The 140,016-nt window shown below is 49.1% G+C and overlaps 7 protein-coding genes across 8 annotated transcripts; all 7 read left to right on the top strand.

Annotated features, from left to right (window-relative positions):
• The first annotated feature begins 1,345 nt into the window (after window positions 1-1,345).
• On the top strand, window positions 1,346-4,292 carry LOC147090554 (zona pellucida sperm-binding protein 3-like). The gene is made up of 8 exons (XM_085977299.1): window positions 1,346-1,796; window positions 2,360-2,475; window positions 2,563-2,666; window positions 2,757-2,934; window positions 3,027-3,153; window positions 3,564-3,858; window positions 3,930-4,064; window positions 4,143-4,292. The coding sequence occupies exons 1-6, from the start codon at window positions 1,362-1,364 to the stop codon at window positions 3,654-3,656; spliced, it is 1,053 nt and encodes a 350-aa protein (XP_085833425.1). The 5' UTR covers window positions 1,346-1,361; the 3' UTR covers window positions 3,657-3,858; window positions 3,930-4,064; window positions 4,143-4,292.
• Window positions 4,293-32,376: 28,084 nt separating this feature from the next.
• Window positions 32,377-35,290, top strand: LOC147090553 (zona pellucida sperm-binding protein 3-like). The gene is made up of 9 exons (XM_085977295.1): window positions 32,377-32,831; window positions 33,364-33,479; window positions 33,567-33,670; window positions 33,761-33,938; window positions 34,029-34,155; window positions 34,572-34,660; window positions 34,743-34,864; window positions 34,936-35,070; window positions 35,150-35,290. The coding sequence occupies exons 1-9, from the start codon at window positions 32,430-32,432 to the stop codon at window positions 35,272-35,274; spliced, it is 1,398 nt and encodes a 465-aa protein (XP_085833421.1). The 5' UTR covers window positions 32,377-32,429; the 3' UTR covers window positions 35,275-35,290.
• An 11,957-nt stretch (window positions 35,291-47,247) lies between these two features.
• Window positions 47,248-93,810, top strand: LOC147090550 (zona pellucida sperm-binding protein 3-like). Of its 2 annotated transcripts, none has more exons than XM_085977301.1 (8): window positions 47,248-47,671; window positions 91,874-91,989; window positions 92,077-92,180; window positions 92,271-92,448; window positions 92,539-92,665; window positions 93,082-93,376; window positions 93,448-93,582; window positions 93,661-93,810. In XM_085977301.1, exons 1-6 carry the CDS (start codon window positions 47,270-47,272, stop codon window positions 93,172-93,174), a joined length of 1,020 nt encoding a protein of 339 aa, XP_085833427.1. In that variant the 5' UTR covers window positions 47,248-47,269; the 3' UTR covers window positions 93,175-93,376; window positions 93,448-93,582; window positions 93,661-93,810. The 2 variants fall into 2 exon arrangements, with proteins under 2 accessions (XP_085833427.1, XP_085833426.1); XM_085977300.1 differs by lacking the exon at window positions 47,248-47,671 and adding an exon at window positions 90,895-91,340.
• On the top strand, window positions 48,171-50,197 carry LOC147090552 (zona pellucida sperm-binding protein 3-like). Its single transcript, XM_085977303.1, has 7 exons — window positions 48,171-48,352; window positions 48,440-48,543; window positions 48,634-48,811; window positions 48,922-49,048; window positions 49,463-49,757; window positions 49,833-49,967; window positions 50,046-50,197. Exons 1-5 carry the CDS (start codon window positions 48,204-48,206, stop codon window positions 49,553-49,555), a joined length of 651 nt encoding a protein of 216 aa, XP_085833429.1. The 5' UTR covers window positions 48,171-48,203; the 3' UTR covers window positions 49,556-49,757; window positions 49,833-49,967; window positions 50,046-50,197.
• On the top strand, window positions 53,248-86,126 carry LOC147090551 (zona pellucida sperm-binding protein 3-like). Its single transcript, XM_085977005.1, has 16 exons — window positions 53,248-53,287; window positions 60,157-60,221; window positions 60,298-60,389; window positions 60,476-60,527; window positions 77,479-77,655; window positions 78,188-78,303; window positions 78,391-78,494; window positions 78,585-78,762; window positions 78,856-78,982; window positions 79,398-79,486; window positions 79,571-79,692; window positions 79,764-79,898; window positions 85,305-85,369; window positions 85,446-85,537; window positions 85,624-85,697; window positions 86,020-86,126. The coding sequence occupies exons 1-16, from the start codon at window positions 53,248-53,250 to the stop codon at window positions 86,124-86,126; spliced, it is 1,635 nt and encodes a 544-aa protein (XP_085833131.1).
• Window positions 93,811-118,439: 24,629 nt separating the features above from the next.
• On the top strand, window positions 118,440-121,323 carry LOC147090549 (zona pellucida sperm-binding protein 3-like). The gene is made up of 9 exons (XM_085977064.1): window positions 118,440-118,878; window positions 119,409-119,524; window positions 119,612-119,715; window positions 119,806-119,983; window positions 120,072-120,198; window positions 120,617-120,705; window positions 120,790-120,911; window positions 120,983-121,117; window positions 121,196-121,323. Exons 1-9 carry the CDS (start codon window positions 118,495-118,497, stop codon window positions 121,321-121,323), a joined length of 1,383 nt encoding a protein of 460 aa, XP_085833190.1. The 5' UTR covers window positions 118,440-118,494.
• Window positions 121,324-131,918: 10,595 nt separating this feature from the next.
• Window positions 131,919-134,840, top strand: LOC147090548 (zona pellucida sperm-binding protein 3-like). Its single transcript, XM_085977297.1, has 9 exons — window positions 131,919-132,368; window positions 132,898-133,013; window positions 133,101-133,204; window positions 133,295-133,472; window positions 133,566-133,692; window positions 134,111-134,199; window positions 134,284-134,405; window positions 134,477-134,611; window positions 134,691-134,840. Exons 1-9 carry the CDS (start codon window positions 131,967-131,969, stop codon window positions 134,813-134,815), a joined length of 1,398 nt encoding a protein of 465 aa, XP_085833423.1. The 5' UTR covers window positions 131,919-131,966; the 3' UTR covers window positions 134,816-134,840.
• The last annotated feature ends 5,176 nt before the right edge of the window (window positions 134,841-140,016 follow it).

Below are 140,016 nucleotides of genomic sequence, written 5' to 3'. Positions count from 1 at the left end.
CTGTATTAATGGTGCCCATCAAAATGTGCCCTTGTGTGACTCTTTCAGGTGGGGGTGATTGACCAAATTGTAATAGGCCCTCCTGGCAATAAATCCATCAGTTCTGTCTTTTTTTTCCTTTTTTTATTATTCTTTCTTTTCTTTTTTTTTCAAGTTGTATTTAAAGTTTTATTACTTTACAGTTGATTAGTTTAATCAAAAGAGGACCCCTATTGGTCGAATGTTTTCTTAAGTTACAGTCAATTGCTTTAATCAAAAAGAGCAACCAAATTTTAAATTAATTTGTTCCTCTTTTGGTAGCACCAATCAAAAAAATAAACAAATAAGCTGTACCTAATAGAACTTTAAATAAATGTTAACAAATCAAATCAGAATTTGGTTACAGTTGATTTGTTCCTCTTTTGAAAGAACCAAATAATTTTGACAAATAAATCTGTAAATAAACCGTTAAAACTTCAACCGAACCCTAAGAAATCAAATTAAAATTTGGTTTTCCAGCCCAATTACGCACTCCAGTCCCCGCGGCGCCCACCGGTCACGGAAGTGATCGAGCGCACCGGCGGACACCGCGTGCTCCATCTCCAGGGCCACCCGGGCGCGAACATAGCCGCGGGAGAGAGGGAGGCAATCCGGCCGGACGACCCCTCTCTTTTCCATTGGACCCAAAAAAGAAACAATTTCACAAATAAGGTGAAAACAACCCAATTACCCTTTTAAATAACCCTCCACCAATCAAATTAAAATTTGGTTGTCCCGATTAACAATGCACTCCAGTCCCCGCGGCGCCCACCGGTCACGAAAGAGCTCGAGCGTGCCGGCGGACACCGCGTGCTCCATCTCCAGGGCCACCCGGGCGCGAACATAGCCGCGGGAGAGAGGGAGGCAATCCGGCCGGACGACCCCCTAGCTCTTTGTTTAATTGTTTCCTTGCTTCCTTCTTGTGTTAAACCAAAAATACATTAAAGAAATAAACTGTAACTAAAAATCTAATAAACGTTTAAATAAAACTTAACAAATTAAATTAAAATTTGGTCATTTAAACCGATTATGCACTTCAGTCCCCGCGGCGCCCACCGGTCACGGAAGTGATCGAGCGCACCGGCGGACACCGCGTGCTCCATCTCCAGGGCCACCCGGGCGCGAACATAGCCGCGGAAGAGAGGGAGGCAATCCGGCCGGACGACCCCCTACAGTTGATTTGTTTAACCACCCAATCAAAAAAGAGTCACTCCGATTGGTCGAATTAAAATAGGCCCTCCTGGCAATAACTACATGAGTTCTGTGATTGGGTAGAAATTGTGGAGCTTGGGGTTAATTGGCTCAATGTGACTGCAGGTTGTGTGTATAAAAGGTGCTTGTTGATGGGTGCAGGGATAGTTGAGTTGTTTAGTATCATGGGGGATTTTGTAGTGAGGGGTTTGCTCCCAGTGCTGGTGTTAGTTGGAGCTGTTTGTTCCTCTGATATTTGGCAACAGTTTGGGGGCCAGAGGTTTCCATGGAGAAGAGTAAAAGCCACCCCTGGGCCTCAGAGAGTCCCTTCTCCTGGGTCTCCCTTTGGCTCCGGTTTCAGTGTGTCTGAGGGGCGCAGTGTGTCTCCACTGCAGACTGTGAGGGTGCAGTGTGGAGAGCACAACCTGCTGGTCAGGGTACAGATGGATTTATTTGGAAGCAGGCACCTGATTAAAGCTGCTGACCTGACCCTGGGGATGGCAGGTTGTCGGCCAACTGGGATCTACTCTCAGAACCACACCGTCCTCTTTGACTATGGGCTCCATGAGTGTGGCAGCAGAGTGAAGGTAATGTGATTCCTCAACTCTTGCTCTAAGCTTGGAGTATGGATTAGACCCAATTCTTCATTCCTACTCTTGGTGAAATGTCATTGATGTTGAGATTCCTGTCTCTTGCTTTTAAATCCTCAGACTTGTGTTGAATTATGCATTGTCCTTTGCTTTAACTTGTCTTCCTTAGTCTCCAACCTTGTGATCTCAGCCCTATTGGCCTTGAGCCTTCACTTAGTTCTTCAAACTTTTCCTTCCTTACATCCTGTCTTGTGGATTTTCTGGTCACTGGGAATTCAGTTTAATGGTTCAGTTATCTACAATATTCAGCTTTTTTTCTCCCACTGTGTAGAATACAGGGGAGCCTCGATTAAATGAGTCTTTAATCTTGTTCTTTTCATTGCTCCAAATTATCAACCTGTGGCTCCTTTTATTGAAGTGAAGCTGTCCTTTCATTGAGTCTTTATTCTGTTTAATTGTCTTGTGCTTGCAATCCCCCTCCTTGCATTAGCTACTGAGGCTGCACAACTTCCAACCACCTGAGTAGAATGTTGTCCATTTCTGAACCTGATGTCTTTCAGATGTCTGGAGATTTCCTGGTCTACGCCACCCACCTGAACCACACCCCCAAGGCCCATGGATCTGTCATTGTGAGAACTAATGGAGCTGTCGTTCCCATTGAGTGCCACTATTTTAGGTAAGATTCTTTACACTGTCGCGAATAACGTCTACAGCTGGTGTAGTTCTCTGACCTTGTCCTAAAATGGCTTCATTGTCTTTCCAGGAAGGGCAATGTGAGCAGTAACCCGATCAAGCCCACCTGGATCCCGTTCAGTTCCACCAAGTCTGGAGAGGGGCTTCTGTCATTCTCTCTGCGCCTAATGAATGGTATGTGATGGGTGGATGGGGAATGACTTCCTGTAGTCACCCACTGGCAGTTGTACCCAGTCTCCAACCCTTGTCCCTCTTGTACTTCAGATGACTGGCTCACAGAGCGCACCTCGACTGTCTACTACCTGGGTGACCTCATTCACATTGAGGCCTCTGTTTCAATGACCAACCACATGCCCCTGAAGCTCTACATTGATCGCTGTGTCGCTACGTTGAGCCCAGACACGGACTCCACCCCGAGATACAGCATCATTGACTACAATGGGTAAGGAGCGCTCTGCTTTCTCCAGCTAGTCCTGTCTCAATGGCTTCTCTTGATTCACTCAATGTCCCTTTTTTAAAAAATTATTTCTTCAGTTGCCTCCTGGACAGCAAAGCTGAGGACTCCTTCTCAACCTTCGTGTTGCCAAGAGACGAGCGTGAGCTGGACAAGCTCCACTTTGACCTGGATGCGTTCCGCTTCTTTGGAGATGACCGTTCCTTGGTAAGAGGAAGCCGACCATTGCAAAGTATTTACAGCCGTTCTGCATAACTGGGTTGTGCTCCACACGAGTGTCCTCCCACCCCTCTTCATCTAACTCCAACATATCCTTCTATTCCTTTCTCCCTCATGTATTTATCTAGCTTCCCCTTAAATGAATCTACACTATTTGCCTCACACTCCCTGTGGTAGCGAGTTCCAGATTCTCACCACTCTGGGTAAAGAAGTTTCCCCTGAAATCCCTCTGCTGTATATCCTGTGATCCTATGAATCACTAACATTAACCACTTTTCTCTGTTTCTAGCCAGCTTGCTATCCATTCTGCTACTTGTCCCCTGAATCCACCTGTTCATTGAGTTCCCAAGTTGGGAGGGAGTCACTATATAATGACTTGTGTTGAATGTGTCCCTCAGATTTTCATCTCCTGTCACCTGAAGGTTGCTGCAGTGGATCGGAGAGATTCCATGAGCAAAGCTTGTACTTTCCAGAAGATGCAGAATGTGTAAGTGCCCCCTCTCTCCCTCAGGGATGTGTTGTGTGGGGAAGTGATGCCCAACCTGATTGTGAAACTGATTCTCTTGTTTAGCTGGGCTCCATTGGAAGTATCCAACAATGACGTTTGTGCCTGTTGTCACTTGGGCAACTGCAGTGCCACAAGGGAGTTTGGATTTGATTCCAGAGGAAGGAGGGATCTTGTACCTGAAGATGGTAGGACATTGATCCTCTAGATGTTGGAGGTTGCCCTTTACCCTCTCTAACTGGAATGTTTGATATTGCAGGGAGTGATGCTGAATTGAAGTGGGAGGGTGAGGCCTCCCTTGGACCCCTGGTCATTCTGGACACTGATGTGACAGACCTGGCAACCGAGTCCCTTAATGAGGTTGAGCAACGGATGGCGGAGAGGTCTCCAGGTGGTGAGTTGGCCGACTGCTAGTTTCCATTTCCCCCTCAGTATTTCCTTCACTCACTGTTGGTTTCTCATTGCTGTTTAGGTGCGGAGTCTGAGGTGGTCCTGATGGTGGCCCTGACTGTGACTGCTGTGTCTCTGATCTCTGCTTCTTTGATCGCCTTGTTCCTGTACAGGAAACACAAGCAAACCCTGCGCAACAACTTGTGATTAATAAAGTGGTGAAATTAGCAAATCTGTAATGGTTATTGCTTGCATTTGGTCATTAATCACGGCTGGGGATTTGCATTCTGAATATGGGAAGTTTTCCATATTTATTTACTTCCATTAATGATTCTTGACCCAGTGGCATGCCTGCTGAGTATTTAAGCTTTTCACCAGATATCAGGCTACTGGGGTATCTGCCCCATTTCACTAGTTTATTAACAGCAACTTGGAAGTGTTTGCCTGGAGCTAGTTATCTTGGCCTGCTGTTTGTCCCTTGTTAAGGAGCTTTGTGGGGCTCTTGTGGAGTGAGGTTAGTGGGACTGATTATTGAGCCCCATGAAATTGCAATGTTCCTGGAAATTTTAATGCTGGGATTAGTTTATTACTAGAAGTGGAGGTTGTTTAGTCCTCTATAACTGACTGGGATAATGAGTCTAAATGGGGTAGATGTCCATATTCTAAAAATGATAGCCGCACTAGTGAGGGTGCAAAACATTTATTAGGCTGATGCCAGAACCTAGATTCGACTTATTAGGAAAGATTGACCTGTTCGGGTTGCCTTCTCTAGGAAAGAGAAGGCTGAGGGTGTTTAAAATTATGACTGGGTTTGATAGGTTAGATATCGAGATGTTTCCACTTGGGGGCAAGACCAGGACTAGGGGCCTGTAACTACAAGGTAGTAACTAACTAATGACTCCAATGGTAAATTCAGGAGAAACTACTTTGCCCAGAGAGTGGTGAGAATGTGGATCTCGCTATCACGGAGTGGTTGAGGCGAATGGTGTAGCTGCATTTAAGGGGGAGCTCTAAGCATGAGGGAGGAAGGATATGCTGTTTGGGTGAGATGAAGGGTGGGAGGAGGCTCGTGTGGAGCATGGACTAGTTGGACTGAATAGCCTGTTTCTGTGTTGTCGATGGCTTGTTAACCTGCAGGATTAGTCACCTGAGGAATTGCATCTCTGAAGGCCCCTTAAATGGCTTTCAGTCTTGGCCGTGGCTCAGTGGACAGCGCTCTAGCCTGAGTCGGAAGGTCGTAGGTTCAAATCCCACTATAGAAAGCTTGAGTACAAAAGCCAGGCTGACACACCCAGTGCTGCACTGTCGGAGGTGCCATCTTTCGGATGAGAAGTTAAACCGAGGCCACTTCTGGCCCCTCGGGTGGATGTAAAAGATCCTGTGGCACTTTTTGGAAGAAGAGCAGGGGAGTTCTTCCCTCTGACCAATTGTTATCCATCAGCCAACATCATAAGATGATCTGGCCATTATCACATTGCTGTTTGTAGGCTCTTGATGGGCTGCCATGTTTCTGACAATAGGGACTTCATTTCAAAAGTAATTCATTGGTTATGAAATGCATTTTTTAATTTGTTCATGGGATGTGGGTGTCACTGGCAAGGTCTGCATTTATTGCCCATCCCTAGTTAGCCTTGAGAATGGTGGTGAGCTGCCTTCTAGTCCAGTTGGTCAGTGTGCTGTTGGGGAGTTCCAGGACTTTGACCCAGTGACGATGAAGGATCGACGATATACTTGCAAGTCGGGATGGTGTGTGATTTGGAGGGGAACTTGGAGGTGGTGGTGTTCCCATATGCCTGCTGCCCTTGTCCTTCTAGGTGGTAGAGGTCGCGGGTTTGGGAGGTGCTGCCGAAGAAGCCTTGGCGAGATGCTGCAGTGCGCCAGTGCTGGAGGGAGTGAATGTTTAAGGTGTTGGTGTGACATCCTGAATCTGGGTATGGTGCTGTAAAAATAAGATTGTTCTTTCTAAACATCTGACGTGAGTTTGGGACCTACAATAAAATATAATTATCCCTAACCAACATACTAGGTCCCCAATTGGGATTCAGTTGCCGTACTGGATCTCCAACAGCAGGTGGGGATAGAATCCATACCAACTTAACGAGCACAGTTTTGTATCTCTTGTGGCTGACCCTGGTCAGTGAATGCTGGCTGAAATCTGCAGTAGAACTGTTGTCAATACTTACCCACTTACATTTATGTAGCCCCTTCAATGCACTGAAATGTCCCAAGGTGCTTCACAGAAGCCCTATTGAATAAAATTTGACACCAAGCCACATAAGGAGATATTAGGGCAGATGAGCAAAAGCTTGTTCAAGAGGTAGATTTTAAGGAGGAGGGAGTGCCAGAGTTTGGGGCCCAGGCAGCTGAAGGCAAGGTTGCCAATGGTGGAGCGATTACATAGAAAGATAGGAGTAGGCCGCTTGCGCCTGCTCTGCCATTCAATGCAATCATCCAAATTTAGTACCCGATCCTTGCTATCTCCCCATAACCCCTTGATCCCTTTAGCCTTAAGAAATGTATCCAACTCCTTCTTGAATATATCTAATGAATTGGCTTCTGGTGGTAGAGAATTCCACAGGTTCACCACGCTGTGGGTGAAGAAATTCCTCCCTCAGCGACTGGTGCACAAGGTCACCCAGGTCTCGTTGGCAATAGATTGGGAGAAGGGGAAATGCATTCAGATAATCTGCCTTCCTGGTTTTGCCACCAAGTGGATAACCTCACATTTATCCACGTTATATTTCTTCTGCCCAATCACCCAACCTGTAAAACGTCCTGTAGTTTCTCGGCATCCTCCTCACAGCACACACGCCCGCCCAGCTTTGTGTCGTCTGCAAATTTAGAGATATTGCATCTAGTTCCCTTGTCTAGATCATTAATATATATTGTGACTAGCTGGGGTCCAAGGACCGATCCCTGCGCTACCCCACTAGTCACTGCCTTCCACTCAGAAAAAGACCTGTTTATTCCAACTCTTTGCTTTCTATCTGCCAACCAGTTCTCTATCCAAGTCAGTACCTTGCCCCCAATCCCATCTGCCTTAACTTTACATACAAATCTCTTATGTGGGACCTTATCGAAAGCCTTCTGAAAGTCCAAATACACCACATCCACTGGTTCTCCCTTATCTATTTTACTAGTGACATCCTCAAAAAATTCCAGTAGATTAGTCAAGCACGATTTACCTTTTGTAAATCCGTGTTGACTTTGTCCGATCCTGTCTCTGTTTTCCAAGTGCTCTGCTATTACATCTTTTATAATGGACTGTAGCACTTTCCCCACTACCGATGTCAGGCTTACCGAGATCTGTAATTCCCCGTTTTCTCTCTACCACCTTTTTGGAATAGTGGGGTAACATTAGCTACCCTTCAATCCATGGGTACTGTTCCAGAGTCTATCGAATGTTGGCAGATGATCAGCAATGCATCTACTATTTCTAGGGCCACTTCCTTAATTACGTTAGGATGTAGATTATCAGGCCCTGGGGATTTATCGGCCTTCAATCCCATCAATTTCCCTAACACCATTTCCCTACAAATACTGATTTCTTTCAGTTCCTCCCTTTCGTCGGATCCCTATGTTCCCCGACATTTTTGGGAGGTTATTTGTGTCCCCCTTTGTGAAGACAGAACCAAAATATGTATTTAATTGGTCTGCTATTTCTTTGTTCCCCATTATAAATTCCCCAGTTGGGGATGCTCAAGAGGCCAAAATTGAAGGAGCGCAGAGCTTGCGGAAGGTTGTGGGGCTGGAGGAGGTTGGAGGGATTTCAAAACAAGGATGAGAATTTTTAAAATCAAGGCGTTGCTTAACCGGGAATCAATGTAGGTCAGCGACGGGTGAATGGGACTTGGTGCGAGTTAGGATACGGGCAGCTGAGTTTTGGACGGCCTCAAGTAAATGGCGGGTAGTGCGTGGAAGGTCAGCATTGGAATAGTCGAGACTACAGGCGAATAGAGATGTGGCAGTCAGTCTCACCTGGGTTTAGTGAGTGTCTACACAAAGCCTCAAACACAACATACAAAAAGTTGATGTGCATTCACACTGAAGTCTTCCAATAAATATGTATAATCACAGAAGTGCTTGTTTGAGTAAACCAGTTAACATTTTATACACAGCCAGCACACCCCGCCTCACCCCGTAAACAGCTGCCATCAAAGCCCAGTTGCTGTATTATTTTGTGGGTCTGTGCTCGGGTTAGCAGCCCTCCAGGATTGTCCCAGAGTCTCCAGGAATTAAAAGATTCATCTCTGGGATCCTGGCACGTCCTGAGTTCATGATAGGTGCGGTATTCCCAGAAGGTTGTGGGTTCGAGTCCCACTCCAGTGACAAGAGCGCATTAATGCAGGCTGACACTCTAGTGCCACTGCTGAGGGAGCGCCGCACTGTCGGAGGTGTCATCTTTCGGATGAGACGTTAAACCGAGGGCCCGTCTGCCCTCTCGGGTGGATGTAAAAGATCCCATGGCCACTATTTCGTAGAAGAACAGGGAGTTATCCCCTGGTGTCCTAGCAAATATTTATCCCTCAATCAACATCACTAAAAACAGATTATCTGGTCATTATCACATTGCTGTTTGTGGGAGCAGGCTGTGTGCAAATTGGCTGCCGCGTTTCCTACATTACAACAGTGACTGTGCTCCAAAAAGTTCCTCATTGGCTGTAAAGCGTTTGGGATGTCCTGAGGCTGTGAAAGGCGCTATATAAATGCAAGTCTTTCTTTCTTTTACAGGCGACTTTGGGCCGCTGGTTCCCAAAGCTCTCCACCCAATGGGGGCACTTTGGTTTGGTTTTTGGTTGATGACATCACCCAGTGTCTCCCTATTGATGGTTTTGGAGAAGGTCAACCCAATCTCTGCCTCTTTCTTTATCATAGGCAACGGCCTATTAAAAGTCAAGCATGTGCTCCCTTTTTAAAGGGTCGCAAACGATAAGGTCTGTAAATTAACATAAATTTGAAAGGAACCTGAACAAATCAAATTAAAATTTGGTTGCCGGGGGTGATGATGCACTCCATTCTCCGCGGCGCCCACCGGTCGCGGAAGGGCTCAAGCGTGCCAGTGGATTCCGCGTACTCCATGTGCAGGGCCACCCGGGCGCGAACGTGGCCGCGGAAGAGAGGCAGGCAATCGGGCAGCTCTTTCCCACCCTCTTTCCAGTTGCCTGTTGACACAGCCGAGGCGAAAACTCCCTTTCGTCTTTTGTGTCGCTGCGAGATCACCGGGACAAGCTCTGGTTCAACTTGGATGCGTTCCGCTTCTTTGAGGATGCCAGGGACCTGGTAAGAGTTGGCCAGATGTTGGAAGGTAAGACGGTGAGCGTTGACGCTGAGTAACTCCTGGGTGTGTCTCCTGCAGATCTTCATCAGTTGCCACCTGAGAGTAGCTGCAGCAGATCAAAGGCCGGATTCGGTCAACAAAGCCTGTTCCTTCCAGAAGCCAGCCAACCGGTGAGGTAATCTACCCCCGAATGGTGGACCTCTTTCTTTTTGGCGCATGAATGCGTTCTGACCGATGGCTTGCTTCCTTGTTTAGATGGTCCCCGGTGAACGAGTTGGACCTGTCCCTGCTGGAAGGATCCAATGAGGTTTGTGCCTTTTGTGATGGGAGAAACTGCAGGGTCCAGAGATTGCGATCTGGAGGAAGACCACACTCCAGGTGCAGGAGGGAGGTCCCATCTGAGCTTGGAATGTTGTGGTGGTGTTGAGGGTGATAATGGATGTTTTGTAACTGGATGGAACTAATTGTTGCAGAGTCTGAGCCTGTGTGGGAGAGTGAGGCCTCCCTTGGACCTCTGATCGTTCTGGATGTAGATCTGGACCTAGTTCATTCGGTGGAAGGTGAAGCTGTTGGGACTCGTGAGGAGGTTCCGAGTTCTTATCGAGGTGAGTGTTGATTGTATGGAAACCCAATTCCAGTCCTGTGACTCCTAACTCCATATTGGCTTCTCGTTCTCGGCAGGTGATGTGGGTTCTGAGCTGCTTCTGGTCGTGGCTGTGACGTTGGCAGCTGGGGTCCTGATCTCAGCCTCTCTGGTGGCCTTCCTACTGTCCAGGAAACACAACTGAATCCTCTCCCTCAATTGAGCTGCTTTATTTGTCAAATGGTTCAATAAAATTGAAATGTGACTTGGTTGAGTTATAGTCTTTGATGTTGAACTGGATTTTAAATACACTGTCATGGTGGTTTGAACTAAGTTGTCTAAATGACACTAGACCAGTTTTGGAGGCCTATATTTAACTGACAATTTCACCACACACTGCTGCGTTTTGGGTAGTTGAAATTAGGCATTTGCACCTGGAATAAGATTGTGACATTAATAGGATGGCAACTAGAATCATACAGCACAGAAAGAGGCCATTCGGCCCATCATACCTGTGCTGGCTCTTTGAAAGAGCTCTCCACATTTAACATCCCTTAAAGGTTAGTTACAATTGCCTTTTTGAATAGAGTGATGTCACCTACCACCCACCATCACACATGGGTGGGTAGTGGAGTCAAACAGTGCAGAGGGGATTGGTAAAGGATCAATGATCTTTTTCATTGCACTCTGCCCTCTGGTGCATTTCCCCCACCCGCCCAAAATCCTTCGCCCACCCCACCTCCCATCACCCCCTGTTGGTGGCCGTGCCTTCAGACATCTGGCACCTCAGCTCAGACATTCTCTCCCTAAAATCCTCAACCTCTCCTCCTAAGACATTGCTTAAAACCTACATCAGTGTCCAGGCATTTACCTGTCCTAATGTCTCCTCCTTTGACTCTGTCAGGTTTTTGTCTGATTTACGTGAGTTGAAAGCTTTCCTTAGTTGAACATTGGGCGGTGTAACAAGGCACCACCGCAACAAGATGGTGAGGATAAAGGGGCAGGAATATAAGATGGCCATTAACAGATCAAATTAAGAATTTAGGAGAACATTCTTTACACAGAATGTGGAACAGGGAGTGGTTGAAGCAGATATATTTGGAGTTGAGATACAGATCGACCATGATCGAATTGAATGGCAGAACAGGCTCGAGGGCCTGAATGGATTCCTCCTGCTCCTATGTAAGGGAGGCTGGTAGCATAGATAAGGGAGAATGAAATAAAGGGCTCTGTGGAGGCAGGGGGTTAGATACAAGGTAAAGCACGCTCTACACTGTCCCATCAAATACTCCCAGGGCAGGTACAGCACAGGTTAGATACAGAGTAAAGCTCCCTCTACACTGTCCCATCAAACACTCCCAGGGCAGGTACAGCATGGGTTAGATACAGAGTAAAGCTCCCTCTACACTGTCCCATCAAATACTCCCAGGGCAGGAACAGCACGCGTTAGATACAGAGTAAAGCTCCCTCTAAACTGTCCACATCAAACACTCCCAGGGCAGGTACAGCACAGGTTAGGTACAGAGTAAAGCTCTCTTTACAATGTCTCATCCAACACTCCCAGGGCAGGTGGAGCACGGGTCAGATGCAGAGTAAAGCTCCCTCTACACGGTCCCATCAAACACTCCCAGGGCATGTAGAGCACGGGTCAGATACAGAGTAAAGCTCCCTGTGCTCTGCGCAAAAAAGTTATCAAAACCCAACCTCAGAGGATCACACCCTATTAACCACCTCCCTCAGAATTCATGTTCCCACAGCTCTGGCCATTTGTGGATCCTCCCCTTCCTTCACTCCACCATTGGCACCTTGGGATGTTTTTCTGCATTAAAGGTGCGATATGATGTAAGATTTGAAATTTTCAGCAATAATCACGCAAGAAAACAGGATAAAATAAGACAGTTTATTGACCAAAGTAAGCTTGCACAGAAAAACCTTTGATAAAAGGGCATACAAAATGGCCGCCGGGCCTCGTGATCAGTTTCTGGACCATTTGATTTCTGTTACTGCAAGCCAGACAGGCTTGTGGATTGAAGACAGTAAGCCCGCGAAAGCCAGTATCGGGAAACCGAAACTCAGGGAAACAGCATACATATTCAATAGATTCTAAGCACAAGACAGTTTCAGGCAAACAGGATGGGGCCCATCAAGATATGGGCGGACAATGAATGAACACTTAAACCCATTTAATGTACAAAGGAGAAACCGTTTAACAGCCATCAAGGGAAATCTCCAGACTGATCAATATGCGAACCGAGTTACGGCAACAAAGTAAAAGACATTAAAAGACATTATCGGCCAGGAAGGCCAGTGAAGTTATCACCGGCTCCCTTTACAAGACAAAGCGCCCCTGCAGAGATTTCTGCCCGCCAAAATATTACAAAGACTGGACTATGATCTGGCGGGAGATAAGGCTGGCCCAAAAAGGGTATAAATATGGATTTTGAAAAGTCCATCAGCGCCTCTTCTACCTCGATAGCTTCGGCATTCGATCAGGAAGTTTCGGACGGACATTTCGGAAAGGACAACGTGGTCGGTGTTCAGCCAGACAAGGCTCGGCCACGACGAGGGTGGCCCGGGTACCGTTGTCGGGAGATCATCGACGACCCAGGCCGAAGAGAAGACACCCTCAGGAAAACCGACGATCCAGGCCGGAGAGAAAGGACATTCCGGGCCTAGCACTTCCGTGCCTCAACATCCCATCGAGGTGTTGTTCTGTTCCATGAACCCAAATCCACAACAGACTTGGTGGATTTCAGCCATGACGAGCGCTCACCGAGGCTGTGTCCACTGCCTCATCGGCTGAGAGAGAGAGAGAAAAACAAGCTGCGCCAGAAGTTTTCAAATCCACGTGACGACGGAAAGCTGTGCCAGAAAGGCTGCAAACCCCTCCTTTTTGCGATTCTGATAGTGGTGAGCATGATCCCGAGTTCCTCAAGTCGAAACTTAGTTTAGGTATTAGGGGAGGGAGTAAGGTTAAATCGTAATGTGTTTCCCCTTTTACGACGTGCCGTGTGTTCCCCATTTCCATAGAGTCAAGTTCATAAATTTGTGCACGATTGTAGTTACTTTAATCTGTGCCTATGACATGTATTTTGTAATGCTTCAAACTGTTTAAAAATAAAAGCATCCATTTCGTGCTATTCAACCTGGTCTATTGAGTCCTTTCTCTGCACTACAGTTCTCTGCATCTAAGTCCAAGGTCTAGAACCATAGGGGAGAGTGGGTCGAACTACTCAAGGGTAATTATTGCACAAAGCCTGGCAGGAAACCAGAACGAGCAAGAGAAACCCCCTACAGAAATGGCGACCGCGGCAGGACCTTGGCAGCAGGAAAGTAGTGTGTTAGATCAAGGTCTGAATAAACGAAATGTGATGGATGAAAGAATAGCGGATTATGTTTTTGGAAAGGTAAACCTCACAAAACAATGGATATCTGACCTATTAAGGGATAGGCGCCCGCTAGACGCAGCCATCAAGTGGACAGAAAGCAAAGAGCACAAAAGATCTGTAGAAAAGGCGGTCTGGCTGATGTGCTACAAGAAGCAAGTCCAGCTTTTGGACCAAGTCGTTGTAGCACAGACGGCCCAGATCAAAGGGTTATTAGCAGAAGTAGAGGAAAAGGTTGCGGGAGGTCAAAAACTGATTGAATCGCTTAACGCGCTGAATCAGGAACGCCAATCCACAACTCACCACCACGAAACCCGGGTAGAGTATTTAAAATGTCAGGTCATTGAAGCCAAGGCCTGTGAAGGTAGAATGAGAGAAAGGTGTTTCCGTCTAGCTAAGCAAATAGAGACCCAAGAGGAAAAACTTCTGGGAGCCAGGGCAGCATATAAGATGGCCACGGAGGATAGATCTGAGAGCACTGACCACAGCGCTTGCCGCCGGGAGCAAGAGGACCTGAGAACGGCCCTAGCCAAGGCAAACGGGTTGGTGTGTCTCATAAACCCACCAGCGAGTCAGCTAATGCTAGCCAAGGAATCCAAAAGACCGATTCCACAAGAGATAGTTCAGGAACCAACCCCCGAACCCTCTGCGCCTCCTGCTTATGATGAGTCTTGGACTCCGGGAAAGGAAACGGAGACGGTAGATGAAGAGATTCTTGAGGAAGAGCCACCCCAGGTAGCAGAGTCAGGACCGGCACCGATGTGTCCCACGCGACACCGGAGGCTCGGTCCAGGCGCCAATGATGGCGAGGACGGACCCCTTGTGAACCAGATCATAATGCCCCACAGCGCACAACAGCTGAGGGCAATGATAAGTCACATCCCAAAACTCACCGAGTCAGGAGATCCCTCCGTCCATTTTAGGGACGTGGAGCAGACCGCAGCAGTTAATGACTGCGACGGGGTTGAACAGTCTAAGATGCTGCTGTTCTCCCTGGACAGCTCGCTCCTCCAGTGCCTCCCTGACGAGAGCAAGAGAGGGCACAGGGAATATGGGTTGTTACGGGACGAGATCCTGGAGATTATAGGAGAGGGTGACGGAACTCCGTTCCTCCGTTTAGAAAAGACAGTGCAGCTAGAAGGAGAACCCCCACGGGTTTTCGCCGGAAGGTTGTGGCCCGTGTATCGGCGCAGCTGCCCGGGAGGACCGGACCGGAACGCGCTAAATGATGAACAAAGGGCTCATTGGCTCCGGTGCCTGGTAGCAGGTTGCTTGCCAATAGTGAGGGAGCAGGCCAAAGCATGGTTTGACCCCACTAACGCCCGCTCCACGGAAGACGTAGTGCTCGATCAGCTCACGATCAGTTACAGGAACAACAACGCCTGTTTTAAAAGGAAAGGTGCATGAGGTGAGGCCTGCAGCTTCTGCTAAAAAGGAATGGCATCAGGAGGGGAATCGCCCTCCCCAAGCCAAAAGCAGTTGTTACGGGTGTGGGAAGGAGGGTCATTGGCGCAAGGACTGTAGAAATCCATGGAAGGATAATAGGGGGAGATTCCCCGCAGCCCAAGCCCAAGCCCAAGCCCAGACCGTTGCCCCAGCACCAGCCCAAAACCCAACCGTAGCCCCTGCCCCAGCAACAGGAGGTGGTGCGGTTGTGGATCCCGCTACGATTGAGTCAATTTTAGAGACTATGCGGTCTCTGATGACCTCGCAGGGGAAGGTAGCAGCCGCCAACAGCCCTATCGCTCCCGAGACCCCAACCGAAGCACCTAAATGACTGACGCCTGCGCAGCCCGTCTACTTGTGTCCGCTCCACTATGACGCCTGGAGAAGACCTGTGGTGGAAATGGAGGTGGAAAGGGAAAAGGGTAGTTACCTGTTGGATACGGGAGCTTCGTGCACCGTGATCCACACAGCTAGACCTTTTGCCTCACCTCTGTCCACCCAGGCTCCATTCTCAGTAGCGGGTTTCACAGGCAGAGAACAGGCTGGCGCGTACTCCATCCCGCTCTCCATTCATTTGGGAGCACTCCACACCACATGGACGTGTATCCTATTGAAGTGGAGTGAGGGGGGTGGAAAAGGCATCCTCGGGGCTGATTTCTTGGTGGAACACGGGATCCTCGTGGACCTGAGAAATCACTGTCTCTGGGGAGCCGAGAGCGGTTTAGGTAAGGTAGTTGTAATCCCAGGGAGGGAAGAAAAGGGGGCCCTGTGCACCATGAAGCCGTCAGGAGGTTACGATCTCGAGCTCATGGTAGCGAACGTCCCAACGGACTTGCAGGCGTGTGTGTCGGAAAATCTGACCACGTTTGCCACCCACAAGCACGACTGTGGGAGAGTCACTGGGTTTGAAGTCAGCGTAGACGGGGACCCCATGATCCGACCCCAAAAACAGTATAACTTCCCCAAGGAGGCAGAACCCGACATGGAGACCGCAATATCTTCATTGGTGCAGCAGGGCGTATTGAGACCAATAGCCACTCACGTGAACTCCCCCTTATGGCCGGTAAAGAAGCCGGACAATTCGTGGAGAGCCACGGTGGACTACAGAGTCCTCAATAGTAACATCCCAGCCTGCGCGCCCACGGTAGCAGCAGTTGCAGACCTAATAGGGAGTATTCCAGCATCGGCGACCACGTTCACGGTGCTGGATATCTCGAACGGTTTTTGGTCCATTCCGCTGCGGCGGGAGGATCAGTACAAGTTTGCCTTTACTTTCAAAGGGCAACAGTACACTTGGAACTGCTTGCCACAGGGTTTTCACAACAGCCCCAGCATTTTCCATCAATGCATGGCGGGGAGTTTAAAAGAATTTAGCCAGCCCAACCAGATAGTACAGTATGTGGACGACTTACTCCTGTTCACGGACACAAGGGAGGAGCACGGCCCACTATCAGCCGAATTATTGGAGCTGCTAGAAAGGAAGGGTTTCAAAGTAAACCCAAAGAAAGCAGATCGGCCAGCAGGAAGTCAAATTCCTGGGTCTGGCCATCCGCGCTGGAGAAAGAGCCATAGATAAGGCCAGAAGGGAATCAGTACAAGATCTGCCGATCCCCAACACAGTAACGGGTGTAAGGTCCTTTTTGGGATTGACCGGGTACTGCAGAGATTTCATCGAGGACTATGCTGCCACAGCAGCCCCGCTACTCCGACTCTTACACAAGGGAATCGAGTGGTCTTGGGAGAAGGGGTGCCAGGCAGCATTTGAGAAGTTGAAAAGAGATCTGCAGACCGCGTCAGCCCTAGGGGCCATAGATGGGGGAGAGGAGTTTTTCCTGGAGGTAGCCGCTAGTGGGGACAGCCTGAGCGCCGTGCTGCTCCAGGAGCGGCACGGCAAGCTGAGACCGGTAGTTTATTCCTCCAGGGTGCTCACGGATGTAGAGAGGAGTTTCTCCAATTGCGAACGGCATCTCCTGGCCACGCATTGGGCTGTGAACAGATCAGTGATCTTCACAGGAACCTCTCCCATCACGCTCCTCACCCATCACACCCCCACAAAAATGCTTCTGGATGGAAGGATTAAGGATGGGACCGTAAGCAGCGCTCGGATTGCGCGCTGGACCCTCCTCCTTTCCCAGATGGATCTCAAAGTTAAAGGCCTGTGCGAGCCAAAGCTCGCAGCCAACATGGTATATCCCGGAACAGCCCATCGGTGTTCCGTAGAAGGGGTATGGGAGGTCAACATAGGTTTACGGGCCGGGATACACCCCACAGGCCGCGAAATCTACGTAGACGGTTCCAGCACTGTATCTGCTGGCGAACGACTCACAGGGTGTGGAGCTTATGACTCTGCGGCAAACATTGCCCTGGCAATTAAGCTCCCCAGCACTATGAGCGCACAGCAGGCTGAACTGTCCGCGGTGGCGTACGTGGTTACCCACCCCGAGATTTTCCCAACCCCATACACGATTTGCTCAGACAGCATGTTCACATGCAATTCGTGTACGGAGTACCTCGCCATCTGGTCCCGCCGCGGATATACCTCTGCGGACGGGCGGCCTTTAACAGTTAAGCCCTTGCTGGAAAAGATCCTGGCAGCTGCGGGGGAGGAAGGGAAAGTGTTCATCCATAAGGTGAAGGCTCATTCCACCACAGAACCCCGCAGTCAGGGCAACCAGCAGGCGGATGCGCTAGCCAGGGAGGGTGCCCGCAACGGCATTCTCTGGGACCCCTATGGACCCGGATCCGTGGCGGCGATCCAAGGCAGGGAGGGAATTCCAGGGAACACAGGGGTGACACCGCCCCAGACCTAAAGACCGTCCAAACCCTGGATCCCGCCCTAAAAACAGTCCTAAAAGCCATCACAGGAGGCAAGCAGGTAGAGGGTCCGTACAGTACGGCAGCCCTCTCAGTCAAAGAAGGCATGCTGTTCCGAGAGGAGCAGTGGGTTGTGCCGCAGCAGCACCGGAGGGAATTCCTGCAACTGGCCCACGAGGGTCCAGGGGCGGGTCACCCCGGGCCTGAGGTTACCTGGCAACGGGTAGAGCAGGCGGGACGGTGGCCGGGACTTCGGGACGATGTCCGCGAGTTCTGCACAAGCTGTCTTGTGTGCGCTGCAAACAACCCAGACCCCCACAAAAGGAAGGTGCCCATGGGGCACATCAGGAGGGTAGAGGGACCATGGCAGTCGATTCAGGTCGACTACATAGGGCCCCTTGTCCTGGTAGATGTGTTCACCAAATGGGTAGAAGCTTTCCCGTGCAGAACAGCTACGGCACTGGGCAATGCTAAGATCTTGATTCGGGAAGTGTTCTCACGGTGGGGACTCCCCCGTTGTGTAGAGTCCAACCAAGGGAGTCAGTTCACCGGTCAAGTAATGCAGAACGCCCTCATGCTCTTGGGCATTGAGGGGAAGTGGCACGTAGCATACAATCCCCAGTCATCCGGGATTGTTGAACGCATGAATCGGACCCTCACGGAAAAGCTGAGGAAAGAGACAATGGGCTCGCCCCAGAAATGGGCGGAGGTCCTGCCTTTAGACCTCATGGGGATCCGGGCCAGCCAGTCCAAAAGTACGGGGTATTCCCCGCACGAATTAATGACTGGAAGGATCATGCGAACACCCACCCATGTACTAGCCCCGGTGCTCACTGAGGGCCAGCTCCGAGAGGTGAAGCGAGACAAATTCGTCCAAACCCTTTTGGAGCGCCTGAAACAGATTTATGGGCAGGCGGCTGGGAACATGGGAAGACAGCATCGGGGAAACCGACTGTTACTGGAACCTCGTAAGCAACAAGAGTGGGTAGTCGGAGACCAGGTCATGGTCCGAAACTATGCCAGGGTAGGGAGTTTTGAACCATTGTACATGGGGCCTTACAGCATTGTAGACAAGGCCAGCCCCATGGTTTATGCAGTGAAGGTGCCCCGACGTACCAAATGGTTTCACATTAACCAGTGTAAACTGTTTAAATCGGGTGCACAAGGGCCAACAACAGGGACCAGGTCTGAGAACAAAAATCCTCAGCCTGTAACAGAGTCACAGACCACACAGGCTGGAACAGTAGCCTGCGTGAAGGGAGGGGCCACCCCATCGGAGTGGGAGGTCTCCCCTCTAATTTGGGATTCGGACGAGGAAGAGCCCGAACAGCTCGACCTCGCCTTAGACCCGATCACGGAGGAGGAAGAGTCAGAGGACGACGATCCCGCCCTCGACTCATGCTTGGGGGAGGTGGGGAATGGGGGCGGAGACTCACTACCTGTAGGGACAGGTGAGGTGGAGTCGGAAGCCACAAATCCCGGCCCCGGGGGGGCGGAGCCTGAGGGAGGGGAGCTGGAGCCAGCAGCTGTGGTGGAACCACAGGCTGTGACGGTGACAGTCCCAACCCCTGGTCCATCAGCCCCGGGAGCCTCACCCAAAGCAGCCCCTCGTAGGTCGACTCGAGCGCCCCAGCCCAGAAAGTTTTGGTCAGATTCTCTCCATCCTTCCCAACCTCGGTCTAGAGCAGCCCCAGAAAGGCATGGTTCCCGTTCAACAGCGACAGGCTGCGGGGGATCAAAGCCGAAGGTCAGTGCAGCCCCACCACAGGGTGCAGCACGCTGCAGCCCTCACAGGAATTCAGTAGGCCGCCCGGCGGAGGGCGGTGCTGTACATAAGTTAAGTTAGGTAATTATGATGATAGTTTAAGGAATATAAAGTTTACGGTGTTAAGAAATGTTAAGAGTACGATTTTGAAGTCTGCCCGGTATGTGTGCTTGTTTGGAAGCGGGGTCTAGGAACCCGCGCGTCCATTTAATTAGGCCAGCACCTATTGGGAGCCTGGCTACATCATTTTATTGGTTACAGAAACCTGGGATATGATGAAAAAGATTCTCATCGTGTTCGTAGCGATCGGGTGCGGGTGGGCCTACCGGGGCCGCACCAAGGACGTCATCATCTTCGGGTGTTCCGGGGACACGGCCCCCATCGCGACGGATGGGACAGGGGAGCGAGAGGTTGAGGAAACCGCCACCTACTTCCACCAGGGGAGATGGCCAGGTTGGCTGGGGACGAATTCTACGGAATACTCCAGCAGTTTCGGTTTTGCCTACCAAGAGACTTCGTTAACGTGCCCTCGGGTGAGGATCCTTGCACCCAGAGTCAGCGTTACCGTGGGAAAGAGGATCTGTCTGGTGTGTAATGGGAACGTACCACTAAGGCGATGGTGGTGGCTGCGAAAGCTGGGAAAGGACATGAAGAACTCTACGGTCGAGTGGGAGCGACTGGGTAATAATACCCATCGGACTATTACGGGGACTCACGGACAATTACGTGTGTGTTGGGACAAATGGTGGGAACCAGATGAAGGAATATATGTCTGTATGTGGGGTTCAAAACGCGTTTGCCCCAAGGGCGTATCCATCTTCTTCCAGAGGCAGTGGCAGGATGAAGGAAAGGGGATGAGATGGGATGTCAGCACTCGGGCGTGCGGAGCCCCATACTCCCCTATTCCGGTAAACGCCACTGAACTCATCACCCGCCCACACAAGCCCCTGCCCACGCTTCCGGCGGCACTAGCCCAGAAAGAAGGGTGCCCCACCACCACCAAGGGACCCGGGAACGGTTTAGTATTGGTAGCCACCGGTCAGGTGCTGTACCAAGGGGCACACTACGCGGTAGCCTCAGTGATTTTAAACCTCACTGAGGTACGATTGCCGGAGTGGTGTCCCAAAGAAACGGAACAATTATACCAGGTCCTGTTAACCCGAATGTTTAGACAGTTTTACGAGTTTGACTTTGCCGACATCGACAAAGACAAATTATACACCACACCACCGGAAGTTTTGGATCGAGTCGGGAGGCAAAGAAGGGGTACAGTAAATGACATATTCACTGCTTTTAATACCGGGACATCTGTCGTCAACGCTCTAGATAACGTGGAGCTGCAGACACAGATCAACGGTTTAAAAGCCCAGTTAAGGAACATACTAACAGACGAAAATAAGGTAGTGGGTTCTGAGTTACATGAAGACCAGGCCATGACACTACACTTTAAGGAAATAATAGCTGAGCTGGAGAAACACGCGAGAACGGTAAATGCGCTCATTAAGGAGGATCGGAATGCGTCCGATCAAGCTGCGCAAAACGAGGCCTGTGTGCTATACGGGGCGTGGTTACTGGGCGAGGGCCGCAGTAATCTTGAGGATTTAAAACAGGGTTTGGTCCCGTCCTGGATCAGCAACAAGCACTTGCAAGCGCTCCACCCTTTTGAGAATGCATTAAGCCCGTGCCAGCTCAGGCTAGCTGCAGAAGCGTACCCAGTCCCAGTGGACTGCGGACGTTCGAATCATACTATCATGGGAATAGTGGTAAGAATGCCGGTGTTGGGTCCCGCAGCAAAGCCCGCCCCGGTATACAGGGTGGAGAACATTGGAGTCATTCAGGGGGGCGCGCACATTCGTTACGCAGTGGTCCCGCCTTACGTCATCAGATGGGAGCGTACGATGACAGGCACCGACCTCTCGGGGTGTCGGAGCCGGGGAGCACACATCATCCTGTGTCCCCAGCACTTGAATGCCTTTTTGAAACCACAGTGCGGGTTCTGAACCGCTAGCGCGAAGCCGATAAATTGCACCATGGAGGCAATGGCAGAGGACCATGTGCCCCCGCAGGTAGCATATATCGGGGGTGGGACATACTGCGTCACCATTGCAGCGCCTCACTACCGCTACGGACAGCACGAGTGGTGTTCGATCAGTGATAGCAGTTTCTGTTTCAAACCCAGGGCCGAGGTTCAAGTGGCACAACAACGAATTGTCCCCATTCCTGCACCCTCCACCATTCACCTCACTGTAAAAGAGAATTTCACAGACTTACAACGATTCGTCGCGCATTTTGGTTATGTAATTCCCCCTCTTCCCGAACACCTCACCAAGATTTTAAAAGCCGTTATAGTTTCACAGAAACATTTTTACACACTGGAGCAGAAGACCTTAGAGATAGGAAAAGACATATTGGACATAGTCATCCCACCATGGTGGGACTTGTTCACTAACATAGAGATCCCGGCCTGGATTAGAATAGCATCCCACATCCTAGTAGTGTCAGGTTTTAATTGTGATATTTTTGCTGTTCGTGCATTGCAAGAGAGGCAAACGCCTCCAGAGGCACGAGAACACAGGAGAATGGAGAGAACGCTATGTGCGAATGGGGGAAGAAGACACCCCACTTTAAGCTGCTAGTATTGAAAGTTAGGCGTCCCTCCATTTTTAGATTTTGGCCATTTGCGCGTTTTCTTTTAAGTGTATGAATATTGTTATGTTATTAGTCGTTGTTAAGTTTTTGGATTAATAAAAGGTGTATGCAGGTGGTGCAAGAGGGTATCAACCCCTGCACATCTGACAGATGAATGTGTTATAGTTTAAGAAGTACTGCCTATGATTGTCCAAATGTGCACAAGGTCATTGTCGTTTTTTTCGGAAATGGGAACTGCATGTGTCGTGAGGGTCATAGATAGTTAAGTGCCAGGAATGTTTGGATGTGGGGAATCAGGGAAAATTTGCTCACCAAGGATCATTGATACCTCTAGCAAGCTATCAGTATCACAGGGGGGCCTGTAAGATTTGAAATTTTCAGCAATAATCACGCAAGAAAACAGGATAAAATAAGACAGTTTATTGACCAAAGTAAGCTTGCACAGAAAAACCTTTGATAAAAGGGCATACAAAATGGCCGCCGGGCCTCGTGATCAGTTTTCTGGACCATTTGATTTCTGTTACTGCAAGCCAGACAGGCTTGTGGATTGAAGACAGTAAGCCCGCGAAAGCCAGTATCGGGAAACCGAAACTCAGGGAAACAGCATACATATTCAATGGATTCTAAGTACAAGACAGTTTCAGGCAAACAGGATGGGGCCCATCAAGATATGGGCGGACAATGAATGAACACTTAAACCCATTTAATGTACAAAGGAGAAACCGTTTAACAGCCATCAAGGGAAATCTCCAGACCGATCAATATGCGAACCGAGTTACGGTGACAAAGTAAAAGACATTAAAAGACATTATCGGCCAGGAAGGCCAGTTAAGTTATCACCGGCTCCCGTTACAAGACAAAGCGCCCCTGCAGAGATTTCTGCCCGCCAAAATATTACAAAGACTGGACTATGATCTGGCGGGAGATAAGGCTGGCCCAAAAAGGGTATAAATATGGATTTTGAAAAGTCCATCAGCGCCTCTTCTACCTCGGTAGCTTCGGAATTCGATCAGGAAGTTTCGGACGGACATTTCAGAAAGGACAACGCGGTCGGTGTTCAGCCAGACAAGGCTCGGCCGCGACGAGAAGACGATGAGGGTGGCCCGGGTACCGTTGTCGGGAGATCATCGACGACCCAGGCCGAAGAAGAAGACACCCTCAGGAAAACCGACGATCCAGGCCGGAGAGAAAGGACATTCCGGGCCTAGCACTTCCGTGCCTCAACATCCCATCGAGGTGTTGTTCTGTTCCATGAACCCAAATCCACAACAGACTTGGTGGATTTCAGCCATGACGAGCGCTCACCGAGGCTGTGTCCACTGCCTCATCGCCTGAGAGAGAGAGAGAGAAAAACAAGCTGCGCCAGAAGTTTCCAAATCCACGTGACGACGGAAAGCTGTGCCAGAAAGGCTGCGAACCCCTCCTTTTTGCGATTCTGATAGCGGTGAGCATGATCCCGAGTTCCTCAAGTCGAAACTTAGTTTAGGTATTAGGGGAGGGAGTAAGGTTAAATCGTAATGTGTTTCCCCTTTTACGACGTGCCGTGTGTTCCCCATTTCCATAGAGTCAAGTTCATAAATTTGTGCATGATTGTAGTTACTTTAATCTGTGCCTATGACATGTATTTTGTAATGCTTCAAACTTTTTAAAAATAAAAGCATCCATTTCATGCTATTCAACCTGGTCTATTGAGTCCTTTCTCTGCACTACAGTTCTCTGCATCTAAGTCCAAGGTCTAGAACCGTAGGGGAGAGTGGGTCGAACCACTCAAGGGTAATTATTGCAGAAAGCCTGGCAGGAGACCAGAACGAGCAAGAGAAACCCCCTACAATGATGACAAGTTGGTGTTGTTGTTCCAGTGTGACAGTCTCCATTTCCCATCACAACCTTTATCAGTCTGTATGAAACAGGACAATTGTAATTAGAGTGACTTTGCCTCTATTTTAGAGTTTTAGTTTGGATAGACTGTTTCCCCCTGATGATGTCCTTTTACTTATCAGCAAGGACGGGGGAGCTTGTCCTGTTTTGCAGACTACGAGTTAGGGGCAGTGGGTGAAGCTCAGGCCCATACCGATCATCTATAAGAGGTCCTCCCCACAAGGGACAGGACACCACTAACAAGAACAAAGAGTCTGTCCGAACTAATGTCCCACAGTACATATCAACTGATTAAGGTCCAACTTTCCGATCCGGTAAAATGAAGCAATGATCCCGTCCGCATCCAGCCATTTGTAGAAGCTTCTGGAAAACCCATTGGACGCCGAGTGTTTGCGTGCCAGGCTCCCTGGAGAGGGAGCGGGCAACGCCCACCGGTACACTCAAGGCCTCCCGCAACCGGTGGGCACCGCAGGGAATGGAGAGTCTTATCGGCACGAGTAATAATATTATGATTTACTTTTATGAGTTTCCTGTTGTTTTGTCGAAAGAACATTCTGCGTTTGAGTTCCTTTGTTAATTGTGCCACCTTAAAGAGGGAGGCCAGGTGTAAATTCGTTCCTCTGTTGATGACACCGGGACAACCCATGTCATTTTATGGCTCAATTTTTCAAAATCCACATTAGACATAGGAACATCGGAACAGGAGGAGGCCATTCAGCCCCTCGAGCCTGTCGCTCCATTCAATGAGATCGTGGCTGATCTGGGACCTAACCCCATATACCCGTCTTTGGCCCATATCCCTTAATACCTTTGGTTATCAAAAATCTATCAATCTCAGATCTAAAATTAACAATTGACCCAGCAACAACTGCCGTTAGCGGAAGAGAGTTCCAAACCTCTCCCACCCTTTGTGTGTAGAAATGTTTCCTAACTTCACTTCTGAAAGATCTGGCTGTAATTTTTAGGCCATGTCCCCTTGTCCTGAACTCCCAACCAGCGGAAATAGTTTGTCTCTGTGTACCCTATCGGTTCCCCTTAATATCTTGAAAACGTCAATCAAATCCCCCCTTAACATTGTAAATTCCGAGCTTTCCACCATTGGGAAAGTACGCTGATCTATCCTTTTTAGATCCAAAGTGGATGACTACTGTATTAATGGTGCCCATCAAAATGTGCCCTTGTGTGACTCTTTCAGGTGGGGGTGATTGACCAAATTGTAATAGGCCCTCGTGGCAATAAATCTGTGAGTTCTGTCTTTTTTTTCCTTTTTTTATTATTATTTTTTTTTCTTCTTTTGTCAAGTTTTATTTAAAGTTTTATTAATTTACAGTTGATTAGTTTAATCAAAAGAGCACCCCTAATTGGTCGAATGTTTTCTTAAGTTACAGTCAATTGCTTTAATCAAAAAGAGCAGCCAAATTTTAAATTAATTTGTTAAGGTTCCTTTAAAGTTTTATTTATAAACTAATTGGTTAATCACCCACACAAAAAAGATTACTGTAGATTTGCTTAACCACCCAATCAAAAGGGTCACTCCAATTGGTTGAATTAAAATAGGCCCTCCTGGCAATAAATCCATGAGTTCTGTGATCCTCTTTTGGTAAAACCATAAATTTAGACAGATAAAAAACTGTAAATAAACCATTAAAACTGTAAATAAACCAATAAAACTGTAATAAACCAATAAAACTTCAAATAAACCTTAATAATCAAATTAAAATTTGGTTCTCCAGCCCAATTAAGCACTCCAGTCCCCGCGGCGCCCACCGGTCACGAAAGTGATCTAGCGCGCCGGCGGACACCGCGTGCTCCAGCTCTAGGGCCACCCGGGCGCGAACATGGCCACGGAAGAGAGGGAGGCAATCCGGCCGGACGACCCCCTCGACCGCCCGCTGCCTGGACCAATTAATGACCTTCTTCGCCAGGCCCAGGAGCAGACCCACGAGGAGGTCCTCCGACCTGCCCGCTCCCCTCTGCACCGGGTGACCGTAGATCAAGAGCGTGGGACTGAAGTGCAACCAAAACTTGAGGAGCAGCCCCTTCAAATAATGAAAGAGGGGCTGCAACCTCTCACACTCGATATAAATATGAAACACGGACTCCTCCAGACCGCAGAACAAACATGCGGTCTGGGAGTCCGTGAACCTACTTAAATACCTATTGCACGGGACTGCCCTGTGCAACACCCTCCAGGCCAAGTCCCCAATAGAACAAGGGAGGACTCCCGCATAGAGAGCCCCCCATTGGGGACCTCCGCCTCCGTCGGAAGGTAAAACGGCACGCCACGGCGTGTCCGGACGGCAGGCGAAGATGGCAAAGTGGAAGGTGTGCAGGAGCAGCCCGTACAGGAAACCCCTCCGTGCGGAATGAAAAGGCACGGAGGGTATTTCCTCGAGACGGCTCAAGTTATGAGGCGCCGGCTCCCGAGGGGGGGGTCGGGGCTGGGCGCCGACAAGGAATTCCGTCCGAACGGGGGAAAGCTCAGACGGGATCGCCCCACACGCCTGAGCCGCCTCGATACACCTAGTGGTGCCGGGGCGCACTTTCGCCTTTATCGACTCGATGGCATCGGCCGCGAGCCGGACGTTTACCCAAGACATGCGCCTCGCCAACTCCTCCGGCGCCATCCAGCCCACTCCTCCGCCATCGAGCAGGTCCCCGACTCGAGTCACCTTGCCAGCCACAGCTCTGTGCTCCGCCAGCCACCCGAACCTGCGGACGTGGAGGTGCGGATTCCTGAACAGTGGCTCCCGAAGGACAGCCACCATTCCTGTCGGGGGAGAGCTGCGCCTGGAAGCGACCCGGTTCCAAACCCATAGCAGTTCCTGGTAGAAGACAGGCAGCCCCCGCAGGCTGGCACGCGTGCCACCCACTTCCACAAACAGGAGCTGCGTGTCATAATTGAGGCCACGCAGCTGGCGGAAAAAATACGTCGCCAGCGCGCACCATCTTGGAGGAATCTCAACGTACAGGTATCTCTGCAGCGTCTGAAGACGGAAAGTCGCAGCCTGGGTGCGAAGGCACACCAGCGCCTGACCGCCCTCCCTAAGCGGGAGACTCAGAACCGCGGCAGAGACCCAGTGCATCCTGTTGTTCCAGAAGAAGTCGACGAGCTTCTTCTGTATCTTGGCGACAAACGCAGGGGGAGGGATCAGAGTAACCAACCGGTACCACAACATGGCGGCCAGCAGTTGGTTTATGACCAACGCCCGACCCCTGTAGGACAACACTCGGAGCAATCCCGTCCAGCGACCTAAGCGAGTGGCGACTTTGGCCTCCAACTCGTGCCAGTTCGCCGGCCAGGCGTCCTCGGCCGGGCTGAGGTAGACTCCCAAGTAGAGGAGGTGCGTAGTGCTCCAGGCGAAGGGCCTGAACTCCTCCGGCAGGGAGTCCACCCGCCACTGACCCACCAGGAGTCCAGAACATTTCCCCCAGTTGATCCTGGCGGAGGATGCGTCCGAGTAAATCTGCTGGCATTCCCGCATCCTCCGCAAGTCAACGGGATCCGTGACCATGAGGAGCATGTCATCGGCGTAAGCCGAGAGGACCACCTCCACGCCCGGCCCTTGCAGAGCCAGTCCCGTCAACCTCTTCCGCAAGAGGCGCAGGAAAGGCTCCACGCAAATGGCATATAACTGGCCGGACATGGGGCATCCCTGACGCACCCCCCTCCCGAAGCGAAGGGGCGCCGTCAAGGACCCGTTAACTTTAATCAGACACTCCGCGGCAGCGTACAGAAGTCGGATCCGGGCGACAAAATGCGTCCCGAACCCGAATGCGCGCAGAGTCCCGAAAAGATACTCGTGATCCACCCTGTCGAACGCCTTCTCCTGATCTAGGGAAAGGAAGGCGACCGACAGACCAGCCCTCTGGGAATGGTGGAGCAGGTCCCGGACCAGATGGATGTTATCATGAATAGACCGGCCCGGGACCGTGTAGGACTGGTCGGGGTGGATCATGTGGGCCAGCACGGCGCCAAGGCGAGCAGACATGGCCCTGGCAAAAATTTTATAATCCGTGCTGAGGAGGGAGACCGGGCGCCAGTTCTTAAGAAGGCGGAGATCGCCCTTCTTAGGCAGCAGGACAATCACTGCCCTGCGCCACGAGAGGGGCATCTCCCCGGTCGCCAAACTTTCCCCCAGGACCCGCGCGTAGTCGCCCCCCAGGACGTCCCAGAACGCCCTGTGGAACTCCACGGTCAGCCCGTCCAGCCCCGGGGACTTCCCCCTAGAGAGCTGGCGGAGGGCGCCGGTCAGCTCCTCCAGACACAGAGGAGCATCCAATTTTTCGGCGCCCTCCAGGCCGACCTTCGGCAGGTCCGCCCACAAAACTCTGCGCGCGTCCTCGCTGGACGGATCTGGAGAGAACAGAGCCCCGTAATAGGCGCGGGTCTCCGCGCGGATTCCCTCCGGATCCGAGACCGGAGATCCGTCGTCGGCCAGCAGCTCCAGGAGCTGCTTACGGACCCCCCGTCTTTTTTCCAGCGAGTAGAAGAAGGGGGAGCCGCGGTCCAGGTCCCGCAGGAACTGAATCCGCGACCTCACGAACGCGCCTCGGGACCCGACGAGCTGCAGCTCCTTCAGCGCGCCCTTCTTCTCTTCGTACACCAACCGCAGGGCCGGGTCCTCGACGACTTGACCGAGACGGGACTCCAGGTCGAGCACCTCCTTCTCCAACCGCCCGACCCTGGCTTCCCGCCTCTTGGTCGACCCCCTCGCATACTCCTGACAGAAGAGACGGACGTGAGCCTTGCCCACGTCCCACCATAGCCTCAAGGAGGGGAAGCCCCCCTGCTTCCTTCTCCAGCCGGCCCAGAACCGACGAAACGAATCCTGGAACCGCGCGTCCTCCAGCAGCAGGTTGTTAAAATGCCAGTACGCGGACCCCCCCCCCGCGCGCAGCGGAACGAGCTCCGCCCACACCAGGTGGTGGTCCTCGAGGGTGCAATTAAAATCCCCCCCGAGGACGACGCACTCGCCCGCGTCGATGGAGCCCAGAAGAGTGGACACTTCTTCAAAGAAGCGCGCTTGCTGCGCACCGGCCCCAGGGGCGTACACGTTCACTAAATGGAGCGGCACGCCCCCCAGGCGAACAGTGACCTGGAGCAAGCGGCCCGGCACGAGCTCCTTGACCCCCAAGATCTCCGGCTGAAAATGCGGGGCCAGCAAAATAGCCACCCCACTGGAAACATTGGAGAGGTGACTCATGCTGACCCCTCCTTGCCACTCCAGGAGCCACGTGGCCTCGTCTCCCGGAACGGTGTGGGTTTCTTGCAGGAAGCACACCGCATACTTCCCGTCCCGAAGGACCGAAAAGTTATTAAATCTGCGGCTAGCTTCCCTGCTGCCGTTGATGTTGAGGCTGGCTATGGCTATCTTCATTTCAGAAGCATAATCCAACCCCTGCTTAACACTAACCGGGGAAGGGAGGGCGGCCGCTAGTCGACCGCCACTCCCTTTGCAGCCCAGTGAGGAAGGACCGGAACTGACGCAGCTCGAGCGGGTCCACGCCCGCGTCCGCGACCATGGTCTTGAAGGCGACGCGGGCCGACCCGACGAGCAGCGCCAGCCCCGACCATCTATCGAGGGCCAGCCGGGTCCTTTGACGACCCTGGCACGTGGCCACAAAGTCCCGGAGATCCTCAATGGGAATGAGGGGGGTCCCGGCGAGGGGCGCGAGGTCCTCCATCTCCTCATCAGCGATGGAGTCGCATTCCTCCTCCGCCCCCACCACCGAGTCCCCCTCCTCCTCCGGGGGGTCGCCACCGGCGGCCGACCCGTCCGCCACGCGGAGCGCAGCGAGCGGCTCGGCCGCGACGGCCGGCCCCGCCTCCGCCCGGATCCCACCCCCAGGATCGGTAGCGGAGGATTCCTCCCTGGGCTCCTCCAGGGGTGCCGGGCCAGAAGACGGTGGCGGTTCAGAGCCCCCCTCCGCCCCAGGCGCCAGAACGACCGGAGAGATCGGAGAGTACGTAAAAACGAACTCCTCCATGTCGCCCGGCGCCGGAGACAGAGACAGAGACAGAGGGCCCCCCTCTTCCGCGCCACCGGCCTCCGACCCAGCGGATGGGGTAATTCCAGTCAACCCCTGGACGAGGTCGAGCAGCACCTGGGAGACGACCGGGTCACTTTGGGCGAGCTCATTATCCGAGGACTCACCCGACCCGGACCCCAGGCCGCCCGACCCGTCGAGGGGCAGCGGTACCGATAAGGGGTCTACTTCTGCCGCGGGTTGCTCCGCGACCCCCCCCACGGGCAGGGTCTCGTCCCCATCCCCGGGAGGCACGAGCTGGGCAGACACCTCTGCCTCAGCCCCCCTAGGGACAGTCGACCCCTGCCGTTCGCCCGTGATGGTATTAGCGGTGGGGTGGGGCGCAGTACCCGCGGCGGGCGACGACTCCCCCTGACCGGAGGGACCTTCCTCCCCCTGGTCCTCCTCCTCATCCAGGGGGTCGCGCCTTCTTTTAAGGGCTGAGGGGCAGAGGGAGACCTCCATTTCCGCAGAGGCCACCCCTGCTCCCTCCGGTGGAGCGAGTTCTTCGGGTCCCCCGGGCCCGAGCCCGGCCGCAGATTCTGGTGCTACTGCCTCGGCGGTCGCGGCCACAGGCTCGGACACAAGGGCCCCCCTCCCCCCGCACTCCGCGATTAGCGCGGCGACGCTCTCTGGCGTCAGGGGCTCAATATTGTGGGGCACGCCCTCCTCGGGGGGACCCGCCCTCCGGTATTTACTTTTCCCCCGCGCCTTCTTCCCGACCGGACAACCCTCCTCCCCCCCGCTGGAGGCCAGGATGGCATCGACCTCCGACGACGACCGCACCCCGGTATTATTTGTTTGAGGGGGGGCACGGCTAGACCCGGGGGGAGGAGCGGCGGCGGCGCCAGCTACAGCCACGCCAGACGATCTGGCGGCCTTGGAGGCGGGGCAGTTCTTACGGATATGCCCCACCTCCCTGCAGGCGTGGCACCGCACGCCGTCCGTCGTGTAGAAGACGCGGTACGGGGTCCCCTCATGGAGGACTGTAAAGGCCCCGTCCGTCTCCCCCTCCCGCGCCAGCTGGATAAAGGCCTGGCGCCGGAAGGAGAAGACATGGCGAAGGCTGGGTTCCCGGAATCCGAGCGGGATCGGCGTAATCCCCGACCTCACCTCCCCAAGTTGGTGCAAGTGGGGGAGGAGGAGCTCACCGGAGATGAAGGGCGGGATGTTAGACAACACGACCCTCTGCGCGGTGGCCTCAAGAGGGTCCACCGGCAGGAAGGTCCCGCCCACGGTGAGCCCCTGGGCGATGGCCAGGGCCACCGCCCGCTCGGACTCCAGGAAGAACACAGCCTTCCCATACATCCTCGAGGCGGCGAGGATGGCTGAAGGGCCGACAACCCCAGCCATCGCCTTCACACAATCCTCGATAGTCATGTTGGGGTGAGTGTAGCTCTTCACCCCGAGCTTCTTCGTAACAAGTCGGAACGGCGACAGGGCAGCGGAAGGAGCGGGAGCAGCCGCGGCTTTGGCCGCCACCGCCGCATACGTTCTCGCTGGCCCTGTCACCGCCGAAGACGTCGAAGCCATACTGGGGTGGTTTGTTTTTTGGGAGCTACACACACCCCAAGTCACAGGCCCTGTGGTATTCGTGGCCTCGGGAGTAAATTAAATGTCTGCCACCGAGCAGAGGGAGTTTAAAGCCAATGGCCCGCCTCTCCCCTTGATGGAATGATTGGGAGAGGGGCCTCCTCCTCTCTGCTCAAAGTGGCTATTTGTGATTTTAATGGAGGTGCCCTCTGAGAGAGACAAAGGAGAGGGATAAAGAGAGAGAGAGAGAGGTGATGGGTGGGAAGGAGGGGGGTGGCCGCAAAGGCAGTGTCCGCACTCTAGGTGGTTGTTGGTGGGTGGGTGTCAGCAGGGGTGCACTCCCCGATGGTAACAAAGTCTATGAAGATGGTCTTCGGGCAGGGGGAGAAGATGTCTTCGCCTGGGTAAGCTGGAAGAAGCCCAGGCTCAGCCCCACACCAGGTCTTCTTGATGTAGGTAAGCGAGTAAGAGGCTTCACCTGGGCAGCTCCAGCCAACCCAGGCCAGGCTTCCCGGCCCGTCTTCTTTCCTCCCCCCGCCTAGAATACACAGTCTCTTGGGGAATGCACAAAAAGACACCCACCTGCAGATGTTTGATGAAATGAAGCAGCTCCTCCCCTCCTTCCAAGTAGAAGTTGGCTGGTGTTCCTCTCCCCTCTCTCCTCTCCTGAGATGGAGGCCTCTCCTCTCCTCCTCTCCCTCCAGGCACCTCAGTTGTAGATGGTCTGGTGGACTGGTGCCTCTCCTTCTTGCCTGTTCAGGAGGCCACCACGCTCTTCTTTCCTCCTGCAGCTCAGGGCAAGCCAGAGACAACCTGCAGCTCAGAGCAAGCCAGAGACAACCTGCAGCACTCAGAGCAAGCCAGAGAATGAGGCAACGAGTGCTCCAACAGTTCTGTGATTGGTAGAAATTGTGGAGATTGGGGTTAATCGGCTCAATGTGACTGCAGGTTGTGTGTATAAAAGGTGCTTGTTGGTGGGTGCAGGGATAGTTGAGTTGTTTAGTATCATGGGGGATTTTGTAGTGAGGGGTTTGCTCCCAGTGCTGGTGTTAGTTGGAGCTGTTTGTTCCTCTGATATTTGGCAACAGTTTGGGGGCCAGAGGTTTCCATGGAGAAGAGTAAAAGCCACCCCTGGGCCTCAGAGAGTCCCTTCTCCTGGGTCTCCCTTTGGCTCCGGTTTCAGTGTGTCTGCGGGGCGCAGTGTGTCTCCACTGCAGACTGTGAGGGTGCAGTGTGGAGAGCACAACCTGCTGGTCAGGGTACAGATGGATTTATTTGGAACCAGGCACCTGATTAAAGCTGCTGACCTGACCCTGGGGATGGCAGGTTGTCCGTCAACCGGGATCTACTCTCAGAACCACACTGTCCTCTTTGACTATGGGCTGCATGAGTGTGGCAGCAGAGTGAAGGTAATGTGATTCCTCAACTCTTGCTCTAAGCTTGGTGTCTGGAATAGACCCAACTTGTTTTTCCTACCCTGATTCCTGTCTCCTGCTTTTAAAACCTCCAGACTTGTGTTGAATTATGTATTGTCCTTTGCTTTAACTGGTTTTCCTGAGTGTCTCCAACTTTGATCTCGGCCTTATTGGCCTTGATCCTTCACTTAGTTCTTAACTTTTCCTTCCTTACATCCTGTCTTGTGGATTTTCAGGTCACTGGGGGTTTAGTTATCTACAATATTGAGTTTTTTTTCTTCCACTCCTTTGTATCAGAATACAGGGGAGTCTGGCTTAAATGAGGCTTTAATCTTGTTCTATTCATTGCTCTAAATTATCAACCTGTGGCTCCTTTTATTGAAGTGAAGCTGTCCTTTCATTGAATCTTTATTCTGTTTAATTGTCTTGTGCTTGCAATCCCCCTCCTTGCTTTAGCTGCTGAGGCTGCACAACTTCCAACCACCTGAGTAGAATGTTGTCCATTTCTGAACCTGATGTCTTTCAGATGTCTGGAGATTTCCTGGTCTATGCCACCCACCTGAACCACACCCCCAAGGCCCATGGATCTGTCATTGTGAGAACTAATGGAGCTGTCGTTCCCATTGAGTGCCACTATTTTAGGTAAGATTCTTTACACTGTCGCAAATAACGTCTACAGCTGGTGTAGTTCTCTGACCTTGTCCTAAAATGGCTCCGTTGTCTTTCCAGGAAGGGCAATGTGAGCAGTAACCCGATCAAGCCCACCTGGATCCCGTTCAGCTCCACCAAGTCTGGAGAGGGGCTTCTGTCATTCTCTCTGCGCCTAATGAATGGTATGTGATGGGTGGATGGGGAATGACTTCCTGTAGTCACCCACTGGCAGTTGTACCCAGTCTCCAACCCTTGTCCCTCTTGTTATTCAGATGGCTGGCTCACAGAGCGCACCTCGACTGTCTACTACCTGGGTGACCTCATTCACATTGAGGCCTCTGTTTCAATGACCAACCACATGCCCCTGAAGCTCTACATTGATCGCTGTGTCGCTACGTTGAGCCCAGACGAGGACTCCGCCCCGAGATACAGCATCATTGACTACAATGGGTAAGGAGCACTCTGCTTTCTCCAGCTGATCCTGTCTCAATGGCTTCTCTTGATTCACTCCATGTCCCTTTCTTAAAATTATTTCTTCAGTTGCCTCCTGGACAGCAAAGCTGAGGACTCCTTCTCAACCTTCGTGTTGCCAAGAGACGAGCGTGAGCTGGACAAGCTCCACTTTGACTTGGATGCCTTCCGCTTCTTTGGCGATGATCGTTCCTTGGTAAGAGGAAGCCGACCACTGCAAAGTATTTACAGCCATTCTGCATAACTGGGTTGTGCTCCACATGAGTGTCCTCCCACTCCTCTTCATCTAACTCTCCAACATATCCTTCTATTCCTTTCTCCCACCTGTGTTTATCTAGCTTCCCCTAAAATGAATCTACACTATTCGCCTCAACCACTCCCTGTGGTAGCGAGTTCCACATTCTCACCACTCTCTGGGTAAAGAAGTTTCCCCTGAAATCCCTCTGCTGTATATCCTGTGATCCTATGAATCACTAACATTAACCACTTTTCTCTGTTTCTAGCCAGCTTGCTATCCATTCTGCTACTTGTCCCCTGAATCCACCTGTTCATTGAGTTCCCAAGTTGGGAGGGAGTCACTATATAATGACTTGTGTTGACTGTGTCCCTCAGATTTTCATCTCCTGTCACCTGAAGGTTGCTGCAGTGGATCGGAGAGATTCCATGAGCAAAGCTTGTACTTTCCAGAAGATGCAGAATGTGTAAGTGCCCCCTCTCCCTCAGGGATGTGTTGTGTGGGGAAGTGATGCCCAACCTGATTGTGAAACTGATTCTCTTGTTTAGCTGGACCCCATTGGAAGTATCCAACAATGACGTTTGTGCCTGTTGTCACTTGGGCAACTGCAGTGCCACAAGGGAGTTTGGATTTGATTCCAGAGCAAGGAGGGATCTTGTACCTGACGCTGGTAGGACATTGATTCTCTAGATGTTGGAGGTTGCCCTTTACCCTCTCTAACTGGAATGTTTGATATTGCAGGGAGTGATGCTGAATTGAAGTGGGAGGGTGAGGCCTCCCTTGGACCCCTGGTCATTCTGGACACTGATGTGACAGACCTGGCAACCGAGTCCCTTAATGAGGTTGAGCAACGGATGGCGGAGAGGTCTCCAGGTGGTGAGTTGGCCGACTGCTAGTTTCCATTTTCCCCCTCAGTATTTCTTTCACTCACTGTTGGTTTCTCATTGCTGTTTAGGTGCTGAGTCTGAGGTGGTCCTGATGGTGGCCCTGACTGTGACTGCTGTGTCTCTGATCTCTGCTTCTTTGATCGCCTTGTTCCTGTACAGGAAACGCAAGCAAACCCTGCGCAACAACTTGTGATTAATAAAGTGGTGAAATTAGCAAATCTGTAATGGTTATTGCTTGCATTTGGTCATTGATCACGGCTGGGGATTTGCATTCTGAATATGGGAAGTTTTCCATATTTATTTACTTTCATTAATGATTCTTGACCCAGTGGCATGCCTGCTGAGTGTATTTAAGCTTTTCACCAGATATCAGGCTACTGGGGTATCTGCCCCATTTCACTAGTTTATTAACAGCAACTTGGAAGTGTTTGCCTGGAGCTAGTTATCTTGGCCTGCTGTTTGTCCCTTGTTAAGGAGCTTTGTGGGGCTCTTGTGGAGTGAGGTTAGTGGGACTGATTATTGAGCCCCATGAAATTGCAACGTTCCTGGAAATTTTAATACTGGGATTAGTTTATTACTAGAAGTGGAGGTTGTTTAGTCCTCTATAACTGACTGGGATAATGAGTCTAAATGGGGTAGATGTCCATATTATAAAAATGATAGCGGCACTAGAGAGGGTGCAAAACATTTATTAGGCTGATGCCAGAACTGAGATTCGACTTATTAGGAAAGATTGACCTGTTTGGGTTGCCTTCTCTAGGCAAGAGAAGGCTGAGGGTGTTTAAAATTATGACTGGGTGCGATGGGTTAGATATCGATGTTTCCACTTGGGGGCAAGACCAGAACTTGGGGCCTGTAACTACAAGGTAGTAACTAACTAATGACTCCAATGGTGAATTCAGGAGAAACTTCTTTACCCAGAGAGTGGTGAGAATGTGGATCTCGCTATCACGGAGTGGTTGAGGCGAATGGTGTAGCTGCATTTAAGGGGGAGCTCTAAGCATGAGGGAGGAAGGATATGCTGTTTGGGTGAGATGAAGGGTGGGAGGAGGCTCGTGTGGAGCATGGACTAGTTGGACTGAATAGCCTGTTTCTGTGTTGTCGATGGCTTGTTAACCTGCAGGATTAGTGACCTGAGGAATTGCATCTCTGAAGGCCCTTTAAATGGCTTTCAGTCTTGGCCGTGGCTCAGTGGACAGCGCTCTAGCCTGAGTCGGAAGGTCGTAGGTTCAAATCCCACTATAGAAAGCTTGAGTACAAAAGCCAGGCTGACACTCTCAGTGCTGCACTGTCGGAGGTGCCATCTTTCGGATGAGAAGTTAAACCGAGGCCACTTCTGGCCCCTCGGGTGGATGTAAAAGATCCTATGGCACTTTTGGAAGAAGAGCAGGGGAGTTCTTCCCTCTGACCAATTGTTATCCACCAGCCAACATCATAAGATGATCTGGCCATTATCACATTGCTGTTTGTAGGCTCTTGATGGGTTGCCATGTTTCTGACAACAGTGACTACATTTCAGAAGTAATTCATTGGTTATGAAGTGCATTTTTTAATTTGTTCATGGGATGTGGGTGTCACTGCCAAGACCTGCATTTATCGCCCATGCCTAGTTAGGCTTGAAGGTGGTGGTGGTGGTGGTGAGCTGCTTTCTAGTCCAGCTGCAGTTGGGCAGGGAGTTGTAGGATTTTGACCCAGCGACTATATGAAGGGACGGCGATATATTTCCAAGTCAGGATGGTGTGTGTGACTTGGAGGGGAACTTGGAGGTGCTGGTGTTCCCATGCGCCTGCTGCCCTTGTCCTTCTAGCTGGTAGAGGTCATGGATTTGGGAGATGCTGCCGAAGAAGCCTTGGTGAGTTGCTGCAGTGCATCTTGTAGATGGTACACACTGCAGCCACAGTGTGCCGGTGGTGGGGGGAATGAATGTTTAAGGTGTTGGTGGGACATCCTGAACATGGTATGGTGCTGTATAAATAAAAGATTGTTCTTTCTAAACATCTCTGACGTGAGTGTGGGACCTACAATAAAAAATAATTATGTCTAACCAACATACTAGGTCCCCAAGTGGGACTGAGTTGCCGTACTGGATCTCCAACATCAGGTGGGGCTAGAATCCACGCAAACTTAACGAGCACTCTTTTGTATCTCTCGTGGCCGACCCTGGTCAGTGAATGCTGGCTGAAATCTGCAGTAGGACTGTTGTCAATACTTAACCACTTACATTTATGTCGCCCCTTCAACGTACTGAAATGTCCCAGAAGCGCTTTCAATTAAAATTTGACACCAAGCCACATAAGGAGATATTAGGGCAGCTAACCGAAAGCTTGGTCAAAGAGGGAGGTATTAAGGAGCATGGAGCGCTGGAGAGGTTTAGGGAGGGAATTCCAGAGCTTGGGGCCCAGGCAGCTGAAGACCAGGCCGCCAACGGTGGAGCGATTGAAATCTGGGATCCTCCAGAGGGCAGAATTGGAGAAGTGCAGATATCTCGGAGACGGGGGTGTTGTAGGGCTGGAGGCCTCAGGATGTCCCAAAGCGCTTTACAGCCAATGAAGTACTTTTGAAATGGAGTCACTGTCGTAATGTGGGAAACGCAGCAGCCAATTTGCAAGCTTCCAAAAACAGCAATGTGAAAATGACCAGATAATCTGTATTTAGTGATGTTGATTGAGGGATAAATATTGTCCCCAGGACACTGGGGAGAACTCCTCCTGCTCTTCTTCCAATAGCAGCCGTAGGATCTTTTACATTCACCTAAGAGGGCAGATGGGACCTCGGTTTAACGTTTCACCCAAAAGATGGCACCTCTGACAGTGCAGCAGTCCCTCAGCATTGCACTGGGAGTGTCAGCCTGGATTATGGGCTCAAGTCTCTGGAGTGGGACTTGAACCCTCGACCTTCTGACTCCGAGGCAAGTGTGCTACTAGCTGACACCTTTACGATGATCTACTGTTGGGGCAGGTTTCCGGTTTATTGATAACATCTGCAATTATATGGTTCCTTACCACGTTAAAATGCCTCAACACTTCAGGCAGTGAATTACATTTGAAGATCAGAGACTCTTCTGCCTGCGATGGGGGTAGAAACTTTTGAGCACGTGCGGTGGGAGCGGTTTTCTGTCGGACCGCCAATCAGATGAGTTTGTTGGCTCAGGTGTCTCTGAACCCCCGAGGTTCGCAGCGCAGCGGGAGGCCGTTCAGCCCATCAAATCAGTGCCAGCTCTCTCTCTCCGATGCAGCAATCCAAACCTGCCTCTCCGAGACTTCCAGTGCAGGGGTCGTAGTCATGTCCTCGACTCAGCGGCTGAGCGTTCCGGCTCACGATGGTCAGGCAGTTCCCACTTCAGCCCTGTCTTTTTTGTTGGCATTTCATCACAAAGACTACGCAAAAAGTGTCAGGCAGATTGCTGGGAGGACTGTGCCAAGGCCCCATTGCCATGGGAACAAGCTGGCTTGGTTAGGCAGTGTAGGCCACACCTGTCCAAAATGGTAAATCAGCCGTCACTGTCCAAAACTAATCCCACTGATCTACTCTCTTCCCATAGCCCTGTATAAATGCCAAACTAACCCCACTGCCCCGCTCTCTCTCCATAGCCCTGTATCAATCCCAAACTAATCCCACTGCCCCGCTCTCTCCCCATAGCCCTGTATCAATCCCAAACTAACCTGACTGCCCCACATGGTCCCCATAGCCCTGTATCAATCCCAAACTAATCCCACTGCCCCGCTCTCTCTCCACAGACCTGTATCAATCCCAAACTAATTCCACTGCCCCGCTCTCTCTCCACAGCCCTGTATCAATCCCAAACTAATTCCACTGCCCCACTCTCTCCCCATAGCCCTGTATCAATCCCAAACTAATCCCACTGCCCCGCTCTCTCTCCACAGCCCTGTATCAATCCCAAACTAATCCCACTGCCCTGCTCTCTCCCCATAGTTTTGTATCAATCCCAAACTAATCCCACTGCCCCACTCTCTCCCCAAAGCCCTGGATCAATCCTAAACTAATCCCACTGCCCCGCTCTCTCCCCATAGCCCTGTATCAATCCCAAACTAATCCCACTGCCCCGCTCTCTCCCCATAGCCCTGTATCAATCCCAAACTAATCCCACTGCCCCGCTCTCTCCCCATAGCCCTGTATAAATCCCAAACTAATCCCACTGCCCCGCTCTCTCCCCATAGCCCTGTATCAATCCCAAACTAATCCCACTGCCCCGCTCTCTCCCCATAGCCCTGTATCAATCCTAAACTAATCCCACTGCCCTGCTCTCTCCATAACCCTGTATCGATCCCAAACTCACCCTTGCCTCTGACTCAGACGGTTGTGGATTTAAGTCCCACTCCAGAGACTCGAGCATAATAATCTAGGCTGACACCCCAGGGCAGGACTGAGGGAGTGCTGCACTGTCGGAGGTGCCGTCTTTCGGCCGCAATGCTAAAGTGAGGCCCCGTCTTCCCTCTCAGACGGGCGTAAAAGATCCCATGGCCACTATTTCGTAGAAGAGCAGGGGAGTTATCCCCAGGTGTCCTGGCAAATATTTATCCCTCAATCAACATCACTAAAAACAGATGATCTGGTCATTATCCCGTTGCTGTTTGTGGGAGCTTGCTGTGCGCAAATTGCTGCTTTCTTTCCGACATTACAATAGTGACTGCGCTCCAAAAAGTACCTCATTGGCTGTAAAGTGCTTTGGGATGTCCTGAGGTTGTGAAAGGCACGATATAAATACAAGTCTTTATTTCTTTCTTTTACAGGCGACTTTGGGCCGATGGTTCCCAAAACTCTCCAACCAATGGGGGCACTTTGGTTTGGTTTTTGGTTGATGACATCGCCCAATGTCTTTCTATTGATGGTTTTGGAGAAGGTCAACCCAATCTCTGCCTCTTTCTTTATCATAGGCAACGGCCTATTAAAAGTCAACCACGTGCTCCCTTTTTAAAGGGTCGCAAACGATAAGGTCTGTAAATTAACATAAATTTGAAAGGAACCTTAACAAATCAAATTAAAATTTGGTTGCCAGGGGTGATGATGCACTCCATTATCCGCGGCGTCCACCGGTCGCGGAAGGCCTCAAGCGTGCCAGTGGATACCGCGTACTCCATATCCAGGGCCACCCGGGCGCGAACGTGGCCGCGGAAGAGAGGCAGGCAATCGGGCAGCTCTTTCCCACCCTCTTTCCAGTTGCCTGTTGACACAGCCGAGGCGAAAACTCCCTTTCGTCTTTTGTGTCGCTGCGAGATCACCGGGACAAGCTCCGGTTCAACTTGGATGCGTTCCGCTTCTTTGAGGATGCCAGGGACCTGGTAAGAGTTGGCCAGGTGTTGGAAGGTAAGACGGTGAGCGTTGACGCTGAGTATCTCCTGGATGTGTCTCCTGCAGATCTTCATCAGTTGCCACCTGAGAGTCGCTGCAGCAGATCAAAGGCCGGATTCGGTCAACAAAGCCTGTTCCTTCCAGAAGCCAGCCAACCGGTGAGAGGAATCTACCCCCGAATGGTGGACCTCTTTTTGGCGTATGGATGCATTCTGACCGATGGCTTGCTTCCTTGTTTAGATGGTCCCTGGTGAACGAGTTGGGCCTGTCCCTGCTGGAAGGATCCAATGAGGTTTGTGCCTGTTGTGATGGGGGCAACTGCAGGGGCGAGAGATTGCGATCTGGAAGAAGACCACACTCCAGGCGCAGGAGGGAGGTCCCATCTGAGCTTGGTATGTTGTGGTGGTGTTGAGGGTGAAGAAGGATGTTTTGTAACTGGATGGAACTAATTGTTGCAGAGTCTGAGCCTGTGTGGGAGAGTGAGGCCTCACTTGGACCTCTGATTGTTCTGGATGTAGATCTGGACCTAGTTCATTCGGTGGATAGTGAAGCTGTTGGGACTCGTGAGGATGTTTCGAGTTCTTATCGTGGTGAGTTTTGATTGCATGAAAACCCAATTCCAGTCCTGTGACTCCTGACTCCATATTGGCTTCTCGTTCTCGGCAGGTGATGTGTGTTCTGAGCTGCTTCTGGTCGTGGCTGTGACGTTGGCAGCTGGGGTCCTGATCTCCGCCTCTCTGGTGGCCTTCCTACTGTCCAGGAAACACAACTGAATCCTCTCCCTCAATTGAGCTGCTTTATTTGTCAAAAAATGCTTCAATAAAATTGAAATGTGACTTGGTTGAATTACAGTCTTTGGTGTTGAACTGGATTTTAAATACACTGTCATGGTGGTTTGAACTAAGTTGTCTAAATGACACTAGACCAGTTTTGGAGGCCTATATTTGACTGACAATTTCACCACACACTGAGTTTTCGGTAGTTGAAAGTAGGCATTTGCACCTGGAATAAGATTGTGGCCTTAATAGGATGGCAACTGGAATCATACAGCACAGAAAGAGGCCATTCGGCCCATCATGCCTGTGCTAGCTCTTTGAAAGAGCTCTCCAATTAGTCCCACTCCCCCCGGCTCTTCCCCATATCCCTGCCATTTTCACCTCTTTGTATTTATCCAATTCCCATTTTTGAAAGACACTATTGAATCTGCTTCCTCCGCCCTTTCAGGGAGCGTGTTCCAGATCACAACTTCTTCTTTATATTAGAAGTCTCCTCACCTCTGGCTCTCTTGTCAATGACGTTATTTACTAACCCTTCTGTCAGTGGAAACCGTTTCTCCTTATTTACTTTAATCAAAACCCTTACCATTTTGAACCCCTCCCTTGACCTTCTCTGCTCTAAGGAGAACAATCCCAGCTTCTCTGCAGTAATATTGTGACCTTTGTAAAGGGATGAAAGCGATGGGGAGCTTCTACCATCTTTCTAGAGCGAGTAGATGGGGTTACAGACACCCAGCTAGGAGTCCGCTGTGAGAAGGTTCTAGTCCCACATCGGGGTCAAGAGACTAGACCAAAGCAGCATCTCCTTAATTGGCCATCTTGCTCCTTGTCCACTGGCGGTAGGTGTGTCTTGGCCTGGTACTGTCACTCTGCTGGCTCTGTTCCACATTTAACATCCCTTAAAGGTTAGTTACAATTGCCTTTTTGAATATAGTGATGTAACCTACCACCCACCATCACACATGGGTGGGTAGTGGAATCAAACAGTGCTGAGGGGATTGGTAAAGGATCAATTATCTTTTCATTGCACTCTGGCCTCTGGTGCATTTCCCCCACCCGCCCAAAATCCTTCGCCCACCCCACCTCCCATCACCCCCTGTTGGTGGCCGTGCCTTCAGACATCTGGCACCTCAGCTCAGACATTCTCTCCCTAAACCCCTCAACCTCTCCTCCTAATACATTGCTTCAAACCTACATCAGTGTCCAGGCATTTACCTGTCCTAATGTCTCCTCCTTTGACTCTGTCAGGTTTTTGTCTGATTTACGTGAGTTGAATGCTTTGCTTAGTTGAACATTGGGCGGTGTAACAAGGCACCACTGCAACCAGATGGTGAGGATAAAGGGGTAGGAATATAAGATGGCCATTAACAGATCAAATTAAGAATTTAGGAGGACATTCTTTACACAGTATGTGGAAATGGAGTGGTTGAAGTAGATACATTTGGAGTTGAGATACAGATCGACCATGATCGAATTGAATGGCGGAACAGGCTCATGGGCCTGCATGGACTCCTCCTGTTCATTTGTAAGGGAGGCTGGTAGCATAGATGAGGGAGAATGAAATAGAGGGCTCAGTGGGGTCGGGGTTTAGATACAAAGTAAAGCACCCTCTACACTGTCCCATCAAACACTCCCAGTGCAGGATACAGCATGAGTTGGATACAGGTTGCAGCACGAGTTAGATACAGGTTACAGCACGAGTTAGATGCAGAGTAAAGCTCCCTCGACACTGTCCCATCAAACACTCCCAGGGCAGCTACAGCACGGGTCAGATACAGAGTAAAGCTCCCTCTACACTGTCCCATCAAACACTCCCAGGGCAGCTACAGCACAGGTTAGATACAGAGTGTAAGATTCGCAAAACTTCCACATTTCCCCAAGATTATTATTAATAAAAGGGACCCTGCGTGGACATTTTAAAAAGCGTACCCAAAGATGGTGTCCGCACCTCGTGGCCAAAAGCCTGCAAGATTTAAAAAGCTTGGACTCTGTGGCACAAGCAGCTTTTGGGAAATCGAAACCAAAGCTGCAGTTTCTGTGAAGAGAGACTTTTGTATTTTAAAAAGCAGACAGGACTTTGAATTATGCTTTAAGCCAAATCGCAGGCAGACCAAAACCAGTTAGGCCTATACTTAAGGCCATCAAGTTGTTTGCATAAATAATCGGAAACAGCTTAGGGAAGCCATCGAGGCTGGTCAGGCCAATTAAGATGTATTAATAACAAAACAACTCAGAAATCGGGCCAGTAGGTGCGATTACCGGCCATCTAAAAACAGTTTGTTTAGATTGCTACAATTATTTAAACTAGCCCGCCAAGATTGGGACAAAGAACTAACCTGATTTGGCGCGCAGATAAGGGTTATCGTGAGGAGTATAACTGAAGGCCCCGGGTAGCAATCTCTCTCTTGCTCTCTTGCTCTTGCCCTTGACTCTGCTCTCGTGGCTCCGGCCTCTTGGGCTGCCACTTGTACTCGTGCCCTGGCCTCATGGCGGGTTCTCTCCCCGGAGCAGATTTTCAGTAGCCAGTAACACCATACCAACTGTTAGGAAGGGGAGCGAGGCCCAAGTCCACAGCCATCCAGGACGCCCAGGCCGCAGAAAGGGGCGAGACGAAGTTGAGCAGGTAGCCCAGGACTCGTATAGTAGTCCGACGAGACGAGACGATTGGAGACGAAGAAGATGATGATAACTCGATAAGGGCAGAGCAGGGCAGCGAAAAACATAGCGATAAGTAAACCAAGCGCCTAGTTATAAGCTGACGCTTGGGGAAGAAAGTCCTTGAGGACGGTGAAGACAAACATCTTGTTGAACAATGCGATAACGCAGGTGTCTACGCCACAACGAATATACAGGCGTTGGTGCATGGCTAGTAAAATCTAAACGGTAACGACTGGTGACTGTCCGGTAAATATAACGTTACCGTCGACGACCGCCCGAGGGAGAAGAAGAGGACAACCCATCGAGACGAGACGACGACGGTCGTGGAGGGGAGAAGGTGTGTCGCAGTAGCTGACCCAGCACCGCACCCCTGAAGACCACGTGGCGACGGGGTACCTAGAAGGACCAGAAACCAGACTTCAAAATTCACACTCGTCAACAGTTGGCTTTTATCTTTGGATTGGTGAGCATGAATTCTGGCCCCTCATAGCTTAATCTAGTTAGGTATAAGGGGTGGGATAAGGATAAGGGGATTGTTAAGATAGCTGTTTTCCCTCGATGTGCCATGTGTTCCCCATTCCCTGTATAAGTATAGTTATTTCGTATTTGCCTGTAATTTTATACTAGTAACTTCTCATAAGATTGTGTTAATTTCTGTTTCAATAAAAATCTTGGTTTTCTCACATCCAAACCACCTGTGTACTCGAGTCTTTTCTGTATCGCCGCCTGTACCTAAGTCCGGTGTCTAGAACCCAGGGGCGTGGGAGCGATTCAAACCGCTCACAAACAGTCAGAGGCATAACTGACTGGGCGTACGCGCCACCCCACACCACCACCCCCTACAAGAGTAAAGCTCCCTCTACACAGTCCCATCAAACACTCCCAGGGCAGGTACAGCATAGGTTAGATACAGAGTAGAGCTCCCTTTACAATGTCCCATCAAACACTCCCAGGGCAGGTACAGCATGGGTTAGATACAGAGTAGAGCTCCCTTTAAACTGTCGCATCAAACACTTCCTTGGCAGGTACAGCACGGGTTAGAAAAAGATTAAAGCTCCCTCTACACTGTCTTATCCAACACTCCCAGGGCAGATACAGCATAAGTTAGATACAGGTTACAGCCGGGTTAGATACAGAGTAAAGCTCCCTCTACACTGTCCCATCAAACACTCCCAGGGCAGGTACAGCACGGGGTTAGATACAGAGTAAAGCTCCCTCTACACTGTCCCATCAAACACTCACAGGGCAGGTACAGCACGGGTTAGATACAGAGTAAAGCTCCCTCTTCACTGTCCCATCAAACACTCACAGGGCAGGTACAGCGCGTGTTAGATACAGAGTAAAGCTCCCTCTGCTCTGCGCAAACAAGGTCCCAAATCCCAACCTCAGAGGATCACACCCTATTAACCACCTCCCTCAGATCTCATGTTCCCACAGCTCTGGCCATTTCTGGATCCTCCCCTTCCTTCACTCCACCATTGGCACCTTGGGATGTTCTTCTGCATTAAAGGTGCGATATGATGACAAGTTGGTGTTGTTCCAGTGTGACAGTCTCCATTTCCCATCACATCCTTGATCAGTCTGTATGAAACTAGACAATTGTACTTAGAGTGACTTTGCCTCTATTTTGGGGTTTTAATTGGATAGACTGTTTCTCCCTCGTGATGTCCTTTCTGTTATCAGCAGGGACGGGGGAGCTTGTCCTGTTTTACAGACTACGAGTTAGGGGCAATGGGTGAAGCTCAGTCCCATACCGATCATCTATAAGAGGTCCTCCCCACAAGAGACAGGACACCACTAACAAGAACAAAGTGTCTGTCCAAACTAATGTCCCACAGTGCATATCAACTGATTAAGGTCCAACTTTTCGATCCGGTACAATGAGGCAATGATCCCGTCCGCATCCAGCCATTTGTAGAAGCTTCTGGAAAACCCATTGGACTCCAAGTGTGTGCGTGCCAGGCTCCCTGGAGAGGGAGCGGGCAATGCCCACTGGTACACTCGAGGCCGCCCGTGACCAGTGGGCACCGCAGGGAATGGAGAGTCTTATTGACACGAGTCATAATATAATGATTTACTTTTATGAGTTTCCTGTTGTTTTGTCGAAAGAACATTCTGTGTTTGAGTTCCTTTGTCAGTTGTGCCACCATAAAGAGGGAGGCCAGGTGTAAATTCGTTCCTCTGTTGATGACACCGGGACAACCCATGTCATTTTATGGCTCAATTTTTAAAAATCCACATTAGACATAGGAACATCGGAACAGGAGGAGGCCATTCAGCCCCTCGAGCCTGTCGCTCCATTCAATGAGATCATGGGTGATATGGGACCTAACTCCTTATACCCGCCTTTGGCCCATATCCCTTAATACCTTTGGTTATCAAAAATCTATCAATCTCAGATTTAAAATTAACAATTGACCCAGCAACAACTGCCGTTAGCGGAAGAGAGTTCCAAACCTCTCCCACCCTTTGTGTGTAGAAGTGTTTCCTAATTTCACTTCTGAAAGATCTGGCTCTAATTTTTAGGCCATGTCCCCTTGTCCTGAACTCCCAACCAGCGGAAATAGTTTGTCTCTGTGTACCCTATCGGTTCCCCTTAATATCTTGAAAACGTCAATCAAATCACACCTTAACATTGTAAATTCCGAGCTTTTCACCATTGGGAAAGTACGCTGATCTATCCTTTTTAGATCCAAAGTGGATGACTACTGTATTAATGGTGCCCATCAAAATGTGCCCTTGTGTGACTCTTTCAGGTGGGGGTGATTGACCAAATTGTAATCGGCCCTCCTGGCAATAAATCCATCAGTTCTGTCTTTTTTTTCCTTTTTTTATTATTCTTTTTTTTCTTTTTTTGTCAAGTTTTATTTAAAGTTTTATTAATTTACAGTTGATTAGTTTAATCAAAAGAGCACCCCTATTGGTCGAATGTTTTCTTAAGTTACAGTCAATTGCTTTAATCAAAAAGAGCAACCAAATTTTAAATTAATTTGTTCCTCTTTTGGTAGCACCAATCAAAAAAATAAACAAATAAGCTGTAACTAATAGAACTTTAAATAAATGTTAACAAATCAAATCAGAATTTGGTTACAGATGATTTGTTCCTCTTTTTAAAGAACCAAATAATTTTGACAAAACTGTAAATAAACCGTTAAAACTTCAACCGAACCCTAAGAAATCAAATTAAAATTTGGTTTTCCAGCCCAATTATGCACTCCAGTCCCCGCGGCGCCCACCGGTCACGGAAGTGACAGTTGATTTGTTTAACCACCCAATCAAAAGAGAGTCACTCCGATTGGTTGAATTAAAATAGGCCCTCCTGGCAATAAATACATGAGTTCTGTCATTGGGTAGAAATTGTGGAGCTTGGGGTTAATTGACTCAGGTTGTGTGTATAAAAGGTGCTTGTTGAGGGGTGCAGGGATAGTTGAGTTGTTTAGTATCATGGGGGATTTTGTAGTGAGGGGTTTGCTCCCAGTGCTGGTGTTCGTTGGAGCTGTTTGTTCCTCTGATATTTGGCAACAGTTTGGGGGCCAGCGGTTTCCATGGAGAAGAGTAAAAGCCACCCCTGGGCCTCAGCGAGTCCTTTCTCCTGGGTCTCCCTTTGGCTCCGGTTTCAGTGTGTCTGAGGGGCGCAGTGTGTCTCCACTGCAGACTGTGAGGGTGCAGTGTGGAGAGCACAACCTGCTGGTCAGGGTACAGATGGATTTATTTGGAACCAGGCACCTGATTAAAGCTGCTGACCTGACCCTGGGGACGGCAGGTTGTCGGCCAACTGGGATCTACTCTCAGAACCACACCGTCCTCTTTGATTATGGGCTGCATGAGTGTGGCAGCAGAGTGAAGGTAATGTGATTCCTCAACTCTTGCTCTAAGCTTGGAGTATGGATTAGACCCAATTCTTCATTCCTACTCTTGGTGAAATGTCATTGATGTTGAGATTCCTGTCTCTTGCTTTTAAATCCTCAGACTTGTGTTGAATTATGCATTGTCCTTTGCTTTAACTTGTCTTCCTTAGTCTCCAACCTTGTGATCTCAGCCCTATTGGCCTTGAGCCTTCACTTAGTTCTTCAAACTTTTCCTTCCTTACATCCTGTCTTGTGGATTTTCTGGTCACTGGGAATTCGGTTTAATGGTTCAGTTATCTACAATATTCAGCTTTTTATCTCCCACTTCGTGTAGAATACAGGGGAGCCTCGATTAAATGAGGATTTAATCTTGTTCTTTTCATTGCTCTAAATTATCAACCTCTGGCTCCTTTTATTGAAGTGAAGCTGTCCTTTCATTGAATCTTTATTCTGTTTAATTGTCTTGTGCTTGCAATCCCCCTCCTTGCATTAGCTACTGAGGCTGCACAACTTCCAACCACCTGAGTAGAATGTTGTCCATTTCTGAACCTGATGTCTTTCAGATGTCTGGAGATTTCCTGGTCTACGCCACCCACCTGAACCACACCCCCAAGGCCCATGGATCTGTCATTGTGAGAACTAATGGAGCTGTCGTTCCCATTGAGTGCCACTATTTTAGGTAAGATTCTTTACACTGTCGCAAATAACGTCTATAGCTGGTGTAGTTCTCTGACCTTGTCCTAAAATGGCTCCGTTGTCTTTCCAGGAAGGGCAATGTGAGCAGTAACCCGATCAAGCCCACCTGGATCCCGTTCAGCTCCACCAAGTCTGGAGAGGGGCTTCTGTCATTCTCTCTGCGCCTAATGAACGGTATGTGATGGGTGGATGGGGAATGATTTCCTGTAGTCACCCACTGGCAGTTGTACCCAGTCTCCAACCCTTGTCCCTCTTGTACTTCAGACGACTGGCTCACAGAGCGCACCTCGACTGTCTACTACCTGGGTGACCTGATTCACATTGAGGCCTCTGTTTCAATGACCAACCACATGCCCCTGAAGCTCTACATTGATCGCTGTGTCGCTACGTTGAGCCCAGACACGGACTCCACCCCGAGATACAGCATCATTGACTACAATGGGTAAGGAGCACTCTGCTTTCTCCAGCTAGTCCTGTCTCAATGGCTTCTCTTGATTCACTCCATGTCCCTTTTAAAAAAAAAAAAAAAAAAAAAAAAAATTATTTCTTCAGTTGCCTCCTGGACAGCAAAGCTGAGGACTCCTTCTCAACCTTCGTGTTGCCAAGAGACGGGCGTGAGCTGGACAAGCTCCACTTTGACCTGGATGCGTTCCGCTTCTTTGGAGATGACCGTTCCTTGGTAAGAGGAAGCCGACCATTGCAAAGTATTTACAGCCGTTCTGCATAACTGGCTTGTGCTCCACACGAGTGTCCTCCCACCCCTCTTCATCTAACTCCAACATATCCTTCTATTCCTTTCTCCCTGATGTATTTATCTAGCTTCCCCTTAAATGCATCGACACTATTTGCCTCAAACACTCCCTGTGGTAGCGAGTTCCATATTCTCACCACTCTGGGTAAAGAAGTTTCCCCTGAAATCCCTCTGCTGTATATCGTGTGATCCTATGAATCACTAACATTAACCACTTTTCTCTGTTTCTAGCCAGCTTGCTATCCATTCTGCTACTTGTCCCCTGAATCCACCTGTTCATTGAGTTCCCAAGTTGGGAGGGAGTCACTATATATAATGACTTGTGTTGACTGTGTCCCTCAGATTTTCATCTCCTGTCACCTGAAGGTTGCTGCAGTGGATCGGAGAGATTCCATGAGCAAAGCTTGTACTTTCCAGAAGATGCAGAATGTGTAAGTGCCCCCTCTCTCCCTCAGGGATGTGTTGTGTGGGGAAGTGATGCCCAACCTGATTGTGAAACTGATTCTCTTGTTTAGCTGGGCTCCATTGGAAGTATCCAACAATGACGTTTGTGCCTGTTGTCACTTGGGCAACTGCAGTGCCACAAGGGAGTTTGGATTTGATTCCAGAGGAAGGAGGGATCTTGTACCTGAAGCTGGTAGGACATTGATTCTCTAGATGTTGGAGGTTGCCCTTTACCCTCTCTCTCTAACTGGAATGTTTGATATTGCAGGGAGTGATGCTGAATTGAAGTGGGAGGGTGAGGCCTCCCTTGGACCCCTGGTCATTCTGGACACTGATGTGACAGACCTGGCAGCTGAGTCCCTTAATGAGGTTGAGCAACGGATGGCGGAGAGGTCTCCAGGTGGTGAGTTGGCCGACTGCTAGTTTCCATTTCCCCCTCAGTATTTCCTTCACTCACTGTTGGTTTCTCATTGCTGTTTAGGTGTGGAGTCTGAGGTGGTCCTGATGGTGGCCCTGACTGTGACTGCTGTCTCTCTGATCTCTGCTTCTTTGATCGCCTTGTTCCTGTACAGGAAACGCAAGCAAACCCTGCGCAACAACTTGTGATTAATAAAGTGGTGAAATTAGCAAATCTGTAATGGTTATTGCTTACATTTGGTCATTGATCAAGGCTGGGGATTTGCATTCTGAATATGGGAAGTTTTCCATATTTATTTACTTCCATTAATGATTCTTGACCCAGTGGCATGCCTGCTGAGTGTATTTAAACTTTTCACCAGATATCGGGCTACTGGGGTATGTGCCCCATTTCACTAGTTTATTAACAGCAACTTGGAAGTGTTTGCCTGGAGCGAGTTATCTTGGCCTGCTGTTTGTCCCTTGTTAAGGAGGTTTGTGGGGCTCTTGTGGAGTGAGGTTAGTGGGACTGATTATTGAGCCCCATGAAATTGCAATGTTCCTGGAAATTTTAATGCTGGGATTAGTTTATTACTAGAAGTGGAGGTTCTTTAGTCCTCTATAACTGACTGGGATAATAAGTCTACATGGGGTAGATGTCCATATTCTAAAAATGATAGTGGCACTAGCGAGGGTGCAAAAAACATTTACTAGGATGATGCCAGAACTGAGATTTGGCTTATTAGGAAAGATTGACCTGTTTGGGTTGCCTTCTCTAGGAAAGAGAAGGCTGAGGGTGTTTAAAATTATGACTGGGTTAGATAGAGATGTTTCCACTTGTGGGCAAGACCAGAACTCGGGGCCTGTAACTACAAGGTAGTAACTAACTAATGACTCCAATGGTGAATTCAGGAGAAACTTCTTTGCCCAGAGAGTGGTGAGAATGTGGATCTCGCTATCACGGAGTGGTTGAGGCGAATGGTGTAGCTGCATTTAAGGGGGAGCTCTAAGCATGAGGGAGGAAGGATATGCTGTTTGGGTGAGATGAAGGGTGGGAGGAGGCTCGTGTGGAGCATGGACTAGTTGGACTGAATAGCCTGTTTCTGTGCTGTCGATGGCTTGTTAACCTGCAGGATTAGTTACCTGAGGAATTGCATCTCTGAAGGCCCCTTAAATGGCTTTCGGTCTTGGCCGTGGCTCAGTGGACAGCGCTCTAGCCTGAGTCGGAAGGTCGTAGGTTCAAATCCCACTATAGAAAGCTTGAGTACAAAAGCCAGGCTGACACTCCCAGTGCTGCACTGTCGGAGGTGCCATCTTTCGGATGAGAAGTTAAACCGAGGCCACTTCTGGCCCCTCGGGTGGATGTAAAAGATCCTGTGGCACTTTTTGGAAGAAGAGCAGGGGAGTTCTTCCCTCTGACCAATTGTTATCCATCAGCCAACATCATAAGATGATCTGGCCATTATCACATTGCTGTTTGTAGGCTCTTGATGGGCTGCCATGTTTCTGACAACAGTGACTACATTTCAGAAGTAATTCATTGGTTATGAAGTGCATTTTTTAATTTGTTCATGGGATGTGGGTGTCACTGCCAAGACCTGCATTTATTGCCCATGCCTAGTTAGGCTTGAAGGTGGTGGTGGTGAGCTGCTTTCTAGTCCAGCTGCAGTTGGGCAGGGAGTTGTAGGATTTTGACCCAGCGACTATATGAAGGGACGGCGATATATTTCCAAGTCAGGATGGTGTGTGACTTGGAGGGGAACTTGGAGGTGCTGGTGTTCCCATGCGCCTGCTGCCCTTGTCCTTCGAGCTGGTAGAGGCCATGGATTTGGGAGATGCTGCCGAAGAAGCCTTGGTGAGTTGCTGCAGTGCATCTTGTAGATGGTACACACTGCAGCCAGTGTGCGCCGGTGGTGGAGGGAGTGAATGTTTAAGGTGTTGGTGGGACATCCTGAACGTGGTATGGTGCTGTATAAATAAAAGATTGTTCTTTCTAAACATCTCTGACGTGAGTGTGGGACCAACAATAAAAAATAATTATGTCTAACCAACATACTAGGTCCCCAAGTGGGATTGAGTTGCCGTACTGGATCTCCAACATCAGGTGGGGCTAGAATCCACACAAACTTAACGAGCACACTTTTGTATCTCTCGTGGCCGACCCTGGTCAGTGAATGCTGGCTGAAATCTGCAGTAGGACTGTTGTCAATACTTAACCACTTACATTTATGTCGCCCCTTCAACGTACTAAAATGTCCCAGAAGCGCTTTCAATTAAAATTTGACACCAAGCCACATAAGGAGATATTAGGGCAGATAACCAAAAGCTTGGTCAAAGAGGGAGGTATTAAGGAGCATGGAGCGCTGGAGAGGTTTAGGGAGGGAATTCCAGAGCTTGGGGCCCAGGCAGCTGAAGACAAGGCCGCCAACGGTGGAGCGATTGAAATCTGGGATCCTCCAGAGGGCAGAATTGGAGAAGTGCAGATATCTCGGAGACGGGGGTGTTGTAGGGCTGGAGGCCTCAGGATGTCCCAAAGCGCTTTACAGCCAATGAAGTACTTTTGAAATGGAGTCACTGTCGTAATGTGGGAAACGCAGCAGCCAATTTGCAAGCTTCCAAAAACAGCAATGTGAAAATGACCAGATAATCTGTATTTAGTGATGTTGATTGAGGGATAAATATTGTCCCCAGGACACTGGGGAGAACTCCTCCTGCTCTTCTTCCAATAGCAGCCGTAGGATCTTTTACATTCACCTAAGAGGGCAGATGGGACCTCGGTTTAACGTTTCACCCAAAAGATGGCACCTCTGACAGTGCAGCACTCCCTCAGCATTGCACTGGGAGTGTCAGCCTGGATTATGGGCTCAAGTCTCTGGAGTGGGACTTGAACCCTCGACCTTCTGACTCAGAGGCAAGTGTGCTACCGGCTGACACCTTTAAGATGATCTACTGTTGGGGCAGGTTTCCGGTTTATTGATAACATCTGCAATTATATGGTTCCTTACCACGTTAAAATGCCTCACAACACTTCAGGCAGTGAATTACATTTGAAGATCAGAGACTCTTCTGCCTGCGATGGGGGTAGAAACTTTTGAGCACGTGCGGTGGGAGCGGTTTTCTGTCGGACCGCCAATCAGATGAGTTTGTTGGCTCAGGTGTCTCTGAACCCCCGAGGTTCGCAGCGCAGCGGGAGGCCGTTCAGCCCATCAAATCAGTGCCAGCTCTCTCTCTCCGATGCAGCAATCCAAACCTGCCTCTCCGAGACTTCCAGTGCAGGGGTCGTAGTCATGTCCTCGACTCAGCGGCTGAGCGTTCCGGCTCACGATGGTCAGGCAATTCCCACTTCAGCCCTGTCTTTTTTGTTGGCATTTCATCACAAAGACTACGCAAAAAGTGTCAGGCAGATTGCTGGGAGGACTGTGCCAAGGCCCCATTGCCATGGGAACAAGCTGGCTTGGTTAGGCAGTGTAGGCCACACCTGTCCAAAATGGTAAATCAGCCGTCACTGTCCAAAACTAATCCCACTGATCTACTCTCTTCCCATAGCCCTGTATAAATGCCAAACTAACCCCACTGCCCCGCTCTCTCTCCATAGCCCTGTATCAATCCCAAACTAATCCCACTGGCCCGCTCTACCCGAATAGCCCTGTATCAATCTCCAAACTAATCCCACTGCCCCGCTCTCTCCCCATAGCCCTGTATCAATCCCAAACTAACCTGACTGCCCCACATGGTCCCCATAGCCCTGTATCAATCCCAAACTAATCCCACTGCCCCGCTCTCTCCCCATAGCCCTGTATCAATCCCAAACTAATCCCACTGCCCCGCTCTCTCTCCACAGCCCTGTATCAATCCCAAACTAATTCCACTGCCCCACTCTCTCCCCATAGCCCTGTATCAATCCCAAACTAATCCCACTGCCCCGCTCTCTCTCCACAGCCCTGTATCAATCCCAAACTAATTCCACTGCCCCGCTCTCTCCCCATAGCCCTGTATCAATCCCAAACTAATTCCACTGCCCCACTCTCTCCCCAAAGCCCTGGATCAATCCCAAACTAATCCCACTTGTGGTGTATGTGCCTTTAAGAGCAATGGTGGTGTATGTGCCTTTAAGAGCCCCAGGTGTGCGTAATGCCAGTAATTGCCACTTGGGCTATATAAGCCTGTGTATTGTGTATATCCTTTAGACCACCCCCCAGACTTGCTTAGTAAATACCTATGAACCAACTCCTGTCTTCAGTGTCTTTATCTACACACGGACACTACAGTGGCGACGAAGTGGAAACGGACTTACCTGCAATTCGGCAGCACTCAAGGACATCGATTCCTCCAGCATCCAGAAGACTCAAGGAAGTAATAGAAACTGTGGTTTCACCAGCTGGCCAAGCTGGTGGCAGGTACTGCGCTAATCCTTCCTGGGCGTCAGGCTGGGGCTCCAGCGGTGGGCTCTACAGCTGAGACAAGCAGCGAAATCGGAGGCAAGCAATAACGGACTGGGAGGGTGCACTCGGGAGACGGCCGGCGCGGCAAGCAGGTCAGCATTTAGACCTCCGTCGGGAACGAGTCTCCAACAGTGAATAAACGGAAACCACAGTAAAACAGCGTTGTTATCGGTAGCAGCGGCGGGGAAGCGCCATATCGTTGCTACAGAGAGAAAAAAAGCGCGGGAAGCGCCATATCTTTTTTTTGAAATGCCTAAGTCTGGCAATATTGATGCTTTTGATAACAAGATAGAGGATTGGACCACATATGTAGAAAGAGTGGAGGTGTTTTGCACCGCAAATGGAATAGAAGATGAAAAAAAAGCTTCAGTTCTTCTGGATCTAATGGGCGCAGAAACATACAAGCTGTTACGCAACTTAATCACTCCAGCCGAACCGATGGACAAGAATTTTGAAGAGATTGTTGATACCCTACACTGCCAATTCGAGGCAGGACTGGCAGATTCTCTGCAAGACAAATTCATCTGCGATCCCCTAAGTGTAGAAACACAAAAGAAGGTATCTTCTAGAAAAGATTTAACACTGGACAAGGCTTTCAGTGCAATAGGAGTGGCAAAGATAAAGCAAAGGCCACAGGGCTTCGGCACCCATGAAATGACACGGGGTTTCAAGAAATGTTATCGATGCGGCAGATCCAACCATGACCAGAGGGATTGCTGGTTCAAAGAAAAAGCATGCAAGCGATGCGGAAAGATAGGACACATTCCACGTGTATGCCGATCTGAAAATAAAAAATCCACTAACGGGAAAAGAATCAATAAGGAAAAGCACAGAAAGGTACAAATGATGACGGACAGTAGCTCCAAAGACCAGAAGAGTGATAGCGACTCTGGGAACAAGAGACTAAGCTCTCTCAAATTACACAATGTAATTGCCAATGAAGATTACCAAACCATTTGGGTTACCCTCACAATAGCAGGGTCCCCAGTTAAAATGGAGCTAGATACAGGATCAGCTCTAACCGTGATAAATCGACGAGATTACGAGAGGCTATTTTCGCATATACCTCTAAAAGACACATCCATTATCTTAAAAACATATACGGGGCAGAAAGTCTACCCCAAAGGAAAAATAAGGGTGCCTGTGGTATACAACGGCAAAGAAATACAAAAGTTGTATTTATGCATTCTACAAGATGGTGGTCCACCGTTGTTGGGACGTGAATGGATAAGGAAGATACGTTTAGACTGGCACTCCATTCAGGCACTGACGGTGACCAGTAAGGAAAAAAACAATGATGACATCATACCTGAACGATTAAAAGACATCTTGGCCAACGCCAAAGAAGTGTTTCAAGAGAAACTAGGAACCTTGAAAGGCATCACCGCCTCAATAAAAGTGGAAGATGCAGCAATTCCCAAATTTTTTAAGGCAAGACCGGTGCCATACGCAATACGTCCGGCAGTCGAGGCAGAGCTGGAGAATTTGGAAAAGGCAGGCGTATTATCCAAAGTAGATTGGAGCGAATGGGCAACACCCATCGTTCCAGTCATGAAAAAAGCATTGAAAAATAACTCTGAGGAACAGAGAAAAATTCGCATCTGTGGGGACTTTAAGGTGACTGTAAACCCGGTCCTTCACACGGTACAGTATCCTCTTCCGAGGATAGAAGATATTTTCGCCTCACTATCCGGAGGGAAACGTTTCACAAAAATTGACTTGGCACAGGCATATCTACAGATGGAGGTTGATGAGACCTCTAAAAAGTATCTCACAATAAACACACACAAAGGCCTGTACCAGTACAATCGACTGGTTTTTGGAGTAGCATCAGCTCCAGCTATCTGGCAAAGAGCTATGGAGCAAGTCCTGCAAGGGATTCCGGGGACTCAATGCTACCTAGACGACATCCTTATAACAGGAGAAAACGACAACGAGCACCTTGCCAATTTGGAGCAGGTGCTCACTAGGCTGAAAGAACGGGGCCTACGAGCAAATCGCCCCAAGTGCGAATTTTTCCAAAATCAGATATCATATTGTGGCCACATAATTAATAAGGAAGGGTTGCATAAGTCACCTGAAAAAATTGAAGCAGTTATAAAAGCCCCAGCACCGGAAAATGTTTCACAATTAAGGTCATTCCTGGGATTAATAAATTACTATCATAAATTTTTACCGAACTTATCAACTATTCTACACCCTCTTAATGATCTTCTACAGACAGGAGTGATTTGGAAATGGAACGAAGACTGTAAACGTGCCTTCCATAAATGTAAAGACTTAATCACATCCGAGAAAGTTTTGGCTCATTACAACCCATCACTACCAATCAGACTGGCGTGCGATGCATCCCCTTACGGCATAGGAGCGGTATTATCCCATAGATTCCCTGATGGCTCAGAACGGCCGATAGCTTTTGCGTCACGCTCATTAAACTCAGCTGAGCGTAACTATGCCCAAATAGACAGGGAAGCACTCAGCCTGGTATGGGGAGTGAAGAAATTCAACCATTACCTACACGGACAAAAATTTACCTTGCTGACTGACCATCAACCCCTCATCTCCATATTCAACCCTAAAAAAGGTGTCCCCATTATGACGGCACAAAGACTACAGAGGTGGTCCCTTTTTCTAGGGGCACACCAATACAACATTGAATACAAAGGGTCAAAACAGCATGGGAATGCTGACGGTTTATCGCGCCTACCGTTGCCAACGATAGAAGAGGCACCTACAGTAGACCCAGTAGAGATATTCCACTCTACCATAGTGGAATGTCTACCGGTGACAAATTCTGCCATTGAAAGGGAGACAAGAAATGACCCTACTCTCTCACGGGTCTACGATTTAACAGTGAAGGGATGGCCAGCACATGGCGAGCCACTGTTGCCAGCATTCTCGCAAAGAAGAGAACAGCTGTCAGTGTGCCGAGGAACCTTGATGTGTGGATCCAGAGTGGTGATTCCACCCAAACTCCAGGATAAAGTGCTAAAGGAGCTTCACGAGGGGCATCTGGGTGGAGTGAAAATGAAGAACCTAGCTAGGGCGTTTGTATGGTGGCCAGGTATCGATGGAGACATCGAAGAAATGACCAAGAGCTGCCTAGGATGCCAGAAGGTCCAAAACGCTCCACCACAAGCCCCTCTACATCCATGGGAGTGGCCCTCATCTCCCTGGCAAAGGGTGCACATCGACTTTGCTGGTCCATTTATGGACTCAATGTTTCTAATCGCAGTTGATGCACACTCCAAGTGGCCGGAGGTAATAAAGATGTCCTCCACCACCACGGAAAAAACCATCACAGTATTAAGGACCATATTTGCCAGGAATGGGCTGCCGGAACAGATATGTTCTGATAATGGACCGCAATTTGTGTCCGAAGAATTCAGAAAGTTCTTAAAGAACAATGGGGTAAAGCACTACACGTCCGCCCCATACCATCCCGCCACCAATGGATTGGCTGAAAGGTTTGTCCAGACCTTCAAGAAGGCCATAAAGGCCATGAGTAATGAAGACATAAAACTTCAGCACAAGGTGGATAACTTCTTATTTGCATATAGGAATGCAACACATATGGTTACTAACCAAACTCCCGCCATGATGTTCTACAATAGAAACCTAAGATGCCGGCTGGATTTGGTCAAGCCCAACATCCGAAGGGACGTGGAGAACCGGCAGTTTCAGGGCATGAATGAAAAGCCAACTAGGACCTTCCAGATAGGCCAACCGGTTTTGGCCCGGGACTACCGTACCGAGAAATGGCAGCCTGGAACTATCTGCACACGACTAGGACCACTGATGTATACCGTGGACATCGGAGAAAGCATAATAAGACGCCATGCTGACCAAATCATCAAGTCATCCGAAAAGGGACAACCTACACCACCACTCTATACATCTAACGATGAAGTAGATATACCCATATCTACCTCCGATCCGGTGAGACTGGAACCCGATGAACCCGACACTGGCATTCAAGCCGAATCAGCCTTGCCAGAAGAACCTACTACACCACCAGAAACTACTACACCCCCGAGGCGTTATCCGGACCGAGTCAGGAAGCCTCCTGAGAGACTAACTTATAATTAATTAATACAGCAATGTATCTTATTTTGCATATAACATTTAATTAATAATTACTTAAAATATGATGTACTAGTTAGCTAGAAGGGGAGGAATTGTGGTGTATGTGCCTTTAAGAGCAATGGTGGTGTATGTGCCTTTAAGAGCCCCAGGTGTGCGTAATGCCAGTAATTGCCACTTGGGCTATATAAGCCTGTGTATTGTGTATATCCTTTAGACCACCCCCCAGACTTGCTCAGTAAATACCCATGAACCAACTCCTGTCTTCAGTGTCTTTATCTACACACGGACACTACACCACTGCCCTGCTCTCTCCCCATAGCCCTGTATCAATCCCAAACTAATCCCACTGCCCCGCTCTCTCCCCAAAGCCCTGTATCAATCCCAAACTAATTCCACTGCCCCACTCTCTCCCCATAGCCCTGTATCAATCCCAAACTAATTCCACTGCCCCACTCTCTCCCCAAAGCCCTGGATCAATCCCAAACTAATCCCACTGCCCCGCTCTCTCCCCATAGCCCTGTATCAATCCCAAACTAATCCCACTGTCCCGCTCTCTCCCCATAGCCCTGTATCAATCCAAAACTAATCCCACTACCCCGCTCTCTCCATAACCCTGTATCGATCCCAAACTAATCCCACTGCCCCGCTCTCTCCCCATAGCCCTGTATCAATCCTAAACTAATCCCACTGCCCTGCTCTCTCCATAACCCTGTATCGATCCCAAACTCACCCTTGCCTCTGACTTAGACGGTTGTGGATTTAAGTCCCACTCCAGAGACTCGAGCATAATAATCTCGGCTGACACCCCAGGGCAGGACTGAGGGAGTGCTGCACTGTCGGAGGTGCCGTCTTTCAGCCGCAATGCTAAACTGAGGCCCCGTCTTCCCTCTCAGATGGACGTAATAGATCCCATGGCCACTATTTCGTAGAAGAGCAGGGGAGTTATCCCCAGGTGTCCTGGCAAATATTTATCCCTCAATCAACATCACTAAAAACAGATGATCTGGTCATTATCCCGTTGCTGTTTGTGGGAGCTTGCTGTGCGCAAATTGCTGCTTTCTTTCCGACATTACAATAGTGACTGCGCTCCAAAAAGTACCTCATTGGCTGTAAAGCGCTTTGGGATGTCCTGAGGTTGTGAAAGGCGCTATATAAATACAAGTCTTTATTTCTTTCTTTTACAGGCGACTTTGGGCCGATGGTTCCCAAAGCTCTCCACCCAATGGGGGCACTTTGGTTTGGTTTTTGGTTGATGACATCGCCCAGTGTCTTCCTATTGATGGTTTTGGAGAAGGTCAACCCAATCTCTGCCTCTTTCTTTATCATAGGCAACGGCCTATTAAAAGTCAACCACGTGCTCCCTTTTTAAAGGGTCGCAAACGATAAGGTCTGTAAATTAACATAAATTTGAAAGGAACCTTAACAAATCAAATTAAAATTTGGTTGCCGGGGGTGGTGATGCACTCCATTCTCCGCGGCGCCCACCGGTCGCGGAAGGCCTCAAGCCTGCCAGTGGATACCGCGTACTCCATATCCAGGGCCACCCGGGCGCGAACGTGGCCGCGGAAGAGAGGCAGGCAATCGGGCAGCTCTTTCCCACCCTCTTTCCAGTTGCCTGTTGACACAGCCGAGGCGAAAACTCCCTTTCGTCTTCTGTGTCGCCGCGAGATCACCGGGACAAGCTCTGGTTCAACCTGGATGCGTTCCGCTTCTTTGAGGATGCCAGGGACCTGGTAAGAGTTGGCCAGATGTCGGAAGGTAAGACGGTGAGCGTTGACGCTGAGTAACTCCTGGATGTGTCTCCTGCAGATCTTCATCAGTTGCCACCTGAGAGTAGCTGCAGCAGACCAAAGGCCGGATACGGTCAACAAAGCCTGTTCCTTCCAGAAGCCAGCCAACCGGTGAGAGGAATCTACCCCCGAATGGTGGACCTCTTTCTTTTTGGCGTATGGATGCATTCTGACTGATGGCTTGCTTCCTTGTTTAGATGGTCCCTGGTGAACGAGTTGGGCCTGTCCCTGGTGGAAGGATCCAATGAGGTTTGTGCCTGTTGTGATGGGGGCAACTGCAGGGGCGAGAGATTGCGATCTGGAGGAAGACCACACTCCAGGTGCAGGAGGGAGGTCCCATCTGAGCTTGGAATGTTGTGTTGGGTGTTGAGGGTGAAGAAGGATGTTTTGTAACTGGATGGAACTAATTGTTGCAGAGTCTGAGCCTGTGTGGGAGAGTGAGGCCTCACTTGGACCTCTGATCGTTCTGGATGTAGATCTGGACCTGGTTCATTCGGTGGATAGTGAAGCTGTTGGGACTCGTGAGGATGTTCCGAGTTCTTATCGAGGTGAGTGTTGATTGTATGAAAACCCAATTCCAGTCCTGTGACTCCTGACTCCATATTGGCTTCTCGTTCTCGGCAGGTGATGTGTGTTCTGAGCTGCTTCTGGTCGTGGCTGTGACGTTGGCAGCTGGGGTCCTGATCTCCGCCTCTCTGGTGGCCTTCCTACTGTCCAGGAAACACAACTGAATCCTCTCCCTCAATTGAGCTGCTTTATTTGTCAAAAAATGCTTCAATAAAATTGAAATGCGACTTGGTTGAGTTACAGTCTTTGGTGTTGAACTGGATTTTAAATACACTGTCATGGTGGTTTGACCTAAGTTGTCTAAATGACACTAGACCAGTTTTGGAGGCCTATATTTAACTGACAATTTCACCACACACCGCTCAGTTTTGGGTAGTTGAAAGTAGGCATTTGCACCTGGAATAAGATTGTGGCCTTAATAGGATGGCAACTGGAATCATACAGCACAGAAAGAGGCCATTCGGCCCATCGTGCCTGTGCTAGCTTTTTGAAAGAGCTCTCCAATTAGTCCCACTCCCCCCGGCTCTTCCCCATATCCCTGCCATTTTCACCTCTTTGTATTTATCCAATTCCCATTTTTGAAAGACACTATTGAATCTGCTTCCACCGCCCTTTCAGGCAGCGTGTTCCAGATCACAACAACTTCTTTATATTAGAAGTCTCCTCACCTCTGGCTGTCTTGTCAATGACGTTATTTACTAACCCGTCTGCCAGTGGAAACCGTTTCTCCTTATTTACTTTAATCAAAACCCTTACCATTTTGAACCCCTCCCTTGACCTTCTCTGCTCTAAGGAGAACAATCCCAGCTTCTCTGCAGTAATATTGTGACCTTTGTAAAGGGATGAAAGCGATGGGGAGTTTCTGCCATCTTTCTAGAGCGAGTAGATGGGGTTACAGACACCCAGCTAGGAGTCTGCTGTGAGAAGGTTCCAGTCCCACATCGGGGTCAAGAGACTAGACCAAAGCAGCATCTCCTTAATTGGCCATCTTGCTCCTTGTCCACTGGCGGTAGGTGTGTCTTGGCCTCGTACTGTCACTCTGCTGGCTCTGTTCCACATTTAACATCCCTTAAAGGTTAGTTACAATTGCCTTTTTGAATATAGTGATGTAACCTACCACCCACCATCACACATGGGTGGGTAGTGGAATCAAACAGTGCTGAGGGGATTGGTAAATGATCAATGATCTTTTTCATTGCACTCTGGCTTCTGGTGCATTTCCCCCACCCGCCCAAAATCCTTCGCTCACCCCACCTCCCATCACCCCCTGTTGGTGGCCGTGCCTTCAGACATCTGGCACCTCAGCTCAGACATTCTCTCCCTAAAACCCTCAACCTCTCCTCCTAATACATTGCTTCAAACCTACATCAGTGTCCAGGCATTTACCTGTCCTAATGTCTCCTCCTTTGACTCTGTCACGTTTTTGTCTGATTTATGTGAGTTAAATGCTTTGCTTAGTTGAACATTGGGCGGTGTAACAAGGCACCACTGCAACCAGATGGTGAGGATAAAGGGGCAGGAATATAAGATGGCCATTAACAGATCAAATTAAGAATTTAGGAGGACATTCTTTACACAGAATGTGGAACATGGAGTGGTTGAAGCAGATATATTTGGAGTTGAGATACAGATCGACCATGATCGAATTGAATGGCAGAACAGGCTCGAGGGCCTGAATGGACTCCTCCTGTTCATTTGTAAAGGAGGCTGGTAGCATAGATGAGGGAGAATGAAATAGAGGGCTCTGTGGGGTGGGGAGTTAGATAGAAAGCAAAGCACGCTCTACGCTGTCCCATCAAACACTCCCAGGGCAGCAAGAGTACGGGTTAGATACAGAGTAAAGCTCCGTCTACACTGTCTCATCAATCACTCCCAGCGCAGGTACAGCATAAGTTAGATACTGTTGTGTCCCCTTGTGTTTTTATTACTATGTAATACAGACACTTTTAACTCATTTTTAGTTTACAGCTTTTACTCAGTGCTTTCATGATGTTGCTGCCGCATGGTGCGGAGTGATACAAGATGTCCGACCTTGCACTGTGCACTGCCTGACACAGTGTGCCACATAGCAGTATAAATGCACTAACCAAAGTAGTTCCATATAACAATGTAACAAGTAGTTCCATTTAACAATGTGATAATATAACGATGTAACAGATACAGGTTACAGCATGAGTTAGATACAGAGTAAAGCTCCCTCTACACTGTCCCATCAAGCACTCCCAGTGCAGCTACAGCGCGGGTTAGATACAGAATAAAGCTCCCTTTACAATGTCACGTCAAAATCCCCCAGGGCAGGTACAGCACGGGTTAGATATAGAGTAACGCTCCCTCTACACTGTCACTTCAAACAGTCCCAGGACACGCACAGCATGGGTTAGATACAGAGTAAAGCTCCCTCTGCACTGTCCCATGAAACACTCCCAGGGCAGGTACAGCACGGTTAGAAACAGAGTAAAGCTCCCTCTACACTGTCCCATCAAATACTCCCAGGACAGGTACAGCACGGGTCAGATACAGAGTAAAGCTCCCTTTAAACTGTCCCATCAAACACTCCCAGGGCAGGTACAGCATAGGTTAGATACAGAGTAAAGCTCCCTTTAGACTGTCGCATCAAACTCTCCCATGGCAGATACAGCATGAGTTAGATACAGAGTAAAGCTCCCTCTACACTACCCCATCAAACGCTCCCAAGGCAGGTACAGCACGGGTTAGACACAGAGTAAAGCTCTCTTTACAATGTCCCATCAAACACTCCCAAGGCAGGTACAGCACGGGTTAGACACAGAGTAAAGCTCTCTTGACAATGTCCCATCAAACACTCCCAGGGCAGGTACAGCACGGGTTAGATGGAGAGTAAAGCTCCCTCTACACTGTCCCATCAAACACTCCCAGGGCAGGTAGAGCACGGGTTAGATACACAGTAAAGCTCCCTGTGCTCTGCGCAAACAAGGTACCAAATCCCAACCTCAGAGGATCAGACCCTATTAACCACCTCCCTCAGATTTCATGTTCCCACAGCTCGGCCATTTGTGGATCCTCCCCTTCCTTCACTCCACCGTTGGCACCTTGGGATGTTTTTCTGCATTAAAGGTGCGATATGATGACAAGTTGGTGTTGTTGTTCCAGTGTGACAGTCTCCATTTACCATCACACTCTTTATCAGACTGTATGAAACAGGACAATTGCAATTAGAGTGACTTTGCCACTATTTGGGGGTTTTAATTGGATAGACTGTTTCCCCCTCATGATGTCCTTTTAGTTATCAGCAGGGACGGGGGAGCTTGTCCTGTTTTGCAGACTACGAGTTAGGGGCAGTGGGTGAAGCTCAGGCCCACACTGATCATCTATAAGGGGTCCTCCCCACAAGGGACAGGACACCACTAACAAGAACAAAGAGTCTGTCCGAACTAATGTCCCACAGTACATATCAACTGATTAAGGTCCAACTTTCCGATCCGGTAAAATGAGGCAATGATCCCGTCCGGATCCAGCCACTTGTAGAAGCTTCTGGAAAACCCATTGGACTCCGAGTGTTTGCACGCCAGGCTCCCTGGAGAGGGAGCGGGCAATGCCCACCGGTACACTCGAGGCCTCCCGCAACCGATGGGCACCACAGGGAGTGGAGAGTCTTATCGACACGAGTAACATAATTATGATTTACTTTTATGAGTTTTCTTTTTTTTCAAGTTTTATTTAAAGTTTTATTAATTTACAGTTGATTAGTTTAATCAAAAGAGCACCCCTATTGGTCGAATGTTTTCTTAAGTTACAGTCAATTGCTTTAATCAAAAAGAGCAGCCAAATTTTAAATTAATTTGTTAAGGTTCCTTTAAAGTTTTATTTATAAACTAATTGGTTAATCACCCACACAAAAAAGATTACTGTAGATTTGCTTAACCACCCAATCAAAAGGGTCACTCCGATTAGTTGAATTAAAATAGGCCCTCCTGGCAATAAATCCATGAGTTCTGTGATTGGGTAGAAATTGTGGAGATTGGGGTTAATCGGCTCAATGTGACTGCAGGTTGTGTGTATAAAAGGTGCTTGTTGGTGGGTGCAGGGATAGTTGAGTTGTTTAGTATCATGGGGGATTTTGTAGTGAGGGGTTTGCTCCCAGTGCTGGTGTTAGTTGGAGCTGTTTGTTCCTCTGATATTTGGCAACAGTTTGGGGGCCAGAGGTTTCCATGGAGAAGAGTAAAAGCCACCCCTGGGCCCCAGCGAGTCCCTTCTCCTGGGTCTCCCTTTGGCTCCGGTTTCAGTGTGTCTGAGGGGCGCAGTGTGTCTCCACTGCAGACTGTGAGGGTTGTAGGGGGTTTCTCTTGCTCTTTCTGGTCTCCTGCCAGGCTTCGTGCAATAATTACCCTTGAGTGGTTCGACCCACTCCCCCTACGGTTCTAGACCTTGGACTTAGGTGCAGAGAACAGTAGTGCAGAGAAAGAACTCAATAGACCAGGTTGAATAGCACGAAATGGATGCTTTTATTTTTAAACAGTTTGAAGCATTACAAAATACATGTCATAGGCACAGATTAAAGTTACTACAATCATGCACAAATTTATGAACTTGACTCTATGGAAATGGGGAACACACGGCACATCGAAAAAGGGGAAACACATTACGATTTCCCTTAACTCCCTCCCCTATACCTAAACTAAGTTTCGACCTGGGGAACTTGGGATCATGCTCACCACTCTCGAAATTGCGAGAAAGGGGGTTCGCAGCCTTTTTGGCACCGCTTTCCGTCGTCACGTGGATTTGGAAACTTCTGGCGCAGTCGATATTCTCTCCTCCCTCGAGGCGGTGGGGTAGACCCAGCCTCGATGAGCGCTCGTTAAGGTTGAGATCTACTAAGTCGATTTGGGTTCATGGAGCAGACCCAGATGCAGGCTATGCACTTGGGAGAATCTTGTGGCCTAGATCGCCAGTCCTCCAGAGGGTTTCTTCTCCGTCGGCCTGGGTCGTCGATGATCTCCCGACCCCAGTACCCGGGCCACCCTCGTCGTCTTCTCGTCGTGGCCGAGCCTTGTTTGGCTGAACACCGACCACGTTGTCCTTTTACCGAAACCGTCCGTCTTTAAAAAGACGAAAACGTTTTCATCGATCTGCCGAAGTGGAAGAGGCGCCGATCCGGGCACCGTCCGCCCTTCGTTCGTTCCTCGTAGAAGAAAGTTCTTGAAGAAATGGAAGCCTGAAGTCGCCCAACAAGAAGCCGTGGCAGTGAAGAAGAAGTTGTTCAAGTAACCCGAAGTCCGAAGTCACTTAGATGGACTTTCAATCCATAGTTATACTCTTTTGGGACAGTCTTATCTCCCGCCAAATCATAGTCCTGTCTTTGTATTAATTTTGGCGGGCAGAAATCTCTGCAGGGGCGCTTTGTCTTGTAACGGAGCCGGTGATAACTTAAACTGGCCTTCCTGGCCGATAATGTCTTTCAATGTCTTTTGCATTGTCACCGTGGCTCGGTTCGCATATTGATCGGTCCGGACATTTTCCTTGATGGCTGCTAAACGGTTTTTCCTTTGTACGATAAATGGGTATAAGTGTTTTTACATTGTCCGCCCATATCTTGATGGGCCCCATCCTGTACTTATAATCCATTGAATATGTATGCTGTTGCTCTGAGTTTCGGTTCCCAGAGACTGGCTTTCGTGGGCTCACTGTCTTCAATCCACAAGCCTGTCTGGCTTGCAGTAACAGAAATAAAATGGTTCATAAACTGATCACGGGGCCTGGCGGCCATTTTGTATGTCCTTTTATCAAAGGTTTTTCTGTGCAAGCTTACTTTGGTCAATAAACAGTCTTATTTTATCCAGTTTTCTTGCGTGATTTTTGCTGAAATTTGCGAATCTTACAGGCCCCCCTGTGATACTGATAGCTTGCTTAAAGTATCAATAATCCTTGATGAGCAAATTTTCCCTGATTCCCCACATCCAAACATTCCTGGCACTTAACTATCTATGCCCCTCACGACACATGCAGTTCCCATTTCCGGAGAAAATGAAAATTACCTCATGCACATTTGGAATCATAGACAGCAAATCTTAAACTATAACACCTTCACCTGTCAGATGGGCAGGGGTTGATACCCTTTTGCGCCATCTGCATGCATCTTTTATTAATCCAAAAAAACTTAAGAACAACTAATAACATAACAATACTTATTTCCTTATAACCCAAAACAATCACAAAAAAAAAAATTTTTTAAATGGAGGGACGCTTAATCTTATACTAGCAGCTTAGAGTGGGGTATCTGCTTCCCCCATCCGCACATAGCGTTCTCTCCATTCTCCTGTGTTCTCGTGCCTCTGGAGGCGTTTGCCTCTTTTGCAATGCACGAAGAGCAAAAATATCACAATCAAAACCTGACATACTACTAGGATATGGGATGCTATTCTAATCCAGGCGGGGACCTCTATGTTGGTGAACAAGTCCCACCATGGTGGGATGGTTATGTCCAATATGTCTTTTCCTATCTCTAAAGTCTTCTGCTCCAGTGTGTAGAAATGTTTCTGCGAAATTATAACGGCTTTTAAAATCTTGGTGAGGTGTTCGGGAAGAGGGGGAATGACATAACCAAAATGCGCGACAAATTGTTGTAAGTCTGTGAAATTCTCTTTGATAGTGATGTGTACGGTGGAGGGCGCAGGAATGGGAACAATTCGTTGTTGTGCCACTTGAATCTCGGCCCTGGGTTTGAAACAGAAACTGCTATCACCGACCGAACACCACTCGTGTTGTCCATATCGGTACTGAGGCGCTGCAGTGGTGACGCAGTATGTCCCACCCCCGATATATGCTACCTGTGGGGGCACATGGTCCTCTGCCATTGCCTCCATGGTGCAATTCACCGGCTTTGCGCTAGCAGTCCTGAACCCGCACTGTGGTTTCAAAAAGGCATTCAAGTGCTGGGGACACAGGATGATGTGTGCTCCCCGGCTCCGACATCCCGAGAGGTCGGTGCCTGTCATCGTACGCTCCCATCTGATGACGTAAGGCGGGACCACTGCGTAACGAATGTGTGCGCCCCCCTGAATGACTCCAATGTTCTCTACTCTGTATACCGGGGCGGGCTTTGCTGCGGGACCCAACACCAGCATTCTTACTACTATTCCCATAATAGTGTGATTCGAATGTCCGCAGTCCACTGGAACTGGGTATGCTTCTGCGGCTAGTCTGAGCTGGCACAGGCTTAATGCATTCTCAAAAGGGTGGAGCGCTTGCAAGTGCTTGTTGCTGATCCAGGACGGGACCAAACCCTGTTTTAAATCCTCAAGATTACTGCGGCCCTCGCCCAATAACCACGCCCCGTACAGCACACAGGCCTTGTTTTGCGCAGCTTGATCGGACGCATTCCGATCCTCCTTAATGAGTGCATTTACCGTTCTCGCGTGTTTCTCCAGCTCAGCAATTATGTCCTTAAAGTGTAGTGTCATGGCCTGGTCCTCATGCAACTCAGAACCCTCGACCTTGTTTTCGTCTGTCAATATGTTCCTTAACTGGGCTTTTAAACCGTTGATCTGTGTCTGCAGCTCCACGTTATCTAGAGCGTTGACAACAGATGTCCCGGTATTAAAAGCAGTGAATATGTCATTTACAGTACCCCTTCTTTGCCTCCCGACTCGATCCAAAACTTCCGGTGGTGTGGTGTATAATTTGTCTCTGTCGTTGTCGGCAAAGTCAAATTCGTAGAATTGTCTAAACATACTGGTTAACAGGACCTGGTATAATTGTTCCGTTTCTTTGGGACACCACTCCGGCAATCTTACCTCAGTGAGATTTAAAATCACTGAGGCCACCGCGTAGTGTACCCCTTGGTACAGCACCTGACCGGTGGGTACCAATACTAAACCGTTCCCGGGTCCCTTGGTGGTGGTTGGGCACCCTCCTTTCTGGGCTAGTGCTACCGGAAGCGTGGGCAGGGGCTTGCGTGGGCGGGTGATGAGTTCAGTGGCGTTCACCGGAATAGGGGAGTATGGGGCTCCGCACGCTCGAGTGCTAACATCCCATCTCATCCCCTTCCCTTCATCCTGCCACTGCCTCTGGAAGAAGATGGACACGCCCTTGGGGCAGACGCGTCTCGAACCCCACATACAGACATATATTCCCTCATCCGGTTCCCACCATTTGTCCCAACACACACGTAATTGTCCGTGAGTTCCCGTAATAGTCCGATGGGTATTATTACCCAGTCGCTCCCACTCGACCGTAGAGTTTCTCATGTCCTTTCCCAGCTTTCGTAGCCACCACCATCGCCTTGGTGGTACGTTCCCATTGCACACCAGACAAATCCTCTTTCCCACGGTGACGCTGACTCTGGGCGCTAGGATCCTCACTCGAGGGCACGTTAATGAAGTCTCTTGGTAGGCAAAACCGAAATTGCTGGAATATTCCGTAGAATTCGTTCCCAGCCAACCTGGCCATCTCCCTTGGTGGAAGTAGGTGGCGGTTTCCTCTACCTCTCGCTCCCCCGTCCCATCCGTTGCGATGGGGGCCGTGTCCCCGGAGCACCCGAAAATGATGACGTCCTTGGTGCGGCCTCGGTAGGCCCACCCGCACCCGATCGCCATGAACGCGACGACAATCCTTTCCATCGTATCCCAGGTTTCTGTAACCAACAAAATGATGTAGCCGGGCTCCCGATAGGTGCTGGCCTAAATTAATTGGACGCGCGGGTTCCTGGACCCCGCTCCCTAACAAACACACATACCGGGCAGACCTCAAAATTGTACTCTTAACACCATATACTTTACATTCCTTAAACTATGACCATAATTACCTATCTTAACTTATGTACAGCGCCGCCCTCCGTGGGGCGGCTTTCCGAATCCCTGTGAGGTCTGTCGTGTGCCACACCCTGCGGTGGGGCTGCATTGATCTTTGGCCTTGATCCCCCGCAGCCTGTCGCTGCTGAACGGGGATCATGTCTTCCTGGGGCTGCTTTAAACCGTGGTTGGGGAGGATGGGGAGAATCTGGCCAAAATTTTCTGGGCTGGGGCGCTCGAGCCGACCTACGAGGGGCTGCTTTGGGTTGGGCTCCCGGGGCCGATGGACCTGGGGTCGTGACTGTTACCGTTACAGCCTGTGGTTCCTCCACAGCTGCCGGCTCCAGCTCCCCTCCCTCAGGCTCCGCCCCCCCGGGGTCGGGATCTGTGGCTTCCGACTCCACCTCACCTGTCCCTACAGGTAACGAGTCTCCACCCCCACTCCCTACCTCCCCCAAGCTTGAGTCGAGGGCGGGACTGCCGTCCTCTGACTCTTCCTCCTCCGTGATTGGGTCTAAAGCGAGGTTGAGCTGTTCGGGCTCTCCCCTGCCTAAATCCCATTCAAAAGATGAGACCTCCCACTCCAATGGGATGGCCTCTCCCTTCACGCAGGCTACTGCTCCAGCCTGTGTGGTCTGTGACTCTGTTACAGGCTGAGGATCTTTGTTCTCAGACCTGGTCCCCTTTGGTGGCCCTTGTGTATCCGGTTTAAACAGTTTACACTGGTTGATGTGAAACCATTTGGTACGTCGGGGCGTCTTCACTGCATAAACCATGGGGCTGGCTTTGTCTACAATGCTGTATGGCCCCATGTACAGTGGTTCAAAACTCCCTACCCTGGCGTAGTTTCGGACCATGACCTGGTCCCCGACTACCCACTCTTGTTGTTTCCGAGGTTCCAACAACAGTTTATTTCCCTGGTGCTGTCTTCCCATGTTCCCAGCCGCCTGCCCATAAATCTGTCTCAGGCGCTCCAAGAGGGTTTGGGCGAATTTGTCCCGTTTCACCTCTCGGAGCTGGCCCTCAGTGAGCACCGGGGCTAGCACATGGGTGGGTGTTCGCATGATCCTTCCAGTCATTAACTCGTGCGGGGAATACCCCGTGCTTTTGGACTGGCTGGCTCGGATCCCCATGAGGACTAAAGGCAGGACCTCCGCCCATTTCTGGGGCGAGCCCATTGTCTCTTTCCTCAGCTTTTCCTTGAGGGTCCGATTCATACGCTCAACAATCCCGGATGACTGGGGATTGTATGCTACGTGCCACTTTCCCTCAATGCCCAAGAGCCTGAGGGCGTTCTGCATTACTTGACCGGTGAACTGACTCCCTTGGTCGGACTCTACAAAACGGGGGAGTCCCCACCGTGAGAACACTTCCCGAATCAAGATCTTAGCAGTACCCAGTGCCGTAGCTGTTCTGCACGGGAAGGCTTCTACCCATTTGGTGAACACATCTACCAGGACAAGGCAGTACTTATAGCCTCCCTGGGCGGCGGGCAGGGGCCCTATGTAGTCGACCTGAATCGACTGCCATGGTCCCTCTACCCTCCTGATGTGCCCCATGGGCACCTTCCTTTTGTGGGGGTCTGGGTTGTTAGCAGCACACACAAGACAGCTTGCGCAGAACTCGCGGACATCGTCCCGAAGTCCCGGCCACCATCCCGCCTGCTCCACCCGTTGCCAGGTGACCTCAGGTCCGGGGTGTCCCGCTCCTGGACCCTCGTGGGCCAATTGCAGGAATTCCCTTCGGTGCTGCTGCGGCACAACCCACTGCTCCTTTCGGAACAGCATACCTTCTTTGACTGTGAGGGCTGCCGTACTGTACGGACCTTCTACCTGTTTGCCCTCTGTGATGGCTTTTAGGACTGCTTTTAGGGCGGGATCCAGGGTTTGGACGGTCTTTAGGTCTGGGGGCGGTGTCACCCCTGTGTTCCCGGGAATTCCCTCCCTGCCTTGGATCGCCGCCACGGGTCCGGGTTCGTATGGGTCCCAGAGAATGCCGTTGCGGGCACCCTCCCTGGCTAGCGCATCCGCCTGCTGGTTGCCCTGACTGCGGGGTTCTGTAATGGAGTGAGCCTTCACCTTATGGATGAACACCTCTCCTTTCTCCCCCACAGCTGCTAGGATCTTCTCCAGCAAGGGCTTAACTGTTAAAGGCCGCCCGTCCGCGGAGGTGTACCCGCGTCGGGACCAGATGGCGAGGTACTCTGTACACGAATTGCACGTGAACATGCTGTCTGAGCAAATCGTGTATGGGGTTGGGAAAATCTCGGGGTGGGTAACCACGTACGCCACCGCGGACAGTTCAGCCTGCTGCGCGCTCATAGTACTGGGGAGCTTAATTGCCAGGGCAATGTTTGCCGCAGGGTCATAAACTCCACACCCTGTGAGTCGCTTGCCGTCAGCTACAGTGCTAGAACCGTCTACGTAGATCTCGCGGCCCGTGGGATGTATCCCGGCCCGTAAACCTATGTTAACTTCCCATACCCCTTCTACGGAACATTGATGGGCTGTCCCGGGATATGCCATATTGGCTGCGAGCCTTGGCGCGCAGAGGCCTTTAACTTTGAGATCCATCTGGGAAAGGAGGAGGGTCCAGCGCGCAATCCGAGCGCTGCTTATGGTCCCATCCTTAATCCTCCCGTCCAGAAGCATCTTCGTGGGGGTGTGATGGGTGAGGAGCGTAATGGGAGAGGTCCCTGTGAAGATCACTGATCTGTTCACAGCCCAATGCGTGGCCAGGAGATGCCGTTCGCAATTGGAGAAACTCCTCTCCACATCCGTGAGCACCCTGGAGGAATAAACTACTGGTCTTAGCTTGCCGTGCCGCTCTTGGAGCAGCACTGCGCTCAGGCTGTCCCCACTAGCGGCTACCTCCAGAAAGAACTCCTCTCCCCCATCTATGGCCCCTAGGGCTGGCGCGGTCTGCAGATCTCTTTTCAACTTCTCGAATGCTGCCTGGCACCCCTCATCCCAAGACCACTCGACTCCCTTGTGTAAGAGTCGAAGTAGCGGGGCCGCTGTGGCAGCATAGTCCTCGATGAAATCTCTGCAGTACCCGGTCAATCCCAAAAAGGACCTTACACCCGTTACTGTGTTGGGAATCGGCAGATCTTGTATAGATTCCCGTCTGGCCTTATCTATGGCTCTTTTCCCAGCGCGGATGGACAGACCCAGGAATTTAACTTCCTGCTGGCCGATCTGGGCTTTCTTTGGGTTTACTTTGAAACCCTTCCTTTCTAACAGTTCCAACAATTCGGCTAACAGTGGGCCGTGCTGCTCCCTTGTATCTGTGAACAGGAGTAAGTCGTCCACATACTGCACTATCTGGTTGGGCTGGCTGAACTCTTTCAAACTCCCCGCCATGCACTGATGGAAAATGCTGGGGCTGTTGTGAAAACCCTGTGGTAAGCAGTTCCAGGTGTACTGTTGCCCTTTGAAAGTAAAGGCAAACTTGTACTGGTCCTCCCGCCGCAGCGGAATGGACCAAAAACCGTTCGAGATGTCCAGCACCGTGAATGTGGTCGCCGATGCTGGAATACTCCCTATTAAGTCTGCAACTGCTGCTACCGTGGGCGCGCAGGCTGGGATATTACTATTGAGGACTCTATAGTCCACCGTGGCTCTCCACGAATTGTCCGGTTTCTTTACCGGCCATAATGGGGAGTTCACGTGGGTGGCTATCGTCCTCAATACGCCCTGCTGTACCAATGAAGATATTGCTGTCTCCATGTCGGGTTCTGCCTCCTTGGGGAAATTATACTGCTTTTGGGGTCGGATCATGGGGTCCCCGTCTACGCTGACTTCGAACCCAGTGACTCTCCCGCAGTCGTGCTTGTGGGTGGCGAACGCGGTCAGATTTTCTGACACACGCGCCTGCAAGTCCGTTGGGACGTTTGTTATCATGAGCTCGAGATCGTAACCTCCTGATGGCTTCATAGTGCACAGGGCCCCCTTTTCTTCCTTCCCCGGGATTACGACTACCTTACCTAAACCGCCCTCGGCTCCCCAGAGACAGTGATTTCTCAGGTCCACGAGGATCCCGTGTTCCACCAAGAAATCAGCCCCGAGGATGCCTTTCCCCCCCCCCTCTTTCCACTTCAATAGGATGCACGTCCATGTGGTGTGGAGCGCTCCCAACTGAATGGAGAGCGGGAGGGAGTGCGCGCCAGCCTGTGCTCTACCTGTGAAACCCGCTACTAAATATGGAGCCTGGGCGGACAGAGGTGAGGCAAAAGGTTTGTCCGTGTGGATCACGGTACACGAAGCTCCCGTATCCAACAGGTAACTACCCCTTTGTTTCTCCACCTCCATCTCCACCACAGGTCTTCTCCAAGCGTCATAGCGGAGCGGACACAAGTAGATGGGCTGCGCGGGCGTCAGTCATTTAGGTGTTTCGGCTGGGGTCTCGGGGGCGATAGGGCTGTTAGCAACCACTACCTTCCCCTGCCAGGTCATCAGAGACCGCATAGTCTCCAAGACTGACTCGATCGCAGCGGGGTCCACAACCGCACCACCCCCTTTATTCGGGGCAGAGGCTACGGTTGGGTTCTGGACTGGTGTTGGGGCAGCGGCCTGCACTTGTGGTTGTGCTGGTGTTGGGTAAACTCTCGGGCCGTTGGCGACTCGGGCTTGGGCTTGATCTTGGGCTGCGGCGAACGCTCTCTCCCTCTTATCCTTCCAAGGATTCCTACAGTCCTTGCGCCAATGACCCTCCTTCCCACACCCGTAACAACTGCTATTTGCTTGGGGATGGCGATTTCCCTCCTGACGCCATTCCTTTTTAGCAGAGGCTGCGGGTCTCACCTCATGCACCTTTCCTTTCACAACAGGCGTTTTCTTGCCCTTGTTGTTTCTATAACTGATCGTGAGCTGATCTAGTACTACTTCCTCCGTGGAGCGGGCGTTAGTGGGGTCAAACCATGCTTTGGCCTGTTCCTTCACTACTGGCAGGCAACCTGCTACCAGGCACCGAAGCCAGTGAGCCCTTTGTTCGCCATCCAGCCCGGCCCGGGCCGGCCCGCCCGGGCAGCTGCGCCGATACACTGGCCACAACCTGTCGGCGAAAACCCGTGGGGGTTCTCCCTCTAGCTGCACTGTCTTTTCTAAACGGAGGAACGGAGTTCCGTCCCCCTCTCCCATGATCTCCAGAATCTCATCCCGTAGCAACTCATAGTCCCTGTGCCCTCTCTTGCTCTTGTCAGGGAGACACTGGAGGAGCGAACTGTCCAGGGAGAACAGCAGCATTTTAGACTGTTCAACCCCGTCGCAGTCATTGACTGCTGCGGTCTGCTCCACGTCCCTGAAATGCACGGAGGGATCTCCTGACTCGGAGAGTTTTGGGATGTGACTTATCATCTCTCTTAGCTGTCGTGCGCTATGAGGCATTATGATCTGACTCTCAAGGGGTCCGTCATCGCCATTTTCTTCATTTGGACCGATCCTCCGGTGTCTCGTTGGACACATTGGCGCCGACCCCGACTCTACTGTCTGGGGTTGCTCTACCTCAGGGCTCTCTTCCTCTACCATCTCCGTCTCCTGTCCCGGAGTCCAAGACTCCTCATAGGCAGGAGGCGCAGAAGGTTCGGGGGTTGGTACCCCAACTGCCTCTTGTGGAATCGGTCTTTTGGATTCCTTGGCTAGCAACAGCTGACTCGCTGGTGGATTTATGAGACACACCAACCCGTTTGCCTTCGCTAGGGCCTTTCTCAGGTCCTCTAGCTCCCGGCGGCAAGTGCTGTGGTCGGTGTTCTCAGATCTATCCTCCATGGCCATCTTATATGCTGCCCTGGCTCCCAGGAGCTTTTCCTCTTGGGCATCTACTTGTTTGGCTAGACGGGAACACCTCTCTCTCATTCTACCTTCACTGGCCTTGGCCTCAACGACCTGACATTTTAAATATTCTACCCGGGTTTCGTGGCAGCGAATTACAGAGCGGCGTTCCTGGTTCAGCGCGTCAAGCGATTCAATCAGTTTTTGACCTCCCGCAACCTTTTCCTCTACGCCTTTAAGCAAGCCGTTGATCTGGACTGTCTGTGCTGCAACTAACTGGTCCAAAAGCTGGACTTGCTTCTTGTAGCACATCAGCCAGACCGCCTTTTCTACAGATTTCTTATGCTCTCTACCCGCTGTCCACTTGATGGCTGCGTCTAGCGGGCGCCTATCCCTTAGTAGATCAGATATCCATTGTTTTGTGAGGTTGACTTTTCCGAAAACATAATCTGCTATTCTTTCATCCATCACATTTCGTTTATTCAGATCTTGATCTAACACACTACTTTCCTGCTGCCAAGGTCTTGCCGCGGTCGCCATTTCTGTAGGGGGTTTCTCTTGCTCTTTCTGGTCTCCTGCCAGGCTTCGTGCAATAATTACCCTTGAGTGGTTCGACCCACTCCCCCTACGGTTCTAGACCTTGGACTTAGGTGCAGAGAACAGTAGTGCAGAGAAAGAACTCAATAGACCAGGTTGAATAGCACGAAATGGATGCTTTTATTTTTAAACAGTTTGAAGCATTACAAAATACATGTCATAGGCACAGATTAAAGTTACTACAATCATGCACAAATTTATGAACTTGACTCTATGGAAATGGGGAACACACGGCACATCGAAAAAGGGGAAACACATTACGATTTCCCTTAACTCCCTCCCCTATACCTAAACTAAGTTTCGACCTGGGGAACTTGGGATCATGCTCACCACTCTCGAAATCGCGAGAAAGGGGGTTCGCAGCCTTTTTGGCACCGCTTTCCGTCGTCACGTGGATTTGGAAACTTCTGGCGCAGTCGATATTCTCTCCTCCCTCGAGGCGGTGGGGTAGACCCAGCCTCGATGAGCGCTCGTTAAGGTTGAGATCTACTAAGTCGATTTGGGTTCATGGAGCAGACCCAGATGCAGGCTATGCACTTGGGAGAATCTTGTGGCCTAGATCGCCAGTCCTCCAGAGGGTTTCTTCTCCGTCGGCCTGGGTCGTCGATGATCTCCCGACCCCAGTACCCGGGCCACCCTCGTCGTCTTCTCGTCGTGGCCGAGCCTTGTTTGGCTGAACACCGACCACGTTGTCCTTTTACCGAAACCGTCCGTCTTTAAAAAGACGAAAACGTTTTCATCGATCTGCCGAAGTGGAAGAGGCGCCGATCCGGGCACCGTCCGCCCTTCGTTCGTTCCTCGTAGAAGAAAGTTCTTGAAGAAATGGAAGCCTGAAGTCGCCCAACAAGAAGCCGTGGCAGTGAAGAAGAAGTTGTTCAAGTAACCCGAAGTCCGAAGTAACTTAGATGGACTTTCAATCCATAGTTATACTCTTTTGGGACAGTCTTATCTCCCGCCAAATCATAGTCCTGTCTTTGTATTAATTTTGGCGGGCAGAAATCTCTGCAGGGGCGCTTTGTCTTGTAACGGAGCCGGTGATAACTTAAACTGGCCTTCCTGGCCGATAATGTCTTTCAATGTCTTTTGCATTGTCACCGTGGCTCGGTTCGCATATTGATCGGTCCGGACATTTTCCTTGATGGCTGCTAAACGGTTTTTCCTTTGTACAATAAATGGGTATAAGTGTTTTTACATTGTCCGCCCATATCTTGATGGGCCCCATCCTGTACTTATAATCCATTGAATATGTATGCTGTTGCTCTGAGTTTCGGTTCCCAGAGACTGGCTTTCGTGGGCTCACTGTCTTCAATCCACAAGCCTGTCTGGCTTGCAGTAACAGAAATAAAATGGTTCATAAACTGATCACGGGGCCTGGCGGCCATTTTGTATGTCCTTTTAGCAAAGGTTTTTCTGTGCAAGCTTACTTTGGTCAATAAACAGTCTTATTTTATCCAGTTTCCTTGCGTGATTTTTGCTGAAAATTGCGAATCTTACACGGTGCAGTGTGGAGAGCACAACCTGCTGGTCAGGTTACAGATGGATTTATTTGGAACCAGGCACCTGATTAAAGCTGCTGACCTGACCCTGGGGACGGCAGGTTGTCCGTCAACCGGGATCTACTCTCAGAACCACACTGTCCTCTTTGACTATGGGCTGCATGAGTGTGGCAGCAGAGTGAAGGTAATGTGATTCCTCAACTCTTGCTCTAAGCTTGGTGTCTGGAATAGACCCAACTTGTTTTTCCTACCCTGATTCCTGTCTCCTGCTTTTAAAACCTCCAGACTTGTGTTGAATTATGTATTGTCCTTTGCTTTAACTGGTTTTCCTGAGTGTCTCCAACTTTGATCTCGGCCTTATTGGCCTTGATCCTTCACTTAGTTCTTAACTTTTCCTTCCTTACATCCTGTCTTGTGGATTTTCAGGTCACTGGGGGTTTAGTTATCTACAATATTGAGTTTTTTTTCTTCCACTCCTTTGTATCAGAATACAGGGGAGTCTGGCTTAAATGAGGCTTTAATCTTGTTCTATTCATTGCTCTAAATTATCAACCTGTGGCTCCTTTTATTGAAGTGAAGCTGTCCTTTCATTGAATCTTTATTCTGTTTAATTGTCTTGTGCTTGCAATCCCCCTCCTTGCTTTAGCTGCTGAGGCTGCACAACTTCCAACCACCTGAGTAGAATGTTGTCCATTTCTGAACCTGATGTCTTTCAGATGTCTGGAGATTTCCTGGTCTACGCCACCCACCTGAACCACACCCCCAAGGCCCATGGATCTGTCATTGTGAGAACTAATGGAGCTGTCGTTCCCATTGAGTGCCACTATTTTAGGTAAGATTCTTTACACTGTCGCAAATAACGCCTACAGCTGGTGTAGTTCTCTGACCTTGTCCTAAAATGGCTCCGTTGTCTTTCCAGGAAGGGCAATGTGAGCAGTAACCCGATCAAGCCCACCTGGATCCCGTTCAGCTCCACCAAGTCTGGAGAGGGGCTTCTGTCATTCTCTCTGCGCCTAATGAATGGTATGTGATGGGTGGATGTGGAATGACTTCCTGCAGTCACCCACTGGCAGTTGTACCCAGTCTCCAACCCTTGTCCCTCTTGTACTTCAGATGGCTGGCTCACAGAGCGCACCTCGACTGTCTACTACCTGGGTGACCTCATTCACATTGAGGCCTCTGTTTCAATGACCAACCACATGCCCCTGAAGCTCTACATTGATCGCTGTGTCGCTACGTTGAGCCCAGACGAGGACTCCGCCCCGAGATACAGCATCATTGACTACAATGGGTAAGGAGCGCTCTGCTTTCTCCAGCTGATCCTGTCTCAATGGCTTCTCTTGATTCACTCCATGTCGTTTTAAAAAAAAAATTATTTCTTCAGTTGCCTCCTGGACAGCAAAGCTGAGGACTCCTTCTCAACCTTCGTGTTGCCAAGAGACGAGCGTGAGCTGGACAAGCTCCACTTTGACTTGGATGCCTTCCGCTTCTTTGGCGATGATCGTTCCTTGGTAAGAGGAAGCCGACCACTGCAAAGTATTTACAGCCAATCTGCATAACTGGCTTGTGCTCCACACGAGTGTCCTCCATCTCCTCTTCATCTAACTCTCCAACATATCCTTCTATTCCTTTCTCCCACCTGTGTTTATCTAGCTTCCCCTTAAATGAATCTACACTATTCGCCTCAACCACTCCCTGTGGTAGCGAGTTCCACATTCTCACCACTCTCTGGTAAAGAAGTTTCCCCTGAAATCCCTCTGCTGTATATCCTGTGATCCTATGAATCACTAACATTAACCACTTTTCTCTGTTTCTAGCCAGCTTGCTATCCATTCTGCTACTTGTCCCCTGAATCCACCTGTTCATTGAGTTCCCAAGTTGGGAGGGAGTCACTATATAATGACTTGTGTTGACTGTGTCCCTCAGATTTTCATCTCCTGTCACCTGAAGGTTGCTGCAGTGGATCGGAGAGATTCCATGAGCAAAGCTTGTACTTTCCAGAAGATGCAGAATGTGTAAGTGCCCCCTCTCTCCCTCAGGGATGTGTTGTGTGGGGAAGTGATGCCCAACCTGATTGTGAAACTGATTCTCTTGTTTAGCTGGACCCCATTGGAAGTATCCAACAATGACGTTTGTGCCTGTTGCCACTTGGGCAACTGCAGTGCCACAAGGGAGTTTGGATTTGATTCCAGAGGAAGGAGGGATCTTGTACCTGACGCTGGTAGGACATTGATTCTCTAGATGTTGGAGGTTGCCCTTTACCCTCTCTAACTGGAATGTTTGATATTGCAGTGAGTGATGCTGAATTGAAGTGGGAGGGTGAGGCCTCCCTTGGACCCCTGGTCATTCTGGACACTGATGTGACAGACCTGGCAGCTGAGTCCCTTAATGAGGTTGAGCAACGGATGGCGGAGAGGTCTCCAGGTGGTGAGTTGGCCGACTGCTAGTTTCCATTTCCCCCTCAGTATTTCCTTCACTCACTGTTGGTTTCTCATTGCTGTTTAGGTGCGGAGTCTGAGGTGGTCCTGATGGTGGCCCTGACTGTGACTGCTGTCTCTCTGATCTCTGCTTCTTTGATCGCCTTGTTCCTGTACAGGAAACGCAAGCAAACCCTGCGCAACAACTTGTGATTAATAAAGTGTTGAAATTAGCAAATCTGTCATGGTTATTGCTTACATTTGGTCATTGATCACGGCTGGGGATTTGCATTCTGAATATGGGAAGTTTTCCATATTTATTTACTTCCATTAATGATTCTTGACCCAGTGGCATGCCTGCTGAGTGTATTTAATCTTTTCACCAGATATCAGGCTACTGGGGTATCTGCCCCATTTCACTAGTTTATTAACAGCAACTTGGAAGTGTTTGCCTGGAGCGAGTTATCTTGGCCTGCTGTTTGTCCCTTGTTAAGGAGGTTTGTGGGGCTCTTGTGGAGTGAGGTTAGTGGGACTGATTATTGAGCCCCATGAAATTGCAATGTTCCTGGAAATTTTAATGCTGGGATTAGTTTATTACTAAAGTGGAGGTTGTTTAGTCCTCTATAACTGACTGGGATAATGAGTCTAAATGGGGTAGATGTCCATATTATAAAAATGATAGCGGCACTAGTGAGGGTGCAAAACATTTACTAGGATGATTCCAGAACTGAGATTCGACTTATTAGGAAAGATTGACCTGTTTGGGTTGCCTTCTCTAGGAAAGAGAAGGCTGAGGGTGTTTAAAATTATGACTGGGTTCGATAGGTTAGATAGAGATGTTTCCACTTGGGGGCAAGACCAGAACTAGGGGCCTGTAACTACAAGGTAGTAACTAACTAATGACTCCAATGGTGAATTCAGGAGAAACTTCTTTACCCAGAGAGTGGTGAGAATGTGGATCTCGCTATCACGGAGTGGTTGAGGCGAATGGTGTAGCTGCATTTAAGGGGAAGCTCTAAGCATGAGGGAGGAAGGATATGCTGTTTGGGTGAGATGAAGGGTGGGAGGAGGCTCGTGTGGAGCATGGACTAGTTGGACTGAATAGCCTGTTTCTGTGCTGTCGATGGCTTGTTAACCTGCAGGATTAGTGACCTGAGGAATTGCATCTCTGAAGGCCCCTTAAATGGCTTTCAGTCTTGGCCGTGGCTCAGTGGACAGCGCTCTAGCCTGAGTCGGAAGGTCGTAGGTTCAAATCCCACTATAGAAACCTGGAGTACAAAAGCCAGGCTGACACTCCCAGTGCTGCACTGTCGGAGGTGCCATCTTTCGGATGAGAATTTAAACCGAGGCCACTTCTGGCCCCTCGGGTGGATGTAAAAGATCCTGTGGCACTTTTGGAAGAAGAGCAGGGGAGTTCTTCCCTCTGACCAATTGTTATCCATCAGCAAACATCATAAGATGATCTGGCCATTATCACATTGCTGTTTGTAGGCTCTTGATGGGCTGCCATGTTTCTGACAACAGTGACTACATTTCAGAAGTAATTCATTGGTTATGAAGTGCATTTTTTAATTTGTTCATGGGATGTGGGTGTCACTGCCAAGACCTGCATTTATTGCCCATGCCTAGTTAGGCTTGAAGATGGTGGTGGTGAGCTGCTTTCTAGTCCAGGTGCAGTTTGTGCAGTTGGGCAGGGAGTTGTAGGATTTTGACCCAGCGACTATATGAAGGGATGGCGATATATTTCCAAGTCAGGATGGTGTGTGACTTGGAGGGGAACTTGGAGGTGCTGGTGTTCCTATGCGCCTGCTGCCCTTGTCCTTCTAGCTGGTAGAGGTCATGGATTTAGGAGATGCTGCCGAAGAAGCCTTGGTGAGTTGCTGCAGTGCATCTTGTAGATGGTACACACTGCAGCCACAGTGTGCTGGTGGTGGAGGGAGTGAATGTTTAAGGTGTTGGTGGGACATCCTGAACATGGTATGGTGCTGTATAAATAAAAGATTGTTCTTTCTAAACATCTCTGACGTGAGTGTGGGACCTACAATAAAAAATAATTGTCTAACCAACATACTAGGTCCCCAAGTGGGATTGAGTTGCCGTACTGGATCTCCAACATCAGGTGGGGCTAGAATCCACACAAACTTAACGAGCACACTTTTGTATCTCTCGTGGCCGACCCTGGTCAGTGAATGCTGGCTGAAATCTGCAGTAGGACTGTTGTCAATACTTAACCACTTACATTTATGTCGCCCCTTCGACGTAATGAAATGTCCCAGAAGCGCTTTCAATTAAAATTTGACACCAAGCCACATAAGGAGATATTAGGGCAGATAACCAAAAGCTTGGTCAAAGAGGGAGGTATTAAGGAGCATGGAGCGCTGGAGAGGGAGGGAATTCCAGAGCTTGGGGCCCAGGCAGCTGAAGACAAGGCCGCCAACGGTGGAGCGATCGAAATCTGGGATCCTCCAGAGGGCAGAATTGGAGAAGTGCAGATATCTCGGAGACGGGGGTGTTGTAGGGCTGGAGGCCTCAGGATGTCCCAAAGCGCTTTACAGCCAATGAAGTACTTTTGAAATGGAGTCACTGTCGTAATGTGGGAAACGCAGCAGCCAATTTGCAAGCTTCCAAAAACAGCAATGTGAAAATGACCAGATAATCTGTATTTAGTGATGTTGATTGAGGGATAAATATTGTCCCCAGGACACTGGGGAGAACAACTCCTGCTCTTCTTCCAATAGCAGCCGTAGGATCTTTTACATTCACCTAAGAGGGCAGATGGGACCTCGGTTTAACGTTTCACCCAAAAGATGGCACCTCTGACAGTGCAGCACTCCCTCAGCATTGCACTGGGAGTGTCAGCCTGGATTATGGGCTCAAGTCTCTGGAGTGGGACTTGAACCCTCGACCTTCTGACTCAGAGGCAAGTGTGCTACCGGCTGACACCTTTAAGATGATCTACTGTTGGGGCAGGTTTCAGGTTTATTGATAACATCTGCAATTATATGGTTCCTTACCACGTTAAAATGCCTCACAACACTTCAGGCAGTGAATTACATTTGAAGATCAGAGACTCTTCTGCCTGCGATGGGGGTAGAAACTTTTGAGCACGTGCGGTGGGAGCGGTTTTCTGTCGGACCGCCAATCAGATGAGTTTGTTGGCTCAGGTGTCTCATGGCTCAGCCCATCAAATCAGTGCCAGCTCTCTCTCTCCGATGCAGCAATCCAAACCTGCCTCTCCGAGACTTCCAGTGCAGGGGTCGTAGTCATGTCCTCGACTCAGCGGCTGAGCGTTCCGGCTCACGATGGTCAGGCAGTTCCCACTTCAGCCCTGTCTTTTTTGTTGGCATTTCATCACAAAGACTACGCAAAAAGTGTCAGGCAGATTGCTGGGAGGACTGTGCCAAGGCCCCATTGCCATGGGAACAAGCTGGCTTGGTTAGGCAGTGTAGGCCACACCTGTCCAAAATGGTAAATCAGCCGTCACTGTCCAAAACTAATCCCACTGATCGACTCTCTTCCCATAGCCCTGTATCAATGCCAAACTAACCCTACTGCCCCGCTCTCTCTCCATAGCCCTGTATCAATCCCAAACTAATCCCACTGGCCCGCTCTACCCGAATAGCCCTGTATCAATCTCCAAACTAATCCCACTGCCCCGCTCTCTCCCCATAGCCCTGTATCAATCCCAAACTAACCTGACTGCCCCACATGGTCCCCATAGCCCTGTATCAATCCCAAACTAATCCCACTGCCCCGCTCTCTCTCCACAGCCCTGTATCAATCCCAAACTAATTCCACTGCCCCGCTCTCTCTCCACAGCCCTGTATCAATCCCAAACTAATTCCACTGCCCCACATGGTCCCCATAGCCCTGTATCAATCCCAAACTAATCCCACTGCCCCGCTCTCTCTCCACAGCCCTGTATCAATCCCAAACTAATCCCACTGCCCCGCTCTCTCCCCAAAGCCCTGGATCAATCCCAAACTAATTCCACTGCCCCACTCTCTCCCCAAAGCCCTGGATCAATCCCAAACTAATCCCACTGCCCTGCTCTCTCCCCATAGTTTTGTATCAATCCCAAACTAATCCCACTGCCCCACTCTCTCCCCAAAGCCCTGGATCAATCCTAAACTAATCCCACTGCCCCGCTCTCTCCCCATAGCCCTGTATCAATCCCAAACTAATCCCACTGCCCCGCTCTCTCCCCATAGCCCTGTATCAATCCCAAACTAATCCCACTGCCCCGCTCTCTCCCCATAGCCCTGTATAAATCCCAAACTAATCTCACTGCCCCGCTCTCTCCCCATAGCCCTGTATCAATCCCAAACTAATCCCACTGCCCTGCTCTCTTCCCCATAGCCCTGTATCAATCCCAAACTAATCCCACTGCCCCGCTCTCTCCCCATAGCCCTGTATCAATCCTAAACTAATCCCACTGCCCTGCTCTCTCCATAACCCTGTATCGATCCCAAACTCACCCTTGCCTCTGACTCAGACGGTTGTGGATTTAAGTCCCACTCCAGAGACTCGAGCATAATAATCTAGGCTGACACCCCAGGGCAGGACTGAAGGAGTGCTGCACTGTCGGAGGTGCCGTCTTTCGGCCGCAATGCTAAACTGAGGCCCCGTCTTCCCTCTCAGACGGGCGTAAAAGATCCCATGGCCACTATTTCGTAGAAGAGCAGGGGAGTTATCCCCAGGTGTCCTGGCAAATATTTATCCCTCAATCAACATCACTAAAAACAGATGATCTGGTCATTATCACGTTGCTGTTTGTGGGAGCTTGCTGTGCGCAAATTGCTGCTTTCTTTCCGACATTACAATAGTGACTGCGCTCCAAAAAGTACCTCATTGGCTGTAAAGTGCTTTGGGATGTCCTGAGGTTGTGAAAGGCGCTATATAAATACAAGTCTTTATTTCTTTCTTTTACAGGCGACTTTGGGCCGATGGTTCCCAAAGCTCTCCAACCAATGGGGGCACTTTGGTTTGGTTTTTGGTTGATGACATCGCCCAATGTCTTTCTATTGATGGTTTTGGAGAAGGTCAACCCAATCTCTGCCTCTTTCTTTATCATAGGCAACGGCCTATTAAAAGTCAACCATGTGCTCCCTTTTTAAAGGGTCGCAAACGATAAGGTCTGTAAATTAACATAAATTTGAAAGGAACCTTAACAAATCAAATTAAAATTTGGTTGCCGGGGGTGATGATGCACTCCATTCTCCGCGGCGCCCACCGGTCGCGGAAGGCCTCAAGCGTGCCAGTGGATTCCGCGTACTCCATATCCAGGGCCACCCGGGCGCGAACGTGGCCGCGGAAGAGAGGCAGGCAATCGGGCAGCTCTTTCCCACCCTCTTTCCAGTTGCCTGTTGACACAGCCGAGGCGAAAACTCCCTTTCGTCTTTTGTGTCACCGCGAGATCACCGGGACAAGCTCTGGTTCAACCTGGATGCGTTCCGCTTCTTTGAGGATGCCAGGGACCTGGTAAGAGTTGGCCAGATGTTGGAAGGTAAGACGGTGAGCGTTGACGCTGAGTAACTCCTGGATGTGTCTCCTGCAGATCTTCATCAGTTGCCACCTGAGAGTAGCTGCAGCAGATCAAAGGACAGATTCGGTCAACAAAGCCTGTTCCTTCCAGAAGCCAGCCAACCGGTGCGAGAAATCTACCCCCGAATGGTGGACCTCTTTCTTTTTGGCGTATGGATGCATTCTGACTGATGGCTTGCTTCCTTGTTTAGATGGTCCCCGGTGAACGAGTTGGGCCTGTCCCTGCTGGAAGGATCCAATGAGGTTTGTGCCTGTTGCGATGGGGGCAACTGCAGAGCCCAGAGATTGCGATCTGGAGGAAGACCACACTCCAGGTGCAGGAGGGAGGTCCCATCTGAGCTTGGAATGTTGTGGTGGTGTTGGGTGTTGAGGGTGAAGAAGGATGTTTTGTAACTGGATGGAACTAATTGTTGCAGAGTCTGAGCCTGTGTGGGAGAGTGAGGCCTCACTTGGACCTCTGATCGTTCTGGATGTAGATCTGGACGTGGTTCATTCGGTGGATAGTGAAGCTGTTGGGACTCGTGAGGATGTTCCGAGTTCTTATCGAGGTGACTCCTGACTCCATATTGGCTTCTCGTTCTCCGCAGGTGATGTGGGTTCTGAGCTGCTTCTGGTTGCGGCTGTGACGTTGGCAGCTGAGGTCCTGATCTCCGCCTCTCTGGTGGACTTCCTGCTGTCCAGGAAACACAACTGAATCCTCTCCCTCAAATGAGCTGCTTTATTTGTCAAAAAATGCTTCAATAAAATTGAAATGTCACTTGGTTGAGTTACAGTCTATGGTGTTGAACTGGATTTTAAATACACTGTCATGGTGGTTTGAACTAAGTTGTCTAAATGACACTAGACCAGTTTTGGAGGCCTATATTTAACTGACAATTTCACCACACACCGCTCAGTTTTGGGTAGTTGAAAGTAGGCATTTGCACCTGGAATAAGATTGTGGCCTTAATAGGATGGCAACTGGAATCATACAGCACAGAAAGAGGCCATTCGGCCCATCGCGCCTGTGCTGGCTCTTTGAAAGAGCTCTCCAATTAGTCCCACTCCCCCCGGCTCTTCCCCATATCCCTGCCATTTTCACCTCTTTGTATTTATCCAATTCCCATTTTTGAAAGAGACTATTGAATCTGCTTCCACCGCCCTTTCAGGCAGCGTGTTCCAGATCACAACTTCTTCTTTATATTAGAAGTCTCCTCACCTCTGGCTCTCTTGTCAATGACGTTATTTACTAACCCTTCTGTCAGTGGAAACCGTTTCTCCTTATTTACTTTAATCAAAACCCTTACCATTTTGAACCCCTCCCTTGACCTTCTCTGCTCTAAGGAGAACAATCCCAGCTTCTCTGCATTAATATTGTGACCTTTGTAAAGGGATGAAAGCGATGGGGAGTTTCTGCCATCTTTCTAGAGCGAGTAGATGGGGTTACAGACACCCAGCTAGGAGTCCGCTGTGAGAAGGTTCCAGTCCCACATCGGGGTCAAGAGACTAGACCAAAGCAGCATCTCCTTAATTGGCCATCTTGCTCCATGTCCGCTGGCGGTAGGTGTGTCTTGGCCTCGTACTGTCACTCTGCTGGCTCTGTTCCACATTTAACATCCCTTAAAGGTTAGTTACAATTGCCTTTTTGAATATAGTGATGTAACCTACCACCCACCATCACACATGGGTGGGTAGTGGAATCAAACAGTGCTGAGGGGATTGGTAAATGATCAATTATCTTTTTCATTGCACTCTGGCCTCTGGTGTATTTCCCCCACCCGCCCAAAATCCTTCGCCCACCCCACCTCCCATCACCCCCTGTTGGTGGCCGTGCCTTCAGACATCTGGCACCTCAGCTCAGACATTCTCTCCCTAAAACCCTCAACCTCTCCTCCTAATACATTGCTTAAAACCTACATCAGTGTCCAGGCATTTACCTGTCCTAATGTCTCCTCCTTTGACTCTGTCATGTTTTTGTCTGATTTACGTGAGTTGAATGCTTTGCTTAGTTGAACATTGGGCGGTGTAACAAGGCACCACTGCAACAAGATGGTGAGGGCAAATGGGCAGGAATATAAGATGGCCATTAACAGATCAAATTAAGAATTTAGGAGGACATTCTTTACACAGAATGTGGAACATGGAGTGGTTGAAGCAGATATATTTGGAGTTGAGATACAGATCGACCATGATCGAATTGAATGGCAGAACAGGCTCGAGGGCCTGAATGGACTCCTCCTGTTCATTTGTAAAGGAGGCTGGTAGCATAGATGAGGGAGAATGAAATAGAGGGCTCTGTGGGGTGGGGAGTTAGATAGAATGCAAAGCACGCTCTACACTGTCCCATCAAACACTCCCAGGGCAGCAAGAGTACGGGTTAGATACAGAGTAAAGCTCCGTCTACACTGTCTCATCAATCACTCCCAGCGCAGGTACAGCATAAGTTAGATACTGTTGTGTCCCCTTGTGTTTTTATTACTATGTAATACAGACACTTTTAACTCCTTTTTAGTTTACAGCTTTTACTCAGTGCTTTCATGATTTTGCTGCCGCATGGTGCGGAGTGATACAAGATGTCCGACCTTGCACTGTGCACTGCCTGACACAGTGTGCCACATAGCAGTATAAATGCACTAACCAAAGTAGTTCCATATAACAATGTAACAAGTAGTTCCATTGAATAATGTGATAATATAACGATGTAACAGATACAGGTTACAGCATGAGTTAGATACAGAGTAAAGCTCCCTCTACACTGTCCCATCAAGCACTCCCAGTGCAGCTACAGCGCGGGTTAGATACAGAATAAAGCTCCCTTTACAATGTCACGTCAAAATCTCCCAGGGCAGGTACAGCACGGGTTAGATATAGAGTAACGCTCCCTCTACACTGTCACTTCAAACAGCCCCAGGACACGCACAGCATGGGTTAGATACAGAGTAAAGCTCCCTCTGCACTGTCCCATGAAACACTCCCAGGGCAGGTACAGCACGGTTAGATACAGAGTAAAGCTCCCTCTACACTGTCCCATCAAATACTCCCAGGACAGGGACAGCACGGGTCAGATACAGAGTAAAGCTCCCTTTAGACTGTCGCATCAAACTCTCCCATGGCAGATACAGCATGAGTTAGATACAGAGTAAAGCTCCCTTTAGACTGTCGCATCAAACTCTCCCATGGCAGATACAGCATGAGTTAGATACAGAGTAAAGCTCCCTCTACACTACCCCATCAAACACTCCCAGGACAGGTACAGCACGGGTCAGATACAGAGTAAAGCTCCCTTTAAACTGTCCCATCAAACACTCCCAGGGCAGGTACAGCATAGGTTAGATACAGAGTAAAGCTCCCTTTAGACTGTCGCATCAAACTCTCCCATGGCAGATACAGCATGAGTTAGATACAGAGTAAAGCTCCCTCTACACTACCCCATCAAACACTCCCAAGGCAGGTACAGCACGGGTTAGACACAGAGTAAAGCTCTCTTTACAATGTCCCATCAAACACTCCCAGGGCAGGTACAGCACGGGTTAGATGGAGAGTAAAGCTCCCTCTACACTGTCGCATCAAACACTCCCAGGGCAGGTAGAGCACGGGTTAGATACACAGTAAAGCTCCCTGTGCTCTGCGCAAAAAAGGTCCCAAATCCCAACCTCAGAGGATCAGACCCTATTAACCACCTCCCTCAGATTTCATGTTCCCACAGCTCGGCCATTTGTGGATCCTCCCCTTCCTTCACTCCACCTTTGGCACCTTGGGATGTTTTTCTGCATTAAAGGTGCGATATGATGACAAGTTGGTGTTGTTGTTGCAGTGTGACAGTCTCCATTTACCATCACACTCTTTATCCGACTGTATGAAACAGGACAATTGCAATTAGAGTGACTTTGCCTCTATTTGGGGGTTTTAATTGGATAGACTGTTTCCCCCTCGTGATGTCCTTTTAGTTATCAGCAGGGACGGGGGAGCTTGTCCTGTTTTGCAGACTACGAGTTAGGGGCAGTGGGTGAAGCTCAGGCCCACACTGATCATCTATAAGGGGTCCTCCCCACAAGGGACAGGACACCACTAACAAGAACAAAGAGCCTGTCCGAACTAATGTCCCACAGTACATATCAACTGATTAAGGTCCAACTTTCCGATCCGGTTCAATGAGGCAATGATCCCGTCCGGATCCAGCCACTTGTAGAAGCTTCTGGAAAACCCATTGGACTCCGAGTGTTTGCACGCCAGGCTCCCTGGAGAGGGAGCGGGCAATGCCCACCGGTACACTCGAGGCCTCCCGCAACCGATGGGCACCGCAGGGAATGGAGAGTCTTATCGACACGAGTAACATAATTATGATTTACTTTTATGAGTTTCCTGTTGTTTTGTCAAAAGAACATTCTGTGTTTGAGTTCCTTTGTTAGTTGTGCCAACTTAAAGAGGGAGGCCAGGTATAAATTCGTTCCTCTGTTGATGACACCGGGACAACCCATGTCATTTTATGGCTCAATTAAAGAAATCCACATTAGACATAGGAACATCGGAACAGGAGGAGGCCATTCAGCCCCTCGAGCCTGTCGCCTCATTCAATGAGATCACGGCTGATCTGGGACCTAACTCCATATACCCGCCTTTGGCCCATATCCCTTAATACCTTTGGTTATCAAAAATCTATCAATCTCAGATTTAAAATTAACAATTGACCCAGCAACAACTGCCGTTAGCGGAAGAGAGTTCCAAACCTCTCCCACCCTTTGTGTGTAGAAGTGTTTCCTAACTTCACTTCTGAAAGATCTGGCTCTAATTTTTAGGCTATGTCCCCTTGTCCTGAACTCCCAACCGGCGGAATTAGTTTGTCTCTGTGTACCCTATCGGTTCCCCTTAATATCTGGAAAACTTCAATCAAATCACCCCTTAACTTTCTAAATCCCGAGCTTCTCACCATTGGGAAAGTACGCTGATCTATCCTTTTTAGATCCAAAGTGGATGACTACTGTATTAATGGTGCCCATCAAAATGTGCCCTTGTGGGACTCTTTCAGGTGGGGGTGATTGACCAAATTGTAATAGGCCCTCCTGGCAATAAATCCATCAGTTCTGTCTTTCTTTTCCTTTTTTTATTATTTTTTTTTCTTCTTTTGTCAAGTTTTATTTAAAGTTTTATTAATTTACAGTTGATTAGTTTAATCAAAAGAGCACCCCTAATTGGTCGAATGTTTTCTTAAGTTACAGTCAATTGCTTTAATCAAAAAGAGCAGCCAAATTTTAAATTAATTTGTTAAGGTTCCTTTAAAGTTTTATTTATAAACTAATTGGTTAATCACCCACACAAAAAAGATTACTGTAGATTTGCTTAACCACCCAATCAAAAGGGTCACTCCGATTGGTTGAATTAAAATAGGCCCTCCTGGCAATAAATCCATGAGTTCTGTGATTGGGTAGAAATTGTGGAGATTGGGGTTAATCGGCTCAATGTGACTGCAGGTTGTGTGTATAAAAGGTGCTTGTTGGTGGGTGCAGGGATAGTTGAGTTGTTTAGTATCATGGGGGATTTTGTAGTGAGGGGTTTGCTCCCAGTGCTGGTGTTAGTTGGAGCTGTTTGTTCCTCTGATATTTGGCAACAGTTTGGGGGCCAGAGGTTTCCATGGAGAAGAGTAAAAGCCACCCCTGGGCCTCAGCGAGTCCCTTCTCCTGGGTCTCCCTTTGGCTCCGGTTTCAGTGTGTCTGAGGGGCGCAGTGTGTCTCCACTGCAGACTGTGAGGGTGCAGTGTGGAGAGCACAACCTGCTGGTCAGGGTACAGATGGATTTATTTGGAACCAGGCACCTGATTAAAGCTGCTGACCTGACCCTGGGGACGGCAGGTTGTCCGTCAACCGGGATCTACTCTCAGAACCACACCGTCCTCTTTGACTATGGGCTGCATGAGTGTGGCAGCAGAGTGAAGGTAATGTGATTCCTCAACTCTTGCTCTAAGCTTGGTGTCTGGAATAGACCCAACTTGTTTTTCCTACCCTGATTCCTGTCTCCTGCTTTTAAAACCTCCAGACTTGTGTTGAATGATGTATTGTCCTTTGCTTTAACTGGTTTTCCTGAGCGTCTCCAACTTTGATCTCTGCCTTATTGGCCTTGATCCTTCACTTAGTTCTTAACTTTTCCTTCCTTACATCCTGTCTTGTGGATTTTCAGGTCACTGGGGGTTTAGTTATCTACAATATTGAGTTTTTTTTCTTCCACTCCTTTTGTATCAGAATACAGGGGAGTCTGGCTTAAATGAGGCTTTAATCTTGTTCTATTCATTGCTCTAAATTATCAACCTGTGGCTCCTTTTATTGAAGTGAAGCTGTCCTTTCATTGAATCTTTATTCTGTTTAATTGTCTTGTGCTTGCAATCCCCCTCCTTGCTTTAGCTGCTGAGGCTGCACAACTTCCAACCACCTGAGTAGAAAGTTGTCCATTTCTGAACCTGATGTCTTTCAGATGTCTGGAGATTTCCTGGTCTATGCCACCCACCTGAACCACACCCCCAAGGCCCATGGATCTGTCATTGTGAGAACTAATGGAGCTGTCGTTCCCATTGAGTGCCACTATTTTAGGTAAGATTCTTTACACTGTCGCAAATAACGTCTACAGCTGGTGTAGTTCTCTGACCTTGTCCTAAAATGGCTCCGTTGTCTTTCCAGGAAGGGCAATGTGAGCAGTAACCCGATCAAGCCCACCTGGATCCCGTTCAGCTCCACCAAGTCTGGAGAGGGGCTTCTGTCATTCTCTCTGCGCCTAATGAACGGTATGTGATGGGTGGATGGGGAATGATTTCCTGTAGTCACCCACTGGCAGTTGTACCCAGTCTCCAACCCTTGTCCCTCTTGTACTTCAGATGACTGGCTCACAGAGCGCACCTCGACTGTCTACTACCTGGGTGACCTCATTCACATTGAGGCCTCTGTTTCAATGACCAACCACATGCCCCTGAAGCTCTACATTGATCGCTGTGTCGCTACGTTAAGCCCAGACACGGACTCCACCCCGAGATACAGCATCATTGACTACAATGGGTAAGGAGCGCTCTGCTTTCTCCAGCTGATCCTGTCTCAATGGCTTCTCTTGATTCACTCCATGTCCCTTTCTTAAAATTATTTCTTCAGTTGCCTCCTGGACAGCAAAGCTGAGGACTCCTTCTCAACCTTCGTGTTGCCAAGAGACGAGCGTGAGCTGGACAAGCTCCACTTTGACTTGGATGCCTTCCGCTTCTTTGGCGATGATCGTTCCTTGGTAAGAGGAAGCCGACCACTGCAAAGTATTTACAGCCAATCTGCATAACTGGGTTGTGCTCCACATGAGTGTCCTCCCACTCCTCTTCATCTAACTCTCCAACATATCCTTCTATTCCTTTCTCCCACCTGTGTTTCTCTAGCTTCCCCTTAAATGAATCTACACTATTCGCCTCAACCACTCCCTGTGGTAGCGAGTTCCACATTCTCACCACTCTCTGGGTAAAGAAGTTTCCCCTGAAATCCCTCTGCTGTATATCCTGTGATCCTATGAATCACTAACATTAACCACTTTTCTCTGTTTCTAGCCAGCTTGCTATCCATTCTGCTACTTGTCCCCTGAATCCACCTGTTCATTGAGTTCCCAAGTTGGGAGGGAGTCACTATATAATGACTTGTGTTGACTGTGTCCCTCAGATTTTCATCTCCTGTCACCTGAAGGTTGCTGCAGTGGATCGGAGAGATTCCATGAGCAAAGCTTGTACTTTCCAGAAGATGCAGAATGTGTAAGTGCCCCCTCTCTCCCTCAGGGATGTGTTGTGTGGGGAAGTGATGCCCAACCTGATTGTGAAACTGATTCTCTTGTTTAGCTGGGCTCCATTGGAAGTATCCAACAATGACATTTGTGCCTGTTGTCACTTGGGCAACTGCAGTGCCACAAGGGAGTTTGGATTTGATTCCAGAGGAAGGAGGGATCTTGTACCTGACGCTGGTAGGACATTGATTCTCTAGATGTTGGAGGTTGCCCTTTACCCTCTCTAACTGGAATGTTTGATATCGCAGGGAGTGATGCTGAATTGAAGTGGGAGGGTGAGGCCTCCCTTGGACCCCTGGTCATTCTGGACACTGATGTGACAGACCTGGCAACCGAGTCCCTTAATGAGGTTGAGCAACGGATGGAGGAGAGGTCTCCAGGTGGTGAGTTGGCCGACTGCTAGTTTCCATTTCCCCCTCAGTATTTCTTTCACTCACTGTTGGTTTCTCATTGCTGTTTAGGTGCGGAGTCTGAGGTGGTCCTGATGGTGGCCCTGACTGTGACTGCTGTCTCTCTGATCTCTGCTTCTTTGATCGCCTTGTTCCTGTACAGGAAACACAAGCAAACCCTGCGCAACAACTTGTGATTAATAAAGTGGTGAAATTAGCAAATCTGTAATGGTTATTGCTTACATTTGGTCATTGATCAAGGCTGGGGATTTGCATTCTGAATATGGGAAGTTTTCCATATTTATTTACTTCCATTAATGATTCTTGACCCAGTGGCATGCCTGCTGAGTGTATTTAAGCTTTTCACCAGATATCAGGCTACTGGGGTATCTGCCCCATTTCACTAGTTTATTAACAGCAACTTGGAAGTGTTTGCCTGGAGCTAGTTATCTTGGCCTGCTGTTTGTCCCTTGTTAAGGAGCTTTGTGGGGCTCTTGTGGATTGAGGTTAGTGGGACTGATTATTGAGCCCCATGAAATTGCAACGTTCCTGGAAATTTTAATGCTGGGATTAGTTTATTACTAGAAGTGGAGGTTGTTTAGTCCTCTATAACTGACTGGGATAATGAGTCTAAATGGGGTAGATGTCCATATTCTAAAAATGATAGCAGCACTAGCGAGGGTGCAAAACATTTATTAGGCTGATGCCAGAACTGAGATTTGACTTATTAGGAAAGATTGACCTGTTTGGGTTGCCTTCTCTAGGAAAGAGAAGGCTGAGGGTGTTTAAAATTATGACTGGGTGTGATGGGTTAGATATCGATGTTTCCACTTGGGGGCAAGTCCAGAACTCGGGGCCTGTAACTACAAGGTAGTAACTAACTAATGACTCCAATGGTGAATTCAGGAGAAACTTCTTTACCCAGAGAGTGGTGAGAATGTGGATCTCGCTATCACGGAGTGGTTGAGGCGAATGGTGTAGCTGCATTTAAGGGGGAGCTCTAAGCATGAGGGAGGAAGGATATGCTGTTTGGGTGAGATGAAGGGTGGGAGGAGGCTCGTGTGGAGCATGGACTAGTTGGACTGAATAGCCTGTTTCTGTGCTGTCGATGGCTTGTTAACCTGCAGCATTAGTGACCTGAGGAATTGCATCTCTGAAGGCCCCTTAAATGGCTTTCCGTCTTGGCCGTGGCTCAGTGGACAGCGCTCTAGCCTGAGTCGGAAGGTCGTAGGTTCAAATCCCACTATAGAAAGCTTGAGTACAAAAGCCAGGCTGACACTCCCAGTGCTGCACTGTCGGAGGTGCCATCTTTCGGATGAGAAGTTAAACCGAGGCCACTTCTGCCCCCTCGGGTGGATGTAAAAGATCCTGTGGCACTTTTTGGAAGAAGAGCAGGGGAGTTCTTCCCTCTGACCAATTGTTATCCATCAGCCAACATCATAAGATGATCTGGCCATTATCGCATTGCTGTTTGTAGGCTCTGGATGGGCTGCCATGTTTCTGACAACAGTGACTACATTTCAGAAGTAATTCATTGGTTATGAAATGCATTTTTTAATTTGTTCATGGGATGTGGGTGTCACTGCCAAGACCTGCATTTATTGCCCATGCCTAGTTAGGCTTGAAGGTGGTGGTGGTGAGCTGCTTTCTAGTCCAGCTGCAGTTTGTGCAGTTGGGCAGGGAGTTGTAGGATTTTGACCCAGCGACTATATGAAGGGACGGCGATATATTTCCAAGTCAGGATGGTGTGAGACTTGGAGGGGAACTTGGAGGTGCTGGTGTTCCCATGCGCCTGCTGCCCTTGTCCTTCTAGCTGGTAGAGGCCATGGATTTGGGAGATGCTGCCGAAGAAGCCTTGGTGAGTTGCTGCAGTGCATCTTGTAGATGGTACACACTGCAGCCACAGTGTGCCGGTGGTGGAGGGAGTGAATGTTTAAGGTGTTGGTGGGACATCCTGAACGTGGTATGGTGCTGTATAAATAAAAGATTGTTCTTTCTAAACATCTCTGACGTGAGTGTGGGACCTACAATAAAAAATAATTATGTCTAACCAACATACTAGGTCCCCAAGTGGGATTGAGTTGCCGTACTGGATCTCCAACATCAGGTGGGGCTAGAATCCACACAAACTTAACGAGCACACTTTTGTATCTCTCGTGGCCGACCCTGGTCAGTGAATGCTGGCTGAAATCTGCAGTAGGACTGTTGTCAATAATTAGCAAATCTGTCATGGTTATTGCTTACATTTGGTCATTGATCAAGGCTGGGGATTTGCATTCTGAATATGGGAAGTTTTCCATATTTATTTACTTCCATTAATGATTCTTGTAGTGGCGCTTCTTAGTTTCCAAACAGGCAGCCACTGGGCTGTGGGGCTTTTAACATCGAGTAGACGCGTGTCGAAATAAAACGTTCCCAAACGTAGCTTTGTCTTTTAAACGGTTTACTTTAACACTTAACAAACAGAATTACAAAGCAAACACGTATAAACGAACACGGTCAAAAACTGTACTGCTCCAAACCTCACAGCTTCTGCCTCTTTCACCACGTGCAGTTTAAAACTGTAAGATGGCTGCACCCATGTGTGGCTTAGGGACTGTTCCATTGTGGCAAGAATGAAGGGGGTGTCGGACTATACTACTGGAGCAAGAAAATAGGGGGTTTCTTAATACAATAAGTCGGTCAGGTAAATTAACTGTATTATGCCATTTAGCCACTATTTTAAAGTATTTTCTTAAGCTTTTATGGCTCTTACATTCCGGCCCCTAATTGACTAGGCACATGAAGCATATCAATTACTCAAACATTAAGAGTCATAAACTAATGAGTTCAACATATTTACAATACAAGTGTCCACTTTTTTCTTTCGTTCAGGAGCCTTTCACGCTGCTTCTTGTAGCAGGTTGAGCTTTGTGATCGGTCTCTCCAGGGTACTGGTCTTGGTTTGCAAACAGACGCGACGAACGACGCCTCTGGAGTCTGGCATGGTCTTAATTATTTTTCCCATCAACCAAGAATTTCTAGGGGCTGAATCATCCGCAATTAAGACAATGTCTCCGACGATGAAGTTCCTCTTTATTTTGGACCATTTTTGACGCTCCTGTAGCAGAGGTAAGTATTCTCTTGTCCATCTGGTCCAGAAGAGGTCTGACATATACTGAACTTGCCTCCACTTCCGACGGGCATACAGATCTTCCCTTTTGAAGACTCCCGGGGGCATGGCTGGCTGTGTTTTCAACAACAACAAGTGGTTCGGAGTCAGGGCTTCGAGGTCATTGGGATCATCTGATGTCTTGGTTATCGGTCGGTCATTAATGATGGCTTCGACCTCGCACAGAACGGTTTGGAGTCCCTCGTCGTCCAGCGCTTGCTGCTTCAGTACAGAACTGAGTAGTTTTCTTACGGTGCGTATCTGTCTTTCCCAGACACCTCCGTGGTGGGATGCAGCCGGAGGATTGAAGATCCACTTAATTCCTGTTTGCATCATGGCTTCCTGTATTTTAAGCTGATTCCAACCTTCAATAGCTTCCCGTAGTTCTCTCTCAGCTCCGACGAAATTAGTGCCATTATCAGGACGCATAATGGACACCTGTCCTCTTCTACAGACAAAGCGCCGCAAGGCGTTAATACAGGAATCAGTGTCAAGCATGTGTGCCACCTCAATATGAACTGCTCTGATGGTCAAACAAGTGAAAAGCACACCATATCTCTTGACAAGGCTCCGTCCTCGCTTTACCTCGAAAGGCCCGAAATAGTCCACCCCTACGTTTGTAAGTGGGGGCTTGTCTGGTAACAAACGGTCTTCAGGCAGGTCTGCCATTTTCTGCTCCCCAGCTCTAGCGTGTAACCGTCTGCAAACAATACATTCAGAGAGTATTTTTCTTATTACGGAATTAGCTCCTGGAATCCAGTATCTTTGTCTTAGCTTCGCAAGCACGTGATTCCTCCCACTGTGTCCAATACTCTGGTGTATATGCTGAAGAATGAGAGTAGCAACCCGGAGGTCCTTAGAAAGGATAGCAGGATGCTTGGCCTCCTCTGGCATAGCAGATTTGTTTAGTCTCCCTCCCACCCTCAGTACTCCATCTTGCAGTGTAGGGTCCAGCTTGTAGATATGACTACCTTTCTTGATTGGAGTATTTTGCTGTAGAGCTTCGGTTTCTTCTGGGTATCTTTGTCTTTGACTGAAGCAAACTATCTCCTTCTCAGCCTTGGCCAAATCCTCCACGGTCAATGAATTCTTGCCCAATGTGGTCTTGTGCTGATGCATATACTGCTGTAGAAGCATTCTCTGCTTATCAGGGTTACTTTCAGACTGACTGATAGTGGCTCGGTACTCTTTTCTCTTACCGCTCAGGTGTAGCAGCAACTCTTTCAACCTTAGAAACCATGCAACTGCTTTCCTCAACTGGTGCCATCCTGAGAAATGGTTAACAAGCTTGTTCACTGTGTCAAAGTTCTCTTTCGTAGTTATGAAATTTACTGTGACTGATCTCTTGACTTCGACGTCGTCTTCAGTAATCTGACTTGGCATATCTGGTCTTTCTGGCCATGATCTCTCTGTTTCCAGCAGATAACTTGGGCCTTGTATCCAAGTTTCACTCCTCATGAAGTTTTCAGCCTTCCATCCCTGTGAGGCTTGATCTGCTGGGTTTAATGAGGTGTTTACATACCTCCATTGAGATGGTTGTGTAGCTTCTCTAATGGATGAGATTCTGTTTGCTACGAAGGTCTTGAAGCGTATCTTCTCATTCTCTATATACTTCAGCACCGTCGTGCTATCCGTCCAGAAGACAGATTCTTCTAATGGGAGCTGTAACTCTTTACGCATCACCTGGTCAACTTTAACTGCAACAACCGCTGCCGTCAATTCCAGTCTCGGGATGGTGACCTGCTTCAGCGGAGCCACCCTGGATTTTCCCATGAGGAAGGCACAATGTTTCTGGCCCTGTTGATTTGTCAGCAAGAGGTAGGTAGCCGTGCCATAGCCGTCCTCACTGGCGTCCGAGAAATGATGTAGTTGAGCCGTCTTTGTAACTCCAAAACTCGCGGGCTTGATGCATCTACTGACGTTGAAGCTAGAAAGTTGTTGCAAATCTATCAGCCATCTCTGAGCTTGACCTTCTGGGATATCTTCATCCCATCCTCTCGTCTCTACACAGCTCTCGTAGCATCAGCTTCACCGGCAGAATGAGTGGTGCCAGGAATCCGAGAGGGTCGTAGATGGAACTGACCACGGAGAGAATCCCTCGTCTTGTGGATGGTCTTTCGTTCACCATTATCCTGAAGTTGAACGTGTCTGACTCTATGCACCATTGTACACCAAGAGCTCTCTCGATAGGAAGGACATCGTGGCTCAGGTCCAGATCTTTGACTTCAGTGGCTCTTTCCTTTTCTGGGATAGAAGCTAGAACTGCTCTGCTGTTGCTTATCCACTTAGTCAGATGGAATCCTCCATTCGAACACAGAGTTCTAAGGTCTCTTGACAGTGCGATGGCATCGTCTTCTGTTGACACGGACTTCAGACAGTCATCGACATAAAAGTTCCTGAAGATTGTCTCCACAGCCTCGGATGGTGCTTTGCCCTTGCCATCTTCTGCAGTTTTTCTGAGAGCGTAGCTTGCACAGCTGGGAGATGATGTGGCTCCAAACAGGTGTACGGCCATTCTACATTCCACCATCGCTTCACTAACGTCGCCATCTGGCCACCAAAGGAAACGCAGAAGATCAGCATCTTCGTCAGGGATTCTGACTTGGTAGAACATTGATTCTATGTCTGCCATCATGGCAACGAGCTCTTGTCTAAACCTAGTCAAGACGCCAATGAGGGTATTAGTAAAATCAGGACCTTTGAAGCAGCTGGTCATTCAATGAAGTTCCTCTGAATGAGGCGGTGCAGTCAAACACTACACGGATCTTTTTCTTCTTTGGGTGATACACCCCGTGATGAGGAATGTACCAGACCCTTCCATCGTCTCTGTTCAACTGTTCTTTGGGCACTTTTACAGCATAGCCTTTCGCTATGATGTTTCTCATGAAGTCTTTGTAGTCTTCGTGAAAGTCGGGGTTCTTGTTCGGCTTTCTCTTTAGACTGATGGCGCGTTGCTCTGCTATGCAGCGATTGTTCGGCATCTTCGCGGTCTGTCTTCTCAGTGGCAAACCAATGTGATGGTGGCCATCAATGAACTGTGTAGACCTTGTCATCAAACCCATGAACTGATGGTCTTCTTGTGACATCTCTGTCTTTTCCTCACAGCTGCGTTCTGAGAAGTCTGCGTTGAACTGCTGTATCAACAGCTCTTCAATGCTTGCGATAGAGATGCGATTAACTGACGTTTTGTCGTTCCTCCTTGTTCGACTTGTGGCCATCATCTCTCCTTACCGGTCCATTGATTACCCATCCAAGGGCTGTCCTGATGGCGTAGGGTCCGTCATCCTTGCTGTTTATCACCTGCCATGGCTCCATAGTTTTGTAGGCATTGGTTCCAATTAATAGGCCAATTTCTGCTTCAATGTATGGGAGACGCACCTTTTCTAGGTAGGGCCATCTATCCACATCCTTCTGCAGGGCTAGGTTCCCTATTCTAACAGGAATCTCCCTCTGTGTGAAAACATTAGGCAGGTCTATGAAGTCCTTCTCTTCAAGTCCACACACTTCTAGGTCTGACAGGATATAGCTTTGCATTGACTTCTCATGACCCATGGTGCGTAATAGGATTTCTGTTCTTCTGCCTCTAACGTTCAGCTGTCGCATGAGTGATTCTGTGCAGAACGTTGCTGAACTACCTGGATCCATGAAGGCGTAAGTCTCCACAACCTTCTCACTCCTCTTAGACTTGATCCTTACTGGTACGATGGCAAGAATATAGTCACTGTCACCGGCCCCAGTGAGTCCACAAGTCTCTGGTTCTAGCGACACCAGAGCACTTGAAACAACCTCCTCGTCGGTATTGTTTTCTTCACTCTTCTTAGAGACTTGTTCTTCTTTATGGATATGCAGCAGACTGGGATGTTTCCGAGTGTGCACTCTGCATGTTGTTCTTTGCTTACAGTTTCTACTCCGGTGCCCCTGAGAGAGACATCCAAAACATAGGCCGTTGTACTTCAGGAATTCGATTCTGTCCTTATGTGGCTGTGCTTTGATGTCGCTGCAGAAATCCAATGTATGATTCTTCTGGCAGAATAAGCATGGCTTGTGAAAGGCATTAGCAGGTGTCACTGTGCTGCTCTTTTTGGAAGATGAGTTCTGGGGCCTTTCTTCCTCGGCCTGAGTGACTATAGTTGCAAAGCTGCTTCCCCTGGAACCACCTTTCCTGAGAGTCTTTGATTCAGCAGGCTTGGCTTTCACTCTTCCATCGGTGGTCGGGCTGACATCCTGGATGTTTCCAAACAATGGGTCCCTAGCAATTTTAGCCTGTTTGTCTATGAAATTCACTAAGTCTGCAAACCTGGCTCTACCTTTCCATCTCTCCATTATCTCAAAGGCTGTTCTTCTCCATTGTTCTCTCATCCTGCAAGGAAGCTTAGAGATGACGATTCTCATAGTCGTAGGATTGTCCATCTCTTCCATGAATTCAACATCCTCCATGGTGTTGCGACATCCTATGAGGAAGAGAACATATGCGTTCAATGCCTCTCCGTCTTCCGATCTGATCTGTGGCCACTTGGTAGCCTTTTCGATATATGCAGTGGCTATCTTCAGCTCGTTACCATAGTGCTCCTGCAGCAACTTCCTGGCTTCTATGTATGTCCGGTGTACTGTCCCAGGTAGTACAACTTATCACTGCTGCTCTCTGTCTTGGAGTCAATGGCTTGTTCAAAGGATCTGATGAAGGGCTTATACTTGAGTGGGTCACCTTGGAACACTGGTATGTCTCTTTGAGGGAGTCGAAACAGATTCTGTTGTTTTACAAGCATCTCTGTAATTTCGTTCTGACGTTGCATCACTCGGTATAGGCTTCTCCCTGTGTCTTCAGGCCTCTGGTGGTCATCAGCAGGGTCTAGTCTAGACCGTCTGACGTCTGGGGTAGCATCACGTGCTCCTGTTAGTGGAGAGGCCACTCTTCCACGCTGTAAAGCCGGGGAATTGCTTTCGGACTCTGTTGTAACTCTTGAAGGTGCCCTGGATCCAACTCTATGTGGCAACGTTGACTGGCAGTGGCTCCCGCCGTCCCGTGAGCCTTCATAATCTTCGTACGCACTCAACCTGGCATCTGAGACCTCGATAGCTGTTTTCATCTCCAGCCGTTCTTTCTTTGCCTGCACTTGGGCCTGCAGTTGGGCCTGTTGGGCCTGCAGTTGGGCCTGCAGTTGGGCCTCTTGGACCTGCAGTTGGGCCTCTTCCCGTTCAAGAGCTTGCTTCTCATCTAAAGATGCTGCGCGCGCCATCAACGCCGCCCGTTCAGCCTCCGCTCTCATGCGTCGCGCCGAGCTTGTGGTAGAAGCGACTGACCTGCGTCCAGAAACAGAGCTACCTTTTCGATTTTTGCTCGGTCTGGCGGAAGTCTCTGAAATGCTATCGTCTGGTCCGACTTCATCGTCAACCTTATCTTTCTCTGCTGTATCAGCATCTTGACGAATTTTTAACATCCACTGCTCCGTGGCCTTGATATAGTCCTTAATGCTGGTTGATTTAAGATCAAACCAGTCGTGCTGATCAGTGTTTCCCTCTTCTTCAGACAGAAGTGCTAATACATCTTCATTGAGTATATTAAATTCTTCATGCAGCTTGGAGAAATCGTAATACATCATGTCTTCAGCTTTCTTAATATTAGCATTATCTTCCATGAGACGATCAATTATCTTCATTTTTCCAGTTATCTGAACTAATTTAGCCTTCCTTGCACCTATGCTTCTATGTAACTTCTCTTCCCTTGCCTTTGGGGTGAGCTTTATTTCCCTCTTTTGGCCAGCAATCCTTCTGGCTGGGGGAAGCTCCTGGCTCCGTAAGGCCTCGGCCATTTTACCCGCAGCTCTTACTTGCTTTGTTCATTCTGTTAAGCTAAATAACAGTCACTGTACCTTCGCTTTCTTAAATTGTCGTCTGGCTCCGTGACCATTCATGTATACGTTCGCCGACGATTCCGTCCCTTCCTTCTTAGGGAGCTAATTTTTGACTAATGTAGTGGCGCTTCTTAGTTTCCAAACAGGCAGGCCACTGGGCTGTGGGGCTTTTAACATCGAGTAGACGCGTGTCGAAATAAAACGTTCCCAAACGTAGCTTTGTCTTTTAAATGGTTTACTTTAACACTTAACAAACAGAATTACAAAGCAAACACGTATAAACGAACACGGTCAAAAACTGTACTGCTCCAAACCTCACAGCTTCTGCCTCTTTCACCACGTGCAGTTTAAAACTGTAAGATGGCTGCACCCATGTGTGGCTTAGGGACTGTTCCATTGTGGCAAGAATGGAGGGGGTGTCGGACTATACTACTGGAGCAAGAAAATAGGGGGTTTCTTAATACAATAAGTCGTTCAGGTAAATTAACTGTATTATGCCATTTAGCCACTATTTTAAAGTATTTTCTTAAGCTTTTATGGCTCTTACAATTCTTGACCCAGTGGCATGCCTGCTGAGTGTATTTAAGCTTTTCACCAGATATCCGGCTACTGGGGTATGTGCCCCATTTCACGAGTTTATTAACAGCAACTTGGAAGTGTTTGCCTGGAGCGAGTTATCTTGGCCTGCTGTTTGTCCCTTGTTAAGGAGGTTTGTGGGGCTCTTGTGGATTGAGGTTAGTGGGACTGATTATTGAGCCCCATGAAATTGCAACGTTCCTGGAAATTTTAATGCTGGGATTAGTTTATTACTAGAAGTGGAGGTTGTTTAGTCCTCTATAACTGACTGGGATAATGAGTCTAAATGGGGTAGATGTCCATATTATAAAAATGATAGCAGCACTAGTGAGGGTGCAAAACATTTACTAGGATGATTCCAGAACTGAGATTCGACTTATTAGGAAAGATTGACCTGTTTGGGATGCCTTCTTTAGGAAAGAGAAGGCTGAGGGTGTTTAAAATTATGACTGGGTTTGATAGGTTAGATATAGAGATGTTTCCACTTGGGGGCAAGACCAGAACTAGGGGCCTGTAACTACAAGGTAGTAACTAACTAATGACTCCAATGGTGAATTCAGGAGAAACTTCTTTACCCAGAGAGTGGTGAGAATGTGGATCTCGCTATCACGGAGTGGTTGAGGCAAATGGTGTAGCTGTATTTAAGGGGGAGCTCTAAGCATGAGGGAGGAAGGATATGCTGTTTGGGTGAGATGAAGGGTGGGAGGAGGCTCGTGTGGAGCATAGACTAGTTGGGCTGAATAGCCTGTTTCTGTGTTGTCGATGGCTTGTTAACCTGCAGGATTAGTCACCTGAGGAATTGCATCTCTGAAGGCCCCTTAAATGGCTTTCGGTGTTGGCCGTGGCTCAGTGGACAGCACTCTAGCCTGAGTCGGAAGGTCGTAGGTTCAAATCCCACTATAGAAACCTGGAGTACAAAAGCCAGGCTGACGCCCCCAGTGCTGCACTGTCGGAGGTGCCATCTTTCGGATGAGAAGTTAAACCGAGGCCACTTCTGGCCCCTCGGGTGGATGTAAAAGATCCTATGGCACTTTTGGAAGAAGAGCAGGGGAGTTCTTCCTCTGACCAATTGTTATCCATCAGCCAACATCATAAGGTGATCTGGCCATTATCACATTGCTGTTTGTAGGCTCTTGATGGGCTGCCATGTTTCTGACAATGGTGACTACATTTCAAAAGTAATTCATTGGTTATGAAATGCATTTTTTAATTTGTTCATGGGGTGTCACTGGCAAGGCCTGCATTTATTGCCCATCCCTAGTTAGCCTTGAGAATGTGGTGGTGAGCTGCCTTCTAGTCCAGTTGGTCAGTGTGCTGTTGGGGAGTTCCAGGATTTTGACCCAGTGACGATGAAGGATCGACGATATACTTGCAAGTCGGGATGGTGTGTGACTTGGAGGGGAACTTGGAGGTGGTGGTGTTCCCATATGCCTGCTGCCCTTGTCCTTCAAGGTGGTAGAGGTCGCGGGTTTGGGAGGTGCTGCAGTGCGCCAGTGCTGGAGGGAGTGAATGTTTAATGTGTTGGTTGTTGTGTATGTAACCTGTTCCACCTTAAGAGATGTACTACTTTCTCAGGCTGCTGTAGACGTAATACCGGGGGTGAACACACCGGTATATAAGCACTGTGCAGTAATCTTGTATTCAGTATAGTCCCTACCTCCAACCAGTAAAGACCTGTTTTTATTGTTACTCATTAGTCTGTGTCTTAATGAACTAAATAATTCACAGACTTGACACTGGCGACGAGTCAGGTTCTTACCCTGCGGCAGTTATTCCACGGCGGTTGAAGAGAGGTTTCAAACCACACCACCCCACTGGAAGCGACAGGCATTAGGACCCTGAAGCCTCCATCAGCTTGTGAACCGGAGTAGAAGACAGGGCTGGGGAAGACAGAGGTACAGGGCGATAGCGATCGGCAGATAAGGGCCGGGCCGCTTTGAAGTGAGGGGCGCAGCCGGGCCATCGATCGCAACCACCGATAAGGGCCGCACTCGGGCTGAAAGGGCAGCGGCTGCAGAAATTGAAGGCGCGAGAGCCGCGGTGCACAGCGCGGGCCATCGATCGCGATCGGGAGATAAGGGCTTTGGAGTGCGAGGCGCAGCCGGGCCATCGATCGCATCCGCTGATAAGGGTCGCACTCGGGCGATCGCGGCGAAGATAAGGGCCGCAATCGGGGGCTGAAGGGAGACGGCATCGGGGGACGGGCGAAGACCGCCAAGCGCGGGAAAACTGCCATTTTGTGGGCGGAGGACGACGGCAAGAGCGGGAAGCCGCCATCTTTGATAACAAGTAAAGAAAATAAAATCTGAGAAATTGTAAATCTACAATGCCTAAACACGGGAATATTAGCACCTTTGATAGTGACCTTGAAGATTGGGCCATATATGTTGAAAGAGTAAAAAATTATTGTAAGGCCAATAAAATTCGTGACCAAAATAAAGCTCTAACATTATTAAATTTAATGGGTGCGAAGACATACGGGCAATTGAAACACCTGTTATCACCAGATGAACCGGCGGATAAGACGTTCGATGAGATTGTTACTGTCCTGAAAGATCATCTAAACCCCACGCCGCTGATGCTAGCGGAACGATTTAAATTTTACGACAGAAGGCAGCTACAGCATGAAAGCAATGCTGATTATTTGCTGGAATTGCGTAAATTAGCGAAATATTGCCAGTTTGGAACGGGACTGACATGCACTACGAGACAAATTTGTGTGTGGTTTATTTAAACAGGATACACAAAAGCGACTGCTCAAGGAGAATGAGCTGACGCTTGAGAAGGCGGTCACTATGGCAGCAGCACACGAAGCCGCAGCGAGAGGCACGGCAGTAATGCAGCTATGGTCACCGGAGCTCAGTGCACACAAATTGGGTGTGAGTTCTGGTAAATGTTATCGTTGTGGAAAGACAACGCATGATCAGAACCAGTGTTGGTTTAAAAACCAAGAATGCAGAACATGCGGTAAGCTTGGACATATAGCTAGAGTATGCAGGTCAGGGAAGAAGACCAGCAACAAGAAGTCACCGCAAGGGAAATACGCAAAGGTACACAAGGTGGCCGAACAGGAGTCCGATTCAGACGCTAGCAGTAATGAACTGGCTGGCTTAAGCAGTATTGAACTGGCTAGCTTAAGGGTACTCAACGTTGGTAAGGGTGCAGACCTCCAGACAATTTGGGTTACTCTTCAGATAGAAGGAGTCCAAGTAAAAATGGAATTGGACACTGGATCGGCATTGTCGGTCATGAATAAGAAAGATTACAGAAGGTTATTCCAACATATTCCCCTACAGGATACGGAGATTATATTGACAACCTACACGGGGCAGAGAGTGTACCCCATCGGGACAATAAAGGTTGCAGTGGCCAACAAGGGCGAAGGAAGTCAAATAATGGACTTATATGTGCTACCGGAGGGAGGTCCACCACTACTAGGCCGGGAGTGGTTTAGAAACATAAATATGGACTGGCATTCGCTAAAAGCCATAAAGAGTGAGAACTCGGTGCAGATAATCAGCCCAGACTCTAGAACTGATGATGGTAAGACCAACCCATCTGCAAAAGACAAAGTTTCAGCACAGAATTCCACTGAGCAACAACAACATAGTTTAACAGAGAATTCTGAGTCTGTCAAGTCTACTGATATGCACATTTTTGAGGGACACTGGGCTCGAACTCAACTCCATTTCAAACTACAACAGCAATTAGAACAAATGATTCGCCGTTTTGAGCAAGAGATGAATGAAATAAAAAAGTTCTTTGCTACAGAGTGGGAGAATCTGGAAAGGCAACAGAAGCAACTGATGGAGAAAATGGAGCAGGAGCACACCAACCATCTGCGCGAGGAGGCCGAACGAATCAAAGCTGATTCAGGTTCTGAAGGTGTGTGCCACAATCTGGTGTCAGAAGAGTTAACGGTCAGCCAATTCCTTCATATGCTGAGGGACAAGACTCTGAAATGGGAAAAACTTGAACACGAGCTGCGATCTTCAAAGGAAAAGGGTTCGGAGCTCTCAAGTCATTGAGATGGCTGATGTGACGACACAGACTGAAACGACTGCAACAGAGCAGCCATTGGATGCCAAAAGTACGCTGACTCACGTCAATGTAGAACAACAGACCGCTGAAACAGCTGCTCCGGTAGAGGGATTGCATAGTCCGATCAATCAATCTCCAAAGGAAGTTGAAGTATTAAAATCACAAATGAGGTCACTAGTAAACGACTTGCTGAAAGCCCAGAAAAAGCTGGATGCAGAGGTACACATGAAGAAGTCTCTTCAGGAAAGATGTCTGGATTTGGAACAACAGCTGGCTAACGTCCAGCTGGGTATGGAGGAAATAGACGACCCTCTCACTGGTCTAGCTCAGGACGACACCGAATATTACCATGACCTGGTGGACGACACCGAATATTACGATGTCCTGTCCTGTCCTGCCCAGCTTGTAACTTCGACTCCCAAAGTGCAGAAATCATGGAGGAGCACCAAAAGTCTACGGAACATCGGGAGAAGCTGGCTCTACGACGGAAAGAGAAGGAAGAGAAGGAGGAACTGCGCTGGCAGCTGTGGCAGCTGACAATGGAGCCCAGAGAGTCTCCAAGAAGCAGAAAAGGAAAAGTAAAAACAGAAGATGACCCATCTGAACCATTATCACCTCTACCAGATCACACACGTGGTCCCTCCGAACGGAGCCAAATCAGTTCGGAAGTTCAAGCTGTTAAATCCATGAAAGGACTATTGAATGAGTAACGTGAACCGACTACACCACAGAGATTGAATCTGTGAACTGTTTTCCACAGAGACTGAATCTGTGATATGTTACGTTAAACATGAAGTTATATATGTTATTACGTTATGTTAAATGGGGGGGATGACTATAAAGCTAAGAAGGGAGGAGTGTTGTGTATGTAACCTGTTCCACCTTAAGAGAGCTTAAGCCTGTTCCACCTTAAGAGATGTACTACTTTCTCAGGCTGCTGTAGACGTAATACCGGGGGTGAACACACCGGTATATAAGCACTGTGCAGTAATCTTGTATTCAGTATAGTCCCTACCTCCAACCAGTAAAGACCTGTTTTTATTGTTACTCATTAGTCTGTGTCTTAATTAACTAAATAATTCACAGACTTAACATTGGTGTGACATCCTGAATCTGGGTATGGTGCTGTATAAATAAGATTGTTCTTTCTAAACATCTGACGTGAGTTTGGGACCTACAATTAAATATAATTATCCCTAACCAACATACTAGGCCCCCAATTGGGATTCAGTTGCCGTACTGGATCTCCAACAGCAGGTGGGGATAGAATCCATACCAACTTAACGAGCAGAGTTTTGTATCTCTTGTGGCTGACCCTGGTCAGTGAATGCTGGCTGAAATCTGCAGTAGAACTGTTGTCAATATTTAACCACTTACATATTTATGTAGCCCCTTCAACGTACTGAAATGTCCCAAGGTGCTTCACAGAAGCCCTATCGAATAAAATTTGACACCAAGCCACATACGGAGATATTAGGGCAGATGACCAAAAGCTTGTTCAAGAGGTAGGTTTTAAGGAGGAGGGAGCGCTGGAGAGGTTTAGGGAGGGAATTCCAGAGTTTGGGGCCCAGGCAGCTGAAGGCAAGGCTGCCAATGGTGGAGCGATTACATAGAAACATAGAAGATAGGAGTAGGCCGCTTGAGCCTGCTCTGCCATTCAATGCGATCATGGCTGATCATCCAAATTCAGTACCCGATCCCTGCTATCTCCCCATAACCCCTTGATCCCTTTAGCCTTAAGAAATATATCCAACTCCTTCTTGAATATATCTAATGAATTGGCCTCTGCTGCCTTCTGTGGTAGAGAATTCCACAGGTTCACCACGCTGTGGGTGAAGAAATTCCTCCTTCAGCGACTGGTGCACAAGGTCACCCAGGTCTCGTTGCACTTCCCCTTCTCCCAATCTATTGCCATTCAGATAATCTGCCTTCCTGGTTTTGCCACCAAGTGGATAACCTCACATTTATCCACGTTATATTGCATCTGCCATGCTTCTGCCCAATCACCCAACCTGTAAATCATCCTGTAGTTTCTCGGCATTCTCCTCACAGCACACACGCCCACCCAGCTTTGTGTCGTCTGCAAAATTAGAGATATTGTATCTAGTTCCCTTGTCTAGATCATTAATATATATATTGTGAATAGCTGGGGTCCAAGGACCGATCCCTGCGGTACCCCACTAGTCACTGCCTTCCACTCAGAAAAAGACCCGTTTATTCCAACTCTTTGCTTTCTATCTGCCAACCAGTTCTCTATCCAAGTCAGTACCTTGCCCCCAATCCCATGTGCCTTAACTTTACATACAAATCTCTTATGAGGGACCTTATCGAAAGCCTTCTGAAAGTCCAAATACACCACATCACAGAATCACAGAAACCCTCACAGTGCAGATAGAGTCCATTTCGGCCCATCGAGCCTGCACCGACACATATCGCACCCGATCCCCGTAACCCCTACACCAACACATATCCCACCCTATTATTGAACGCAGCAACAGCCCATGGCGCGCCCAAGTGGTGGTGGTAAGGGGTAGCGAGAAGAAACGGATGGTGATCGACTATAGCCAAACGATCAACAGGTACACCCAACTAGACGCCTGCCCGCTACCCCGCATATCAGAAATGGTGAACCAAATCGCCCAATACCGGGTGTTCTCCACCATCGACCTCAAGTCAGCATACCACCAGCTCCCTATCAGACCAGAGGACCGCCCGTACACCGCCTTCGAGGCGAACGGACGCCGCTACCAATTCCTCAGAATCCCCTTTGGGGTGACGAACAGGGTCTCGGTCTTCCAGAGGGAGATGGACCGCATGGTCGATGACCACCACTTGCAGGCAACCTTCCCCTACCTCGACAACGTCACCATCTGCGGTCACAACCAGCAGGATCACGACTCGAACCTCGAGAGGTTCCTGAAAACCGCACAAAAACTCAACCTCACTTACAACGAGGACAAGTGCGTTTACAACACCACGGGCCTCTGCATACTAGGCAGCGTGGTGGGGAATGGGGAAATTGGACCAGACCCCGACCGATTGAGCCCCCTACGGGAGCTGCCCCTGCCCAACACTCCCAAAGCCCTGAAAAGGTGCCTGGGGTTATTTTCTTATTATTCCCAATGGGTCCCCAACTACTCCGACAAAGCCCGCCCCCTCTTGAAAGCATCCTCTTTTCCGCTCTCTGCTGAGGCCCACGCCGCCTTCAAAAGCATTAAGCGGGATATTGAGCGGGCCACGCTACAGGCAGTGGACGAGAACACTCCCTTTCAAGTGGAAAGTGATGCGTCTGACTTTGCCTTGGCGGCCACCCTCAACCAGGCGGGGCGGCCCGTAGCTTTCTTCTCGAGGACCCTCCAAGGGCCTGAGATCAGACACTCCTCCGTGGAAAAGGAGGCCCAAGCCATCGTGGAGGCAGTGCGCCACTGGCGCCACTACCTAGCCGGCAAACGCTTCACCCTACTTACCGACCAGCGGTCGGTAGCGTTTATGTTCAATAATAAACAGAGGGGGAAGATTAAAAATGATAAGATTCTTGGGTGGCGGATCGAGCTCTCCACCTTCGATTATGACATCATTTACCGGCCAGGGGCCCTTAACGAATCCCCCGACGCCCTCTCACGAGGGATGTGTGCCAGCGCCACCGGGGATCGGCTACAGACCCTCCGCAACGACCTCTGCCACCCAGGGGTCACGCGGCTGTTCCACTTCATAAAGTCCCGTAACTTACCCTACTCGATTGAGGAAGTTCGGTCTCTGACCAGGAACTGCCGCACTTGCGCTGAGTTCTCCCTTATCTATTTTACTAGTGACGTCCTCAAAAAATTCCAGTAGATTAGTCGAGCACGATTTACCTTTTGTAAATCCATGTTGACTTTGTCCGATCCTGTCTCTGTTTTCCAAGTGCTCTGCTATTACATCTTTTATAATGGACTCTAGCACTTTCCCCACTACCGATGTCGGGCTTACCGAGACCTGTAATTCCCCGTTTTCTCTCTACCACCTTTTTTGAATAGTGGGGTAACATTAGCTACCCTTCAATCCGTGGGTACTGTTCCAGAGTCCATCGAATGTTGGAAGATGATCAGCAATGCATCTACTATTTCTAGGGCCACTTCCTTAATTACGCTAGGATGTAGATTATCAGGCCCTGGGGATTTATCGGCATTCAATCCCATCAATTTCCCTAACACCATTTCCCTACAAATACTGATTTCTTTTAGTTCCTCCCTTTCATCGGACCCTATGTTCCCCGACATTTCTGGGAGGTTATTTGTGTCCCCCTTTGTGAAGACAGAACCAAAATATGTATTTAATTGGTCTGCCATTTCTTTGTTCCCCATTATAAATTCCCCAGTTGGGGATGCTCAAGAGGCCAAAATTGAAGGAGCGCAGAGCTTGCGGAGGGTTGTGGGGCTGGAGGAGGTTGGAGGGGTTTCAAAACAACGATGAGAATTTTTAAAATCAAGGCGTTGCTTAACCGGGAATCAATGTAGGTCAGCGATGGGTGAATGGGACTTGGTGCGAGTTAGGATACGGGCAGCTGAGTTTTGGACGGCCTCAAGTAAATGGCGGGTAGTGCGTGGAAGGTCAGCATTGGAATAGTCGAGACTACAGGCGAATAGAGATGTGGCAGTCAGTCTCACCTGGGTTTAGTGAGTGTCTACACAAAGCCTCATACACAACATACAAAAAGTTGATGTGCATTCACACTGAAGTCTTCCAATAAATATGTATAATCACAGAAGTGCTTGTTTGAGTAAACCGGTTAACATTTTATACACAGCCAGCACACCCCGCCTCACCCCGTAAACAGCTGCCATCAAAGCCCAGTTGCTGTATTATTTTGTGGGTCTGTGCTCGGGTTAGCAGCCCTCCAGGATTGTCCCAGAGTCTCCAGGAATTAAAAGATTCATCTCTGGGAGCCTGGCACGTCCTGAGTTCATGATAGGTGCGGTATTCCCAGAGGGTTGTGGGTTCGAGTCCCACTCCAGTGACGAGAGCACATTAATGCAGGCTGACACTCTAGTGCCACTGCTGAGGGAGCGCCGCACTGTCGGAGGTGTCATCTTTCGGATGAGACGTTAAACCGAGGGCCCGTCTGCCCTCTCGGGTGGATGTAAAAGATCCCATGGCCACTATTTCGTAGAAGAGCAGGGAGTTATCCCCTGGTGTCCCAGCAAATATTTATCCCTCAATCAACATCACTAAAAACAGATTATCTGGTCATTATCACATTGCTGTTTGTGGGAGCATGCTGTGTGCAAATTGGCTGCCGTGTTTCCTACATTACAACAGTGACTGCGCTCCAAAAAGTACCTCATTGGCTGTAAAGCGTTTGGGATGTCCTGAGGCTGTGAAAGGCGCGATATAAATGCAAGTCTTTCTTTCTTTTACAGGCGACTTTGGGCCGATGGTTCCCAAAGCTCTCCACCCAATGGGGGCACTCTGGTTTGGTTTTTGGTTGATGACATCACCCAGTGTCTTCCTATTGATGGTTTTGGAGAAGGTCAACCCAATCTCTGCCTCTTTCTTTATCATAGGCAACGGCCTATTAAAAGTCAACCATGTGCTCCCTTTTTAAAGGGTCGCAAACGATAAGGTCTGTAAATTAACATAAATTTGAAAGGAACCTTAACAAATCAAATTAAAATTTGGTTGCCGGGGGTGATGATGCACTCCATTCTCCGCGGCGCCCACCGGCCGCGGAAGGCCTCAAGCGTGCCAGTGGATACCGCGTACTCCATATCCAGGGCCACCCGGGCGCGAACGTGGCCGCGGAAGAGAGGCAGGCAATCGGGCAGCTCTTTCCCACCCTCTTTCCAGTTGCCTGTTGACACAGCCGAGGCGAAAACTCCCTTTCGTCTTTTGTGTCGCCGCGAGATCACCGGGACAAGATCCCGTTCAACCTGGATGCGTTCCGCTTCTTTCAGGATGCCAGGGACCTGGTAAGAGTTGGCCAGATGTTGGAAGGTAAGACGGTGAGCGTTGACGCTGAGTAACTCCTGGATGTGTCTCCTGCAGATCTTCATCAGTTGCCACCTGAGAGTAGCTGCAGCAGATCAAAGGACGGATTCGGTCCACAAAGCCTGTTCCTTCCAGAAGCCAGCCAACCGGTGAGAGGAATCTACCCCCGAATGGTGGACCTCTTTCTTTTTGGCGTATGGATGCATTCTGACCGATGGCTTGCTTCCTTGTTTAGATGGTCCCTGGTGAACGAGTTGGACCTGTCCCTGCTGGAAGGATCCAATGAGGTTTGTGCCTGTTGTGATGGGGGCAACTGCAGGGGCGAGAGATTGCGATCTGGAGGAAGACCACACTCCAGGCGCAGGAGGGAGGTCCCATCTGAGCTTGGTTTGTTGTGGTGGTGTTGGGTGTTGAGGGTGAAGAAGGATGTTTTGTAACTGGATGGAACTAATTGTTGCAGAGTCTGAGCCTGTGTGGGAGAGTGAGGCCTCACTTGGACCTTTGATTGTTCTGGATGTAGGTCTGGACCTAGTTCATTCGGTGGATAGTGAAGCTGTTGGGACTCGTGAGGATGTGCCGAGTTCTTATCGAGGCGAGTGTTGATTGTATGAAAACCCAATTCCAGTCCTGTGACTCCTGACTCCATATTGGCTTCTCGTTCTCGGCAGGTGATGTGTGTTCTGAGCTACTTCTGGTCGTGGCTGTGACGTTGCCAGCTGGGGTCCTGATCTCCACCTCTCTGGTGGCCTTCCTACTGTCCAGGAAACACAACTGAATCCTCTCCCTCAATTGAGCTGCTTTATTTGTCAAAAAATGCTTCAATAAAATTGAAATGTGACTTGGTTGAGTTACAGTCTTTGGTGTTGAACTGGTTTTTAAATACACTGTCATGGTGATTTGAACTAAGTTGTCTAAATGACACTAGACCAGTTTTGGAGGCCTATGTTTAACTGACAATTTCACCACACACCGCTCAGTTTTGGGTAGTTCAAAGTAGGCATTTGCACCTGGAATAAGATTGTGGCCTTAATAGGATGGCAACTGGAATCATACAGCACAGAAAGAGGCCATTCGGCCCATCGTGCCTGTGCTAGCTCTTTGAAAGAGCTCTCCAATTAGTCCCACTACCCCCGGCTCTTCCCCATATCCCTGCCATTTTCACCTCTTTGTATTTATCCAATTCCCATTTTTGAAAGACACTATTGAATCTGCTTCCACCGCCCTTTCAGGGAGCGTGTTCCAGATCACAACTTCTTCTTTATATTAGAAGTCTCGTCACCTCACCTCTGGCTCTCTTGTCAATGACGTTATTTACTAACCCTTCTGTCAGTGGAAACCGTTTCTCCTTATTTACTTTAATCAAAACCCTTACCATTTTGAACCCCTCCCTTGACCTTCTCTGCTCTAAGGAGAACAATCCCAGCTTCTCTGCAGTAATATTGTGACCTTTGTAAAGGGATGAAAGCGATGGGGAGCTTCTGCCATCTTTCTAGAGCGAGTAGATGGGGTTACAGACACCCAGCTAGGAGTCCGCTGTGAGAAGGTTCCAGTCCCACATCGGGGTCAAGAGACTAGACCAAAGCAGCATCTCCTTAATTGGCCATCTTGCTCCTTGTCCGCTGGCGGTAGGTGTGTCTTGGCCTGGTACTGTCACTCTGCTGGCTCTGTTCCACATTTAACATCCCTTAAAGGTTAGTTACAATTGCCTTTTTGAATATAGTGATGTAACCTACCACCCACCATCACACATGGGTGGGTAGTGGAATCAAACAGTGCTGAGGGGATTGGTAAAGGATCAATTATCTTTTTCATTGCACTCTGGCTTCTGGTGCATTTCCCCCACCCGCCCAAAATCCTTCGCCCACGCCACCTCCCATCACCCCCTGTTGGTGGCCGTGCCTTCAGACATCTAGCCCCTAAGCTCAGACATTCTCTCCCTAAAACCCTCAACCTCTCCTCCTAAGACATTGCTTAAAACCTACATCAGTGTCCAGGCATTTACCTGTCCTAATGTCTCCTCCTTTGACTCTGTCACGTTTTTGTCTGATTTACGTGAGTTGAATGCTTTGCTTAGTTGAACATTGGGCGGTGTAACAAGGCACCACTGCAACCAGATGGTGAGGATAAAGGGGCAGGAATATAAGATGGCCATTAACAGATCAAATTAAGAATTTAGGAGGACATTCTTTACACAGAATGTGGAACATGGAGTGGTTGAAGCAGATATATTTGGAGTTGAGATACAGATCGACCATGATCGAATTGAATGGCAGAACAGGCTCGAGGGCCTGAATGGACTCCTCCTGTTCATTTGTAAAGGAGGCTGGTAGCATAGATGAGGGAGAATGAAATAGAGGGCTCTGTGAGGTGGGGAGTTAGATAGAAAGCAAAGCACGCTCTACACTGTCCCATCAAACACTCCCAGGGCAGCAAGAGTACGGGTTAGATACAGAGTAAAGCTCCGTCTACACTGTCTCATCAATCACTCCCAGCGCAGCTACAGCATAAGTTAGATACTGTTGTGTCCCCTTGTGTTCTTATTACTATGTAATACAGACACTTTTAACTCATTTTTAGTTTACAGCTTTTACTCAGTGCTTTCATGATGTTGCTGCCGCATGGTGCGGAGTGATACAAGATGTCCGACCTTGCACTGTGCACTGCCTGACACAGTGTGCCACATAGCAGTATAAATGCACTAACCAAAGTAGTTCCATATAACAATGTAACAAGTAGTTCCATTTAACAATGTGATAATATAACGATGTAACAGATACAGGTTACAGCATGAGTTAGATACAGAGTAAAGCTCCCTCTACACTGTCCCATCAAGCACTCCCAGTGCAGCTACAGCGCGGGTTAGATACAGAATAAAGCTCCCTTTACAATGTCACGTCAAAATCTCCCAGGGCAGGTACAGCACGGGTTAGATATAGAGTAACGCTCCCTCTACACTGTCACTTCAAACACTCCCAGGGCAGGTACAGCACGGTTAGATACAGAGTAAAGCTCCCTCTACACTGTCCCATCAAATACTCCCAGGACAGGTACAGCACGGGTCAGATACAGAGTAAAGCTCCCTTTAAACTGTCCCATCAAACACTCCCAGGGCAGGTACAGCATAGGTTAGATACAGAGTAAAGCTCCCTTTAGACTGTCGCATCAAACTCTCCCATGGCAGATACAGCATGAGTTAGATACAGAGTAAAGCTCCCTCTACACTACCCCATCAAACGCTCCCAAGGCAGGTACAGCACGGGTTAGACACAGAGTAAAGCTCTCTTTACAATGTCCCATCAAACACTCCCAGGGCAGGTACAGCACGGGTTAGATGGAGAGTAAAGCTCCCTCTACACTGTCGCATCAAACACTCCCAGGGCAGGTAGAGCACGGGTTAGATACACAGTAAAGCTCCCTGTGCTCTGCGCAAACAAGGTACCAAATCCCAAACACAGAGGATCAGAGCCTATTAACCACCTCCCTCAGATTTCATGTTCCCACAGCTCGGCCATTTGTGGATCCTCCCCTTCCTTCACTCCACCGTTGGCTCCTTGGAATGTTTTTCTGCATTAAAGGTGCGATATGATGACAAGTTGGTGTTGTTGTTCCAGTGTGACAGTCTCCATTTACCATCACACTCTTTATCAGACTGTATGCAACAGGACAATTGCAATTAGAGTGACTTTGCCTCTATTTGGGGGTTTTAATTGGATAGACTGTTTCCCCCTCGTGATGTCCTTTTAGTTATCAGCAGGGACGGGGGAGCTTGTCCTGTTTTGCAGACTACGAGTTAGGGGCAGTGGGTGAAGCTCAGGCCCACACTGATCATCTGTAAGGGGTCCTCCCCACAAGGGACAGGACACCACTAACAAGAACAAAGAGTCTGTCCGAACTAATGTCCCACAGTACATATCAACTGATTAAGGTCCAACTTTCCGATCCGGTTCAATGAGGCAATGATCCCGTCCGGATCCCGCCACTTGTAGAAGCTTCTGGAAAACCCATTGGACTCCGAGTGTTTGCACGCCAGGCTCCCTGGAGAGGGAGCGGGCAATGCCCACCGGTACACTCGAGGCCTCCCGCAACCGATGGGCACCGCAGGGAGTGGAGAGTCTTATCGACACGAGTAACATAATTATGATTTACTTTTATGAGTTTCCTGTTGTTTTGTCGAAAGAACATTCTGTGTTTGAGTTCCTTTGTTAGTTGTGCCAACTTAAAGAGGGAGGCCAGGTATAAATTCGTTCCTCTGTTGATGACACCGGGACAACCCATGTCATTTTATGGCTCAATTAAAGAAATCCACATTAGACATAGGAACATCGGAACAGGAGGAGGCCATTCAGCCCCTCGAGCCTGTCGCCTCATTCGATGAGATCATGGCTGATCTGGGACCTAACTCCAGATATCCGCCTTTGGCCCATATCCCTTAATACCTTTGGTTATCAAAAATCTATCAATCTCAGATTTAAAATTAACAATTGACCCAGCAACAACTGCTGTTAGCGGAAGAGAGTTCCAAACCTCTCCCACCCTTTGTGTGTAGAAGTGTTTCCTAACTTCACTTCTGAAAGATCTGGCTCTAATTTTTAGGCTATGTCCCCTTGTCCTGAACTCCCAACCGGCGGAATTAGTTTGTCTCTGTGTACCCTATCGGTTCCCCTTAATATCTGGAAAACTTCAATCAAATCACCCCTTAACTTTCTAAATTCCGAGCTTCTCACCATTGGGAAAGTACGCTGATCTATCCTTTTTAGATCCAAAGTGGATGACTACTGTATTAATGGTGCCCATCAAAATGTGCCCTTGTGTGACTCTTTCAGGTGGGGGTGATTGACCAAATTGTAATAGGCCCTCGTGGCAATAAATCCATCAGTTCTGTCTTTTTCCTTTTTTTATTCTTTTTTTTTCTTTTTTTTCAAGTTTTATTTAAAGTTTTATTAATTTACAGTTAATTAGTTTAATCAAAAGAGCACCCCTATTGGTCGAATGTTTTCTTAAGTTACAGTCAATTGCTTTAATCAAAAAGAGCAGCCAAATTTTAAATTAATTTGTTAAGGTTCCTTTAAAGTTTTATTTATAAACTAATTGGTTAATCACCCACACAAAAAAGATTACTGTAGATTTGCTGAACCACCCAATCAAAAGGGTCACTCCGATTGGTTGAATTAAAATAGGCCCTCCTGGCAATAAATCCATGAGTTCTGTGATTGGGTAGAAATTGTGGAGATTGGGGTTAATCGGCTCAATGTGACTGCAGGTTGTGTGTATAAAAGGTGCTTGTTGGTGGGTGCAGGGATAGTTGAGTTGTTTAGTATCATGGGGGATTTTGTAGTGAGGGGTTTGCTCCCAGTGCTGGTGTTAGTTGGAGCTGTTTGTTCCTCTGATATTTGGCAACAGTTTGGGGGCCAGAGGTTTCCATGGAGAAGAGTAAAAGCCACCCCTGGGCCTCAGCGAGTCCCTTCTCCTGGGTCTCCCTTTGGCTCTGGTTTCAGTGTGTCTCCACTGCAGACTGTGAGGGTGCAGTGTGGAGAGCACAACCTGCTGGTCAGGGTACAGATGGATTTATTTGGAACCAGGCACCTGATTAAAGCTGCTGACCTGACCCTGGGGACGGCAGGTTGTCCGTCAACCGGGATCTACTCTCAGAACCACACTGTCCTCTTTGACTATGGGCTGCATGAGTGTGGCAGCAGAGTGAAGGTAATGTGATTCCTCAACTCTTGCTCTAAGCTTGGTGTCTGGAATAGACCCAACTTGTTTTTCCTACCCTGATTCCTGTCTCCTGCTTTTAAAACCTCCAGACTTGTGTTGAATTATGTATTGTCCTTTGCTTTAACTGGTTTTCCTGAGTGTCTCCAACTTTGATCTCGGCCTTATTGGCCTTGATCCTTCACTTAGTTAACTTTTCCTTCCTTACATCCTGTCTTGTGGATTTTCAGGTCACTGGGGGTTTAGTTATCTACAATATTGAGTTTTTTTTCTTCCACTCCTTTTGTATCAGAATACAGGGGAGTCTGGCTTAAATGAGGCTTTAATCTTGTTCTATTCATTGCTCTAAATTATCAACCTGTGGCTCCTTTTATTGAAGTGAAGCTGTCCTTTCATTGAATCTTTATTCTGTTTAATTGTCTTGTGCTTGCAATCCCCCTCCTTGCTTTAGCTGCTGAGGCGGCACAACTTCCAACCACCTGAGTAGAATGTTGTCCATTTCTGAACCTGATGTCTTTCAGATGTCTGTAGATTTCCTGGTCTATGCCACCCACCTGAACCACACCCCCAAGGCCCATGGATCTGTCATTGTGAGGACTAATGGAGCTGTCGTTCCCATTGAGTGCCACTATTTTAGGTAAGATTCTTTACACTGTCGCAAATAACGTCTACAGCTGGTGTAGTTCTCTGACCTTGTCCTAAAATGGCTCCGTTGTCTTTCCAGGAAGGGCAATGTGAGCAGTAACCCGATCAAGCCCACCTGGATCCCGTTCAGCTCCACCAAGTCTGGAGAGGGGCTTCTGTCATTCTCTCTGCGCCTAATGAATGGTATGTGATGGGTGGATGTGGAATGATTTCCTGTAGTCACCCACTGGGAGTTGTACCCAGTCTCCAACCCTTGTCCCTCTTGTACTTCAGATGGCTGGCTCACAGAGCGCACCTCGACTGTCTACTACCTGGGTGACCTCATTCACATTGAGGCCTCTGTTTCAATGACCAACCACATGCCCCTGAAGCTCTACATTGATCGCTGTGTCGCTACGTTGAGCCCAGACGAGGACTCCGCCCCGAGATACAGCATCATTGACTACAATGGGTAAGGAGCACTGCTTTCTCCAGCTGATCCTGTCTCAATGGCTTCTCTTGATTCACTCCATGTCCCTTTCTTAAAATTATTTCTTCAGTTGCCTCCTGGACAGCAAAGCTGAGGACTCCTTCTCAACCTTCGTGTTGCCAAGAGACGAGCGTGAGCTGGACAAGCTCCACTTTGACTTGGATGCCTTCCGCTTCTTTGGCGATGATCGTTCCTTGGTAAGAGGAAGCCGACCACTGCAAAGTATTTACAGCCAATCTGCATAACTGGGGTGTGCTCCACATGAGTGTCCTCCCACTCCTCTTCATCTAACTCTCCAACATATCCTTCTATTCCTTTCTCCCACCTGTGTTTATCTAGCTTCCCCTTAAATGAATCTACACTATTCGCCTCAACCACTCCCTGTGGTAGCGAGTTCCACATTCTCACCACTCTCTGGGTAAAGAAGTTTCCCCTGAAATCCCTCTGCTGTATATCCTGTGTACTCCTATGAATCACTAACATTAACCACTTTTCTCTGTTTCTAGCCAGCTTGCTATCCATTCTGCTACTTGTCCCCTGAATCCACCTGTTCATTGAGTTCCCAAGTTGGGAGGGAGTCACTATATAATGACTTGTGTTGACTGTGTCCCTCAGATTTTCATCTCCTGTCACCTGAAGGTTGCTGCAGTGGATCGGAGAGATTCCATGAGCAAAGCTTGTACTTTCCAGAAGATGCAGAATGTGTAAGTGCCCCCTCTCTCCCTCAGGGATGTGTTGTGTGGGGAAGTGATGCCCAACCTGATTGTGAAACTGATTCTCTTGTTTAGCTGGACCCCATTGGAAGTATCCAACAATGACGTTTGTGCCTGTTGTCACTTGGGCAACTGCAGTGCCACAAGGGAGTTTGGATTTGATTCCAGAGCAAGGAGGGATCTTGTACCTGATGCTGGTAGGACATTGATTCTCTAGATGTTGGAGGTTGCCCTTTACCCTCTCTAACTGGAATGTTTGATATTGCAGGGAGCGATGCTGAATTGAAGTGGGAGGGTGAGGCCTCCCTTGGACCCCTGGTCATTCTGGACACTGATGTGACAGACCTGGCAACCGAGTCCCTTAATGAGGTTGAGCAACGGATGGAGGAGAGGTCTCCAGGTGGTGAGTTGGCCGACTGCTAGTTTCCATTTCCCCCTCAGTATTTCCTTCACTCATTGTTGGTTTCTCATTGCTGTTTAGGTGTGGAGTCTGAGGTGGTCCTGATGGTGGCCCTGACTGTGACTGCTGTGTCTCTGATCTCTGCTTCGTTGATCGCCTTGTTCCTGTACAGGAAACGCAAGCAAACCCTGTCAACAACTTGTGATTAATAAAGTGGTGAAATTAGCAAATCTGTAATGGTTATTGCTTACATTTGGTCATTGATCACGGCTGGGGATCTGCATTCTGAATATGGGAAGTTTTCCATATTTATTTTCTTCCATTAATGATTCTTGGCCCAGTGGCATGCCTGCTGAGTGTATTTAAGCTTTTCACCAGATATCAGGCTACTGGGGTATCTGCCCCATTTCACTAGTTTATTAACAGCAACTTGGAAGTGTTTGCCTGGAGCGAGTTATCTTGGCCTGCTGTTTGTCCCTTGTTAAGGAGGTTTGTGGGGCTCTTGTGGAGTGAGGTTAGTGGGACTGATTATTGAGCCCCATGAAATTGCAACGTTCCTGGAAATTTTAATGCTGGGATTAGTTTATTACTAGAAGTGGAGGTTGTTTAGTCCTCTATAACTGACTGGGATAATGAGTCTAAATGGGGTAGATGTCCATATTCTGAAAATGATAGCAGCACTAGAGAGGGTGCAAAACATTTACTAGGCTGATGCCAGAACTGAGATTTGACTTATTAGGAAAGATTGACCTGTTTGGGTTGCCTTCTCTAGGAAAGAGAAGGCTGAGGGTGTTTAAAATTATGACTGGGTGCGATGGGTTAGATATTGATGTTTCCACTTGGGGGCAAGACCAGAACTCGGGGCCTGTAACTACAAGGTAGTAACTAACTAATGACTCCAATGGTGAATTCAGGAGAAACTTCTTTACCCAGAGAGTGGTGAGAATGTGGATCTCGCTATCACGGAGTGGTTGAGGCGAATGGTGTAGCTGCATTTAAGGGGGAGCTCTAAGCATGAGGGAGGAATAGAAGGATATGCTGTTTGGGTGAGATGAAGGGTGGGAGGAGGCTCGTGTGGAGCATGGACTAGTTGGACTGAATAGCCTGTTTCTGTGCTGTCGATGGCTTGTTAACCTGCAGGATTAGTCACCTGAGGAATTGCATCTCTGAAGGCCCCTTAAATGGCTTTCGGTGTTGGCCGTGGCTCAGTGGACAGCGCTCTAGCCTGGGTCGGAAGGTCGTAGGTTCAAATCCCACTATAGAAACCTGGAGTACAAAAGCCAGGCTGACACTCCCAGTGCTGCACTGTCGGAGCTGCCATCTTTCGGATGAGAAGTTAAACCGAGGCCACTTCTGGCCCCTCTGGTGGATGTAAAAGATCCTATGGCACTTTTGGAAGAAGAGCAGGGGAGTTCTTCCCTCTGACCAATTGTTAGCCATCAGCCAACATCATAAGATGATTTGGCCATTATCACATTGTTTGTAGGCTCTTGATGGGCTGCCATGTTTCTGACAATGGTGACTACATTTCAAAAGTAAATCATTGGTTATGAAATGCATTTTTTAATTTGTTCATGGGATGTGGGTGTCACTGGCAAGGCCTGCATTTATTGCCCATCCCTAGTTAGCCTTGAGAATGTGGTGGTGAGCTGCCTTCTAGTCCAGTTGGTCAGTGTGCTGTTGGGGAGTTCCAGGACTTTGACCCAGTGACGATGAAGGATCGACGATATACTTGCAAGTCGGGATGGTGTGTGATTTGGAGGGGAACTTGGAGGTGGTGGTGTTCCCATATGCCTGCTGCCCTTGTCCTTCTAGGTGGTAGAGGTCGCGGGTTTGGGAGGTGCTGCCGCAGAAGCCTTGGCGAGATGCTGCAGTGCGCCAGTGGTGGAGGGAGTGAATGTTTAAGGTGTTGGTGTGACATCCTGAATCTGGGTATGGTGCTGTATAAATAAGATTGGTCTTTCTAAACATCTGACGTGAGTTTGGGACCTACAATAAAATATAATTATCCCTAACCAACATACTAGGTCCCCAATTGGGATTCAGTTGCCGTACTGGATCTCCAACAGCAGGTGGGGATAGAATCCATACCAACTTAACGAGCACAGTTTTGTATCTCTTGTGGCTGACCCTGGTCAGTGAATGCTGGCTGAAATCTGCAGTAGAACTGTTGTCAATACTTACCCACTTACATTTATGTAGCCCCTTCAACGTACTGAAATGTCCCAAGGTGCTTCACAGAAGCCCTATTGAATAAAATTTGACACCAAGCCACATAAGGAGATATTGGGGCAGATGACCAAAAGCTTGTTCAAGAGGTAGATTTTAAGGAGGAGGGAGTGCCAGAGTTTGGGGCCCAGGCAGCTGAAGGCAAGGCTGCCAATGGTGGAGCGATTACATAGAAAGATAGGAGTCGGCCGCTTGAGCCTGCTCTGCCATTCAATGCGATCATGGCTGATCATCCAAATTCAGTACCCGATCCCTGCTCTCTCCCCATAACCCCTTGATCCCTTTAGCCTTAAGAAATGTATCCAACTCCTCCTTGAATATATCTAATGAATTGGCCTCTGCTGCCTTCTGTGGTAGAGAATTCCACAGGTTCACCACGCTGTGGGTGAAGAAATTCCTCCTTCAGCGACTGGTGCACAAGGTCACCCAGGTCTCGTTGTCAATAGATTGGGAGAAGGGGAAATGCATTCAGATAATCTGCCTTCCTGGTTTTGCCACCAAGTGGATAACCTCACATTTATGCACGTTCTATTGCTTCTGCCCAATCACCCAACCTGTAAATCATCCTGTAGTTTCTCGGCATCCTCCTCACAGCACACACGCCCACCCAGCTCTGTGTCGTCTGCAAATTTAGAGATGTTGCATCTAGTTCCCTTGTCTAGATCATTAATATATATTGTGAATAGCTGGGGTCCAATGACCGATCCCTGCGGTACCCCACTACTCACTGCCTTCCACTCAGAAAAAGACCCGTTTATTCCAACTCTTTGCTTTCTATCTGCCAACCAGTTCTCTATCCAAGTCAGTACCTTGCCCCCAATCCCATGTGCCTTAACTTTACATACAAATCTCTTATGTGGGACCTTATCGAAAGCCTTCTGAAAGTCCAAATACACCACATCCACTGGTTCTCCCTTATCTATTTTACTAGTGACATCCTCAAAAAATTCCAGTAGATTAGTCGAGCACGATTTACCTTTTGTAAATCCATGTTGACTTTGTCCGATCCTGTCTCTGTTTTCCAAGTGCTCTGCTATTACATCTTTTATAATGGACTCTAGCACTTTCCCCACTACCGATGTCAGGCTTACCGAGATCTGTAATTCCCCGTTTTCTCTCTACCACCTTTTTTGAATAGTGGGGTAACATTAGCTACCCTTCAATCCATGGGTACTGTTCCAGAGTCCATCGAATGTTGGCAGATGATCAGCAATGCATCTACTATTTCTAGGGCCACTTCCTTAATTACGCTAGGATGTAGATTATCAGGCCCTGGGGATTTATCGGCCTTCAATCCCATCAATTTCCCTAACACCATTTCCCTACAAATACTGATTTCTTTCAGTTCCTCCCTTTCGTCGGATCCCTATGTTCCCCGACATTTTTGGGAGGTTATTTGTGTCCCCCTTTGTGAAGACAGAACCAAAATATGTATTTAATTGGTCTGCTATTTCTTTGTTCCCCATTATAAATTCCCCAGTTGGGGATGCTCAAGAGGCTCGAGGGCCTGAATGGATTCCTCCTGCTCCTATGTAAGGGGAGGCTGGTAGCATAGATAAGGGAGAATGAAATAAAGGGCTCTGTGGAGGCGGGGGGTTAGATACAAGGTAAAGCACGCTCTACACTGTCCCATCAAATACTCCCAGGGCAGGAACAGCACGCGTTAGATACAGAGTAAAGCTCCCTTTAAATTGTCCCATCAAACACTCCCAGGGCAGGTACAGCACAGGTTAGGTACAGAGTAAAGCTCTCTTTACAATGTCTCATCCAACACTCCCAGGGCAGGTAGAGCACGGGTCAGATACAGAGTAAAGCTCCCTCTACACTGTCCCATCAAACACTCCCAGGGCAGCTACAGCACGCGTTAGATACAGAGTAAAGCTCCCTTTAAACTGTCCCATCAAATACTCCCAGGGCAGGAACAGCACAGGTTAGATACAGAGTAAAGCTCCCTCTACACTGTCCACATCAAACACTCCCAGGGCAGGTACAGCACGAGTTAGATACAGGTTACAGCACGAGTTAGATACAGAGTAAAGCTCCCTCTACACTGTCCCATCAAACACTCCCAGGGCAGCTACAGCACGCGTTAGATACAGAGTAAAGCTCCCTTTAAACTGTCCCATCAAACACTCCCAGGGCAGGTACAGCACAGGTTAGGTACAGAGTAAAGCTCTCTTTACAATGTCTCATTCAACACTCCCAGGGCAGGTAGAGCACTGGTCAGATACAGAGTAAAGCTCCCTCTACACTGTCCCATCAAACACTCCCAGGGCATGTAGAGCACGGGTCAGATACAGAGTAAAGCTCCCTGTGCTCTGCGCAAAAAAGTTACCAAATCCCAACCTCAGAGGCTCACACCCTATTAACCACCTCCCTCAGAATTCATGTTCCCACAGCTCCGGCCATTTGTGGATCCTCCCCTTCCTTCACTCCACCATTGGCATCTTGGGATGTTTTTCTGCATTAAAGGTGCGATATGATGTAAGATTTGAAATTTTCAGCAATAATCACGCAAGAAAACAGGATAAAATAAGACAGTTTATTGACCAAAGTAAGCTTGCACAGAAAAACCTTTGATAAAAGGGCATACAAAATGGCCACCGGGCCTCGTGATCAGTTTCTGGACCATTTGATTTCTGTTACTGCAAGCCAGACAGGCTTGTGGATTGAAGACAGTAAGCCCGTGAAAGCCAGTATCGGGAAACCGAAACTCAGGGAAACAGCATACATATTCAATAGATTCTAAGTACAAGACAGTTTCAGGCAAACAGGATGGGGCCCATCAAGATATGGGCGGACAATGAATGAACACTTAAACCCATTTAATGTATGTGGTAAACCACTGTTTGTATTCCTGTTTGTCCTGTTTGTATTCCACTGTGTACATGCCTGGACATGCCTCGGCTGACTCCTCCCACAGGTCCTAGTATAAAGGTGACTGCTCCCCAGCCCTTGGTATCCTGGACCGGTCGACCACTCGAGGCAGACCTCCATTCTGTTGTTAATAAAAGCCTTTAGTTACTCTTCTAACTCTCAGTCTTTTATGAGTAATTGATAGCGCATCAATGTACAAAGGAGAAACCGTTTAACAGCCATCAAGGGAAATCTCCAGACCGATCAATATGCGAACCGACTTACGGTGACAAAGTAAAAGACATTAAAAGACATTATCGGCCAGGAAGGCCAGTTAAGTTATCACCGGCTCCCGTTACAAGACAAAGCGCCCCTGCAGAGATTTCTGCCCGCCAAAATATTACAAAGACTGGACTATGATCTGGCGGGAGATAAGGCTGGCCCAAAAAGGGTATAAATATGGATTTTGAAAAGTCCATCAGCGCCTCTTCTACCTCGGTAGCTTCGGAATTCGATCAGGAAGTTTCGGACGGACATTTCGGAAAGGACAACGTGGTCGGTGTTCAGCCAGACAAGGCTCGGCCACGACGAGGGTGGCCCGGGTACCGTTGTCGGGAGATCATCGACGACCCAGGCCGAAGAAGAAGACACCCTCAGGAAAACCGACGATCCAGGCCGGAGAGAAAGGACATTCCGGGCCTAGCACTTCCGTGCCTCAACATCCCATCGAGGTGTTGTTCTGTTCCATGAACCCAAATCCACAACAGACTTGGTGGATTTCAGCCATGACGAGCGCTCACCGAGGCTGTGTCCACTGCCTCATCGCCTGAGAGAGAGAGAGAGAAAAACAAGCTGCGCCAGAAGTTTCCAAATCCACGTGACGACGGAAAGCTGTGCCAGAAAGGCTGCGAACCCCTCCTTTTTGCGATTCTGATAGTGGTGAGCATGATCCCGAGTTCCTCAAGTCGAAACTTAGTTTAGGTATTAGGGGAGGGAGTAAGGTTAAATCGTAATGTGTTTCCCCTTTTACGACGTGCCGTGTGTTCCCCATTTCCATAGAGTCAAGTTCATAAATTTGTGCATGATTGTAGTTACTTTAATCTGTGCCTATGACATGTATTTTGTAATGCTTCAAACTGTTTAAAAATAAAAGCATCCATTTCGTGCTATTCAACCTGGTCTATTGAGTCCTTTCTCTGCACTACAGTTCTCTGCATCTAAGTCCAAGGTCTAGAACCGTAGGGGAGAGTGGGTCGAACCACTCAAGGGTAATTATTGCACAAAGCCTGGCAGGAGACCAGAACGAGCAAGAGAAACCCCCTACAATGATGACAAGTTGGTGTTGTTGTTCCAGTGTGACAGTCTCCATTTCCCATCACAACCTTTATCAGTCTGTATGAAACAGGACAATTGTAATTAGAGTGACTTTGCCTCTATTTTAGAGTTTTAGTTTGGATAGACTGTTTCCCCCTGATGATGTCCTTTTACTTATCAGCAAGGACGGGGGAGCTTGTCCTGTTTTGCAGACTACGAGTTAGGGGCAGTGGGTGAAGCTCAGGCCCATACTGATCATCTATAAGAGGTCCTCCCCACAAGGGACAGGACACCGCTAACAAGAACAAAGAGTCTGTCCGAACTAATGTCCCACAGTACATATCAACTGATTAAGGTCCAACTTTCCGATCCGGTAAAATGAAGCAATGATCCCGTCCGCATCCAGCCATTTGTAGAAGCTTCTGGAAAACCCATTGGACGCCGAGTGTTTGCGTGCCAGGCTCCCTGGAGAGGGAGCGGGCAATGCCCACCGGTACACTCAAGGCCTCCCGCAACCGGTGGGCACCGCAGGGAATGGAGAGTCTTATCGGCACGAGTAATAATATTATGATTTACTTTTATGAGCTCCCTGTTGTTTTGTCGAAAGAACATTCTGCGTTTGAGTTCCTTTGTTAATTGTGCCACCTTAAAGAGGGAGGCCAGGTGTAAATTCGTTCCCCTGTTGATGACACCGGGACAACCCATGTCATTTTATGGCTCAATTTTTCAAAATCCACATTAGACATAGGAACATCGGAACAGGAGGAGGCCATTCAGCCCCTCGAGCCTGTCGCTCCATTCAATGAGATCGTGGCTGATCTGGGACCTAACCCCACATACCCGTCTTTGGCCCATATCCCTTAATACCTTTGGTTATCAAAAATCTATCAATCTCAGATCTAAAATTAACAATTGACCCAGCAACAACTGCCGTTAGCGGAAGAGAGTTCCAAACCTCTCCCACCCTTTGTGTGTAGAAATGTTTCCTAACTTCACTTCTGAAAGATCTGGCTGTAATTTTTAGGCCATGTCCCCTTGTCCTGGACTCCCAACCAGCGGAAATAGTTTGTCTCTGTGTACCCTATCGGTTCCCCTTAATATCTTGAAAACGCCAATCAAATCACCCCTTAACATTGTAAATTCCGAGCTTCTCACCATTGGGAAAGTACGCTGATCTATCCTTTTTAGATGCAAAGTGGATGACTACTGTATTAATGGTGCCCATCAAAATGTGCCCTTGTGCGACTCTTTCAGGTGGGGGTGATTGACCAAATTGTAATAGGCCCTCCTGGCAATAAATCTGTGAGTTCTGTCTTATTATTCCTTTTTTTATTATTATTTTTTTTTCTTCTTTTGTCAAGTTTTATTTAAAGTTTTATTAATTTACAGTTGATTAGTTTAATCAAAAGAGCATCCCTAATTGGTCGAATGTTTTCTTAAGTTACAGTCAATTGCTTTAATCAAAAAGAGCAGCCAAATTTTAAATTAATTTGTTAAGGTTCCTTTAAAGTTTTATTTATAAACTAATTGGTTAATCACCCACACAAAAAAGATTACTGTAGATTTGCTTAACCACCCAATCAAAAGGGTCACTCCGATTGGTCGAATTAAAATAGGCCCTCCTGGCAATAAATCCATGAGTTCTGTGATCCTCTATTTTGTAAACACATAATTTAGACAAATAAAAACTGTAAATAAACTATAAAACTGTAATTAAACCAATAAAACTCCAAATAAACCTTAATAATCAAATTAAAATTTGGTTCTCCAGCCCAATTATGCACTCCAGTCCCCGCGGCGCCCACCGGTCACGAAAGTGATCGAGCGCGCCGGCGGACACCGCGTGCTCCAGCTCTAGGGCCACCCGGGCGCGAACATGGCCACGGAAGAGAGGGAGGCAATCCGGCCGGACGACCCCCTCGGCCGCCCGCTGCCTGGACCAATTAATGGCCTTCTTGACCAGGCCCAGGAGCAGACCCACGAGGAGGTCCTCCGACCTGCCCGCTCCCCTCCGCACCGGGTGACCGTAGATCAAGAGCGTGGGACTGAAGTGCAACCAAAACTTGAGGAGCAGCCCCTTCAAATAATGAAAGAGGGGCTGCAACCTCTCACATTCGATGTAAATATGAAATACGGACTCCTCCAGACCGCAGAACAAACATGCGGTCTGGGAGTCCGTGAACCTACTTAAATACCTATTGCACGGGACTGCCCTGTGCAACACCCTCCAGGCCAAGTCCCCAATAGAACAAGGGAGGACTCCCGCATAGAGAGCCCCCCATTGGGGACCTCCGCCTCCGTCGGAAGGTAAAACGGCACGCCACGGCGTGTCCGGACGGCAGGCGAAGATGGCAAAGTGGAAGGTGTGCAGGAGCAGCCCGTACAGGAAACCCCTCCATGCGGAATGAAAAGGCACGGAGGGTATTTCCTCGAGACGGCTCAAGTTGTGAGGCGCCGGCTCCCGAGGGGGGGTTCGGGGCTGGGCGCCGACAAGGAATTCCGTCCGAACGGGGGAAAGCTCAGACGGGATCGCCCCACACGCTTGAGCCGCCTTGATACACCTAGTGGTGCCGGGGCGCACTTTCGCCTTTATCGACTCGATGGCATCGGCCGCGAGCCGGACGTTTACCCAAGACATGCGCCTCGCCAACTCCTCCGGCGCCATCCAGCCCACTCCTCCGCCATCGAGCAGGTCCTCGACTCGAGTCACCTTGCCAGCCACAGCTCTGCGCTCCGCCAGCCACCCGAACCTGCGGACGTGGAGGTGCGGATTCCTGAACAGTGGCTCCCGAAGGACAGGCACCATTCCTGTCGGGGGAGAGCTGCGCCTGGAAGCGACCCGGTTCCAAACCCATAGCAGTTCCTGGTAGAAGACAGGCAGCTCTCGCAGGCTGGTACGCGTGCCACCCACTTCCACAAACAGGAGCTGCGTGTCATAATTGAGGCCGCGCAGCTGGCGGAAAAAATACGTCGCCATCGCGCACCATCTTGGAGGAATCTCAACGTACAGGTATCTCTGCAGCGTCTGAAGACGGAAAGTCGCAGCCTGGGTGCGAAGGCACACCAGCGCCTGACCGCCCTCCCTAAGCGGGAGACTCAGAACCGCGGCAGAGACCCAGTGCATCCTGTTGTTCCAGAAGAAGTCGACGAGCTTCTTCTGTATCTTGGCGACAAACGCAGGGGGAGGGATCAGAGTAACCAACCGGTACCACAACTTGGCGGCCACCAGTTGGTTTATGACCAACGCCCGACCCCTGTAGGACAACACTCGGAGCAATCCCGTCCAGCGTCCTAAGCGAGTGGCGACTTTGGCCTCCAACTCGTGCCAGTTCGCCGGCCAGGCGTCCTCGGCCGGGCTGAGGTAGACTCCCAGGTAGAGGAGGTGCGTAGTGCTCCAGGCGAAGGGCCTGAACTCCTCCGGCAGGGAGTCCACCTGCCACTGACCCACCAGGAGTCCAGAACATTTCCCCCAGTTGATCCTGGCGGAGGATGCGTCCGAGTAAATCTGCTGGCATTCCCGCATCCTCCGCAAGTCAACGGGATCCATGACCATGAGGAGCACGTCATCGGCGTAAGCTGAGAGGACCACCTCCACGCCCGGCCCTTGCAGAGCCAGTCCCGTCAACCTCTTCCGCAAGAGGCGCAGGAAAGGCTCCACGCAAATGGCATATAACTGGCCGGACATGGGGCATCCCTGACGCACCCACCTCCCGAAGCGAAGGGGCGCCGTCAAGGACCCGTTTACTTTAATCAGACACTCCGCGGCAGCGTACAGAAGTCGGATCCGGGCGACAAAATGCGTCCCGAACCCGAATGCGCGCAGAGTCCCGAAAAGATACTCGTGATCCACCCTGTCGAACGCCTTCTCCTGATCCAGGGAAAGGAAGGCGACCGACAGACCAGCCCTCTGGAAATGGTGGACCAGGTCCCGGACCAGATGGATGTTATCATGAATAGACCGGCCCGGGACCGTGTAGGACTGGTCGGGGTGGATCATGTGGGCCAGCACGGCGCCAAGGCGAGCAGACATGGCCCTGGCAAAAATTTTATAATCCGTGCTGAGGAGGGAGACCGGGCGCCAGTTCTTAAGAAGGCGGAGATCGCCCCTCTTAGGCAGCAGGACAATCACCGCCCTGCGCCACGAGAGGGGCATCTCCCCGGTCGCCAAACTTTCCCCCAGGACCCGCGCGTAGTCGCCCCCCAGGACGTCCCAGAACGCCCTGTGGAACTCCACGGTCAGCCCGTCCAACAGTTGATTTGTTTAACCACCCAATCAAAAAAAGAGTCACTCCGATTGGTCGAATTAAAATAGGCCCTCCAGGCAATAAATACATGAGTTCTGTGATTGGGTAGAAATTGTGGAGCTTGGGGTTAATGACTCAATGTGACTGCAGGTTGTGTGTATAAAAGGTGCTTGTTGGTGGGTGCAGGGATAGTTGAGTTGTTTAGTATCATGGGGGATTTTGTAGTGAGGGGTTTGCTCCCAGTGCTGGTGTTAGTTGGAGCTGTTTGTTCCTCTGATATTTGGCAACAGTTTGGGGGCCAGAGGTTTCCATGGAGAAGAGTAAAAGCCACCCCTGGGCCTCAGCGAGTCCCTTCTCCTGGGTCTCCCTTTGGCTCCGGTTTCAGTGTGTCTGAGGGGCGCAGTGTGTCTCCACTGCAGACTGTGAGGGTGCAGTGTGGAGAGCACAACCTGCTGGTCAGGGTACAGATGGATTTATTTGGAACCAGGCACCTGATTAAAGCTGCTGACCTGACCCTGGGGACGGCAGGTTGTCCGTCAACCGGGATCTACTCTCAGAACCACACTGTCCTCTTTGACTATGGGCTGCATGAGTGTGGCAGCAGAGTGAAGGTAATGTGATTCCTCAACTCTTGCTCTAAGCTTGGTGTCTGGAATAGACCCAACTTGTTTTTCCTACCCTGATTCCTGTCTCCTGCTTTTAAAACCTCCAGACTTGTGTTGAATTATGTATTGTCCTTTGCTTTAACTGGTTTTCCTGAGTGTCTCCAACTTTGATCTCGGCCTTATTGGCCTTGATCCTTCACTTAGTTAACTTTTCCTTCCTTACATCCTGTCTTGTGGATTTTCAGGTCACTGGGGGTTTAGTTATCTACAATATTGAGGTTTTTTTCTTCCACTCCTTTGTATCAGAATACAGGGGAGTCTGGCTTAAATGAGGCTTTAATCTTGTTCTATTCATTGCTCTAAATTATCAACCTGTGGCTCCTTTTATTGAAGTGAAGCTGTCCTTTCATTGAATCTTTATTCTGTTTAATTGTCTTGTGCTTGCAATCCCCCTCCTTGCTTTAGCTGCTGAGGCTGCACAACTTCCAACCACCTGAGTAGAATGTTGTCCATTTCTGAACCTGATGTCTTTCAGATGTCTGGAGATTTCCTGGTCTATGCCACCCACCTGAACCACACCCCCAAGGCCCATGGATCTGTCATTGTGAGAACTAATGGAGCTGTCGTTCCCATTGAGTGCCACTATTTTAGGTAAGATTCTTTACACTGTCGCAAATAACGTCTACAGCTGGTGTAGTTCTCTGACCTTGTCCTAAAATGGCTCTGTTGTCTTTCCAGGAAGGGCAATGTGAGCAGTAACCCGATCAAGCCCACCTGGATCCCGTTCAGCTCCACCAAGTCTGGAGAGGGGCTTCTGTCATTCTCTCTGCGCCTAATGAATGGTATGTGATGGGTGGATGGGGAATGATTTCCTGTAGTCACCCACTGGCAGTTGTACCCAGTCTCCAACCCTTGTCCCTCTTGTACTTCAGATGACTGGCTCACCGAGCGCACCTCGACTGTCTACTACCTGGGTGACCTCATTCACATTGAGGCCTCTGTTTCAATGACCAACCACATGCCCCTGAAGCTCTACATTGATCGCTGTGTCGCTACATTAAGCCCAGACACGGACTCCGCCCCGAGATACAGCATCATTGACTACAATGGGTAAGGAGCGCTCTGCTTTCTCCAGCTAGTCCTGTCTCAATGGCTTCTCTTGATTCACTCCATGTCGTTTTTAAAAAAAAATTATTTCTTCAGTTGCCTCCTGGACAGCAAAGCTGAGGACTCCTTCTCAACCTTCGTGTTGCCAAGAGACGAGCGTGAGCTGGACAAGCTCCACTTTGACTTGGATGCCTTCCGCTTCTTTGGAGATGATCGTTCCTTGGTAAGAGGAAGCCGACCACTGCAAAGTATTTACAGCCAATCTGCATAACTGGGTTGTGCTCCACATGAGTGTCCTCCCACTCCTCTTCATCTAACTCTCCAACATATCCTTCTATTCCTTTCTCCCACCTGTGTTTATCTAGCTTCCCCTTAAATGAATCTACACTATTTGCCTCAACCACTCCCTGTGGTAGCGAGTTCCACATTCTCACCACTCTCTCTGGGTAAAGAAGTTTCCCCTGAAATCCCTCTGCTGTATATCCTGTGATCCTATGAATCACTAACATTAACCACTTTTCTCTGTTTCTAGCCAGCTTGCTATCCATTCTGCTACTTGTCCCCTGAATCCACCTGTTCATTGAGTTCCCAAGTTGGGAGGGAGTCACTACATAATGACTTGTGTTGACTGTGTCCCTCAGATTTTCATCTCCTGTCACCTGAAGGTTGCTGCAGTGGATCGGAGAGATTCCATGAGCAAAGCTTGTACTTTCCAGAAGATGCAGAATGTGTAAGTGCCCCCTCTCTCCCTCAGGGATGTGTTGTGTGGGGAAGTGATGCCCAACCTGATTGTGAAACTGATTCTCTTGTTTAGCTGGACCCCATTGGAAGTCTCTAACAATGACGTTTGTGCCTGTTGTCACTTGGGCAACTGCAGTGCCACAAGGGAGTTTGGATTTGATTCCAGAGCAAGGAGGGATCTTGTACCTGACGCTGGTAGGACATTGATTCTCTAGATGTTGGAGGTTGCCCTTTACCCTCTCTAACTGGAATGTTTGATATTGCAGGGAGTGATGCTGAATTGAAGTGGGAGGGTGAGGCCTCCCTTGGACCCCTGGTCATTCTGGACACTGATGTGACAGACCTGGCAACCGAGTCCCTTAATGAGGTTGAGCAACGGATGGCGGAGAGGTCTCCAGGTGGTGAGTTGGCCGACTGCTAGTTTCCATTTTCCCCCTCAGTATTTCTTTCACTCACTGTTGGTTTCTCATTGCTGTTTAGGTGCGGAGTCTGAGGTGGTCCTGATGGTGGCCCTGACTGTGACTGCTGTCTCTCTGATCTCTGCTTCTTTGATCGCCTTGTTCCTGTACAGGAAACACAAGCAAACCCTGCGCAACAACTTGTGATTAATAAAGTGGTGAAATTAGCAAATCTGTCATGGTTATTGCTTGCATTTGGTCATTAATCACGGCTGGGGATTTGCATTCTGAATATGGGAAGTTTTCCATATTTATTTACTTCCATTAATGATTCTTGACCCAATGGCATGCCTGCTGAGTGTATTTAAGCTTTTCACCAGATATCAGGCTACTGGGGTATCTGCCCCATTTCACTAGTTTATTAACAGCAACTTGGAAGTGTTTGCCTGGAGCTAGTTATCTTGGCCTGCTGTTTGTCCCTTGTTAAGGAGCTTTGTGGGGCTCTTGTGGATTGAGGTTAGTGGGACTGATTATTGAGCCCCATGAAATTGCAACGTTCCTGGAAATTTTAATGCTGGGATTAGTTTATTACTAGAAGTGGAGGTTGTTTAGTCCTCTATAACTGACTGGGATAATGAGTCTAAATGGGGTAGATGTCCATATTCTAAAAATGATAGCGGCACTAGAGAGGGTGCAAAACCTTTATTAGGCTGATGCCAGAACTGAGATTTGACTTATTAGGAAAGATTGACCTGTTTGGGTTGCCTTCTCTAGGAAAGAGAAGGCTGAGGGTGTTTAAAATTATGACTGGGTGCGATGGGTTAGATATCGATGTTTCCACTTGGGGGCAAGACCAGAACTCGGGGCCTGTAACTACAAGGTAGTAACTAACTAATGACTCCAATGGTGAATTCAGGAGAAACTTCTTTACCCAGAGAGTGGTGAGAATGTGGATCTCGCTATCACGGAGTGGTTGAGGCGAATGGTGTAGCTGCATTTAAGGGGGAGCTCTAAGCATGAGGGAGGAAGGATATGCTGTTTGGGTGAGATGAAGGGTGGGAGGAGGCTCGTGTGGAGCATGGACTAGTTGGGCTGAATAGCCTGTTTCTGTGCTGTCGATGGCTTGTTAACCTGCAGGATTAGTCACCTGAGGAATTGCATCTCTGAAGGCCCCTTAAATGGCTTTCGGTGTTGGCCGTGGCTCAGTGGACAGCGCTCTAGCCTGAGTCGGAAGGTCGTAGGTTCAAATCCCACTATAGAAACCTTGAGTACAAAAGCCAGGCTGACACTCCCAGTGCTGCACTGTCGGAGGTGCCATCTTTCGGATGAGAAGTTAAACCGAGGCCACTTCTGGCCCCTCGGGTGGATGTAAAAGATCCTGTGGCACTTTTTGGAAGAAGAGCAGGGGAGTTCTTCCCTCTGACCAATTGTTATCCATCAGCCAACATCATAAGATGATCTGGCCATTATCACATTGCTGTTTGTAGGCTCTTGATGGGCTGCCATGTTTCTGACAACAGTGACTACATTTCAGAAGTAATTCATTGGTTATGAAGTGCATTTTTTAATTTGTTCATGGGATGTGGGTGTCACTGCCAAGACCTGCATTTATTGCCCATGCCTAGTTAGGCTTGAAGGTGGTGGTGAGCTGCTTTCTAGTCCAGATGCAGTTTGTGCAGTTGGGCAGGGAGTTGTAGGATTTTGACCCAGCGACTATATGAAGGGACGGTGATATATTTCCAAGTCAGGATGGTGTGTGACTTGGAGGGGACCTTGGAGGTGCTGGTGTTCCCATGCGCCTGCTGCCCTTGTCCTTCTAGCTGGTAGAGGTCATGGATTTGGGAGATGCTGCCGAAGAAGCCTTGGTGAGTTGCTGCAGTGCATCTTGTAGATGGTACACACTGCAGCCACAGTGTGCCGGTGGTGGAGGGAGTGAATGTTTAAGGTGTTGGTGGGACATCCTGAACATGGTATGGTGCTGTATAAATAAAAGATTGTTCTTTCTAAACATCTCTCTCTGACGTGAGTGTGGGACCTACAATAAAAAATAATTATGTCTAACCAACATACTAGCTCCCCAAGTGGGATTGAGTTGCCGTACTGGATCTCCAACATCAGGTGGGGCTAGAATCCACACAAACTTAACGAGCACACTTTTGTATCTCTCGTGGCCAACTCTGGTCAGTGAATGCTGGCTGAAATCTGCAGTAGGACTGTTGTCAATACTTAACCACTTACATTTATGTCGCCCCTTCAACGTACTGAAATGTCCCAGAAGCGCTTTCAATTAAAATTTGACACCAAGCCACATAAGGAGATATTAAGGCAGATAACCAAAAGCTTGGTCAAAGAGGGAGTTATTAAGGAGCATGGAGCGCTGGAGAGGTTTAGGGAGGGCATTCCAGAGCTTGGGGCCCAGGCAGCTGAAGACAAGGCCGCCAACGGTGGAGCGATTGAAATCTGGGATCCTCCAGAGGGCAGAATTGGAGAAGTGCAGATATCTCGGAGACGGGGGTGTTGTAGGGCTGGAGGCCTCAGGATGTCCCAAAGCGCTTTACAGCCAATGAAGTACTTTTGAAATGGAGTCACTGTCGAAATGTGGGAAACGCAGCAGCCAATTTGCAAGCTTCCAAAAACAGCAATGTGAAAATGACCAGATAATCTGTATTTAGTGATGTTGATTGAGGGATAAATATTGTCCCCAGGACACTGGGGAGAACTCCTGCTCTTCTTCCAATAGCAACCGTAGGATCTTTTACATTCACCTAAGAGGGCAGATGGGACCTCGGTTTAACGTTTCACCCAAAAGATGGCACCTCTGACAGTGCAGCACTCCCTCAGCATTGCACTGGGAGTGTCAGCCTGGATTATGGGCTCAAGTCTCTGGAGTGGGACTTGAACCCTTGACCTTCTGACTCCGAGGCAAGTGTGCTACCAGCTGACACCTTTTAAGATGATCTACTGTTGGGGCAGGTTTCAGGTTTATTGATAACATCTGCAATTATATGGTTCCTTACCACGTTAAAATGCCTCACAACACTTCAGGCAGTGAATTACATTTGAAGATCAGAGACTCTTCTGCCTGCGATGGGGGTAGAAACTTTTGAGCACGTGCGGTGGGAGCGGTTTTCTGTCGGACCGCCAATCAGATGAGTTTGTTGGCTCAGGTGTCTCATGGCTCAGCCCATCAAATCAGTGCCAGCTCTCTCTCTCCGATGCAGCAATCCAAACCTGCCTCTCCGAGACTTCCAGTGCAGGGGTCGTAGTCATGTCCTCGACTCAGCGGCTGAGCGTTCCGGCTCACGATGGTCAGGCAGTTCCCACTTCAGCCCTGTCTTTTTTGTTGGCATTTCATCACTAAGACTACGCAAAAAGTGTCAGGCAGATTGCTGGGAGGACTGTGCCAAGGCCCCATTGCCATGGGAACAAGCTGGCTTGGTTAGGCAGTGTAGGCCACACCTATCCAAAATGGTAAATCAGCCGTCACTGTCCAAAACTAATCCCACTGATCTACTCTCTTCCCATAGCCCTGTATAAATGCCAAAATAACCCCACTGCCCCGCTCTCTCTCTCCATAGCCCTGTATCAATCCCAAACTAATCCCACTGGCCCGCTCTACCCAAATAGCCCTGTATCAATCTCCAAACTAATCCCACTGCCCCGCTCTCTCCCCATAGCCCTGTATCAATCCCAAACTAATCCCACTGGCCCGCTCTACCCGAATAGCCCTGTATCAATCTCCAAACTAATCCCACTGCCCCGCTCTCTCCCCATAGCCCTGTATCAATCCCAAACTAACCTGACTGCCCCACATGGTCCCCATAGCCCTGTATCAATCCCAAACTAATCCCACTGCCCCGCTCTCTCTCCACAGCCCTGTATCAATCCCAAACTAATTCCACTGCCCCGCTCTCTCCCCATAGCCCTGTATCAATCCCAAGCTAATTCCACTGCCCCGCTCTCTCCCCATAGCCCTGTATCAATCCCAAACTAATCCCACTGCCCTGCTCTCTCCCCATAGTTTTGTATCGATCCCAAACTAATCCCACTGCTCTGCTCTCTCCCCATAGCCCTGGATCAATCCCAAACTAATCCCACTGCCCCGCTCTCTCCCCATAGCCCTGTATCAATCCAAAACTAATCCCACTTCCCCGCTCTCTCCCCATAGCCCTGTATCAATCCCAAACTAATCCCACTGCCCCGCTCTCTCCCCATAGCCCTGTATCAATCCCAACCTAATCTCACTGTCCCTCTCTCTCCTCATAGCCCTGTATCAATCCCAAACTAATCCCACTACCCCGCTCTCTCCCCATAGCCCTGTATCAATGCCAAACTAATCCCACTACCCTGCTCTCTCCATAACCCTGTATCGATCCCAAACTCACCCTTGCCTCTGACTTAGAGGGTTGTGGATTTAAGTCCCACTCCAGAGACTCGAGCATAATAATCTAGGCTGACACCCCAGGGCAGGACTGAGGGAGTGCTGCACTGTCGGAGGTGCTGTCTTTCGGCCGCAATGCTAAACTGAGGCCCCGTCTTCCCTCTCAGACGGGCGTAAAAGATCCCATGGCCACTATTTCGTAGAAGAGCAGGGGAGTTTTCCCCAGGTGTCCTGGCAAATATTTATCCCTCAATCAACATCACTAAAAACAGATGATCTGGTCATTATCACGTTGCTGTTTGTGGGAGCTTGCTGTGCGCAAATTGCTGCTTTCTTTCCGACATTACAATAGTGACTGCGCTCCAAAAAGTACCTCATTGGCTGTAAAGCGCTTTGGGATGTCCTGAGGCTGTGAAAGGCGCGATATAAATGCAAGTCTTTCTTTCTTTTACAGGCGACTTTGGGCCGATGGTTCCCAAAGCTCTCCACCCAATGGGGGCACTCTGGTTTGGTTTTTGGTTGATGACATCACCCAGTGTCTTCCTAGTGATGGTTTTGGAGAAGGTCAACCCAATCTCTGCCTCTTTCTTTATCATAGGCAACGGCCTATTAAAAGTCAACCATGTGCTCCCTTTTTAAAGGGTCACAAACGATAAGGTCTGTAAATTAACATAAATTTGAAAGGAACCTTAACAAATCAAATTAAAATTTGGTTGCCGGGGGTGATGATGCACTCCATTCTCCGCGGCGTCCACCGGTCGCGGAAGGCCTCAAGCGTGCCAGTGGATACCGCGTACTCCATATCCAGGGCCACGCGGGCGCGAACGTGGCCGCGGAAGAGAGGCAGGCAATCGGGCAGCTCTTTCCCACCCTCTTTCCAGTTGCCTGTTGACACAGCTGAGGCGAAAACTCCCTTTTGTCTTTTGTGTCGCCGCGAGATCACCGGGACAAGCTCCGGTTCAACTTGGATGCGTTCCGCTTCTTTGAGGATGCCAGGGACCTGGTAAGAGTTGGCCAGATGTTGGAA

Source organism: Somniosus microcephalus, unplaced genomic scaffold (genome assembly GCF_052327205.1).
Source record: "Somniosus microcephalus isolate GS21.2 unplaced genomic scaffold, FLI_Smic_1.0 unresolved_chr4, whole genome shotgun sequence".
NCBI classification, from domain to species: Eukaryota; Metazoa; Chordata; class Chondrichthyes; order Squaliformes; family Somniosidae; genus Somniosus; species Somniosus microcephalus.
Note: the sequence above shows the minus strand (reverse complement) of the source record. Positions and strands in the feature narration are given on the sequence as shown.

What these genes read in the sequence shown, in the direction of transcription:
- LOC147090554 (XM_085977299.1), top strand. Translation starts at nt 1,362, where the DNA reads ATGGGTGCAGGGATAGTTGAGTTGTTTAGTATCATGGGGGATTTTGTA. An exon ending in AGCATCATTGACTACAATGG is followed by an intron (nt 2,935 to 3,026) that starts GTAAGGAGCGCT and finishes TTATTTCTTCAG; the next exon opens with TTGCCTCCTGGACAGCAAAG. An exon ending in TTGGAGATGACCGTTCCTTG is followed by an intron (nt 3,154 to 3,563) that starts GTAAGAGGAAGC and finishes TGTGTCCCTCAG; the next exon opens with ATTTTCATCTCCTGTCACCT.
- LOC147090553 (XM_085977295.1), top strand. Translation starts at nt 32,430, where the DNA reads ATGGGGGATTTTGTAGTGAGGGGTTTGCTCCCAGTGCTGGTGTTAGTT. An exon ending in GGATCTTGTACCTGACGCTG is followed by an intron (nt 34,865 to 34,935) that starts GTAGGACATTGA and finishes TTGATATTGCAG; the next exon opens with GGAGTGATGCTGAATTGAAG. An exon ending in GGCGGAGAGGTCTCCAGGTG is followed by an intron (nt 35,071 to 35,149) that starts GTGAGTTGGCCG and finishes ATTGCTGTTTAG; the next exon opens with GTGCTGAGTCTGAGGTGGTC.
- LOC147090550 (XM_085977301.1), top strand. Translation starts at nt 47,270, where the DNA reads ATGGGGGATTTTGTAGTGAGGGGTTTGCTCCCAGTGCTGGTGTTCGTT. An exon ending in CTCTCTGCGCCTAATGAACG is followed by an intron (nt 92,181 to 92,270) that starts GTATGTGATGGG and finishes CTTGTACTTCAG; the next exon opens with ATGACTGGCTCACAGAGCGC. An exon ending in TTGGCGATGATCGTTCCTTG is followed by an intron (nt 92,666 to 93,081) that starts GTAAGAGGAAGC and finishes TGTGTCCCTCAG; the next exon opens with ATTTTCATCTCCTGTCACCT.
- LOC147090552 (XM_085977303.1), top strand. Translation starts at nt 48,204, where the DNA reads ATGTTGTCCATTTCTGAACCTGATGTCTTTCAGATGTCTGGAGATTTC. An exon ending in ATTGAGTGCCACTATTTTAG is followed by an intron (nt 48,353 to 48,439) that starts GTAAGATTCTTT and finishes TTGTCTTTCCAG; the next exon opens with GAAGGGCAATGTGAGCAGTA. An exon ending in TTGGAGATGACCGTTCCTTG is followed by an intron (nt 49,049 to 49,462) that starts GTAAGAGGAAGC and finishes TGTGTCCCTCAG; the next exon opens with ATTTTCATCTCCTGTCACCT.
- LOC147090551 (XM_085977005.1), top strand. Translation starts at nt 53,248, where the DNA reads ATGTCCTCGACTCAGCGGCTGAGCGTTCCGGCTCACGATG. An exon ending in TTCCAGAAGCCAGCCAACCG is followed by an intron (nt 60,390 to 60,475) that starts GTGAGAGGAATC and finishes TTCCTTGTTTAG; the next exon opens with ATGGTCCCTGGTGAACGAGT. An exon ending in GGATCTTGTACCTGACGCTG is followed by an intron (nt 79,693 to 79,763) that starts GTAGGACATTGA and finishes TTGATATTGCAG; the next exon opens with TGAGTGATGCTGAATTGAAG.
- LOC147090549 (XM_085977064.1), top strand. Translation starts at nt 118,495, where the DNA reads ATGGGGGATTTTGTAGTGAGGGGTTTGCTCCCAGTGCTGGTGTTAGTT. An exon ending in AGTGTGGCAGCAGAGTGAAG is followed by an intron (nt 118,879 to 119,408) that starts GTAATGTGATTC and finishes GATGTCTTTCAG; the next exon opens with ATGTCTGTAGATTTCCTGGT. An exon ending in ATTGAGTGCCACTATTTTAG is followed by an intron (nt 119,525 to 119,611) that starts GTAAGATTCTTT and finishes TTGTCTTTCCAG; the next exon opens with GAAGGGCAATGTGAGCAGTA.
- LOC147090548 (XM_085977297.1), top strand. Translation starts at nt 131,967, where the DNA reads ATGGGGGATTTTGTAGTGAGGGGTTTGCTCCCAGTGCTGGTGTTAGTT. An exon ending in TTGGAGATGATCGTTCCTTG is followed by an intron (nt 133,693 to 134,110) that starts GTAAGAGGAAGC and finishes TGTGTCCCTCAG; the next exon opens with ATTTTCATCTCCTGTCACCT. An exon ending in GGCGGAGAGGTCTCCAGGTG is followed by an intron (nt 134,612 to 134,690) that starts GTGAGTTGGCCG and finishes ATTGCTGTTTAG; the next exon opens with GTGCGGAGTCTGAGGTGGTC.